The 144179-nt window shown below is 39.8% G+C and overlaps 1 protein-coding gene across 5 annotated transcripts; it reads left to right on the top strand.

Annotated features, from left to right (window-relative positions):
• The first annotated feature begins 47374 nt into the window (after window positions 1-47374).
• Window positions 47375-133458, top strand: LOC126345893 (ATP-dependent 6-phosphofructokinase). 5 transcript variants are annotated; one of them, XM_050002141.1, is made up of 19 exons: window positions 47375-47461; window positions 48322-48432; window positions 64403-64554; window positions 64637-64826; window positions 68151-68361; window positions 71623-71731; window positions 92615-92803; window positions 93394-93584; window positions 101895-101973; window positions 110314-110334; window positions 118707-118853; window positions 121310-121468; window positions 121544-121696; window positions 124571-124670; window positions 124938-125064; window positions 125149-125246; window positions 130503-130725; window positions 130815-130967; window positions 131218-133458. In XM_050002141.1, the coding sequence occupies exons 2-18, from the start codon at window positions 48330-48332 to the stop codon at window positions 130957-130959; spliced, it is 2397 nt and encodes a 798-aa protein (XP_049858098.1). In that variant the 5' UTR covers window positions 47375-47461; window positions 48322-48329; the 3' UTR covers window positions 130960-130967; window positions 131218-133458. The 5 variants fall into 5 exon arrangements, with proteins under 5 accessions (XP_049858098.1, XP_049858099.1, XP_049858101.1 ...); XM_050002142.1 differs by having other exon boundaries at window positions 131095-133458; XM_050002144.1 differs by lacking the exon at window positions 110314-110334.
• Window positions 133459-144179: the final 10721 nt, after the last annotated feature.

The raw sequence follows: 144179 nt of genomic DNA, 5'->3' as shown, positions 1-144179 counted from the left end.
AAAGAAAAAAAAATTGTCGTAAGTCAAAAAGTTCTGAGTACATTTATGCTAAAAAATGTCAAACTTTCCAATGGAAATGTCAGATTGCACCTGGCAACACTTAGTGTTGCCTAGGCCAGAAATATATATAGCAGCCCTCGTATATAGGATATTCAACATATGCAGTAGATTTCTTATAATGTTGTTTTCTGAGTGTGCACGTGTTGTTGATCAGTTAACGCCGTCCAACAGTCATCAGGCCCATATCTTGGCAGTGGCGTGTTTGTTGCTGTTAGAAATAGTTTACATTGTAGCGAAACTGAAGTAGATAGTTTCTGTGATTTAGTATGGGTAGAAGAGATTCTTGACAACTGGAATAAAATAGTTGGATCCTGTCACCGACCTCCCAACTCAGATGAGACAATGACTGAAAGGTTCAAAGAAAACTTGAGTCTAATTTCAAAGACATATCCAACTCATACAGTTACAGCTATTGGTGACTTCAATTTGCTCTCGTTATGTTGGCGAAACTGCATGTTTAAACCCAGAGGTATGCCTAAAACATAACCTGGAATTGTACTAAACGTGTTTTCTGAAAATTATTTTGAGCAGTTACTTCATGAGTCCACTCGAACAGTAAACGGTTGTTAAAACCCAATTGACCTCTTACCAACAAATAATCCTGAGCTCATAACGAGCATCAAAAAGGATAAAGGAGTAGAGAACATAGGGTTGTTGTAGTGAGACTGAATAATTGAATTCCCAAATCCTCCAAAAACAAACGAAAAATATACCTGTTCAAAAATGTAAATGAAAATTCATTTGGCGCCTTCCTGGCAGACAGTTCCCACTCCTTCCAAATTAATGTCGACCAGTTCCGACTTGGATTCAGAGAAATAGTATTGACAGCAATTGAGAGGTTTATACTAAGTAAATTAACAAAAATGGAGCTGATAGCACTTGGTCCACTAAACTCGTCGCAATACTGTTGCAGAAACAATGAAACAAGCATACCAGATTTAAACGAATGCAAAATCTCCAAGATTGCCGATCTCTTACAGAAGCCCGAAATTCAGCGCGGACATCAATGAGAGAAGCTTATAATAGTTTCCAAACACAATTTTATCTCGAAACCTGGCAGAAAATCCAAAGAGATTCTGGTCATATGTAAAGTATGCTAGCAACAAGACATGATCATGCCATCTCTGTGCGATACCAGTACTGCTAAAGCAGAGTTACCAAACACAGCCTTCCGAAAATCATTCAACAAAGAAGATGAAGTAAACATTCCGGTATTCTAATCCAGAACAGCTGTCAAAATGTGTAACTTAGAATTAGATATCCTCGGAGTAGTGAAGCAACTTAAATCACTTAATAAAAGCAAAACCTCCCGCCTGGACTGTGTAACAATTAGGTACTTTTCGGACTATGCTGATGCAATAGCTCAATACTTTGCAAACATACACACTCCTGGAAATGGAAAAAAGAACACATTGACACCGGTGTGTCAGACCCACCATACTTGCTCCGGACACTGCGAGAGGGCTGTACAAGCAATGATCACACGCACAGCACAGCGGGCACACCAGGAACCGCGGTGTTGGCCGTCGAATGGCGCTAGCTGCGCAGCATTTGTGCACCGCCGCCATCAGTGTCAGCCAGTTTGCCGTGGCATACGGAGCTCCATCGCAGTCTTTAACACTGGTAGCATGCTGCGACAGTGTGGACGTGAACCGTATGTGCAGTTGACGGACTTTGAGCGAGGGCGTATAGTGGGCATGTGGGAGGCCGGGTGGACGTACCGCCGAATTGCTCAACACGTGGGGCGTGAGGTCTCTACAGTACATCGATGTTGTCGCCAGTGGTCGGCGGAAGGTGCACGTGCCCATCGACCTGGGACCGGACCGCAGCGACGCACGGATGCACGCCAAGACCGTAGGATCCTACACAGTGCCGTAGGGGACCGCACCGCCACTTCCCAGCAAATTAGGCACACTGTTGCTCCTGGGGTATCGGCGAGGACCATTCGTAACCGTCTCCATGAAGCTGGGCTACAGTCCCGCACACCGTTAGGCCGTCTTCCGCTCACGCCCCAACATCGTGCAGCCCGCCTCCAGTGGTGTCGCGACAGGCGTGAATGGAGGGACGAATGGAGACGTGTCGTCTTCAGCGATGGGAGTCGCTTCTGTCTTGGTGCCAATGATGGTCGTATGCGTGTTTGGCGCCGTGCAGGTGAGCGCCACATTCAGGACTGCATACGACCGAGGCACACAGGGCCAACACCCGGCATCATGGTGTGGGGAGCGATCTCCTACACTGGCCGTACACCTCTGGTGATCGTCGAGGGGACACTGAATAGTGCACGGTACATCCAAACCGTCATCGAACCCATCGTTCTACCATTCCTAGACCGGCAAGGGAACTTGCTGTTCCAACAGGACAATGCACGTCCGCATGTATCCCGTGCCACACAACGTGCTCTAGAAGGTTTAAGTCAACTACCCTGGCCAGCAAGATCTCCGGATCTGTCCCCCATTGAGCGTGTTTGGGACTGGATGAAGCGTCGTCTCACGCGGTCTGCACGTCCATCATGAACGCTAGTCCAACTGAGGCGCCAGGTGGAAATGGCATGGCAAGCCGTTCTACAGGACTACATCCAGCATCTCTACGATCGTCTCCATGGGAGAATAGCAGCCTGCATTGCTGCGAAAGGTGGATATACACTGTACTAGTGCCGACATTGTGCATGCTCTGTTGCCTGTGTCTATGTGCCTGTGGTTCTGTCAGTGTGATCATGTGATGTATCTGACCCCAGGAATGTGTCAATAAAGTTTCCCCTTCCTGGGACAATGAATTCACGGTGTTCTTATTTCAATTTCCAGGAGTGTATAATCGCTCGCTCCCAAATACTGGAAAGTTGCACATATCACGCCAGTATTCAAGAAAGGCAATAGGAGTAATCTTCTATATTACCAGCACATATCATTAATGTCAATATGCAGCAGGATTTTGGAACATATATTGTGTTCGAACATTATGAATTATTTTGAAGAGAAAAGTCTATTGCCACACAGTCAAGACGGATTTAGAAAACGACGTTCTTGTGAAACACAACCAGCTCTTCACTCACATAACGCGTTGAGTGCTACTGACAACAAATTGATTTCGTATTTTTAGGTTTCAAGAACGCTTTTGACTCTACCTCGCAAGCGTTATAAAATTGCGTGTTTATGAAAGATCATCTCAGTCATATGACTAGATTTATGATTTCCTGTCAGAGAGGTCACAGTTCGTAGTAATTGACAGTAAGTCATCGAATAACGCAGAAGTGATTTCTGGCTTTCCCCAAGGCTGTGTTATACGCCCTATACTGTTCCTCGTCCATATAAACGATTTAGGAGACAATCTGAGCAGGCGTCTTAGATTGTTTGCAGATGATGATGTCATTTATCGTGTACTAAAGGTCAAAAAATTTGTTTAACGGTTTAAGAAAGATATCTGTATGGTGCGAAAATCGGCAATTGACTCTAAATAATGAAAATTGTGAGTTCATCCACATGTGTGCGAGAAGAAATCCATTGAACTTTGGTTACATGATGCATAAATCAAACCTAACGGCCGCAAATTCAATTACATATCTAGCAGTAAGGGAATCAAAGGCCGCATTGAAAATATAGGTGTTCCTTGTTCTATGTGTTGTTCGAGAGTGGAATAATAGAGAATTATTGTCAAGGTGGTTTGATGTCCTCTGCAGGCACTTAAGTGTGATTTGTAGGGTATCCATGTAGATGTAGATGTTGGAACTCTTGCCTTGATGCATACTAGAGGGACAGATATAAGTGCCATAGATATGCAATCATTGGGAAACACAGATCAGAGACATATATCTATCGAAATGTATATGCCTCATGAAAACACCAGAACGGACAGCGATGCATGACAAAGTCATCACATACTAGTGAAAGCGGCTGATAGAGACTTCTGTCTATGGAAGGGGATCCACATTAGACACATGAGAACTGTTGTCCTACACGCCAGTAGGACTGAATCTTAAGGGGAGAAACCACATTAGGAGGCTGTTTGACACTGATTTTAGTGTTTTTTTCTTTTTCTTTTTCTTTTTGATGGGAAGAATTAATTAGAATATAATCAAATTTTAACGACTTTACATTCATATTTCGAAAAGTTTTTGTGGATTTTTTTTATTAATTTCGGCCAAAAATAACAATGTTATGTTGTGATGTCCGTTGAAGGTTGTCAGTATAGTTCTCCAATTGCGTGCAATGTAGCCGTTTCGATTTTCATCTAAGATCAAAAGGTAGGGATTTTACATTAATAACTTATTTTCTAAGAATATGAACGTGAATGCAGGTGCAAATAATGAAAATTAAAAACTTTGCAGGCGTTGGAACAATTTACTTCATTTTTCACGATTTTTCTGTAATTATCCAATGAAAAATACCCTGAAAATCATGATACCATCTCACACATTGGTTCATATAATTTGTAAGTTTATAAAGAATCGTACTATCAGTTTTCATAATGATTGGCCCTATACTTTTTGAGTTAGACTGCACGCAAAACGTGAAAAAAAGTAATTTCGACATAAACGCGTTTGAAAAATAAATACTCGTAAACTAGAAACTCAAGGAAGTCAACAATAATGTAAAATGTTTACCTATTAATCTGTGATTCCAGCACCATATAGTAATCCTTCTTCTTCCTCATAGGTTTCGTTTTCCGCTTGCAGCAGTGCTTTACGAGGTTTCCGACCTTCTTCGATTCCAATGAACTATGTCGATTCTGCAGGCTCACGCGCTGGTTATCCATTTGTTTGGCGTAATTGAAGCTTTGCATGCCTACTAAAATCCTGCTTCGTTCATGACGACCAGAAGCAATGAATTTCCTTCATTGAATAAACCCGGTGCTAAATACGATGCCAATTCAACGACTTTTAGTACGGAGTACAAGTGTTTAGGAGGTAATCGCCAAATAGTGGAATTAAAATTTTCTTTCGCATGTTGTGTGTGGCCACCCAGTAATTCATCCCTTCATAAGTCTTCATATATATTGGAAGAATTTCTTTCTGTACGTCGGGGTGCGATGGAATAGGGTGCAGTTCATGTTCCATTCCAAAGGCTGTTTGTTTCTGCCACTCACACCCACTGTCTTCTCCCTCTGAGCAATACTCATGTCGAGTATTTTCATCCATGAAATCATATGTCGCCATAATTGCTTTTTTCGTGACTTGCACACTCTCTATATGTCCCCTAATCGCTAGTCCATAATAAGCGCTGAGTTTGTTCATTAATGACTCTGTGAGTTTCCCTTTTCCACCACGCTTTTTAGTTTTTCGAATATTATGTTGTCGAGTCCCCATTCTCTACTGGACATGACATATACATTCACGCATGCTCATAAAATCTAAACGAATGCGAATTTCGCTTTGAAGTTTTGACAGCGTATTCTTGGATAGTTAAGCTAACGATTTATGCAATAAAAATCGGATTTTTTGAACCTCCTAATGTGGTTTTCACCTTAAGTGGGCAAATTTCACACAAGTCTGAAAGAAATCTTTGGGTGTGATCTGCAACATTTAATTCTTTTGTGCAGTGCTCAGATGGAGCTTGAGGCCTTTGGGACATACTGTTCGAAACACTCTTATGTCTTTAGTCAAGGGACATTTCACTAATGGAATACGGGATATTATAGCAGTAACTGTAGTCAACATTTTCTTTGGAGCGTAACCTCTCATCAGCCGTTGGGCACATACTTGACCCTTCAACTGTCAGTTTGTCTGTCGTCATTAATAATAATTCATAATATCAGAGCTAACAAACTTGAGCGAGGGTAAAATAAAAGCCAAATATCACAAATCTATTAGAAGCTTACAGAGATACCATATTTAGTGTTATGGCAACATATATAGTTACTTTGGCTCGTATTACAGGAAGAATTATTATCTGAAATCAACACAGCAGAAGCAGCGCAGCAGGATGCAGAACTGGTTCCTGACAAGCTTTTTGATACACGCAGAATTGGTTCCAGACTTTGCTTTGATGAAGCGTGCTATTCCTAGTCTACACTCTCCTGTATCGTAACCCTACCGATAGTGACCAGCATTTGAATGTCTAAATCTGAAGCACATTCAATCGCCTAGAGTCCACGCAGAATAATGTGGCCTTAAGATGTGCAGTCGGCAGGGCATATGGGAGGAGAGCAGTAGTGATAGAGGTTACCCACAGGCCCTGTAGGGGAAATGACGAGCGCTGGAGCGGAAGTGCCGTTTTAAACAATCACCTATGCCTACATTTTTTGTAAACATTAAGTGGAGCCCCTCCTTGTGAACACAAAAATGGTTCAAATGGCTCTGAGCACTACAGGACTTAACTTCTAAAGTCATCAGCCCCTAGAACTTAGAACTACTTCAACGTAACTACCCTAAGGACATCACACACATCCATGCCTGAGGCAGGACACGAACCTGCGACAGTTACGGTCGCACGGTTCCAGACTGTAGCGCCTAGAACTGCTCGGCCGCTCCGGCCGGTACCTTGTGCACATTTGTGTGGTGAGTATCTAAAAAGAATTCCTCCAAAAATGAAGCGATTTATTTTCCCCTGGTTTGTTAATCATTTGTAACTTTCCCAGAAGCATCATGAGAGGCGAATTTTGAGTAAAACCTACACATTTTTTTTGTTTCCCTGTTAAAATTTGCTTCTTTTGGCAAAACACAGCGGAGTTTAGACAAAGCCACCTCACTAACATGTGGTGCAGACGCAATTGCGAGAGAATTCTGAAATAGTGGTTCATTAACTTTATTAACTGAGGAACTGAAGATGGTAAGGTCAGTAGCTTATGAAAAAGCTAATGCTCGGTACAAACTAAATGTGTAATGTTTTCACTTTGGTTGTTCCAAATCCATAGCATTTTTCGTTGCCAACAGATATTGATGGCCCTTAAAAATTACGTTCTTTCATCGTAAAATTCTTTAGTTTGTGGAATAACATGGTAGATAATGAAGTTTTACGTAACAACTATATGGTAAAATACCCTCCTCTCTAAGTGTTATCGTTTGCCATAATTTCATTTCGATATCTCAAACAGTTTATGGAATACGAGAAATGTTGCAAATCTTTCACTCTGGCTTATCACTGGAGCGGCGCGATCGCAAATGAGTGTGCTACATCAGAGCAGTTTTCTCGAGATTGGTGACGGATAGAGACCTTCATACAAGTCTAAAGAAAAATGCAATATGTTAGCTAAATGTCAATGCAGCAACATCTTATTTATATGCGCCAAACGCAAAATCATAGCAACCCCTATTTTTCATTGCAAACACTTTCGAATTTCGCGCATTGTCTTACTTCTCCATTAATATCACAATAACTATGACCATTAACTAAATGATGGGCACATTATCATGAACCTGACATATAAAACTACAAGTGATGCACAAATGATATTTTTTGCCAATTAGTTTCTGTAAAGCAGTTTAGGGAAGATTGCAGACCGTGCGCCTCGATCATGTCATCGCTGACCGGCCGAAAGGTGGCAAACACTGTCGGCCTCCCCTTTCAAACATATTAATGAACTCGCCCATCTCTTCGGACGAAAATTGGTCACTTTGCATCAGCTACGGTATCCTGTGTAGACTCTGCCCTATTCTCACCCCAATACTATTTCAGGTCTACAAACCATTTTTCACTCACCTGGAGTGTATCACAATAATCCTCGTAGTGGGGTAAAAGAATTTCTGTATTACCCAGCAGGTACTAACCTGCCAGGGACCTGTTTCATCGAAGTGCTTATAGTTCTCCTATAAAGACAACATATGTCAGTTACTGACAAGTGCAGTTTATCTTATACGTCATATCAGTAGTACTCCCATGTGCGCCTTGTAATATTGTAGAATAAATCTTTGCTTATTTTAATATATAATACCAGAAAACGCCACGGTGTGTGCATTGTCATGAAATGAAAGATCTAAAGATACGTCCACACTATGCCTCTTCCCTCACGCGCAATTACTGACACATGGGAACAAAATGGCTTGGCACAGTGAGTAGTGAAAGGAATGCCCATACTGATGAGCGTCCTTATATCCACATATTGCCTCATTGCTGCAGCTGTCTGCTATGGATCGGCTTTGTTGGTTGATGGTTTGTGCTGATTTTCTTCATGCAAAAGGCTATCCCCATAAACATATTGCAGTATGTCCACATACATATCGCACAAGGTGCTTTATGTTTTTGAATATTTTTAACGATGATAAACCTGTTTTAATATGCTGATGTTATCCACATGACGTCTTGTGTGTGAGGTTCAGAGTAAAATGAACACATTTTACAACAAAAAGATTTTTAAGACCTATAGATGACAGCAAAGTCTATTGAAACCGGTTGACTTAAATATAGAAATATTTTATGCGATCTTGGCTGTTGAATGGTTTTTAACAATTTAAACAGATCGCCTTAGGTATTCTCAAAATGAGAAAATTCAATCACTTTCTTCAATCTTGGGGATTTGAGGCTCCTCAATTTTTGGGCGATTTAATCATCTGAGCAAGAATATTCGTTATTAATTTTGACCTGGCCAAGTGATCTTTTCATGAATTCATATGCCTCCTCTTCTCTACTATCTCTTTGCTTTACTCTTCTCCTTTTCGAAATAATATCTGATTGGCCTGGCTGCACAGTATCTCTTTCCTCTTCTGGATTCTGTGCTTCAACCTGCAGGAAAGATATTGTACTATACATAACTGCTCCATCTATTATGTGGTGTTCAATAATTACAGCATGATATGGTACATATCCACAAACTGATACTATGGATTATGCAAAATTATGCAGTACTCTTTCATAAGATGAACAGATGTGAAGATAATAATTAAAATATCATACTAAGCCTGTACATATTACGCCCACCAACAACATGCTGGAAAAATGTAACCTTATTTATCATATTAAGCATCGGACAATCATTATTTTCACATATTAAGTTCACATATATTTTACAATACTTAATTTTTCATTTTGCTTTGTAATATTTCATTTTTGTTCAAACAGGATTTTATCTGAACAGTTGATTGCAAGATACAAGTGTATTTTTATAGCAGGTAATCATGAAAACTACTCGCAAATTTGCAGTAACTTTCTCACATTGTGTTTTAGTATTTCAACTTCCTGGGACAAGAAATGCTTTTGCAGAAAATTGTAGATGTGTTTGAAAGGAAATGAAATTTTACAAATTGTATTGGAGTCATTGATGGCAAACAAGTTGCAATTCAGTGGGCAGACAACAGTAGAATCGCCTATTTTAATTACAAATGACACTTCAGAATCGTTCTAAAAGCCATTGCAGATGGCAGATATTCATTCACCCATTGCAGTTTGGGTTGCGAGGGGGAAATTTCAGATGGTGTATTCAAGAATATAATGTTCAGCAGAAAACTTTAGAATAACGATTTACATTTACCACTTCCAAAAGGACATCCAGGCAGAGAACTACTAATTAAGTACGTTCTGTTGGCTGTTGCTGGTTTCCCATTGTCCCAGAATATATTGAAACTATTCTCTGTGGATCTGGAAAATGTTTTACCAAAGCGAGTATACAATTATAGACACAACAGGGTACATTCTGTTTTGGAAAATTCTTTTCGTTTCATGACTACTGTTCCAGGATCCTTAGAAAATCAATGGTGCTGAAAGTGGACAATGCTAGTGGTGTAGCTGTCTGTCGTCTGTACTTAATAATTTTCTCTAAAAGCAACCAACATCTATAAATATTTATGTTCTTTTTCGATCACTGGATACTGAGAATGCTAGTTCAGGAGAAGTAATTGCAGGATCATGGGGGAACATAACTTGCTCTGATACAGTTTTTATGCCTGTACCAAGTGCACCACAAAAACCACCAACTGACGCCAAAAAAATGTAGACGAATTTTTAGATTGTCCTATGACTGAAAAGGGTTCAGTACCCTGGCAGGGCAAATGCATTTCAAACTGATCGTGACTGCATTATAGTTCTCATAAACGTGTATATCTATGGTCCTAAAATGAATAAAAGGAAAATTTAATTACCTCATGAATTGTAACATCTATACTAATTTTTGACTCTGTGTCAGTCATAGGCATTGGCTTAATTGTGTCTTTTAGGAACTTCTGTGCTGGATATGCAAGCCACTTAACGGATAATTTTCATCTACATTACTTCCACTTTTCCTACTCATAGACCTTTCATGCTCTTTACAAAAATATGAATGCAGACTTTTTAATCTTGTTCTTCACTGCTGCCAAATCAAGCCCATACTTGGTACTAAGTTCTTGTTGGGTGTCAATCCTCAATGTTTTATCGAAATAATCTTTGGATGATGTATTCCACAACATTTCCCTCTTCTGGCAATCTACAATAAACCTCAGAGGCCACTTGTTAGTATCAGTGGACATCACTTTCGCTGATACATAAAGCAACACAGAGCACAAAAACACACATATGTGTAGCAAGTTATTACTAGTGTGCCTGCCTATCATCTGCTAAAAACAATGAAGATTCCCACCAAAGGTGATAAGCAATGTGCTGCACGCACAACCTCCACTTCCAGGAATTTATGCATGCACAAATTTACATGCACAGTTGTGCTGCTGGAAATTATGCATATGTGCAAAGTTGTACAGAAAAATGGCATTGTGTGGACACATCTTCAGAGTAGAACTTCTGTTGCAGTTTCTCCAGTTTTTTCCAACATTGACCATTACCAGGTATTTTCCTAGCATATTCAGCCAATGGTGGTGGAAGAGTCTGCGATTGTTTGACTGTCAGGAGGGTAGATTTCCAACAAGACAGGGAAAAGATGTTTGAAATCCTAATAAAAATAACTATTTGCTACAGGAAAGCTATTGTAATAAACAAAATGTAGTTAGAACCTAACGGAATGTAAGTTCTAGATCGAGACAGTTACAGTCCTCCTAACCTACAGTCAGTCATGTACATCGAAGAAAAACCAAGAGCTACTGTGATATTCCACAGACCTGCTAATTCAGAACAACAGTTTTAACATCAGCGAAATCCAATTTATATGGTATGTTCACAAATCTTTTAGATGCTTTCTTGCTGATTTAAGCTGGTATTCCTGCTGGTATTATATCGTTATTCCCATGTAGGAAAAACAATTAGCAGCTTTGACGGTACTTCTCACAGAGATGGGCTTGACGAATTTACCACATAGATAGCTGGTAAATGTACTAAACAAATTTCAAAACTGTTTGTCATTCGACCAAGAAGGTGAAGCTGCCTATACCATGTGATATGATGATTCACAATCATGTATAACTGGTATTATGTGTATTAAACAGGTGAACCACACACAAGGTGTTTGTGGCAGGGAAGGAGAGAGAGACTGCTCTTGTGATCATACCCCTTGTTTACAGGTAGTACAGCGCATTAGTCTGGCAGCATAGTGCTGTACCCGAAAGTGGTGCAGGCAGGTGATAAATTGCATTACCTAGACCATAGAGTACTGTGCTGTACCTGAATTCTGCTTTTGGCAGGTGGTACAGCTGGATGGTAGTGTTTAGCGCCATACCCAAACGCTGTTTTGGATGGGGTGTACAGCACACTAGATGGACAGTGGACAATAACACTGTACCTAGACCCAAAATTAGGCAGGGCAGCACAGTGTCATATGCAGACTAGTACTGTGTCTGGGCACAAAACTGAAATATCACCTTGCACCCCCTTCTGAAGTTAGATTCTGCCAAACGATTTGGTGTGTGTGAACTATATAGTTTTCTATCAAATCTTGTGTACTTGCACAGTGCTGAAGAATTTCCCCTAGTCCACATGTGCCATTCTGTCACATTACATCTCCTGACACTCATACCACAGCAATTACATAGAAAATACAATAAAATTTCGTAAACTATACCTCTCTCTACACAACAGCAGTGTCACTGAACAATCCTTTAGTGCTATTGGTCCAATCTGCTAAATTGTTTATGTATATTGGGATGTGGGACATTTATCACCCAGTACAGCACACGGTGTCATATTTCTTCCTGGCATGTTCTTTGTTGTTGTGGTCGTCAGTCCTGGTTTGATGCAGCTCTCCATGCTACTCTATCCTGTGCAGGCTGCTTCATCTCCCAGTGCCTACCGCAACCTACATCCTTCTGAATCTGCTTAGTGTATTCATCTCTTGGTCCCCCTCTACGATTTTTACCTTCCACACTGCCCCCCCCCCCCCCACTACTGTATTGGTGATCCCTTGATGCCTCAGAACATGTCCTACCAACTGATCCCTTATTCTAGTCAAAGTTGTGCCACAAACCCCTCTTCTCCCCAATTCTACTCAATACCTCCTTATTAGTTATGTGATCTACCAATCTAATCTTCAGCACTCTTCTGTACCACCACATTTCGAAAGCTCAAGGCTTTGTTAACATCGAGTATAGATTTAAGTGTTAGGAAGTCGTTTCTGAAAGTATTTGTATGGAGTGTAACATCGAATTAGAAATACAGTGGAAACGTCTGTTGTCATTATACCCTGCAAATCTTTATGCTGTCAAAAATACACAGTACTGTTATATGATTCATGTGACGTGATGTGGTTCTGTCTGGAGTGGCTATTGTCGTTAGCAGTGTGCTGACCGCACTCCAGGCAGAACCACATCACGTCACATGAATCATATAACAGTACTGTGTATTTTTGACAGCTCAAGGCTTTCTTGGTATTCAGAGCGTCATCTTGAGTGGGTTGTATGTGGCAGGACATAATGACTTGAATCGGACGAAGATGTTTGCAGCTGTTCTCCTAGATGAAAGTTTACAAGTGCATAACGGAACATGGCGCGGTGTGGTGTACACTGACCATGGGGAGGTGGCAGGCTAGTGTGAATACATCAATTTCTGTGGATTGTGATATATTTATAGAAGAATGTGGCTTTCTCTCTCTTGCCCTGTTAGCTGTTGCAAGGCCTATGCTCGCAGTTTGCATGGGGGTTGTCTGCCCCAGAGACTTGTCACCTGGCATGCTGCGGTTGATGCTATGGCCTGCAGGTACCGCTGGAGAGGGGTATAAGTCAGGGAAGCAGTAGGGAGGCGTGTAACGAAGACTCTTACACTCCTGTGATTTGAGTATGCGGTTTGACTTCAATTTAAGCCTTGGTGGGGTTTCAGCCTTTGGTTCCCTAGCCAATGGTGTGGTGGCTATCACCAAAACAGTGAAAAATGCAGTAAACACACAACAGCAGCTTAACAAGACCAAATGGCATAATAAATTCATGGAATCTGTGGCTATGGGAAAAGCCTATATTTAAAAACGCACAGGGCTGGGCTTGGACGTTCACTTAAAAAAAAAAAAAACACTATTAGGTACGCTACCGAAAAGACCACTTACAAATATCGATCTGCTTAAATTCGTCAAAAATTCTCTGTTCCAAGATTTCAGCTATTGTTCATGTGGAACACACTATCCAAGAGCGTGTGGAAATCTAATGAATGTGGAAATTTTGTTATCAAATTTGATATGTAAATTAATTAAATTAATAAATTAATCACCCCCACCACCGACCACCCTCGTTGCTGAACACGCCCTCCCCTGCCCCCGACCACATCCACACCCACACCCATCCCCAGATGATGTGTTTTTCTCAGCCTACATGTGGGCTCCAGCCCCCTCCCCCTTCCCCATCCTCCCCCTTCTCCATCCTCTCCTTCCCCATCGTCCCCCTCTCCCAACCTACCACATTGGTGGGAATTTAGAATTTTGGTGGAAATTTCGAATTTTCGCAGCAATTCCGAATTTTCACTGTACGAGGTGCTTTCTAATTCTAAGGCCTCCGATATTTTTTCTGGACTGGAAAGAGCTAGAAACATGCGAATTGTTTTAAAATGAGGCCACGTTCATTGTCAATACGTCCCAGAGATGGCAGCACCGTACAGCAGATGGAATTTTACCGCCAGCGGCGAAAATGATAACTGTTTTAAATACTTAAAATGGCGACGTTTTCCTTACTTGAACAGCGTGCAATCATTCGTTTTCTGAATTTGCGTGGTGTGAAACCAATTGAAATTCATCGACAGTTGAAGGAGACATGTGGTGATGGAGTTATGAATGTGTCGAAAGTACGTTCATGGGTGCGACAGTTTAATGAAGGCAGAACATCGTGTCACAACAAACCAAAACAACCTCGGGCTCGCACAAGCCAGTCTGACGACATGATCGAGAAAGTGGAGAGAATTGTTTTGGGGGATCGCCGAATGACTGTTGAACAGATCGCCTCCAGAGTTGGCATTTCTGTGGGTTCTGTGCACACAATCCTGCATGACGACCTGAAAATGCGAGAAAAGTGTCATCCAGGTGGGTGCCACGAATGCTGACGGACGACCACATGGCTGCCTGTGTGACGTGTTGCCAAGCAATGTTGACGCACAACGACAGCATGAATGGGACTTTCTATTCGTAGGTTGTGACAATGGATAAGACGTGGATGCCATTTTGCAATCCAGAAACAAAGCGCCAGTCAGCTCAATGGAAGCACACAGATTCACCTCCACCAAAAAATTTCGGGTAACCGCCAGTGCTGAAAAAATGATAGTGTCCATGTTTTGGGACAGCGAGGGCGTAATCCTTACCCATTGCGTTCCAAAGGGCACTACGGCAACAGGTGCATCTTACGAAAATGTTTTGAAGAGCAAATTCCTTCCTGCACTGCAACAAAGACGTCCGGGAAGGGCTGCGCGTGTGCTGTTTCACCAAGAAAACGCTCCCGCACATCGAGCTAACGTTACGCAACAGTTTCTTCGTGATAACAACTTTGAAGTGATTCCTCATGGTCTCTACTTACCTGGCCTGGCTCCTAGTGACTTTTGGCTTTTTCCAACAATGAAAGACACTCTCCGTGGCCGCACATTCACCAGCCGTTCTGCTATTGCCTCAGCGACATTCCAGTGGTCAAAACAGACTCCTAAAGAAGCCTTCACCGCTGCCATGGAATTATGGCGTCAGCGTTGTGAAAAATGTGTACGTCTGCAGGGCGATTACGTCGAGAAGTAACGCCAGTTTCATCGATTTTGGGTGAGTAGTTAATTAGAAAAAAAAAATCGGAGGACTTAGAACTTGAATGCACCTCGTACAAATCAATTGTCAGCTCAGATGACATAATATTAACGGAAATTGTTGATGGAAATTGATTATGAAATGGGAATAGGTGGTAGAAATGAAAAAAAAAAAAAAACAATTCAGAGGATGGGACATCAGAGAATTATTCTATGAGAAGGACACAATTTGCATTTAGTAGAACATGGATACTCTTGCTTAACTTCTGATCACTTCGTTACTTCATATATTATGATTGCAAAGTCATTAAGACACTGCTGGGCTCGCGCGTTACTGCCGTTCGCCTTAGGGACCCGGCCTTCGACTTCCATGCCACGGGGGCAGCAGCCAGCGGCCGGAAATCGGCAGAAGATTATAATGTACAATGCCGCTCTCAAGGTGCACTTCGTTGGTCATTACCACCAACAATAGAGGTGTTTTAGAAGGGTATCGTCTTCCCCCACAGCTCTCTCCTAAAGAAAACGGCAGCATATATTTCGAGGGATGCAGCTGGCATTGGGTGTGCCAGACTATCAATCAGTCACAGACTGAACAAAGAGTGTTTTTCTAAATATAGCAGATGTGTACAATTTTCCATCCACTTTCCAGCAAACAAAGGATGGTTGTGTCAGATCTTTCTTTCCTCCCCACACAGATGTGATATTTTCCTCAAACAGCTGCACCAAGACTGATTGAAGGAAATAAAGAAGAAATCTAGGTTAGTGTTCTCACACCACAGCTATACCCTGACTAACAACAACATGTATTTCGAATGGTGCAGCTGACATCAGGAATATCAAGCTATCTGTTTCCTTCAGAATGAACAAAGAGTGTTTTTCTAAAGCCAGCAGCTTGTGCATAAGATGCCTGTCATCTCGACTGCTGGTGATACGAGACCGTTGGCATCCAGCACGGCGTTCCGTATTACCCTCCTGAACCTACCGATTCCATATTCTGCTAACAGTCATTGGATCTCGACCATCGCGAGCACCAATGTCGCGATACGACAAACCGCAATCGCGATAGGCTGCAAATCCGACCTTTATCAAAGTCGGAAACGTGCTGGTACGCATTTCTCCTCCTTAGACGAGGCATCACAACAACGTTTCACCAGGCAACCCCGGTCAACTGCTGTTTGTGTATGAGAAATCGGTTGGAAACTTTCCTCATCTCAACACGTTGTAGGTGTCGCCACCAGCGCCATCCTTGTGTGAATGCTCTGAAAAGCTAATCATTTGCATATCACAGCATCTTCTTCCTGTTGGTTAAATTTCGCGTCTGTAGCACGTCATCTTCGTGCTGTAGCAATTTTAATGGCCAGTAGTGTAGTTTCTACGTTCGTTCTCTGCACTTTAGAAACAGTGAAAATCTCGGTTGACCAGTATGGCATGTATGACTTCTCAAATGCTGTCTTGTGTTTTGAAATACGTACTAAATCACGTACATTAAATTGCTGTTTGCGCGGATGTAGCATTTTAATACGATTGTATACTGTATCTAGAAGTCTGTTATCACCAACATCCATCGATTGGTATAATTTGTTTTGTGCGATGTTTGGTGCGATTATACTGTGCAATTATTTTCGGGAGGATATCGAACCATTTGTGTGAACCAAGAAGATTGAATTGCATCCATATTTGGGTTTCCATTGTTCTGTTTAGCCATTCCACGATACTCGCCTTCAGGTGAGTGAACGTCGAGTAGTGATGTATTCCATACAGTCTTAAAATATCTATTGTAAAACTAACCGCAGTGATACGTTTGAGGATTGTCTGGGTTTAGATTCGTCCCATCTGCAGTAACCCATCAAACACGTGTGCGACTCCCTTCCCTGCTTTCGCTTTCAAGGGTAATACCCAGGCATATTTATAATAAGTATTAATGACCATCAGAATATATTTGGTGCGTTATTCACACGTGAACATTCCCTCTTGTCGTCGAGATCCGCCTGCCGCAGATCCTCCAAACCTTTAATCATAACAAATCTTCCAGGGTATGTTTTGCGTGCTGGTTTGTGCAGTTCTCGAACTACAGTCTCCATATTTTTTTAATGATGCCTCTCTCTAAGCTCAGAAATTATTGAAAATATTTCATTAGAATGAGCTGTATTACCAGCGGCAGCTGATGCCATGATCAGTCGTAGCCGGTCTATTAGCTGATTGGGGTCTCGTAATATATACACTGCGAGAGTCGATTGCTCACTCTTTTATGCTGAATGTCCGTACCACCACCTCTGCTATTTTTTTCAGCATCCAAAATAGGTTTTATAATGGATTTGTATTTCCAGTTGCTTCGGCTTGTTGCATTCTCATGTAAATCAGTTAAAAGCAATATTTCACAATATATTTCCAGATCTTTAGGCAAATAATTTGCAGATTTTGTGGGTCTTAGGAAAATAAGGTTCAGTAGACCGGATGTTCTTTGAAATTGTATATCGCCGACCTGTATTATTTTTTCATTTAAAGTTATAGGCTGTGGGTCCAGCATGTGTGGTTTCTCATCACTGTTGTTTTGTCTATCCTAGCGTCGCTGTGACGGTTAGTGAAGTCGACAATAGCGTCATCATCGTCGTGGGGAAATTCGCTGAGAGTTCATCGAGAGATCCAGTAACTGGTTTAAAGATTTCTTGCAGTGTCTACTCCCGCTTCAAATGTCTTAACCTCAGCAACCGTAACTTCTCGCGAACGGCGTTCCGTACCTCGTTGACGTTATACTCAGTCGACATCTCGGTGTATACTAATCGAACTTCTGTGCAGCATGTCGCTTTATATATCATTTCTTCTTCTTCTTCTTCTTCTTCTTCTTCTTCTTCTTATGTTGCTCCCCCTTCTCGGTAACAGCTATTATCCCTTCAGTTAAGTTGCCTATTTTATTTTGAATTATTAACCCGTTCGTACAATGTCCCGTTCTCAATGACAGCTATTCCCCAGTTTAACGTTTACTTTCTTCTCGATTGCATTCACCCGGTCATTCAGAGTATTGTTCAGTCTCAGAAGGGTTTGACAATACGTCTCTAGCTCCTTGCATACATCTCCAACTTTATGTTCAAGAGTGAATTTTTGCGTCCACGTACAAGCGAATGTTTTGTCTTCTGTACACCCATCCTATCAAACTGAGCTCCCGGTATGCGTGCGAATTTATCCATGATGATGCGTATACTGATGTACTCACCTCTTTGCATAACTGTATATATAGGAACTTCTGGAATTTCCGTCTGTACCTCTCATCATTCAGTTTTCTTCTTTTATCAATAACGAGAAACACATACTGTGATTGATTCCAGAAATCTGCACATATCTTTACATAATCATTGAACGACATGTCGGTTACTACATGAGCCTGGTAAATTTGTTTTAAATTCACATTGTCCTGTTTGAATGCTATAACTAGATTTGCATTATCCCTCACCAGCTGTTTTGGGATTCTGCAATATGTCTGACTCAAATAAAATACATCAAAGGCCATATGGTGACCGAAACAGAAATATCACCTAATTTGATCCTGGTTTTCCACAGCAACCTCGTCAAATATGAACACTGTGTTTGTCTTTACTTTTTACGGTGGAGGGATATCACTTGTCTCACTGAATGTCGTGTACGTCACACCAACTACACCCTGCAGAATCTCCTGTAATAATTGGTATTTGGGCTGAAATAGTGTTTTTGAAAATACACATACGTCCTCTAAGCAGTCTCCATCTCGATGTGTTAGCAGCGACATGCGAACATTTGCCTTGCCACAGTTGGATGGACCTACAATTATTGCACGTAGTTGTCGGAAATGAGTACGCCATTCTTCTTCTCCCCATCTTCTTGTGCACTGTCACAGCTCCAGTCGCTTAAAACAATGTATTGATGCTTCACTCACCCTGCCATGTTACCTATTACGTCATGTACTGGCGGGCAATTGGTTTTTATAGAAAATAATGAACACTATGCCTTTTCCATGATACCGGCCATTTCAGGTACTGGAGTGCAATGAGCATTTATGGAGAATTTAGTTAAATGACATTATTTTGTGCTGTTGCATATTTCCAATGAAAATACTGAGACAATAGCTTTTTGTCCTTGCAATATAATAAGAGGTAAGAAATAGAAAACACACACATGGTTACATACATTTTTTTAATTCAGTAATCATGCACAGGATGCACTACATTAAGTGGTTCTTTCTTTATTTTAACGCCAGTACAGAATATAGAAAGTAAAGCCTTCTTGTAAGCACAGAATTCAGCTTGTATTTCTCTTAAACATATTGGCAGTACATTAGTTTTCGCTAGCACCATACCGACCCACTGTTTGAAGTCGACTTCATGCACACTGTTCATACTTACGTGCTCTGCAGTGTCTTTATTACACAGCTTTAAAACAAGGCAGCCATCTTTTCTGTCTTTCCAACACAGTGGATAGCCGTGCAGAGTGGACGCGCGGATCGAGGCACCAAGTCACCAACTGCTGCTGCTGCTGCTGCTGCTGCTGTTGATGATGATGATGTTTGGTTTATGGGGCGCTCAACTGCGCGGATATCAGCGCCCATACAAATTCCCAACCCTTGCTCAGTCCAGTCTCGCCACTTTCATGAATGATGACGAAATGATGAGGACAACTCAAACACCCAGTCATCTCGAGGCAGGTGAAAATCCCTGACCCCGTGCTGGATTCAAATTGCGCGGTCCCTCCCTCCAGAGGTTCGAGTCCTCCTTCAGGCATGGGTGTGTGTGTTGTCCTTAGCGTAAGTTAGCTTAAGTAATGTGTAAGTCTAGGGACCGACTATCTCGGCAGTTTGGTCCCTTAGGAATTCACAGACATTTGAACATTTTTGAACAATGGATAGCACCATCTGTAGATCGAAAAAGTTTTGAATGGTGAAGTGCTGTAGATAAATGGATGTGTCACCTGACTTCATACAGACTGCAGAGTCATTGTACACTATTGTAATGGATAGAGTTAGAGCAGCAGAGTAAACGTCCGGAGGACGGCTCGGATGATACTCGGCGCTCAACTGCTGCTTCATATACGCTTTTGCATGACACAGTTCATCAGTTCATCCCATTCCACCTCCGTGAATCGCACTTTGATACTTTTACCTGCATTCTCGATCGGTATTGCAATACGCTACTGTGTGTCTGTGGTTGCCTCTATACCAATTTGTCAACGTTTCAAACCACTAGTGGTTAGCCGCACAAGGTAGCCGCACGGTCTAGGGCGCTTTGTCACGGTCCGTGTGGTTCCCCCCATCGGAGGTTTGAGCCCTCCATTGGGCATATGTGTGTATGTAAGTTAGATTAAGTAGTGTGTAGGCTTAGGGACCGATGACCTCAGAGTTTGGTCTCATAAGGCCTTACCACAAATTTCCACTAGTGGTTAAATTATACACTGAAGAAAGTGGTGCATAGTGCTTAATTGGTATCTTCTCATCCACTACATCCTCACTCTGTCCATGCAGTATCATTGGAATATTCTGCGGTGGCGCTTATGATGGAGGCCAGTACTGACCTGGGTCTTGCACTTCAGCGAGTCAGGCGCTGGCTGTGTGTCTTCAACCGATAATAACAGCTGATTGTTCTGCTCCATGAAGCTGGCCAGGTGCGCAACAAGATCCCAGGATGCTGCCACTACTGCGGGCCCCGACGGACTGGGACACGTCTCTGTTGCAGACACTGACAGGCTGGAGGACGCCGCATTCGTTGATGAGCAACGAGGAAAAACCGTTACAAGCGGTGATAGAAGCACAAAGACCCTCACACGGCAGTAAACACAGACATGATGCAGGGGTACTTACTCTACCGCGGTTTATCCATATTCGTTTGCTGCTGTGGCTGGACGGTGATGGACGATCTCGACTGGCGCTTCCTCCTGAGTGACTGACTGCAACTAAGGCTGCGGAGCTGCTGGGTCTGCCTTATGTCCCCCTTGTGATCGTATGCTGCGTTTCTATTGGCTACTGCCAATTTCAAGCGCCTCTGGTAGTATAATTGTGTTAATAAAGTGCTATTGGGCTTTCCACCCAGAACGACCAAGGTTCGAGTCCCTGAAAGGGCACCATCACTTTTAATTTCCCGCCAGTTCCCTAGTGAGGGGTGAGGTGGGACGTCGGCACAGCCCTGGGACAAAGAAACTCCTACCAAAATTCGAAATTCCCGCCAATAGGGTACGTGGGGAGGGAGAGGGTGGAGAGGGGAAGGCGGTTGGGGCCCACGGGACAGCTGAGAAAAACACGTGACGTCATCTGGGGTTGGGGGACGTGGTCGGGGACAAGGGTGGTAGAGGGCAGAGGGTGATTAATTGATCAATTTAATTAATTTGCATATCAATTTGATATCAAAATTGCACCGATTCCGCCATCTCCTTGCTATTGTGGAGTTCTAAATATAGATGTTGCGGTAGGGCCTAGATGTCACTAGGTGGCGTATATTAGAGGAAGATGCCAAGTAGTGTCTATTCCTTCGACTCATTTGGCAACTTACGGGTACCAGAAGAATTACGCCACTACTTTACTGGTGCCCAAATATTTTACAATTTTAAACGCTACCAAAAGTTCAATACATACCTCTGCAGACATCGAAGTCTCATGTCATCCTGACAGCTACAAGAAAGATATAAAAAGAGTAATCATTCACACGAGTTAGTTATCTGAGCTTGGGCAACCTGTCATATACTTTGAGTTTAAATGGTTGATCGTTGGTACTAAGTACAAATTGGTCCACCAATCGAATTAAGCATTGCTCTAACAGGCTAGGAAGTGTACATCATTCGTAATATCACAGCACTAAAATGCCATCTACCTCTAGGGGGTGGTAAAGTTGTGCAAGTATCTCATGGTGCATATCAAATTGGTGATTTAAACGAATATCTAAAATAGGCAGTACCAGGTTTCGAGTTACGCACACAAGACAACGTTCTTAAATTGAAATTGGAAGGACGGAGCACATAAAAGACTTCAAATCGGAAAATTCTGTTGGGTTGCTACTAGATTTCTCAGTGGATCAGACTCTGCAGAATTACCAGAATAAAATTTGCAAGTCAGCTCATTAAATGGGTACACTACTGGTTAGCACAGTTCGAGTAGAGTGTAATACTGTGATGAATTCATTTCTCAACAATAAACTTACTATTGCAATCTAGAGGTTCTTCCCTGTGGTAGGTTCAGGATATAAAATTGTGGAGACACCAAGCGATATGATTTACTTCCCAGTCAGTTTCCACACATTACACTACCTTGAACTGAGAATTGTAGACTAAAGCAACAGTCTCATTAATTTTCGCGGTGAAGAGATTGTGACACACTTTCATTTGAAGTAGGAAGGGTGTATGGTATAAAACCAGCATACAAAGGCAGCAGCACTGCACTTTACAACCTAAACAGGTGTTAACGCCAAAGGACCATCAATTCTTTAAATCACTAACATTGAAACAATGTAAAAATAATGCCATCACTCAACCTAACTGCTCCAGTTGAGTGTGAACGAATCATTTTCAGGAATACTTCTCACACCTTCGTGATTACTCTGCTATTCACACTAAAGTGCCGGACAGAGGGTTCAATGAACCACCTTTGTGTTGACTCTCTACCGTTCCACTATCGAACGGCAGGCGGGAAAAATGAGCACTAAAATTTTTCCTTGCGATCCCTGATTTCTCTTATTTTATCGTGATGATCATTTCTCCCTATGTAGGTGGGTGCCAACAGAATGTTTTCACAATCGGAGGAGAAAACTGGTGATTAAAATTTTATGAGAAGATCCCGCCGCAACGAAAAACGCCTTTGTTTTAATGATTGCCATTCCATTTCACGTATCATGTCTGTGGCACTATCTCCCCTATTTCAGGACAGTACAGAACGAACCACCCTTCTTTGAACTTTTTCTATGTCATCCGTCAGTCCCATCTTTAGTAGACCTGTCGCACCTTCTAAGTGTTCTGCCAATGAATCTTTGGTTTGCTCTACTCACAACATTATCTATGCGATCGTTCCAACTTAGGTTAACTGCAATTGTAATCCGTAAGTATTTAGTTGAATTTACAGCCTTGCGATTTGTGACTTACTGCGTAATCAAAATTTAGCGACTTTCTTTTAGTACTCATGTGAATAACTTCACACTTTTCTTTACTCAGGCTCAATTGCCACTTTTCGCACCATACAGATATCTTATCTAAATTATTTTGCAATTCGTTTTGGTCATCTGATGACTTTACAAGACGGTAAATGACAGCATCATCTGCAAACAATCTAATAGGGCTACTCAGATTGTCTCCTGCGCCGTTAATATAGATCAGGTACAATAGAAGGCCTGCAACACCTCCTTGGGGAACGCCGGATATTACTTCTGTTGTACTCAATGACTTTACGTCTATTACTACGAACTGTGACCTTTCTGACAGGAAATCAGGAATCCAGTCGTACAACTCAGGCGATATTCCATAGGCAGGCAGTTTGGTTTGAAGACGCTTGTGAGGAACGGTGTCGAAAGCTTTCTGGAATCAATTTGGGTCCCCTGTCGATAGCACTCATTGCTTCATGAGTATAAAGAGCTAGTTGTGTATCACAAGAACGATGTTTTCTGACTATGTGTCAATAAATCATTTTCTTCCAGGTAATTCATAAAGTTAGAACAAACTATATATTCCAAAATCCTACTGCAAATCGACGTTAGTGACATGGGCCTGTAATTCAGCGGATTACTCCTATTTTCCTTTTTGGGTATTGAAGTGACTTGAGCGATTTCCAGTCTTTAGGTACGGAACTTTCTGTGAGCGAGAGATTGTATATAATTTCTATATATGGAGCTATTCTATCAGCATACTCTGAAAGGAATCTGACTGGTATACAATATGGACCGGAGGCCTTGATTTTATTATGTGATTTAAGCTGCTTCGCTACAACAAGGATATCTAAAAAAAATGGCTCTGAGCACTATAGAACTTAACTTCTGAGGTCATCAGTTCCCTAGAACTTAGAACTACTTAAACCTAACTAACCTAAGGACATCACACACATCCATTCCCGAGGCAGGATTCGAACCTGTGACCATAGCGGTCGCGCGGTTCCAGACTGTAGCGCCTAGAACCGCCCGGTCACTAAGGTTGGCGAGGATATCTACTTCTACGTTTCTCATCTTGGCAGTTGTTCTTGATTGGAATTCAGGAATATTTACTTCGTCTTCTTCTGTGAGAGAGTTTCGGAAAACTCTGATTTAGTGGCACTGTCATCAGTGACTTCACGGCTTGTTATCGCGTAGTAAAGGTATTGACTGCTACTGGTGTGCTTTATGCGTGGCCAGAATCTCTGGGTTTTCTGCCGGAATCCGAGACAGAATTTCGTTGTGGAAATTATTAAAAGCATCTCGCATTGAGGTATACGCTACACTTCGAACTTCTGCAAAACTTTTCAAATCTTGAAGATTTTGCATTCTTTGAAATTTGGCATGCTTTTTTCGTTGCTTCTGCAACAGCGATCTGACCCATTTTGTGTACCATGGGGGATCAGTACCGTCACTTATTAATTTATGTGGTATATATCTCTCAATTGCTGTCGATACTATCTGTTTGAAATCATTCCAACTTTTCGCTTGAGAAACATTTGAGAACTATGATGAGGTCTGCATAATTATTCATCACAAGGATGCTTTGAACACTCCAAGCAGGAGTTCATTGTACGTGGAGCGTGAATTCACGAAAAAGAGTGGGAGCCCCATGGCAGCATCCCACCTTACACGTAACGAATTCGCCCTCCTATTTTAAGAAATACTATATGAGCTGATTGGTGATGAAATGGATCATAGTAGCAATGTAGGATCACATCAACCCTAAAATCAACATTTCAGCATCAAAATCAGACTTGAACTGTTTAGAAAAAGCAGGATGATTTAAGGGTGAACCACCATCGGCAAGTGAGTACAGGCAATTTTGTGCATGGATACCTCTCAAAATGCTTATCGGATACTTTGAGAAAATGATGATATGAGGAGGAACTTATATAAGTAAGGAGTGAAACAGGTAGATCCAATGTGTCAATTGAGAAGAGAACAAGCATGTGCTTGAGAATCGAATTTGGGAAGCACCTCATATCGTTGTTACCAATGAAGAACGTTTGTAACTTTTAAAATTATTTATATTTGGGATTCAGCTGCCTTTAAATTTCAGAACATTGGAGCTGTTTGATAAGTCTACACTTTCAGGCTCATCTAGTCAGTCATTAACTATAAAGACAATAGTTTGACTAGAAAGCCTAGATTTATCATTCTTGCATTTCGAACCAATAGGAAAGCGAATCTCAAATGTGATTAGAGGCACTTCGAGAGTTGTAATTTAACAAACGGCAGAGTTTACTTAAATTTCGAATTTACTTACATGACAACTCATCACAGTATTCGCCTAATAATGTGTGCAACCTGCCATTTGATATGTAGTCTACGTTTTGTCCTGCTTACTATGACAGTGAAGAGAACAAAGGCTCTCCATTCATTTGAAAGGAACTTAAGGAGCTAGCTCAACTGCTCTTACAGATTGTTCCAAACAAATGAGTCAGTGAAGAGTGGGCCTATTGACGTTTGGATTGAATTAGAATCCTCTAAAAATTTCTAGAAATCTCAGCAGCATTTGAACTAAAACCACACAATTGGATCACCACCCACAGCCCACATACTGGAATTGTGCAGAGGCTTGTAACACTTTATAAGTGTAGCATAGCAACTAAATCATTTTACAATGGAACCCCAAACAGCAGTCATTATAATCTATGTTCAAGGCTTTCTTGATGAACATGGGCTTTTCGTATTCAAAGACTTCACATTTATCACGCTCACAAACGACTGGAGAGTTACCACAATATTAACAACAATTGTAGCAGTGGTTTGGTCACCCATTATTTGTAATTGGTCACCCAGCCACAGTTCCTTATTTTTGCCTGTTTTGTACTGGTATTTTATTTTTAGTTTTATCTACCTGTTTTGATGTGCTGTGTCCAATCTTGAAATTTGAGCATTTACAATTCTCGCAAAGATCGGCTCTGAATTGATCCTTGTTTAAACGATCTTGGCTGCACTCGTCAACATTTTTTTGGGAACGGGCGCTGATAACGTCGTTGTTGTGCGCCCTAAAACACTAATCATCATCATCATCATCATCATCCAACCAAGCCTTTCAGAGGCACAAATGTGTCGAAACGAGTAAAAGCGTGTTATGGTTGAGTCGACATTACCATGGTATCAGCTGGAAGAAGGACGAATGATTTTTGAAGATACAGTGACATTACTTCGATATTTCGATTATACAGACTCACTTGTTTGTTTGAAATGTAGTGAGAAATCTTTATGGGTATGTGATGATTACGAGAACACCTCTGTTAGATATCTACAAGGAAATGGATCTTCTTCCACTGCATGGCCTTAGTGAAGAAGAGTAATTGTTTTATATAGGCATTAGGCAATGTAAAAGGACCATTTAACTGTATTATAAATAAATGATGTTCAAACTGTTTCTCATGTCTTCTTGTTTTACAAACATGCCACCATGTCATACATCCACTCCCAGTGGGCGCTGGAATAGTACTGGTTAAAATCTGTCCCCAAACACCACTCCACCAGCTGTGGCTATTTAAGATGGGCCCGCAGACTCAGTTATGCTCCAGTCTACTCCTAGCACTCGCAGGTGACGTTTGTGCCTATGATCCATTATCATATGGTGGTCAGGCAGTAATCGTGGTAGCAGCAGCGGCAACAAGCACACTCGTTTTGAAGCTGTGCTCGATGACGACAGTGTACTTTTTCTCACACTTTACTTAGTTCACACTGTTTCGAAATCGATCAGATATGAAATAGCGCCACCCACACCATTCAAATCATAGAAAATATCAGGCGGTTGGCGAGTAAATATTACTCCATGTTAGGGTGTGTACTGTATATACATGCATGTGTCAGTATCAGTATTTTTCTGGTATTTTTGACTTACCATCTTTCTTGCTGTTTCAGAATCACGTAATGTTCTTACACCAACACTGTTTACAGCATTATCAGCGTTTGACGGTGAGGTGAACATCAACCTATGTATTCGGATGTTGGCTGTGACATCTCAGGTACCTGATGATGATGTGAGGACACTGAGTTTTTACTTAAGTATCTGTTTTACTTGTGTGTGAGGAAATTTTTTGATACTCACAGATTGCTATGTTATGCTGTTTCAGAAATGCTTGATGAATTGGAGCTGCCACCTGTGTCACTATTGTTGGTGACAGGTGCAGGTCCTTTGCAAGCACTGATGCTTACAACACCGATTGTGGCTATGATACAGTATGCAGCAAGCCCATCATGGGCAGCAGTGCTGGCAGTCAGATGATAGCTTCGTCAGCTGGTAGCAGCCATGACAAAATGTGCGGCAAGCCTATTGCAAGCAACAGCAGCAGTACCATCACCGCCACCTAGAGCAGTAGCATCACCGTCGCCGACACCTGGACCATTGAGTTGCGGTCTTCATAGTATTTGTGGCAATTAATTATTATCCAGCAGCAGCCCTTCTGCCCATTCTGACAGTGAAGTTTAGGATGCACAGATATGCTGCACAAAATTACCACTTTCAGTGATCTGAGGTACACTTGGAGTCAGGATCTTACTTATCCACATCCATAATCAGGTAACAGTATCTGATACTTTTCATGAATGAGGGTTTACCAGTTCTAGAAAGGCCACTAGCCAAAATCTAAAATGATTAATGGTATCCCATCAGCATTAAGATATGCTGCGACTTCACTCTTCCAGCCAAGGAGAGTGTTTCGAAGGATGACTTCATGAACAAGTGAGGTGATAATGGCGAGATATAACAGGGTACCTCAGTTACTAAGTCGTTTGGTGCCAAGATATCATGAGGCATCTCAGTTTTTTTCTTTTTTTGCATTTTATGGCCTTCATTCGACCACTCTAGCCAACTTTATACAAAGAATTTTCCAGTTTCCTGTCACCCCAGTACTTCTTCATTCTCTCGGATCTCATCCTTCTTTCTTCATCAGAAATCACCTTCCTATTGTCTGTTTGTTGATTCTCGTTTGCAGTCTGATTTGTTTGTCTGTGAGTTCCCTGATTTTGAGAGTTTTGTTTCTTCGGTCTTCCAATGTAATCTGCAACTAATCCACATCTTCCTTGATTTCAGTAATACACTTAATGTTGCACTTACTATTCCACAAGTTTTCTAATATTCCCCTGATGATACTTTTCTCTGATGTTTTGGTTAGATGTCCGAAAAATGAAATGCGTTTCTTCCTGATTGTACTCATTAATGGCTCTATTTCCTTGTGGACTGTTTCATTTGTAGCTACTCTCCAGTGTCCATCTTTCTGGTACGATTTGTTGATGCACACATTCTGACGGTTCTTCTCTCTAATTTGAGTATTTTGTCTATTTGTGCAGTGTTAGTTGTTTTGAAGATGGTTTCACTTGCATATGTTATTTCTGGTTCAGTGACTTTTGTAGTGTTTTAAGTTTGTGCTATTGACAGGTCTCTTTGTTGTAGGTGATCTTGGTGATATATTGTGCTCTAGTCAATTTGTGTATTCTGTTATGCCATGTCGGATTTTCATTGAGATTATATGCTACGATTTCTCCCAGATATTTAAATTTATCTACAATTTTGATTTGTTGGTTTCCTATGGCAGTTTTGTTTATGAGTGGTGAGTAAGTTAACATGATGACTGTTTTTTCAAAGGATATTCCGAAGACCAATTTTCTGTGCTATTTCCTGTAGTGAGATAACTTGTTGTTTAGTTTCCTGAATACTGTTGGACAAGAGAGCAAGGTCATCAGCAAATCCTAGACAAATTATGCTTATGTTGTCTTTGGGTTTTTCTGGGTTTTCCAATTTGAGTGTTCTTTGGGTTAATCTTGTACCATTCCCTCATCATGTGTTCTAAAGCACAGTTGAACACCAGGGGTGCAAAGCAATCTCCTTGTCATAAAACTGTTTTATGATTAATAGCTCAGAGAGTTTCCCCCTGAACTTGACTTTTGATACATTGTTGGTTAACGTGAGTTCTATCAAGCACTGAGGCACCTCAGTTACTAAACCGTTAGGTAGTTTTGCCCTGAAGCCAATACGAAACCGGTTCTCTGAATTCCAACAGAGAAAGTCAGGTAAAGCTTTCTGTAGAGTTCAGTTATTGGACATTCATTCATATGATCCAATATGCAGGGTTCTTGATATATGCACATTCCAAAAGATGTAGCTGCTTAGAAGGCTGTTATTAATGTCCAAAATAAAGAGCAGTACTGCTGTCTGTAGTCACTTCTGGCTTGCAGTAGATATTATAAGATAGATCCTCAGCGTCCAAAACAATACCATGTTAATAGTAATAGATGTTATAAACACAACGGTATTGAATTCCCCATGAGCCTTCAGAAAAACTGGAAATTTTAGAGGCAGAATCCCACTATATCTATACTTGTATATAACCTGGAGGAATGCAGATTTGTTGTTAATCTACAAGAATGAGAAACAGAACTTCTGCTGGATCGAAAACGTATCGCACTTTCTCTCTTCCTGAAGAAGTATCTGTAATCATAAATGTCGTTTTGGCGCTACATACCTGAACTCATTTACTATGAGTGAGTGTTAAAACAGCGTCTGCTGGATTACTCTACCAAGGAACCAGTTTGTGCAGAACTGCCACCCGAGGAGAATAAAATTTTAAAGTTTAAGAAATTTCTCTGGTGTACACACTGATGTTGAATGTCTTCTTGCTCCTGTGTCGGTTGTGAGGACAATCCTACTGCCTCCCATACCACTGTTATAGAATGACACATACGTTCTGGAGCAATATATCAAACTGTTGGCGCATCTTAATCATAGGGGATAGCCCTGTGCACTGCTTGCCCTCTGAACCTGAAAACCTTGCATGATTCAGATCTTCATCATTTTGATTTGTATGTAGGGGATAACCCTGTGTGTTGGTTGCCCTCTAAGTTTGAAAAACTTGCATGGAAATTTGGCATTTGTAGCAACATCGTCTCTATGACCAAAATGCAGGAGGTTAAATTACTATACAGGAATGCACTTGATTGCTATATCTGTGGGCAGCTCTTAGATGACCTGAAAATACAACAGTCTCTCCTTCAACAGCATTTTCCAACCTCAGTAACAAGATCTACCAAGTTCTGCAGTAATGTCCACAAACAAAATAATTCGTCAATTGGGCTTCCTACCCAAGAAGTAGAGAGAGGTTAAGCACTTTAACTTTCTGCTATTCTGTATGCAGTTCAAAGAAAAGTACTTACCTATGTCGAGAAGTTTTTAGCTAGACTTTTATACTGAATAACAGATGACTACACATTTAGTAATTACATGACTCAACTGTGTTATACTCTGGAGATCGACATAAACAACATATAATTGGTTCTAACCACAAACTTTTACTTGTTACAAACTGTCACTAGACATATCAGTGATTTTCATGTAGTCTATCATGTGGGTTACATGTACTGTTCATCAGAAACAGTGACTGCCAATTCAAGTCCTAACGTTCTTTAACAATATTAGTTACATCAAAAAACCCTTTTATTGAATACTCATTGTTCAATAATTTTGTGTTTCTAGTGAGTCCAATGTTGCTGTCAGTCTGTTTAATGGCACACACACACACACACACACACACACACACACACACACACACACACACATATATATATATATATATATATATATATATATATATATATATATATATATATATATATAGGGTGGTCAGAAAATGTCTGAAAAGCTTGTCGTGATGTTGTAGGGCAGATCGTACTGAGACATAAATGTTAAGAAAAAAAAGCGATACGTTGCGCCGTTTCCGAGTTATTTAGCATTGACGTCAGCCAATAAGGTCGTTGCAAACGCGAGTTCAAGTTTCTGCTAACCAAACAAAGCACTCATTGGGTAGCACCGCCGCTGGCAGGCCGCTTGAATGTGAGTGCCCGACGCCTCAATTAGCTACATTCACTGTTTGATAACTCGGAAACGGCGCAACGTATCGCATTTCTTTTCCTTAAAATTTATGTCTCAGTACAATCTGCCCTACAACATCACAAAAAGCGTTTCAGACATTTTCTGACCACCATATATATGCCAGGAGTGAACCAAAGTGATGCTGTTCGGACATGGAGGAAAGGCAGAGAGACAGGAATTGTCGATGACATGTCTCGCTCAGACCACCCAAGGGCTACTACTGCAGTGCATGACCGCTACCTACGGATTGTGGCTCGGAGGAACCCTGACAGCAACGCCACCATGTTGCATAATGCTTTTCCTACAGCTACAGGACATCATGTTGCGACTCAAATTGCGCAACTTCACTCCCGACGTCCATGGCGTGGTCCATCTTTGCAACCACGACACGAGCGCGGTACAGATAGGCCCAACAACATGCCGAATGGACCGTTCAGAATTGGCATCACGTTCTCTTCACCAATGAGTGTCGCATAAGCCTTCAACGAGATAATTGTCAGACACGTGTTTGGAGGCAACCGGTTAGGCTGAACGCCTTAGACACACTGTCCAGTGAGTGCAGAACGATGGAGGTTCCCTCCTATTTTGGGGTGGCAATATGTGGGGCCGACATACGCCGCTGGTGGTCATGGAAGGCGCCGTAACGGCAGTAAGATACGTGTCATCCTCTGACCGACAGAGCAACGATATCGGCAGCATATTGGCGAAGCATTCGTCTTCATGGACGACAATTCGCGCCCTCATCGTGCACATCTTGTGAATGACTTCCTTCAGGATAACGACATCGCTCAACTAGAGTGGCCAGCATGTTCTTCAGACATGAACACTATCAAACATGCCTGGGACAGATTGAAAAGGCCTATTTATGGACGACATGACCCACAAACCACTCTGAGGGGTCTATGCCTAATCGCCATTGAGGACTGGGACAATCAGGACCAACAGTGCCTTGATGAACTTGTGGATAGCATGCCACGATGAATACAGGCATGAATCAATGCAAGAGGTCGTGCTACTGGTTATTAGAGGAACCGGTGTGTACAGCAATCTGGACCACCACCCCTGAAGATTTCGCTGTATGGTGGTAACAATTTGTGGTTTCCATGAGCAATAAAAAGGGCGGAAATAATCTTTATGTTGATCTGTATTCCAATTTTCTGTACAGGTTCTGGAACTCTCGGAACTGAGGTGAAGCAAAACTTTTGTTGATTATATATAATTACTGAGATTGCTGATTCAACTTTTTATTGACACTGTCAAAATGTCTGTCTCGGTAGTTGAGTGGTCTGCGCAGCAGATTGTCGAGCAAGTGGGTTCGGGCTCGATTCTCGGGTGTGTTGGAGATTTTCTCCGCTCAGGGACTGGCTGTTGTGTCGTCTTCATCACCATCTCATCCCCATCGACACGCAAGCCGCCAGAGTGGCGTTAACTAAAAAGACTTGCACCAGGTGACAGGTCTACTCAATGGGATGCCCTAGCCACACATTTCATTACTCAATGCCTCTTACCTGCAGTTGATTACTTAGCCTGCTGAAGTAATTTCATTAATAGTATCTGAATTGATTTGTATACTGAACCTAGTGTATGTGTCAGTACCAGTAATACTCTCATCATCTATTATCAAAGAGCTTCTTCTCTTTTGGCTCCCTTTTATAATCTTTCATTTCTGGGACAATGTATTACACTCTTATTTTCAGATGGAACTGTGCGTGTACAAGATCACAATTTTCACAATTGTATGATGCTTACTGGAAATATTATGTCGAAATTTATGTTGAACTTCTTAATCCTCTTGTCTCTGTTCTGTTTAAGAAACTTTATTAAAACAAATGCTATTTGTGAATTACTATTTATGAGATATAACAGCCTCCCACTTAGTCCCAAAGAGACCAGCAAACCAGGAAGTCCTTTAGGTGTTTCTTGCAGTACAATATTGTTGACTGCTTTCTGTCTTGCACCTACACTGTCAGGTGACGTTACAGAAGTCTCTGACACTACTGACAAAGCCTTTAGGACTGATCCTGGAAGTATCTGACCATCATGAACTACACTAGGGAATTGGCACCCATCCACAGGGAGGAGCTGGAATGAAGAATTAGATCCTTTAGTGTCTTGGTGTATGTGGACTGACCATTGTTAACCAAGTCATGTGATGTACAGAATAGTATGTAAATATACAGGCGCTGTCATGGTTTTGGTCCTTTACTGGACTGTTATCAACCTGAGACTCCATCCAGCTGAGCTGTATTTTAGAAAAAAGAAACGCATCACCATCACAATCACCACTTCCATCAAATGCAGGACTGAAGTGACAGCTGCTTCCGTGAACCCACTGTTGTGCAAACCTCTTACAACTCACTTGGTCTACACTGTGCTGACCATCCTGACACCTCATGGTTTATATAATCTGTTACAAAATTTTTTTAACCAAATGATTACAAATTTTATCTTGGTCTATGGGCAACAATATTGTGTCTTGTTCTAATGTGTTTATGACAATTTAACTCAATTATCAAAATTATCAATTTGAAACAAAAACTGAGTACTTCCATTTCATTTAAAAAGTGTTCTTGAAGCGGTTCTAGTAATATTTGTAGTGTGCAACTAGCAGGATCTTTATTTGTTGTTTTTAACATATTTCCTGTTGCCATTACAAGATACTCACTATGGATTCACAGTTATTTGTCAGCTTCTAATATTCTCTCTAATTAGTTTTCTCAGATGGAAATTTTTAAATAACAAAATACCCATGATCATGTACTGTTTTAAATTTGACATTGGCTCTAATTCCTTATAAAATTCATTCTAGTCCTCCTTTTGCAAATTATATTTTGATACATTGTTTCATAGACTAATATATCCCAAATGTTATGATGAAATAAGTCAATGCTACATTTTAGTAATTTCTGTGACCTTAACTCACTATATGCTCACCTTCCAGTTATACCAGCAGATACACATTAATTTGAAACTCTGTTTCAGTCAATAGCAGCGTTTTAAGCACTGTGTTAATATGGCTTGTAGAGATGCAGTCAAGACCAACAATGATGCTTAGGAAACTCCACAAATCACTCACTTGTATGAGCAGTTGTAGTTCTTATGACACCCATATCATCCCTAACGCCATACCTTCGTTTTTAACTAAGCTGTTACCTGCTCCACCACATAGAAACATTTGTTTTCCTTCAACAAACTCATATCACAATGATCCCACATTCTCTGTTACCTACACGACATTGGCATTTGGCATCTCAGAAAGTCTGAAGATTGGCCTGACAAAGCTCTCCCTGCTAGTCCGTCATCTCTGCGTAACTACTGCATCCTACACACATGGATACTTTTTGTTGCAGTTAAACCTTGCTCTGGTTCTATGAGTTACTCATGAAGTTTTAATTAAAGTTATGAAATCCACTTACGTCATTTGCAGATTCATCTATGCAGTCCTAGTACATATTGAAATCCACATGCTGTACTATCATAGTATACAACTATGGAGCCAAAAAAAAGTGTAGCTCATTGACAAAGAGGTAAAGTTGGTTTAAGTGTGGCAACATTGCATCGTAATGTGACTCACAAGAGATCACATAGCATTTGGGTCTTAATAATTTTTAATATCTGTGGTATGTGAAGTTCAGAACTTAAATATCAACCATTCTAAATATTTTGATGCGAGTCTCAAAAATTATCAACAAAAACAACTATGAAGTTCACTGGTCAATTTTGATTCACTAAAGGTAGGACCAGTTTCGATGAACCATGCGACTGAGACAGTAGCACTCAAGAGTGGTTACCACTGCATCGCTGGTTCGACTTTCGTATTAGCCATTAATTGAGTTTTTTTGTCAGTTCAAATATCTACTCCATTTAAATATAAAATTTTCAAAAGTATGCTAATTAACACATACCTAATTGCTATTTTTTCGAAAATATAATTTATTCTTTGTCGCAACCTTTGTTTTGTGTAAAGTTTGTAGTGTATAATGCACCAAGCCTTTTGCTTGTAGTGTTGCTCCTCCAAGAATTACTACCAATGGTGTTGGTTCAATGGATTATTTTCTTTGTGGATTTGCTCATAAAGCACAAGGGCATCTCAAAACATCACTGCAAAAGTATTCAGTTGCATCTTCTTGTGCTGTCAAGAAACCAGACGAATTGCCATTGTCCACATCTGATATTACAATCAATTTACTAGTGTTAGAAGGTTTTCATGTGCAACTCTGCAAAATATTCTATGTTGCTTTGGCAATGAACCCTGAAATGGTACTATGGCTGTATTACGACTGCAGTTATGCTGGGAGTCTGCATTAATATCGGTTTTCTGATGATATCTTTGATGATGTCACCATACATTGCTGCCAGATTTTCCTCTGACTCATTCCCCTGACAGCCTAATTGCCTTATGTACAAAACGACAGGGAATTCAAAAAATCATAGGAAATTAAAAACTGGCAGGAAATAAAAAATACACTTGTTGTCTGAAATATCCTAGTAACTATCCTAAGTATAAAATTCAAGATATCGAAACTTTTGAATAATCTGTTGCATCAGAATCCTAGATGGTGGTCCTTGGAATACTGTGACAGCGTGTATGGTTACCAGGTTGCTTGTACTGAACACAGAATCCAATACAGTGGAACTATGGATAATGGGACAGTCTACATGGTTGCTAGGTCACTTGTTTGGAGAGCCCTATTGTCCGATGTGTCGAAAATGGCGGCCTGTTCAGAAAGCCACTTGTCCTAAGTTTAAATCCACTGCAATCAGCCAGTCCCCTTGTGTTGTTTCGTCTTTTGCCACCCTAAGCTAACAATCCCAAGAGCTGACTTGTCCCAAGTCTAAATCTATGTGCTGTTTAAAATATTGTAGTGTGTGTTTGTGTTTTTAGTGGGGTAGGAACAACAGTGTCTTCATTTAAGCAAATGGGGCATTTGCAGGCAGTTTTAGCTCACGCAAACTACCATGCCATCTCAGAGGGATGTATGTGAGGCAAGACAACTCTTAACAGGTCAGGCCTCTGCAGAACGATCTGGTGCCATTTCGAAGTTTTCAAATTCCTGACAACTGAAATACCCATGCCAGTGTGTGACTAAGAGTTAGTCAGCCTATGAATAAAGTGTGTATTTCGACTGGCTGACAGTAATTATGAGCACACAAACTGTGAATCAGAATGTTGTGTTCCTAGCTGGATACGTGTCCTGATGCTGATCTGGACTGGGAGGGTTCTAGAAATAGGTGATGCTATATTCCGACCAGGATACATTTACACACCTTCACTCTCAGGACATCAAATCCCCATACATCCTAGACTTCATATACTACTTCCTAGAGCGCCATGTTAAATGAAAACCGTCAAAAATTGTCTCATACATTATCAAATTACAACAAAATTGTAATTAATTGCCCCATGTTATAGTAAAATTTTAACAAAATACCTTATCTTACAGTGAAATTGTAAGAAAATGTCCCATGAATGGAACAGGCACAGAATTGTGACAAATTGCCATAAAATTGTAAGAAAATGCTCCATACCCCACTATATTTTTTTCTGCAGTTTCTGTTCCACTTACTTCATTGGCATTGTTCTGTTGTAGCATATTAAGCCTAGCCATCACCTTCATGGAATAGGTAGATCACCAACTTCTTTAACTAAATATAGTTATCCTTCCTATATTACATGTAATAGATGAATTTCTCCATACACTGCATATCTTGCAGCAGTGCAAGATGCAGTATCTCTACACACCTCTAGTAGATCTGTGATGATTCTCCCCTATTTACACTTGTTCAAAGTATGCTAGGTCGTAAATAGTGAATCATTAACACCATTAAAACAATAGTAGATGCTCTGACAGCTTCAGGATCAAGTCTGTGTATAATAGGAAATCAGAAATTACGCTCCAGAAAAGAACTATTATTCTCCATACTAGTTCTTGCTTTACCCAGCCTCTATTATTATGTGTGGAAATTTCAGCTTTATAGTTGTGGCGATTTTGAGTCTATGACACGAATGGTGATATTCTGGTGGAGCTATGGAGACATTTCTTGAGCAACATTCTTGAAAGTTATTGCAGGAGGTTACATCATTGTCCATGACATTAATAGGCTATATGTAGCAAAATGTTAAGTTCAGTCCTGAAACACTGATGCCCCTGCCTGTGTATGCCCATTTCCGCCAATGTGCTCACTTTTACCATATAAGCCATTGATATCTTTCCTCATAATTGTTGGTTTTGAGAGCTCTCTACATACATTTATGCAGTACCACAGCAATTTCAGAGAAAAACTATAAAATTTCACCCTTTCTTTTGTTATGATTGGAGTCACTTCTGCCGGAGATGCTTTTCATCCATCCTGATGTTCACACCCCTTTGCCCAGCACAGTTTCAGGAAGGCTACGTTGCCATTCTCCCACAGAATTCCCATTTAAGTTAGCTGAGAGTTTCTGTCACATCCCTGTATGGTTCTGTATAAATCCATTAGGATTCTAGCTATGTGTCTCTGAATTCTATGTCTATTGCCACATCTTCTTGATAAGGGGTTTGGAAGTGGAAAAATACTCCAGAATAATGTGCAATCTCACTTACAGATTGACTGATTTTGCTGGAACACTTCCATTCACCGTCCCTAATACTAATTACATGTGATCACTCCATTTAATGCCCCTAAACACTTATCCAATGTTCACTACTAATTTTGTAATTATATACCAACAGGGTCTTTCTTTACATTATAGCTATTATCATACACTTAAAGTGGCTTTCATTCGTTATACCCTGAGGAAAATTTGTCTTCAGTTTTCCACAATTCCTTATGACTGTCCAATGAAGATATTTCCTCTACACAACAGCATCACCACTGAACCATCTTACACTGCTGCTGATACTATCTGATAAACTGCTTATGTACCAGGTGATCAAAAAGTCAGCATAAATTTGAAAACTGAATAAATCAAGGAATAACGTAGATAGAGAGGTAAAAATTGACACACAAGCTTGGAATGACATGGGGTTTTATTAGAACAAAAAAAAATACAAAATTCCAAAAAAATATCCGACAGATGGCGATCAGAATAGCAATAATTAGCATAACAAAGTAAGACATAGCTAAGATGATGTTCTTTACAGGAAAGGCTCAATATGTCCACCATCATTCCTCAACAATAGCTGCCGCGCTGGATTAGCCGAGTGCTCTTAGGCGCTGCAGTTATGGACTGTGTGGCTGGTCCCGGAGGAAGTTCGAATCCTCCCTCGGGCATGGGTGTGTGTGTTTGTCCTTAGGATAATTTAGGTTAAGTAGTGTGTAAGCTTAAGTCCCATAAGATTTCACATACATTTGAACATTTTTGAACAACAATAGCTGTAGTCGAGGAATGATGTTGTGAACAGCACTGTAAAGCATGTCTGGAGTTATGGTGAGGCATTGGTGTCAGATGTTGTTACTCAGCATCCCTAGAGCTGTCGATTGATCACGATACACTTGCGACTTCAGGTAACCCCAAAGCCAATAATCGCACGGACTGAGGTCTGGGGACCTGGGAGGCCAAGCATGACGAAAGTGGCGGCTGAGCACACGATCATCACCAAACGACGCGCGCAAGAGATCTTTCACGCGTCTAGCAATATCTGGTGGAGCGCCATCCTGCATAAATTTCATACGTTCCAGCAGGTGTTTATCAACCAGGCTGGGGATGATGCGATTCTGTAACATATCGGCGTACCTTTCACCCATCACGGTAGCAGTTACAAAACCAGAATCACGCTTTTCCTCGAAGAAAAAAGGCCCGATAACGGTAGATGTGGTACATCCAACCCATACCGTGACTTTCTCGTCGTACAATGGAGTTTCCACGACAGTTCTAGGATTTTCGGTAGTCCAAATTCCTCAGTTGTGGGCGTTGACAGACCCTTGGAGCGTGAAATGAGCTTCGACAGTCCACAACACGTTACTCAACCAATCGTCATCATTCGCCATCTTTTGAAACGCCCACAGCGCAAATGCCCTCTGCTTCACTAAATCGCCAGGTAAGAGTTCATGATGCCGATGGATTTTGTACAGATAGTATCGGAGGGTACGCCTCAGTGCCAACCAAACAGTAGTGTATGGAATGCCGGTGCGACGTGCGACTGCACGAGCGCTGACTTCCCCGTGCATAGACAAACCCGCTAAAGTCTCCATTTCTTCCTGAACTGTCACAGCAGCATTACACCTTGTGCTCGGTCGGCCACTATGAGGTCTATTGTCTTAACAACCCGTGGCTTCAAACTTCGAAATCATTCTCTCCACAGCTGCATTTGTCAACGGACCTTTACCCGTTCGAATCCCCTTCCTATGGCGATAGGATCGTAGTGCTGAACTAGCACATTCCCCATTCTGATGATACAGCTACACTAAAAGCGCCTTTTCTGGTAACGTCAGATAAGTCGCATAGTGCTCAGAGCCATTTGAACCATTTTTTGAGGTGATGTCAACATGCTGCGACTGCTGGCACATCTGATTCTCTCTCTCGTTACAGCTCCTTTTATACACGATTGTCATGCGCAGTCGCTGACGTTTTGCTGTCCAGCGCCATCTGTCGGACATTGTGTGAACTTTGTTTTTTTTCTAATAAAACCCCATGTCATTCCAGGCATGTGTGTCAATTTTTACCTCTCTATCTACACTATTCTGTGGTTTATTAAGTTTTCAACTTTATACTGACTTTTTGATCACCTGGTATATTGAGATGTGGAACATTCACCATACAGTATAATGTACAAAGTTCTATTAGTTAAATATTCCTCACTTAAAAAGTTGAAAGGTTTTGATAGGATGGTTTGAATGTTGCATACGAAAAGTCCATACCATTTCTGTATTTCAGGTGGTACCATAAGATTTTTTCAGACTTATGTAATGTTTACCCACACTAAATGCTATTATACTGACACCTGTTACAGCCAATATCATGTCTATAGTGGTAGCATATGAGTACAGTTAGTTGCTAGCAAGTAGTGCATCTTCCCCTATTCGATCACATCCTTCCTGAGATGGAGGTCGTATCCATCAATGTTTTTTACCCATATAGACCGAGACTTTGCCTTTCGACATCGCACATCACTGGGCGCTCTGGTCTCCTGCCCTTACAGTCCTTACAACCTTCAATAGCTCTAGGTTAAACGATTGTCAGAAATATTTCAACTCACTGGAGTCGAATATATCTCATTGCTCCACAACCTAACAGGCTTCCAGAATTTCGCAAAGTTCGCATGCACTGCTGTTTCACTGCACTCACTATCATGAACATCTGCAATCCTTGCCCACCAAAGCGCTCTTGTTGAACAAACAACACCTGCCTTCATCAGAAATTATTTTGAAACCCTGTAGATAACACCAAACTTATACACCACACTTTCTAATCAGCCCATCCTACTTAACAAGTTCAATAATAAGAAAAATGATAAAGTTCTATTTCTTAAACACTTTTGTGTCAGAATAACCTTATATATAACAGTGTGATGATATTTGGTGGGGAATGGTGTTTATTATATCTCTCTACTGTAATTTATTATTCGTTATACTGAGTTATTAATATTGACTGTTACATAAAAAACAATAGAGGCCATAATAAGAAAATTGATTTGTAGGTGGCCAAAGTAAATGTTAAGTTATGATTTACTTGAACACCAGGCTCCCTAAAAGTTATTTCAAATGCTCTTAGCCTAATTAAATTCCGGGCTAGTCCACTGACCTGAAATAATTGCATCTCTGAAAATATTTTGTTTTTGCCAAAACAACATTATTGAACTTTTCCACTTTAAATAAATTGAAGTGATTTGCACAAAATAGCAATTTTAAATGTGGTGCGTAATGGCGGCCAATTGTTACCAATCAAAGATCACAAATGCTCGCTTTGCAGCAACTGAAAACTGCTGAAAAACTTTTTTCAGTCGACACTTTATGAATAGGTGCTTGTAAGGGTTTTTAAATGACACAGTGCACTCACTTTTATATAACAGAACAAATGCTATGGCTATATGTAATCTCTCCAATTCAAAAGCGGTCGTACCTTACAGACAGCAGACTAACAGCAGAACAAAAACTCATTGTCTTTTTTTCAGTTTATATACACGAACAAAGATCATAATGATTGTGTCTATACATTATACACTATGATTTCATCCATTACATATAATGTCTCTTTTTTTACATTACGATCGATATAATACTTCCTTGAAATTAATATGACAAATTTTCATAATAAATTTGATGTTCCTGTCCATTTAATGTAATTCACAGCTCTTTTTTAGTATTTTAATATGTACTGTCCTTAATATTTCAAAAGGGACACTACACGTCCCCCTGGGGTACAAGGAACACACTTTCTAAACGTTGGGTCCTTGTAGACCACAGGTGACACTTTTACATCGTTTGTTTATAAATTTCCACTCACTTCACTCGCCATCTCGGGTATTTAGTTCAACTCGTTTAGTGGCTTTCATTCATAGTAGCTGGGGATAAATAAAGTACAGTCAGCTCTTCCACTTGGAAGCCGGCCATAGGGAAACCCCAGAAAAACCTTGGCAGAGCTAATAGACTTTACCAATTACATTAATTATACAAATTGATCTTACATACTCTATCATTACAGGTATATACATAAAATACAAACCGTCTTTCTGAAAAAGAACAAATACATAGGTATAAAGTTATAGTGTTCTTTGTTTTTATTGTGTTGTTTTATTTTATGGGTTTGTCACGATGTTAAACGCTGATGTAATTGGCGAATTTCTCGTCGCTTATCAGTATTGGTGGCGTCGTATCGCGCCATTTCGATGTCTTGTGCCTGTTGCTATGGAGCGTCGTCTGGAAACTGATGTCTTCTTGCTTCCTTGCTTCCTTGCTTAATTTCAGCTAATTGGGTAGTAATATACAGTAGACATTGAGAATCACTCAATATTTTAATCTAGACTGTCTCAAATCTTTGGCTTATTCTTACAAGTATGTTATGATATCCGAGGTGGTGGTTAAGTTGGGACCTAATACCATAGCTTATGCTCCTGTGAGTAATTTAGTTTACAAAGCACACAAAATTATGTACAAGCAATGTGATCGCCATCCGAAATCCGACTCACACTCCATTGTGTTCGTTTTCCATTATGTTTCACGTGAACCATTAGAAACAGTGGCACAAAACGTAAAAGATATGAGCACTGAAAGCACACTTTTTTCAGTCACTTTGCTAGTATTTTCGCTTTTGGATTCTCACTTGAACACTTGCAACGGACACCCATTCATCTAGGCAGTACGAACTAATTCTCCAGTTGGTAGGCTAGATAGAAACCCCAGAAAAACCTTGGCAGAGCTAATAGACTTTACCAATTACATTAATTATACAAATTGATCTTACATACTCTATCATTACAGGTATATACATAAAATACAAACCGTCTTTCTGAAAAAGAACAAATACATAGGTATAAAGTTATAGTGTTCTTTGTTTTTATTGTGTTGTTTTATTTTATGGGTTTGTCACGATGTTAAACGCTGATGTAATTGGCGAATTTCTCGTCGCTTATCAGTATTGGTGGCGTCGTATCGCGCCATTTCGATGTCTTGTGCCTGTTGCTATGGAGCGTCGTCTGGAAACTGATGTCTTCTTGCTTCCTTTCTCGGCTGTAACCTGCGGTCAGGAATCGAAGTATGGACCGGCGTTGTCCTGATCTGGTGCTTCAGCATTGTTGCGTGGTTACGCACCCCTCGCTCGCGTTCTCAGCACGAGAGAGGATGTTGTCTCGTTCAAAGCATTCAACAAATATACATATTTTATAGTAACTGCTTTCATGAGATGTTGCAGCTGTGGGTTCATGGATTAGTAGACAATATTGCGTCGTCGAGGCGCAGGCTCTGTCACTTGTCCTTTTCAGTTTATTTGCATGAACCTGTTACTAAATGTTGCATGAGATGTGACGCCTAATTAAGCGCTTCACATCTCTGATACAATTAATTCGTATTGAATATTAATGACTTGTATATTTTTTCTGTTCAATGCTGTCCCACCATAGTAGAGATGGGCAAAATTGTTCTTTTCAGAGATCGGATCAGAACTGTTCACTCCCTGAAATGAACTAGCTCTTTTTCATGGCTCACCAGTCATTCACAATAGAAAAGAAATGGAAGGCACATTGCCCTTTAAACTTGGTTTATTCCAGTACTACACCTGTATTTTGATCTTATTTGATTCTATTTTGAAGTAACACAGATCATGATCAAGAATTTTGTATTGTTTATTGAAATTTCCACGATATGACAAAGTTTTTGATTATTGATTTATTTTGCACTATCGTGGTTTTTTGGGTGATCGGAAAATGTTGTATTGAGATTTACATTAATAATATATTTGGCTATAATGTATTAAAATTTCATTAACCTTGTACAAATACATCACAAGCCATATATTTTTAAAGTGAATGTTTCCTTCCGAAGGCGCCTAAAATCGCAAAATCCGTACTACAATAAGAAAAAAATACATAAATTTGACTGTAAGACCAAAGTGCTGCATATAGCCTTCCGCAGAATAAAACAAGGAAAATATTGGTGTATCACATTTTGCTATATGTTTATCGGTTCGCTCGTAATTAAATCGTAAATTCGAGTGTCCATAATAAAAAATCCTATAGTAAGAGGAGCCGTCAGGAACCTAATCTGATCAGTTTAAACAAATAAAAATAAAATAAAAACAAATGATCTATACATACATAATTATGTACATGACAGTATTACTACGAAGAACAATATCCAGTAGAGACGAACTCCGATGCAGAGGCGCTGAGTCAAGCAAGTCGAGCCACCAGACACCTGAGTTGCTTTGCTCAACGCTCTGGCTAGAGTCGAGAACGGTGGGCTGAGCGGGCCAGTTCCGAGGGTGGGGGGAGCGGTGAACGGCTACCAGTAACCCGCTCTGAGACAAATCGTGCGTTCTCTTGCGAACAGGTTGTTGCAAGTAGTTCTCATGCTCTCCGCTAGGAGGCTCTCTTTCCTGTTGCTCGCATCAACTGCCCAGAGGGCAGGACGTGCGACTGAAACAATCGCCGACGAAGTGCGATGCTAAGTTAAGGTGCGCCAGACACTGCTCGCGGCAGAGGAAGCACAGAGACGGCACGGCATATGTGAAACACAAAATCCAATGGGGCACTGCACAAAAAAGAGTGTAGTTACGAAAAATGTCATTAAATGCTACAAAAGGACAAATTCACGTGCTATACAAGGAACTTGAGGAAGAGGAATCTGCATTTTATAAGTATTCTACAAAGTCGAAACACCAGGTTTTTTTATTTGTTATGTCAAATTGCAAACAGATTTACGCAATGTTACGAGCTGCCATCACACCTTGTGAAAAACTGGTTTGTTTATGGTTTAGTTGCCAGTCCAAGCCAAATTTATGTACAATAGTTGTATCTCCTTCAATATCTTTCCCTTGTAGATTTATAGGTTTCCTTTACATCTTGTATTTGGCTTTTCATCGTTCAAGTGCCCTATTTGTACTGGGATCAGCTAGTGAAACAACATAAAAGTGACCACTGATGCTTGCAAACCTGTTTCACAGAATTCCAGGGAGCTACTTAACAACAAATAAGCTTCCCACAAACAATTACATACAGCACTTGAATTATTATTCTCAAAAAACCATTTTTGCCTCTGTTGCACTGTTGAAGGTATCAGTCCATTTTTTGTGAAATATTACAAATGCCTGACAACACATAAATAAATTACACTTACTACAGTGCTTCTTTTCACTTCAAGCTGCAGCCATATTGCAGTTCATTTCACTGTAAAATATCAGACATGGTACCAGTATGTATAAAAGTCCACTTTATAAATGTACCAGAGGGCAAGTAATTTAGTATGCTCATGTCGAACAATTCAGACTGCTCTCTCAATGCTTCAATTAATCTTTCGTCATTTATTGTAAAATTATTAATTCTAACAAAATAAATAACAAAACAAAACGATTTATAACAAAGTAATGAACAACAAAGACTGAGAGTAACAACTGATACCAACCATGAATACCACAACGGGAGGAAATGAGCTTGGGGATTAAGTGATTAACAATGGATGATGACATCAGCCATTAGAACTTTCTTCCCGAGAAATCCTGATGTTGCCATGATGTGATGTGAAGTGACATGATGTGATATGATGTGACGTGAGAGGCAGTGTGGATGTTGACATTTGAAATGCGTTGTGGAATGTGTGGATGGTATGTGATGTAATGTGATAGCCAATGCAAATAGGCTTTAAATTCCTAATTTAGTTCATGTCTGGAGTGTTTCCTATTTTGTTATTTCCTCATGTACAGTGTTGCACTTGTCCACTTCCATTTAATTTTATTTAAAAAATGTAAACAATTTACACAAATTCAAGGAATGTGTTGGTAGGTATTTATGCTTTACAAATGCAAGTTCACCCTGAATGCCACATCACGTCCCATAAAAACATTCTGAAGTGCATTTCAAACTGTGTCATTTCTTTCGTTAAAATTAAAATTTGATAATTAATGGCGAAAGGTTAATTGAAGCAGTGGGGCAACAGTCTAAACTGTATGACACGAGCATACCAAATTACTTGTCCCATACTACATTTATAAAGTGCATTTTTACACATACCAATACTGTTTTTAATATTTTAGAGTGAAATGGATTGCAGTATGGCTGCAACTTGAAGTGGAGAAATCAAAAGAAGGTAGAATCAAATTGATTAATGAGTGGAATTCATTTTTATATTATCAGCCATTTGTAATTTTTCACAAATAAATGGACTAAAAACTTCAGGCACTGTAAAATAAACCAAACTCCCCCCTAACAGTCCATGAAGGTCCAACGCAATCGACCGGCCGCCGTGTCATCTTCAACCCATAGGTGTCATTGGATGTGGATTTGGAGGGGCATGTGGTCAGCACACCGCTCTCCAGCTGTATGTCAGTTTCTGAGACCAGAACTGCTACTTCTCAATCAAGTAGCTCCTCAGTTTGACTCACAAGGGCTGAGTTCACCTCACTTGCCAACAGCGCTAGACTGGATGGTCGCCCAGCCAAATGCTAACCCAGCCCGACAGTACTTAACTTTGGTGATCTGACAGGAACCGATGTTACCATTGCCTTCAGACACTGCAACAGTGGCAAAATGCTTTTTAGTGAAGAATACATTAAGTAATTTATTAGAGTTGTTTGTGCCAGGCTTATTTATAGTTAAGTAGCTCTCTGGATTGTGTGTGAAACAATTTTGCAAGCATCAGAGGTCAATATTTATGTCATGTAAATTGAAAATGGAAGGGAGATAGAAGAAAGGGATTGACTATTGACATCAGCTGTATCGGGACTTTATGCAGAATCAGTGGCGATGAGTGAAAATATCTGTTAGAGTGGGATTCGAATCTGGGTTCTCCTGCATACTATGCAGATGTGTTAACCATTGCACAACCCAGACACAGTGTTTATCGCATTTGCGCCGACTATCTCAGCACAACTCTCAGGCAGCCCACATTCCCACCTAGCGCCACCTATCTGCACTCCCTGTTCATGTCCTCCATGGTCACATCCTCGAGATTCCCACAGGAAGTTAGATGTACTGTGCAGCGACACTGAAAGTGGTGAATTCATTATTTATTGAGGCAAATCAGTTATATTAAACATATCATTCATATTATGACATCATTGTTTAGGAACATGAAGTCCATGAATGGCTGCAAATGGTCCCCACCTAGACAAAAATAACCATTTCCAGTCAATTGTCGGTTCAGTTCTCCCAGGAGGCATAGTCAATTACATGTAACCACAGCCCACGTCGTTATGGAACCACCACCATCTTGGAAAGTACCTTGTTGAGAACCAGGATCCATAGCTTAGTGGTGTCTGTGCCACACTTGAAGCCTAACGTCAGCTCTTGCCAAGTGGCATTGGGACTCATTAGTACGTGCGTACATCGCTATCCCATGACTTTTGTCACCTTAGTGTAATGAGTTCCAACATTAACAATTTCTAAGACGAGGCATGGATAAATATTTCCAATCTAGTATAAAAGTTGATGTCACACGGATACTGAATTTTATTTTAGCTCTCTTTTAAGGTCTGTTATGGTATATATGTGCCCTAGAATTGTATAAATGTTACATTGGACGTTTCAGTTTCAGGTTTCATGATGATTGTTCTCTTGTAAAACTGTTTATCTGATAATAATGAAATTCTTTTTCTTTATTTTTGATTATTTTTTCTGTTTCTGATTTGCTTATCTGTACACGCACGAAGTCAATCGACTATGTCGCAACACTACTTCCGCGGTGCCGTTGAATATGTTTGGTCGTTGGATGTCGCGGGGGTAAGTGAAGGTGACCTTGGCGGGGTTTGGAAGTCGTCTGTTGTGTAGTGTCAACAAATTAAGGTAAATATTGAATGATAAACGTGAACACTCCACAAAAAATTGATATTTTTTCATTTACCTCTTAAGTCAGTGTAATATCTACTATGTTGCGGAGAAATATAGTCTGTACTTTCTCCTCTCCTAATAAATAAATGTAATTCGGCGTTTTTTACTTCCCAAGCCAGTGACACACTGAAGCTACATACCCACACATTAAATTTTATAGTTTTTATTGGTTTATTTTTTGGTCAGGAGTGAGTAAATGGGAGAAATATGCCTTCGGAATAACGAAAGAATAGGATGACAGCTTATAAATTCCCTTTAAATCAACTCGTCTCCCAAAATTTTTCGTTCGCAGCTATTAAGCTTTGTACTACGCAGATTTTTTTGTAAGAAAAAAGTATTTTCTTCCTGTCGATATCATTTTACATTTCTTTCCAGTGTCTTTTTATGTTTCACAAGTACTGAAAGTTGTCGCCTGTGCAGAAACAGGAAACATTGATCTATTCAGTATTATATTTCAGCTGTATTTTGTCCACCAACAAACCACTTTAATGTACGAAGGCCTGCTACTCGATGGAGTTGTCACCACAGTGTCTCAACACAACACATGAAGTACACACTGATAAATTAGATAGTTGCTTGTGCCATAAATCTGTTCACAAACTATCCGTTTTTGTTTTGCTGAAGAAGGACTTTAAGTCTGTTACTAACAAAAAAAAGATAAGTATATGACTGACTAAGAAAATTTCGGTTTCTATTTGGGTGGATAGCAATCTGGCATCATCTTTCTGTGCCAAATTATGTTTTCGAACTTGTGCTGAACATGTACAACTGCTGTTATAGTAGTACAAGAGATTTTGTGTTTATCTTGGTTTCAGTTTCAAACATGGCAGATCAAGATCCAGATACAAGTCAAAGACGTTTCATAGAGAGAGGTTCACACAAAGGCAAAGGCATTGCAGTTCTTACCAGTGGAGGAGACTCTCAGGGTAAGTAAAATACAAATTATCAGTTATTGAATACTTCTTGTTTGTAATTATGCAGGGGAGGGGCCTTTTGGAACTAGGCGTTCTGTTTATCCTGCTGGTATCTCTTAACCTGTTTATTTGCGTTTATCCCTTAGGTCTGAAAACATTCATTCAAATTATCTGTGTTCTCACTATTTTCCTTGTCACTAAAGCAAAGCAATCTCAAATACCACTTGCAGCTCCAACCATTCATCTCCTTTGGAAACAACTTTTCGGGTAATAAAGATATACAGAGTATTAGGGTTATAAGTACAGACCTTTTTATTGGTGGCTGAGGACAGTGTACTGAGCAACATTGCATCAGTATTTATTTCATATTAAGAATGACAATTATAGCTGTCTAGAGTAGTATGTTTTTAGGTTAGTTATTAACTCCAATTATATGTGGCAAGAACAGACCATTAAAATTTATTTTCCCCCTGGGTGGGTGCAAAAACATTAGTCTATGCTAACAGCTGTAATCCATTTCACAGTGCAGTAACAACCACTCAGAAAATGTCAGCTAGTAAATTATGTGACGTGTTTGCAGGGAGACTGTTAGACAGAGAAAAGATAACTATCACTCTGAAGGGGGTACACATGTTAAGGTACCAATCTTCACAATATCTACACTTATACCGCTAACACTCTCTATTTTGCTGCTTCAGTGTAGTTGTTTGCAATACATGTTTAATGTTCAGTGTGCAGACCTGTTCTTGTGCTGTTGGCCTCCTGGTAGTGCATGAATATGCTGCTCCAGTGTTTCCACATCTGGAAAGGCTCTGCATACATGAGACTTTTGAGATGGCTCCCATAGCCAGAAATTTCATAGGTTGAGATCCAGTCAATGACCGGGCCATGCCATTGGATCCCTCGTCCAATCCAGCGAGCAGGGAAGATACAGTTGACAGGCGCCTGGACGTAAACGGCAAGCAACCCTTCGGATCATCAGTGGTCCTTCTTCCAGCTGGTAGGCAAAGTCACCCGCAAGTAATGCTGGTAGTTCCAGTGTGTTAACCGACATGGAAGGAAAACTAGTCCCAAAATACAGTTGCCAATTATCTTGGCCCACACATTCCAGCTGCACCGATGCTGATGACTTGCTGTCGCCATACCATGGTGGTTTTGCATACTATCCCACAGATGACAGTTATGAAAGTTGAAGATACCACTCCGCATAAAGGTGCCCTCGTCTGTGAATAGGATGGATGCTGCAACTGTTATGTCACTGGTCTGGTAAGTTCATAAACCACCAGGGTGAGAGGGGGGGGGGGGAGGTTGCTGCAATTAGTAGTTTGTTCACATTGTTTCATAGTGAGGCTGCCTTTTTACTGATGCTAAATTCCAAATATTCTATAAATTGTCAGAAGAACTGATTTTTCTTTCAATAGCTTTAGTGTTAACATAAAGATTCCTTCCTGTCACATGGTGACAGAATTGTGTCGCACATCACTCGCTTGAGTTTTCACGGAACTGTCACTCATCATCCACTCGAGTTTTCACAGTGGTGCCAGCTGAAGTAGGCAGTCAGTGCTGTGTCAGTCCTTGGGTTCCTTTGCTGTTATTGTTATACTGCATTTGCACACTCAGCAGTGAGGCATGTTAACCTGTTACCACTCTGATTCGTGGTTATGATAGCAGAAGTTTATGTTGTAATGTGTTACAGAACTAGATCTACTGTTACTTTTGCTACAGATTCATCAGGTTGCAGTGAAAGATACTTTCTGGAATACATATCATTATCATTAAAACCTAAATTGGTTTAATTATTCACCCCCACATTACTTTTACAAGTCTTTTAACCATGTAAAATTGTCCTAGAATTACTACTGTTCTGTGGCCACTTAGGCTCACATAGGGCAGTATCGTAGAAATATAACATTGTGAGGAAATCATGATATTTAGGTATAAAGTATTACCATTATTCACTCAGTTTATTTGCAGGGATACACTTACAGTGTCCGCGGCCTTTGTGTTGGGTGCTGCTGTTATCACTTTGTCATCATTAATTTCAGCTAATTGGGTAGTAATATACAGTAGACATTGAGAATCACTCAATATTTTAATCTAGACTGTCTCAAATCTTTGGCTTATTCTTACAAGTATGTTATGATATCCGAGGTGGTGGTTAAGTTGGGACCTAATACCATAGCTTATGCTCCTGTGAGTAATTTAGTTTACAAAGCACACAAAATTATGTACAAGCAATGTGATCGCCATCCGAAATCCGACTCACACTCCATTGTGTTCGTTTTCCATTATGTTTCACGTGAACCATTAGAAACAGTGGCACAAAACGTAAAAGATATGAGCACTGAAAGCACACTTTTTTCAGTCACTTTGCTAGTATTTTCGCTTTTGGATTCTCACTTGAACACTTGCAACGGACACCCATTCATCTAGGCAGTACGAACTAATTCTCCAGTTGGTAGGCTAGATAGAAAGGAATTACATAAATGAGGTCACTAAAGAAACTGACCAGCAAAAAATGGTGGGACAACATGCATCAACCTTATATGTTAGTGCCTTGATGTTGAACCACAGGACTGTGCATTAATGTTAGGGAGAGTGGATGGGGTAGAATGACAAGAAGCTGTGAAATACAGTGCTTCTAGAGAGTTTTGTAGTAGGGTTGTGTGTGTGTGTGTGTGTGCGCGCCTCATTTCAACTGAATGTGTAGAAAGCCTGTGGTTACCAAGTGCTCTGCCCATTATTTCTAACCTATTGTAATAGGTAGGAGGTTTTAGTGGGATCATACTTTGGCTAGTTGTCCATTTATTTAGCAACTGACCAGTCAGCCGCATTTTGTATTATCATCTTTATTCATCTACATAGTTTAACATTACAATTTAAGACACTGACTGTGTTAACAGTTTTAAGATTTGCAATTACTGGACAGCATTTTATAAGTGTGTGACGACCAACCAGCTGTCCACCAGAATGATTGACCATCACAAAACTGTGGCCAAGAACAAAGTTCACCACCCTGCTGCACAACTTGATTTCATTCAGTGGCTGCTTCACAACCCATGCTATCTGTTTCCTTCCCTGCAGCTGAGCTTTATTGAACTTACAGCAAGATGGCTGTTGAGGTAGGAGGACAATGACATATGTGAAGCAATGAGTCTAGTTAGAATATGTTTTGCATCAGTGGGAATATGCTAAATGACAATACTAAGGATATGATGTATCACAGAATAAGTCTAGGGAATGCCAAATGAATATAACACATAAAGAAGAGACCAGCCACCAAGCAGGAAAAATGGCCTCATCTGTTGGTGAAGCATGAACTGCAAGCAGCAACTACCCCCAAGTGACATGCGCAGGACTGGAACTGCATAGAAATTACATTCGTGCACCAAGAGCCAGTTGGAATGATCTAACTAATGAAACTCTGCCAATGCCATCTATAGGCAAAATGTGGGAAACCGTACAACTGTACCAGCATTTTGCTGGTATACTGGGGCCAGATGGGCAAGGAAACTCGCTTGAAAACAAGTCTTGTAACAGTGACCAATAGAAACCACAATGTGCTGTTAACAAAAGAAATTGAGGATAAAATCCCAGAAAGAACCAACTTATGTTTACAAACTATGGTAGAAGAGCTCTCAAAGAATATCATAAACATAATAAAAGAAGAAATAAAAAGCGAATTGAACACTGTAAGCAGAGAATCCAGCCAAATGCAAAGTGAACATAAACCACAGAAGAAAATCACCAAATGGGAAAAGCTAAATCTGGTAGAAACCAGGAAACGAGGGAGGAGAAGAAGAAAATAAATCATACCATGAAGAGCAACAGTTGGAATCAGCTGTCATCAACAGGCTCCCATACCACATGTAAATAGCAAAAGGACCAACAAACCCAGAGCAGGAGACAAAGGAAAGAAAGTTAGTTGGGATGAACACTAAATGTAGCCCTATGTGGGTAAAAATGGAATCTCAGGAGAAATTGGGTGCAACCAACTGCAAACTAATGGCACTAACAGAGCAATCAGAGTAGTGTTATCCTTCCTACACAAAGAACAGATAACAACCCCTGACTTCTAACTCGAGGGGTTAGTTGTCTGGAGGTATTTTTCTTGCCAACAAGAGTGTAACTACCACAGCAACAGTAATAACAAACACTACATCAGAATAATGGCATGGAATGTAGAAGGGCTAAAATCCATAATCAGTGTGATCCCCCTGCTCAGCTTCCAAGCCCTCAGGAGCTCAGCATGCTTTTGCTGAGTATGGGCTTGAGGACCCCAGGGTTCCTGAGCTGGGGACTGGTAAGCACTGCCAGTCTCCTGTCACTGTAACTTCTGGGCATGCTTCAGTGACCACTGTATGGCACAACAGTAGAACATTGTGTGTCTCAGGTAATGGCATCTTGGCTTGACTGTCTAGGTCATGAGTATATCAACAAGTGCTGCATGCTGGTCAGATGCAGGGCTGTTGAGGTGGAACTGTCATTAGCAGGCAACCTCTTGGAGACCCCACTGCACATCAGTTGTATAAGGCTTACTCAGGCATATGGGGCTGTCTGAGTGGAACCTTATTTCCTTAGCTGCATGTAGGATCGAAATGGGACCCTTAAAGATTTCTCCTTCTCATCCTCCCAGCAGAAAGGATATGCTGCAGATAGGTACTAACACCCAATCAAATAAGAGGGCTCTTGTAGCCATTCCTCCAGACTCAGAGGTTATACAGAATTTGCCCATGAATAGTAACAGAAAGCATGGTGCCATTCAGAATGTGTTTATAGTTGTGAAATGGAAACAGGGCAGTTTTGAAATAGTTTCACCTTTTTATATTCATAAAGGTTTGAAGAGCATCACGGATTCACTGAAACTGGTCAAGCAGATGTGTAGCGGCACACTGTTCGTTGAAACTGCGAGTTCCCAATAAGCAACAAATTTGTATCATGTAGAGATCTAGTAGACGTTCCTGAGCAGAAATTGGAAGATAAGTAGGCTCAAGAAGGCATTGTTGATATGCAGAATATACTGAAAAGGGTCAATTAGGATCTGGTAAAATGTGACTCCTCCTTCCTTATCATCAATAGCATGAAACTGCTGGAGTGTATCAAGGCAGGGTTTCTTCGTCTATGTATATGGCCAAAGTTCCCGAATCCAATGTGCTGTTTTAGAAGCCAGCTCTTTATATACACCAGCTTATGATGTAAGAGTGAAGCCACTTGTGGCAAATTTGGCAAGGCCGCTATTGCGTTGGCTGTTCCTTCCTCCCAAAGTGTGAAAATTGCTCTGGGCACCACCCGGTCTGTAGTAGGGATTTCAGTGTCTTCCTTGAAGAACGGAAGATACAGGACATTAAGACATTGAAACACATCCCATATGGAAAGGCCAAGAAGATCTATAAAGCTATGCAGCCTCCAACATTCACTACTTCTTTTGCTTCTGTCCCTAAACAGCCAATTTCAGTGGCCAGCACTTCCACACAAATGGAAGTTGCTAGTGTCAACACTAGTACCTATGTTTGTCAGTGTACTTGTCAAGCTGCAGTTGTTTCAGAGTCCATAGCCCCTAAGAGAACTTCAGAGAAAGTCACAATTACCACCATTGTGGAGCTCATGATGCCTCCAAAGCAGAGACTTGTAAAAACTCAAGCACTGCCTCAATCACTACTGCAGTAGTTCCTGCAAAGCCTTCCAGGCCAAGAAAGCAAATAGGAAGGTTGCACCACAGGTGAAAAAAGGTTGTAGATCATCAGACCATGTCGATGTCATTCAACTTGATGGCTCTGCTGCTTCTGCTTCAGTGCCAATGGACTGCAAAATCTGCTTGGGGCAACCGTCTTGCCTGAAGGCTGAAACTCCAACTGTTGTGGCCTTCCTATCTGGGTGGAAATACAGGGAGAGAGTGCAGCCCACATGACAACATGGCTCCCATGCTATAGTTCATGACTCATGTGGAGGAATTGAAACTCCTGGCACAGGCACAATCCTTGTGCTTGTGTTTACAGAAAACACATTTCAAAGCTACTGATGCCCATGTGCAATGGGGATATGCCCTCCTGTATGATGATGACCTGACTGGGGAATGAGCCAAGGTAGGTGTTGCTGTGTTTGTCAATAACACATGCAACTCCTTTGCTCTCCTCTTAGTTGCTGATCTGCAAGCAGTATCCATTACAGTGTGTGTTAGTTAGGCATCACTATCTGCTCCCTGTATTTACCTCTGCAGGATGCAACACACTCTGACACTCTCGCAGGCCTTATTGTGCAAATCCTCTGCACGTTTCTTGTACTGGGTGATTTGAGTTCTTGTAATGTATCATGGAGCTCAAACTATACTTGTCCCAAGGTTGTGTTTTGGAAACCTCGTGGCGTCTCAGAAGCTGATCATCCTCAAGAAGGGCAGTTCCACACATTTCTCAGCTGCTACTAGGTCATCCCCAGCCTTTAACCTATCTTTCTGTTTTCCAACACTTGCACACTCAGCACAGTGGGAAGCAACTGATGACCTACATTCCAATGACCACTTCACTGTGGATACACCTACTAGAGGGAGGATTGCCGGAACAGAAGCCACCAAAATGAATGATCAGCAGAGCTAACTGGGCACTGTTCAGGCAGTTGGCTATGTTTGAACACTGTTACAGTGTCCAGAAATGGGTGGACCACATTATGCATGTGATCTATCACACTGCTGACTTATCCATACCACAGGTCATCTTAGGAGATGATGTGTACCTTGGTGGACAATTGAATGACCTCAGCAACCCGGGACAGACGGTTTAAATGCCACCCAACAGCAGACAACCTCACAGCATTTCGAGTTGCAAGAGCCCAGGCTCGCCGCATCATTAAGGAGAGCAAGAAAAGGTCATGTCAAGCATTCCTGAACTCGTATCAACCATTCCGCTTGTTCTACAAAAATATGGGTAGCCATACCTAGGACTTCTGGTAAACACAGTTGTTTACCGATAGCAGCAGTGCTGAAACAGAGGTGTCTCCAAACAGTGCACGGAGACATCGCTCAGACTCTGTTTGATCATTTTGCAAAAATTACAGCTGAAGCAAAGCAAAATATGACATTTTAATAATTCTCATCATGTTTTTAGTTTACTTGTTATGCATATGATGGGGCACAATCCTAGATTTTAGAGAGTCAGTGAGGTTCCTTGGCCTCATTTTTTACTCCAAATTGTCATGGTTGCCACACCTAAGAGACCTGAAAGCTACCGGGTGATCAAAAAGTCAGTATAAATTTGAAAACTGAATAAATCACAGAATAATGTAGATAGAGAGGTACAAATTGACACACCTGCTTGGAATGACATGGGGTTTTATTAGAACAAAGAAAAAAAAATTCAAAAAAATGTGTGACAGATGGTGCTTCATCTGCTCAGAATAGCAATAATTAGCATAACAAAGTAAGACAAAGCAAAGATGATATTCTTTACAGGAAATGCTCAATATGTCCACTATCATTCCTCAGCAATAGCTGTAGTCGAGGAATAATGTAGTGAACAGCACTGTAAAGCATGTCCGAAGTTATGGTGAGGCATTGGCGTCGGATGCTGTTACTCAGCATCCCTAGATATGTCGGTCGATCACGATACACTTGTGACTTCAGGTAACCCCAAAGCCAATAATCGCACGGACTGAGGTCTGGGGACCTGGGAGGCCAAGCATGGTGAAAGTGGCGGCTGAGCACACGATCATCACCAGACGGCACGCGCAAGAGATCTTTCACGCGTCTAGCAATATGGGGTGGAGTGCCATCCTGCATAAATATCGTACGTTGCAATAGGTGTTTATGTGTTTATCAGCCAGGCAGGGGTTGATGAGATTCTGTAACATATCGGCATACCTCTCACCCATCACGGTAGCAGTTTTGCTGTCCAGTGCCATCTGTCAGACATTTTGTGAACTTTGTTTTTTTTTTTCCCCTAATGAAACTCCATGTCATTTCAAGCATGTGTGTCAATTTTTTCCCTCTCTATCTGCATTATTCTGTGGTTTATTAAGTTTTCAAATTTATACTGACTTTTTGATCACCCGGTATATCTCTAAAGGCACTAAACAACATAAAATGCCTTAGTCACAGGTCTTGGGGAGCAGACAGAGCGTATTTCCTCCAGTTTTATGGGGCTTTCATGTGTTTGCGGCTGGACTACGGGTGCACAGTATATGGATCGGCGAGGCCTTCTTATTTGAAGATCATTGATGTTCCACCGTGCGGGGATTTGCTGGTCATGAGTGCTTAAAGGACCTGTGCCATATCCAATCTCTGTGCTCACTTATCATCCGGCAGCAGCTCCTCATTGTGCATGAGGCATGTAAGTTCCTCACAGCTCCAATTTCACCAGCGCACCATACTATTGGATGTCTGCCTCTGGAATGCCTTTTCTCCAGTTGTCCACTTACCACTCACAGATCGTGTCCTCAAAGTCCAACTGCCTCCAAGCTTCACTGTTTTGATGCAGAAGTATATGCGATCTTGCGGGCACTTGCGCAGATGAGACATTATTCCAGTGCTAAATTTCTTGTCTGTTTCAATTCTCTAAGTGCCCTTCACTCTCTGAAATGTTTGTATCCAGCAAAGTAGTCCACACTACCCAGGATGCCCTCCTCCAACTACTACGAGTGGGGAAGGAGGGGTATTTTTACTAGGTACCGGGGCACATGGAAATTGCGGGGAATGAAGGGCGGATCTAACAGCCAAAGAGGTGTATCATGATCCTGAGGTATTTCAGTGTGCCATCTCCCTGCATGCTATAACCTCGCTTTTGAGCTCCAGAGTCTTGGGTCAATGGGAGGCTGAGTGGCTGGAAGTGACAGATAATAAGCTCCATCTAGTGAAGCCCACAATGCAGCCATGGTGTATTTCCGTTGAGCCATGTAGGTGGGACAAGGTTCTCCTCTCTCGTCTTCACACAAACCGTGCCCCATGATGCAAGGCTTCTTGCTCTGGCAAGAGGATCCTCTGATGTGTAGCACTTGCGGCATACAGATCACTGTGCATCACATTTTATTGTACTGTGTTTTATCATTCGACCAAATGCTGATTTGCTGACAGATCTGCAATCTGTTTTAAATAACGTTCAAATGAATGTGGTTAGTCTTAAAATTTTGTGGATTGTTCAATGTTTTTTTTCCCAAGATTTTAGGGAAATGGTTTTAATGTGTTTACAAACTGACTGGCTCAACATACACTTACATAAACGGTCAGCCTGTGACATTTACCTGTGCCTTCCTTTAAACTCCTTTGCTGTTTTACTTGCGGTATAGTCTCATGTATAGCATCTTTTTCCTTCCCATTGTCTTAGCGTATATGATCACAATTCAGTAATTTTATCCAAATTTGTTTCTTTTAATGTGTGTAAGGGTGCTGATAACTTCACTGTTGAACCACACACACACACACACACACACACACACACACACACACACACACACACACACACACACACACACATTTTCTCATGGAATACCTGCTGAGACTGCTAAATCAGGAAAAGGGATAAATCTATGTAGTACCAAACACAAGGTGCACAGTCGACCTAGTCGTCATGAATGTTCAGTGTTACAACCAGGTGGAAGTAGAAAAGTCACAATTAAGAAACAACTTCCAACAGTAACTAAAGTCCAGTTAAGCTCAGAAGCACACATATAAAAAGTTGTGGTCTTCAGTCCTGAGACTGGTTTGATGCAGCTCTCCATGCTAATCTATCCTGTGCAAGCTCCTTCATCTCCCAGTACCTACTGCAACGTACATTCTTCTGAATCTGCTTAGTGTATTCATCTCTTGGTTTGCCTCTACGATTTCTACCCTGACGCTGCCCTCCAATGCTAAATTTGTGATCCCCTGATGCCTCAAAACATGTCCTACCAACGGGTCCCTTCTTTTTGTCAAGTTGTGCCACAAACTCCTCTTCTCCCCCATTCTATTCAATACCTCCTCATTAGTTATGTGATCTACCCATCTGATCTTCAGCATTCTTCTGTAGCACCACATTTCGAAAGCTTCTATTCTCTTCTTGTCCAAACTATTTATCGTCCATTTTTCACTTCCATACATGGATACACTCCATTCAAATACTTTCAGAAACGACTTCCTGACACTTAAATCTATACTGGATGTTAACAAATTTCTCTTCTTCAGAAACGCTTTCCTTGCCATTGCCAGTCTACATTTTATATCCTCTCTACTTCGACCATCATCAGTTATTTTATACCCTAAATAGCAAAACTCCTTCACTACTTTAAGTGTCTCATTTCCTAATCTAATTCCCTCAGCATCATCCGATTTAATTAGACTGCATTCCATTATCCTCGTTTTGTTTTTGTTGATGTCCATCTTATATCCTCCTTTCAGACGCTGTCCATTCCGTTCAACTGCTCTTCCAAGTCCTTTGCCATCTTTGACAGAATTACAATGTCATCGGTGAATCTCAGAGTTTTTATTTCTTCTCCCTGGATTTTAATACCTACTCCGAATTTTTCTTTTGTTTCCTTTACTGCTTGCTCATATACAGACTGAATAACATCGGGGATAGGCTACAGCCCTGTCTCACTCCCTTCCCAACCACTGCTTCCCTTTCATGTCCCTCGACTCTTATAACTGCCAACTGGTTTCTGTACAAATTGTAAATAGCCTTTTGCTCCCTGTGTTTTACCCCTGCCACCTTAAGAATTTGCAAGAGAGCATTCCATTCAACATTCTTAAAAGCTTTCTCTAAGTCTACAAATGCCAGAAACTAAGGTTTGCCTTTCCTTAATCTTTCTTCTAAGATAAGTCGTAAGGTCAGTATTGCCTCACGTGTTCCAACATTTCTACGGAATCCAAACTGATCCTCCCCAAGGTCCGCTTCTACCAGTTTTTCCATTTGTCTGTAAAGAATTCGCGTTAGTATTTTGCAGCTGTGACTTATTAAACTGATAGTTCGGTAATTTTCACATCTGTCAGCACCTGCTCTCTTTGGCATTGGAATTATTATATTCTTCTTGAAGTCTGAGAGTATATCGCCTGTCTCGTACATCTTGCTCACCAGATGGTAGAGTTTTGTCATGACTGGCTCTCCCAAGGCCGTCAGTAGTTCTAATGGAATGTTGTCTACTCCCGGGGCCTTGTTTCGACTCAGGTCTTTCAGTGTGCTATCAAACTCTTCACGCAGTATTGTATCTCCCATTTCATCTTCATCTGCATCGTCTTCCATTTCCAGAACATTGTCCTCAAGTACATCACCCTTGTATAGACCCTCTATATACTCCTTCCACCTTTCTGCTTTCCCCTCTTTGCTTAGAACTGGGTATCCATCTGAGCTCTTGATATTCATACAAGTGGCTCTCTTTTCTCCAAAGGTCTCTTTAATTTTCCTGTAGGCAGTATCTGTCTTAGTCCTAGTGAGATAAGCCTCTACATCCTTACATTTGTCCTCTAGCCATGCCTGCTTAGCCATTTTGCACTTCCTGTCGATCTCATTTTTGAGACATTTGTATTCCCTTTTGCCTGCTTCATTTACTGCATTTTTATATTTTCTCCTTACATCAATTAAATTCAATATTTCTTCTGTTACCCAAGGATTTCTACTAGCCCTTGTCTTTTTACCTACTTGATCCTCTGCTGCCTTCACTACTTCATCCTTCAGAGCTACCCATTCTTCTTCTACTGTATTGCTTTCCCCCATTCCTGTCAATTGTTCCCTTATGCTCTCCCTGAAACTAGTTCCTAAATCTCTGTCTTACCATTATGTAATCTATCTGATACCTTTTAGTATCTCCAGGATTCTTCCATGTATACAACCTCCTTTTATGATTCTTGAACCAAGTATTAGCTATGATTAAGTTATGTTCTGTGCAAAATTCTACCAGGCGGTTTCCTCTTTCATTTCTTCCCCCCAATCCATATTCACCTACTATGTTTCCTTCTCTCCCTTTTCCTACTGACGAATTCCAGTCACCCATGACTATTAAATTTTCACTATCTGAATAATTTCTTTTATTTCATCATACATTTCTTTAATTTCTTCGTAATCTGCAGAGCTAGTTGGCATATAAACTTGTACTACTGTAGTAGGCGTGGGCTTTGTGTCTATCTTGGCCACAATAATGCGTTCACTATGCTGTTTGTAGTAGCTTACCCGCACTCCTATTTTTTATTCATTATTAAACCTACTCCTGCATTACCCCTATTTGATTTTGTATTTATAACGCTGTATTCACCTGACCAAAAGTCTTGTTCCTCCTGTCACCGAACTTCACTAATTCCCACTATATCTAACTTTAACCTATCCATTTCCCTTTTTAAATTTTCTAACTTACCAGCCCAATTAAGGGATCTGACATTCCACGTTCCGATCTGTAGAACGCCAGTTTTCTTTCTCCTGATAACAGCGTCCTCTTGAGTAGTCCCCGCCCGGAGATCTGAATGGGGGACTATTTTACCTCCGGAATATTTTACCCAAGAGGACGCCATCATCATTTAACCATACAGTAAAGCTGCATGCTCTCGGGAAAAATTACGGCTGTAGTTTCCCCTTGCTTTCAGCTGCTCGCAGTACCATAACAGCAAGGCCGTTTTGGTTAGTGTTACAAGGCCAGATCAAGGCACATAGATGAAGAAAAATGGCTAGTGCGCAAAGCAGAGCTACCAACAATAATCCACATGATGAGGTAGGTGAGACAACAATAGCTCTGAATAATTTACTCTCAAAGGCTGCTGCTGAAGTAACCAGTTTCAGATGCACCATGAAGCCATGGTTCAATGAAGAATGTTACCTCCTGATACATTGGACACAACTCGCCTATGCTGACAGATAACACAGAGATGACACCTGTGGTAATAGAGTATGCTGGAGAACATTGAATGTACAAACACCTACTGAAAGAAAAGAAGGTAACATGTGATCTTGTAGAATGAAAATTGATTGCTGAGACAGAAGTGAACCCTTACGAATTCCTAAGGTCCTTAAAGAAGCTGGAATTAACTTCCTTTGTAAGCATGTAGCAATGGCCTTCCCTCTTCAACAAATGCTTCAAGAGCAGCTCAATTCTGTAACAGTGGAAGAAGGCACAAGTTTATAATTATGCGCTACAGAGGAAAGTGCTGAAAAGATGTCCCAAATTCCCATAGAGAAAGTTGCTTAAAAGAATTTCATGTTTAAACTCTTCTCTACAATACTACTAGGGCACATTGAATAAAGACGACATGCTATTATCCCAACAAATCAATACAGTTTCACTCCAGGCAAATCAACACTGCATTCATTGCAAAAAGTCATTCAAGAAATAACAACCCACCAGTCAACTGTATGCAGTCTTTATAGACTACACTAAACATTTGACAGTATCAGCAGGGAGAACCTCCTCAAGAAGCTAGAGAAAAGACTAGATAAATCAAGCAACAAACTAGAAGCAAGCAATTTGATTCTAGGTGCAAACCATGTAGCAATATATGATGGCGTATCAGTGTTGAAAAACAACGTCCAAACAAGTGAGGTCCTAAAAGGTTGTCTGATACATGTGGTAATCTTTAGTGTAATGTCAGTGGACACTGGGCAGGCTATAAACACAAAAAATGTAAAGCTGCTTATGCATGCAGATCAAATGGTCATTCTCTCCAGGAGCCTAGAAGAGCTACAAGCAGCCATGGCCATCAGGAATTGGGCACTAGAAAACTTGGAAATAACTCAAAGATGAAAGCAATAAATTTTAGAAGAGGAGGAAGAATATCAAAGAGCGATCGTCTCATGTGAATAAACATCAGAAGCTTTAAATACTTGGGAGTAACAAAAAACTGGAAGAATCTCTCTCTCTCTCTCTCTCTCTCTCTCTCTCTCTCTCTCTGGGAGTGAGCAATAGCCAAAAGAAAAGCCATTTAAGACATCCTTAAGCTACAAAATGCTACACTCTCTCAATTGCAATAACTCTGTTCAAGCTCATAGTTATGCCAGCTGCCACATACAGAAGTCAGCTAAGATGAACCTATCTTATGGTGAAAAACCTAGAGAAACTAGAGAATGTTTAAGCTGGGTTCCTAAAAAGAGCTCTGTCAGTCTCAAAATTCATCAGAAATAGCTACACTTACAATAGTGCAGAAAGCTTTCTTTGTAGAAGATATTAGACAACACTGTCTTCCAGATGCACAAACATAGAAAACTGGCATTGAGGACAGATAGAACATAGCCCAGGGTGTACTGAAAGAAATCATGGAAACAGAAGCTATGAATTTAGGTACCAGTAAAGGACGGAACTTCCAACTCAATCACCCATAGAGGTGTTTTGCTGTCCACAGTTTCTGTGCAAATGTATACCGAAAGGAATCATATCACGACCCCAGAGAGGACTGTGTCTGTAAACTATGCAACAAGCTATGTCCCAAATACCATTTAGTGAATTGCAAAAGCAGAACTCAAAAGACTGGTGAAAGCATAACTTAAATGTAATATGTGCACATTGTGTTTAGTCAAGTAATTGTTTATTGAGTTTGCAGATGGGAGCTATTCTTGCAATACGTCCTTTGCTCCCATAATCCTCCTGGCCTCAACCTCACATACATCAGTGTCCCCACACCCTCGACACAACAGTTTTCCCTTTCTCTGCCCTGTCACCTTCACCAAACCATGCCTCCACATCATCTTCATGATGCTTCCCTGGCTCCAGTATCCTTGAGATGAATGCTGAACCTGTGCCCCTGCCAGTCCTCTTTCTCTCTCACTCTATCCAAACCATCATACATAACCTCCTTCCCAGTTCAACTGCTGAACTGCCAATGCAGTATTGTGTGTGCAGTCGGCCCAGTGTAGGTGCACAAGTGTTGAAAAGTTCCTGTTTCAACTCTGCAGTTGGCTCCTATCTTATTCTGTGCAGATAGAGTTAGTGTAACCACTGTCACTAATTTTCATGGTCACGTGTTTTGGGAACCAGTAGTAATAAATCAAATAGGAAACCAAGTGAGATGAGTTGTTTAAGTGGTTAAGGTACTGAACTTATATTCTGTAATAGAGGGATCAGATTCTCATATGGTCATCCATATTTGGGTTTTTCATGGTTTTTGGAAATATTTTTCAGCAAATGCTTGGATGGTACCTCCAAAATTTTTTTGGTTACCTTCTCCATCCTTTTCCAGTTGAGCTAATTCTCCATTTCTAATATCCCAGTACTCAGTAGGCTGTGTACCATCTCTCAGGTTAGATAAGTTTCAACTGTCACATGTAATTTGAAAGTGCCACTGTGGACTTTTATGCTAATTCTTATTTGAGAAATTCTGTAAATGCAGAAGCACTTTGCAAATTGTCCACAGGGAGCTTTACATTGCAAATATCCCTTTTGTATAGTAATTGTTTTTCCTTCATTCACATTCATCACTGGTGTGCATTGCAACGATGTATTCTTAAAACCCCAATGCTTCCAATCATTTATTAGGAATACCTTTTTTTAAAAAAGTTCTGTGATAACCAATGTTTAAGTAGTTCAGTGTCCACCTCATTAGCTGAGTGGTCGGCACATCTGACTGCCGTGCAGAGGTCCTGGGACAGGGATTTTCTCCACTTGCGGACTGGGCGTTATGTTGTCATCATAATCATTGACACACAAGTCATCCAGTGTGGGATCAGTTTAAAAGACTTGCAACTTGACAGCTTCCCCAGATGTAGATGGATGTGATCATTTCATTTACACTATTGATTGACATTTTTCGAGCCTGTGTTTGTGTGACTGACAAGCTAATGTTTTTGTAGAATTTACAGGCTACTGGAAACATAGGAGTGATGTGTGTTCTTGCAGCATAGGAAATGTGTACACAAATATGATTGGTTATTTGAATAATCAGTTGCAGCAACTGCAACATTGCCAAGTTGATATGGAGATCGTAACGATAGTTCCATTATAACAGTATTGCTTAATTTGTAGTAATTAACTCATTTACTGACCTGTTGATAGTGTTTGAAGTTGTCACTACAACCTGTTTTTTGCTATTTTGTAATTGTTTGTAATTCTGCAGGAATGAATGCTGCTGTTCGTGCTGTTGTAAGATTTGGTATATATTTGGGTTGCAAAGTATTCTTCATCAGGGAAGGTTACCAAGGAATGGTTGATGGTGGAGATCACATAGAAGAGGCTGGATGGTCTAGTGTTTCCTCTATTATTCATAAGGTATGTTGTGTAGTGTTTTCTGCATGAACTTCTTTCATGTGTTTGTTAGTGTGTTGATGTAAATCAATTTTCTCTTGTTTAGGGAGGAACTGTAATTGGCTCTGCAAGGTGTAAGGACTTTAGAGAACGTGAAGGCCGCTTAAAGGCTGCAAAAAACCTTGTGACCAGAGGGATTACAAATCTTGTTGTGATTGGTGGAGATGGTTCACTCACAGGGGCAAATCTCTTTCGACAAGAATGGCCCTCTCTTCTTGATGAACTACTGCAAAAGGGTAAGATGAAGTGTAAACAATTTGTCTCTTCGTTACCTACATCTGTAAAATGGGTTGCAGTTAATCTGCAATTGCTCTCATAAATAAATTACTCTAATCAAACAATGGAAAATCCAGGATTGAATGTAACAATACAGTGAAAATGAAAGTTGCTACTCACCATATAGTGGTGAGTCGCAGATAGGCACAACTGTTACAAATAAATAAAGCTTTTGGTCATTAAGGCCTTTGTCAACAATAGACACATGCACGTGCGCATGCAAATACAACTCACACGCACGACTGCAGAATTGTTGATGAAGGCCTAAATGACCGAAAGCTTTGTTTATTTGTGGCAGTCTTTTTTTTGTGCCTATCTGCGTCACAGCATCTCTGCTAAGTGGAGAGTAGCAACTTTTCTTTCCATAATATTGTTTTTATACTGATATCATTAAAAAGGAGTCCTTGTGAATTGAGCCCCTTTGATTTCTTTCATTTTGATTTATGGGTCTTCTTATAAAAAAATGTTAATGTGAAACAAATAATGGCATGTATTGGAGTGGGGGTGAGGGTACTACCAATGTTAGAATATCGCTGTTGGAACTTTAATCACAATGTTAGTTCAAAAGAAAATACTAAGAAAAAGAAAAGGTAGCAACTCACTATATAGTGGAGGTTGTGAGTCACACACAGCTACAACAAAAAGACTGCTAAGCAAGTGAGCTTTGGGCCAAAAATCCGTCTTATGAATGGCTGCCGAGGCCAGACTACAAGCAACAGTTTGTGAGTGACACTGTTGCTTGCAATCTGGCCTCGGTGGCCAGAGACAGTGGTTGTGTGTGTGTGAGCCGTGGTTGTGTGAATTTGTGTTTGTGTGTTTTGTCGACTTCAGAAGAAGGCTTTTTGGCCAAAATATTACTTGTTTAGCAATCTTTTTGTTGTGCCTGTCTGTGACTCAAATCTCCCCACTATATGATGAGTAACAATCATCTTTTTTGAAAATGTAATGTAATTGGATAGACAGAAAATTTACTCACCAAGTGGTGGCAGGAGAACACACACATAAAAAATAGATTTTACTTATGCACACTTTTAGAGCCAGTGACTCCTTTTCCCAGAGAAGCATTGAGGAGGGTGAAGGAAAAGGGGTTGAGTTTGGAAAAGTAACCCAGAGCTCCAGGTCAGGGGAGACTTACTGTACAGGATGAGAAGGAAAGACTGACTGGTGAGGACTGCCTGGGCGAGATTTGAAAACCCGAGAGCAAGGTGGAAAATGGGGTAATATGCAAGACAGAGATTACTGCTAAGACATTATGCATGAGTTAATAAGAGTGATAAGCTAAATGCATTGTACGTAACAGAGATGGGAGGAGGGGACAGCAAAAAATAGACAGGTCAGAAAATGGAAGATGTAAAAAACTAAAATGGAGTGAAGAAAGGAGTAGTTACTGTGAAGAAATGCTGAGATTGAAGAAATTAATGTAAATTATGTCCAGGTGGGTGGCAAGAACTAAGGACGTACTGTAGCGCTTGTTCCCACCTGTGGAATTCTGAGAAACCGGGAGAAGAATACAGATGGCACGTATGGTGAAAGAGGCACAGAGGTCACGAGTGTCATGTTATAACAACTGGTTATTGGGTGTTGCCGGTATAAACCTTCTGCTTATGCCCATTCATCCTAACTGATAACTTGCTGGTAGTCATGCTAGTTTAAGAGGGCAAACAGTGTTTGTATAATAGATGGTATATCACGTATGTCATTTTACAGGTGGCTATCCCTTTGATAGTATATGTTTTGCCAGTTACAGCGCTGGTATAGATGGTGGTACGAGGGTTCATAGGGCAAAGCTTGCAATGGTGGCGGTCACAGGGGTAGGAGCCATAGGGTAGGGAGATGGGTGCAGGAGCAGCACAGGCTCAGAAAATGATATTGCAGAGATTGGGAGGGTGATGAAAAGCTATTCTAGGTGTGGTGGACAAAATCTTATACAGAATGGGTCTCACTTCAGGGCATGATTTTAGGAAGTCATGGCCTTCTTGAAGTTGCTGATTAATACGTTCGAGACCAGGCTAATACTGAGTGACAAGAGATGTGCTCCGAAGTTGGTTTTTGGAGGGATCAGACTGGATGTAATATGAAAAAGCACTGTGGAACATGAATCTAACTATTGAAAGAAGTGTAGAAAATATGAATGAGAGAGTTTTGTACCTGGTTAAAATGCTGTATCAGTGCAAATATCGCAGTTTTTTCCTTCTCCTTTTTTTGTATTTTTTTCAGGGAGCTGTGTTATTGGTTGAACAGGCCTTAAGATCGTAGAATTTAAAATGAAGAAGGAAGACAGAGAGAGATAATTTTGAAACTGTTCTCAGCAAATGGGCAGTGGCCCACAGGTCATAAAAGCCATTTAAAATAAGCTTTAAGGTCTGTACTTTGCTCCGGTGCAAATGAATTAATGCTGCCAAGTGATTGGGAAACCTAATGCGCTGATGAAATATGGCTTTACCTGTGGAGAGTGAATGCAATTTGACAAAATAAATATTGGTTGGACCTGAGTTAATGCATACAGTATACAAGATTAATTAATTATATTGCAATTGGAAAGTATGACATAAATTTGTTTTGGTGTGGATGTTATGAATAGAATGCTAAACTTGAATGCTGATGATCGAAGTTTTTTTTTTTTTATGGGAGATGGGTTTATTATAATAGGTAAATTTCAGACATGGCAGACTAAAAAAGAATGATTATTCCTGAATGGTGATTTATGCACAGTAAGTTTAATATGCTGGCATTATGAAACTTGTTGTCTCGGGATACACATTCACATTTCAAAACAGTCCTGAGATAATTGCATGTGGATATATTCTTTCTACTCTATGGTTGGTGTGTGTGTGTGTGTGTGTGTGTGTGTGTGTGTGTGTGTACAATGTATCTTTTGTGCATATAATTCAGTGAAAAATTACTTGTTTGGTGAAATCATTTTCTGTCTCAGCATCACTCCCAACAGAAGGAAAATATTTTTTAAAGAGGCAGATGTCAAAGTAAATTGTATTTTTTTAGAGGCTGTAACATTTTTTTCTATGTCAGCAGGTAGGAACATTGTCCTAAAGCAGGTCTAAGACCCAGATGTTTAGTGTTGAGTGATAAATATTGCATACCAGTATGTAAGATGGCATGTTGGGTTTCTAATTTTCCACAGAATTAAATCTAGCATAAAAATTACAGTTATCAATTGACAGTACCTTTAGCAAAGTTATTAATAAACAATACATGGTGAAAATTCTATTAATTTTACATGATATACTTTTTTAATGATTATGATATACAAGTTTTGCTTTTTTCAGGTGAAATCACAAAAGAAAGCAGAGAAAAGTACACATATCTTCATATTGCTGGTTTGGTGGGTTCCATAGACAATGATTTCTGTGGTACTGACATGACCATTGGTACGGATTCTGCCCTTCATCGAATTATTGAGGCTGTTGATGCCATAGTCTCAACAGCTTTCTCACATCAGCGCACATTTATTATGGAGGTCATGGGACGACATTGTGGGTATGTAACCATGTCATCTCTCCCTGTCTGTGTCTGTGTGTTTGTTTACTGGATAAAGACCCTCTTTAAACTCCTCCAGCAATATTTATCCGTGTTACTCTTGCAAATTTTCTAATGTAATCTACTCTCAGCTCTTGTGTAGAATATATGCTATAACCAATTTTTATCTGTTTCTTTTTCTGTCTTAACAGAATAAACTGAACTCATTGTGCCTGATTGTAGCATATATTCTACATCCGGTTCTTTCTGTGCATTACTTGTTCGAATTTCAGCATGTCCTATTAAGTGATAGCATCTGCCTGAAGAAAGCTGTTTATCACAGTGTCTGCATGTCTTTAAGAAGTAAAGTTAATTTCTCTTTGTTTTTACTAATTTTGAACTAGAATGTGTTTAGAATATGCGTTAATGTGCTAATATACCCTAGTCTACTGAATAAATACAGCAGTATATTTTTTACAGTATAACAATGGGTCTACATTCAGCAATGACCTGTACCTTTTCATTCCAGTGACATTGCTTTTGTAACTTTTAGGTATTTGACTTTGCACATATTTTGACCGTTTCCTGTGGCAAACATATTCACTTTCAACATATCCAATAATTTTGGTGAATCACGAATTTAAAAAAAAAAAATCGATGTTTTAGTCTTACTTTGTCCTAGAACAATGCACTGACCACCCGTATAAACTTTTCATCCATAAAAGCTCAGGACTGAGGAGCCTACACAACTTTCAGTAAGTCATCATCTGACTATTTTCTTGTACTGAGGAAGCCAGCAAACAACTTTGTCTGGACCATTTCTACATCACACATTTTCATTGCAAGAATTTTTGAAGCAGATACTTAAATCGACAGCATACTCACTTTTATGAAACCATTGCATTTCCTTCATTTGTTACCAGCACTAGAGCTGCTGATTTACTTTCCAGTATCATTAGCGATGTAACTTTGATCTTTCTCACTAACTCCATTCTCTGAAGTTAGTCAGGTTGAAGACATGTTAGAAATGGAGCATGTAAGGAACAAGCTTCTTATGATTCTTTAGTTTTACATCTGTTGTCTTTCCTTCATGGTAAACACCACATGCTCTGCTACCAATGTGAGCAAAGGACAATCCACTTTCCATCTAATGTAATACACAGACTTCCAGTATTCACTGTCACTCTGTGCATTATTTGATTGTCAATTAGATGGTACATTCTGTATGATACCTCTTAATTTTGCAGAAATTGTATCTGCTGTCTGTCAGTAGCCTCCTTACTGTGCACAGAAAATTCACCTCAATTAACAAGTGGCATAAAGTCATCTATCTGCATTTGCCCCACTAGAACTGTTTATTCTGCTTCACTTTTGCTGCTTGTCCCATTCAGTTTTCATGGACATAATATTATTTTTGTAGCATACTTTCTCATTGACAGCTAAACCCATGTCATTTAGTAGAAAAAGAGATGAAGCTGAGTGTGAGTGTTTTCAATACAATAAAACTTTCCTCTAGACGAGGTTTTGAATTGATATATCATCATGCACAAATGAGATTCAAGCTCAAGTCCCACGTCACATTTGAATGACTGCCCCACAGATTTAATCAAATACCAGAGAGTACTGTGTAGAATACAAGCAATGTAATGTATAGTTGACACACACACACACACACACACACTATAACTCCACTTTTACATTCCCAGAATTAATGTTTTCCCGCCATTTGTGACATTTTTTTTTTTATTATTCCCATCAAATTTCCTACGTCAACAATGTTCATTTGCACCTGATTTTGTGTCAACATATTTATAATTTTCCCACAATTTATGCATTATGAAAAATGTTCGTAGGAGAAAAAAAAATGACGCTGGCATGATGTTAGCCATCCAGTAGTGTTTACAAATATTATGTGATTAGTTTCTTGGCACCAGAGCAGTCTACTCAGCAATCTGAACTAGTGAACCCATAAAAGCTGGAGCAATGCATGCCATTTCTCTCACCGCTGCCAAGCTCTACTTGGTGTGGTGGCTGCTGTGACTAACTGGGTTCGTTCAAGCAAAGATTTCATGACAAACCAGAACCATTTCCAAACTGTCTCTACTGCACAAATGCAGTTTCATAGTTGTTGTGATCATCATGACACCTTTGTTGAATCATATTTAGCATATTTTAGCATTTGGCCATGTAGCACTAGTTGACACAGTCATGTACTTTGTGTTGTTCAGATGTTTTTAGTTTAAACACAATGCTGGTAACATTTTTTTTTTTTATTTTTTCATGCTGAGAAAAATGTTTTTCAAGAGTTTATTCTCGTTGTCAAGTGCAGTACCTACGTATGAATTTTTGTGATTTGATACAAACCAGCCATGTGAATGATAGTTTGCTTGTGTGTGGTTTGTGCATAACTGAGGAGGCATAGTACCTGATAACATGCAAAATATGAGTACAGTGCAAGAGATGCAGAATAACAAACATTCAAACATCACAAAATAATTATGTACGTATCTGCACTTGACAACAAGAAAAAATTCCATAAACACATCATGCTAAGTGTGAAAAAATGTGTAACTAGTGCAGTATTGCATTATTTGAATAATGAATTACAGCTGCAGGCTTTCAAAAACATCGATTATTACATATGAAGTTGAGTCAAAAGTTCCTACTTCCCAGACAGTTATCTGTTCCAGTTACATCAGCAGTTTTTATTAGATAATAAACATTTATTAGATAACAAACAGGTCCCTGACAAGTCTTTCGATGCCTGCCATGTACATATATCATACATAAAGTATGGAAATGCAAGGAGGTAACATAATATTTACAGCTTAAAACATTATTTTCCACATTTTACATTTTCCTACAATTTAGATGTCACAAACTATCACTGTAACCTTCCCAGACATTGCTTTTTTACCATCCTTGTTCTGACATGTTCCTGACCATTGTTACATATAGTAAATAAAATTTCACCATCTCTGTGTTGTCGTTTATTAAAAATGTTACAAAAACAAAAGAAAAAATTCCCCATGTTCAGGAATATAACACTCTAATTGTCTACATTTCAGTTCCTTGTAAACTGACAGTGCTATCAATAAAGGCCATTGTGACGAGGCAGAATTCGATTTACTGCACTCATTTTTAAATTCTGTTTTTGTTGTGTGCTTAATATTTTGAGAAATTTGCTAATTACCGCAGCCCTTCATCATTTACCTTGCAGTTTAATCTTATTTATCATCATGATATACTATAGTATCTAAAATAAATTTTGTCAACTTTCAGATATTTGGCGCTGGTGACTGCCCTGACAAGTGAAGCTGATTTTGTGTTTATTCCTGAATGGCCACCAGAGCATGATTGGCCAACTAAACTCTGCAAGAAGTTAGCACAGGCAAGAGGAGACTTCTCATTTGTGCATCTTGTCTTCACCGCGTTCTTTCTTTCCATCAGCTACATTACTTTCCTACTTAAATCACACTGTTGAATCAGACTCAGGCAGAAAAAAAAGAAAATGTGAAAACCCCTTTTTACAAACTATTGGTAGGGCTAATACTTAGTAACTGAATACATTATATCAGCTTGGGATGGGTGGCTCCTAAGCAAATGTGTGTCTGAATGTAGCTTGCAACCTTGACTTTTGCTTTATGTTTAGCTTATTAACATTTTAAACTAACTTGGCTTATCTGTGTACCCCTAATCATGCTCAGAGAATGAGGCTGTCATTGACTCCTAAAGTGATTGGCGTGGGTGAGCACACTTTCTAGCACCATATTCTGCACTGTTTCAGGAAGTAAAATATTTAATTTTAAATAGGAGTCCTATACAGTTTACAGTCACCAGCACAACTACCACCCAGGAGGCTCACAAATCTTTTCATGTGTGCAAGCAAGATGCCCTGAGATATTGCAGTACTACCCTCTCCCCCCTCCACCCCCCCCCCTCCCCCACCCCACCACTCTCCTCTCTTCACATTCTACAATTCCCTTTTCTTCAACCACCTGTATTAACCCCCCTTTTCCCAAATTCGTACAATAGAGTGTGAACCTTTTGGGGAAAGATACCTTAGATTAGATAGCACTTTTCTGTGGTGTAAGATTATATTTTACACTTTCTATGTGAATGAACTTATGAGCCAAAGAGGCACGATATAATGGTGCAAAACACTTGACTGCTTGTTGTTCCTACACGAGAAAAAAAATGTGTGCACGTGTGTTTTGTACATGCTTTGCTAATGTTGCAGTTAGTACTCCCTCTTTTCAAATCGTGAACCGTTTATTACCTCCCTTCATATTTAACCTTATGACACCAGAAGAAGGGGGGGGGGGGGCATGCTAGTACAGCTGCAGACCTCTATCCTAATGTGTCACTGATGGAGCAAAAAGTACCCCCTTCTTACTCCTGCAAGCAGCCAATCCACTTACACAAACATCACCGAATGGAGGCCGTGCTCTCTCTCTCTCTCTCTCTCTCTCTCTCTCTCTCTCTCTCTCTCACACACACACACACACACACACACACACACACACACACACACACACACACAAAATTTACATATCTACATCTACATAGATATTCCGCAAACCACCGTAAGATGCATGGTGGAGGGTACCCTGTACCACTATTTTTCATTTCCGCTCCTGTTCCACTTGCAAATAGAGCAGGGGAAAAATGACTGTCTGCACACCTCCGTATGAACCCTAATTTCTCATATGTTATCTTCCTGGTCCTTACGCGCAATGTTTATTGGTGGCAGCAGAATCGTTTGGCAGTCAGCTTCAAATGCCGGTTCTCTAAATTTTCTCATAATGTTTCCTGAAAAGAAAGCCGCATTTCCTCTAAGGTATCCCATTACCAGAACATATGGATATTACACCTATCCTTTGGGACGCTTGAGAACAAGTGACGACCAGCGTAAACTCTGATCACCTTAATTGGCTCTACCCTCCCACCCCCAACCCCTCCTCCAATATCTATCAGTTATTCAGTGGAACCATAAAGATTACTGTCACCACCAAATATAGATCAAGCTTTTGCAAAAATCAGATTAATACAGAAATATGTGTTAATACAATCTTCCATCTATAGCAATCGGACATCATTAAGTTCTACACTCCTAGCAGTATCCATTTGGATTCACCTGCCTGCCTTAATAACAATTTGTTGTGTGTACATCTTCATCTTAATACTGAAATTCTGTGCTGAGAAATAGATGTAATGCAATAGCAACCTCCTCCCCTTATCCTCTGGGGTAACTTCGGTACCCATACATGAATAGTAGAGGAAAACTGGACTGCAGTCTAATGAATAAAGGCTGCCGTCTAATTAATAAAGGCACTCCCATACATTTTAGTGTTGCCTGTACTACATCTCCTGCTGTTTACGTAACTGTAGTCCGAGCCTTGCAGTGGTAACAAACAGTGAAGTGCACACAGAAATCTGTGCGACAGTGACCATTATCGAGTTATCTCATCCATACCACTTTTGTGGCCCACTGAAGGCATATCATGTCGGTTGTTCTGAACTGCCAAATAATATGCATACTCCTCTTTAGCTCAAATCATATCAAATTAAGAGAAGAACATTGATGAGAGACACAAAGAGCATAATATTCAAGCAGCAGACAGCACACTATCCTTCTCTACAGGACCTCCTAGATGCAAGCCAGTCCCACAGCAGTAAAAGAAGAAAGGTGAACATCTGTGTAGCAATGCTTCCTCTGACAACCTAATCTTATTCAAGTGTCTAAGAAAGAAGGTGCTGTTTTTTTAAACAGTCAAAAGAAAAAGAAAGAAAGATTGTTGGGAAAACGTGTTACCACAATGAACACATGTAAGCCAGCATCTCAAGGGTGGGCCAAACTGTCATATTAATGACACTCCTTTCCAGCTGGAATTTTTGATAAAGGTGTTAACATTATTATGAAAAGGGAGAGATTGCTAGTCACCATATAGAGGAGACATTGAGTCACAGACAGGCACAAAAAAAAGATTGTTAAATATATATTTTCAGTCGAAAGACCTCCTTTCGAAGTAGAAGAAGGAAGACAGCTTTACAGCCTAAAACTTGAATATGTGGTAGTCTTTTCGTTGTGCCTGCCTGTGACCCAGTGCCTCATCTTAATGCCGAGTAGCAGTATGTCCTGTTCAAAATATTGTTATTCCATCCTGGACTTAACATTATTTGATATAGGGACTATCAATGTGTTTTTTCATAATACTGAACGTAAATAGAAGTTCCACCAGTATCGATGCTTTAGATATGTAATGCCCAATTTACAGAAGCACAATGTTAGGAGACATCCTCGAGACCAGATACAATATATAACCCACTGGTCCATCTCGTGTGTAGCTGTGGCAAAATAATTATAACGGCATTCAACAAGATAAGACAGAAATGGGTTCCCTTAATCATAGAATGAAAGCATAATCATAATGACATTAAAAGCAGATAAAAACCCTAGCAATAAAGATAGATACAGACCAATCAGTTTAACACCAACCAGTCAAACTGCCCAAATGTACGCCAAATAAGACACTGTTGGTGTCTGCAAACAAATCACTTTTTACAGTTTGAGTCTGCCATCAAAGACGCCTTTGTACATCAGTGGCACCTATGATCTTCATTGATTTGCGAGAGGCATGTAGACACCACTTCTTGGCTTTGTTACAAAAGTGTGGCTTCAAGCTACATTTTGAGTAATATTTTTTACCCCATTAACTATTCCATGTCAGAGTACATGTGTTGCTTAGTATCCAACACATACAGGAAAATGGGGTCCCACAGAGTTCAGAGTCTTGATCACCATCCTGCTTCCAAACACAATAAATGGTGCAATTGTTGGAGGACCCATTTTATGATCCGCATTGTCAATTATTGGTCATAAAATAAATGAAAAATTTTTAATAAAAGGCTGTTCTAAATTCTACAAATTACTTTGTCTCTACAGTAGGTTCACATCACTATGAGTAACAGAATGTCAGTTTCAGACTGAGCTATGAAAAGTGCAGACATGGATCCAAAATCAGGAATATTGTTTATCACCTGCAAAATTCAGAGTCATGTACTTCTGTAAAATGAGATTTACTCAGCCACATGATCATGAACCATGAACCATGGACCCCCCCCCCCCCCCCCCGCCCCCATGAACCATGGACCTTGCCGTTGGTAGGGAGGCTTGCGTGCCTCAGCGATACAGATGGCCGTACCGTAGGTGCAACCACAACGGAGGGGTATCTGTTGAGAGGCCAGACAAACGTGTGGTTCCTGAAGAGGGGCAGCAGCGTTTTCAGTAGTTGCAGGGGCAACAGTCTGGATGATTGACTGATCTGGCCTTGTAACATTAACCAAAACGGCCTTGCTGTGCTGGTACTACGAACGGCTGAAAGCAAGGGGAAACTACAGCCGTAATTTTTCCCGAGGGCATGCAGCTTTACTGTATGATTAAATGATGATGTCGTCCTCTTGGGTAAAATATTCCGGAGGTAAAATAGTCCCCCATTCGGATCTCCGGGCGGGGACTACTCAAGAGGACGTCGTTATCAGGAGAAAGAAAACTGGCATTCTACGGATCGGAGCATGGAATGTCAGATACCTTAATTGGGCAGGTAGGTTAGAAAATTTAAAAAGGGAAATGGATAGGTTAAAGTTAGATATAGTGGGAATTAGTGAAGTTCGGTGACAGGAGGAACAAGACTTTTGGTCAGGTGAATACAGCGTTATAAATACAAAATCAAATAGGGGTAATGCAGGAGTAGGTTTAATAATGAATAAAAAATAGGAGTGCGGGTAAGCTACTACAAACAGCATAGTGAACGCATTATTGTGGCCAAGATAGACACAAAGCCCACGCCTACTACAATAGTACAAGTTTATATGCCAACTAGCTCTGCAGATTACGAAGAAATTAAAGAAATGTATGATGAAATAAAAGATATTATTCAGATAGTGCATAGAGCATAACTTAATCATAGCTAATACTTGGTTCAAGAATCATAAAAGAAGGTTGTATACATGGAAGAATCCTGGAGATACTGACAGGTTTCAGATAGATTATCTAATGGAAAGACAGAGATTTAGGAATCAGGTTTTAAATTGTAAGACATTTCCAGGGTCAGATGTGGACTCTGACCACAATCTATTGGTTATGAACTGTAGATTAAAACTGAAGAAACTACAAAAAGGTGCTAATTTAAGGAGATGGGACCTGGATAAACTGAAAGAACCAGAGGTTGTAGAGAGTTTCAGGGAGAGCATAAGGGAACAATTGACAGGAATGGAGGAAAGAAATACAGAAGAAGAAGAATGGGTAGCTCTGAAGGATGAAGTAGTGAAGGCAGCAGAAGATCAAGTAGGTAAAAAGACAAGGGCTAATAGAAATCCGTGGGTAACAGAAGAAATATTGAATTTAATTGATGAAAGGAGAAAATATAAAAGTGCAGTAAATGAAGCAGGCAAAAAGGAATACAAACGTCTCAAAAATGAGATCAACAGGAAGGTCAAAATGGCTAAGCAGGCATGGCTAGAGGACAAATGTAAGGATGTAGAGGCTTATCTCACTAGGGGTAAGATAGATACTGCCTACAGGAAAATATACCTTTGGAGAAAAGAGAGCCACTTGTACGAATATCAAGAGCTCAGATGGAAACCCAGTTCTAAGCAAAGAAGGGAAGGCGGAAAGGTGGAAGGAGTATATAGAGGGTTTATACAAGGGCAATGTACTTGAGGACAATGTTCTGGAAATGGAAGACGATGCAGATGAAGATGAAATGGGAGATACAATACTGCGTGAAGAGTTTGATAGTACACTGAAAGACCTGAGTCGAAACAAGGCCCCGGGAGTAGACAACATTCCATTAGAACTACTGACGGCCTTGGGAGAGCCAGTCATGACAAAACTCTACCATCTGGTGAGCAAGATGTATGAGGCAGGCGAAATACCCTCAGACTTCAAGAAGAATTTAATAATTCCAACCTCAAAGAAAGCAGATGTTGACAGATGTGAAAATTACCGAACTATCAGTTTAATAAGTCACAGCTGCAAAATACTAACGCGAATTCTTTACAGGCGAATGGAAAAACTGGTAGAAGCGGACCTTGGGGAGGATCAGTTTGGATTCCGTAGAAATGTTGGAACACGTGAGGCAATACTGACCTTACGACTTATCTTAGAAGAAAGATTAAGGAAAGGCAAACCTTAGTTTCTGGCATTTGTAGACTTAGAGAAAGCTTTTAAGAATGTTGAATGGAATGCTCTCTTGCAAATTCTTAAGGTGGCAGGGGTAAAACACAGGGAGCAAAAGGCTATTTACAATTTGTACAGAAACCAGTTGGCAGTTATAAGAGTCGAGGGACATGAAAGGGAAGCAGTGGTTGGGAAGGGAGTGAGACAGGGCTGTAGCCTATCCCCGATGTTATTCAGTCTGTATATTGAGCAAGCAGTAAAGGAAACAAAAGAAAAATTCGGAGTAGGTATTAAAATCCAGGGAGAAGAAATAAAAACTCTGAGGTTCGCCGATGACATTGTAATTCTGTCAAAGATGGCAAAGGACTTGGAAGAGCAGTTGAACGGAATGGACAATGTGTTGAAAGGAGGATATAAGATGGACATCAACAAAAACAAAACTAGGATAATGGAATGTAGTCTAATTAAATCGGGTGATGCTGAGGGAATTAGATTAGGAAATGAGACACTTAAAGTAGTGAAGGAGTTTTGCTATTTAGGGTATAAAATAACTGATGATGGTCGAAGTAGAGAGGATATAAAATGTAGACTGGCAATGGCAAGGAAAGCGTTTCTGAAGAAGAGAAATTTGTTAACATCCAGTATAGATTTAAGTGTCAGGAAGTCGTTTCTGAAAGTATTTGAATGGAGTGTATCCATGTATGGAAGTGAAAAATGGACGATAAATAGTTTGGACAAGAAGAGAATAGAAGCTTTCGAAATGTGGTGCTACAGAAGAATGCTGAAGATTAGATGGGTAGATCACATAACTAATGAGGAGGTATTGAATAGAATGGGGGAGAAGAGGAGTTTGTGGCACAACTTGACAAAAAGAAGGGACCCGTTGGTAGGACATGTTTTGAGGCATCAGGGGATCACAAATTTAGCATTGGAGGGCAGCATCAGGGTAGAAATCGTAGAGGGAAACCAAGAGATGAATACACTAAGCAGATTCAGAAGAATGTACGTTGCAGTAAGTACTGGGAGATGATGAAGCTTGCACAGGATAGAGTAGTATGGAGAGGTGCATCAAACCAGTCTCAGGACTGAAGACCACAACAACAACAACATGATCATACACTTAGGTAAACACCTGCGAGAAGTAGCAGGCCGATTTCATTTTTAGTCCTAGTGTTCAATAAATTAGGCTGTTTGCCACACATAAAGCAACTTGCTTGCTGAAATTTCTGTGGGATTACATCCTGGGAAGCAGATGTAACCATCCTCATGATATTCCATTAATGACTCATCTTAATCCAAGTAGATTATGCATGAGTCACCCATACCGTCTGCCCTGGGTTTATTAGATCTTGTACATCATAGCAGAGTCGTCCTCATAATGGAAGATTTCTATATGAGCCTAATAGACAGCATGCTGCTGGAGACATTCATCCCTTTGATGTACACCAGCTACTACTTCTAATTAATTATGGGATTAAAATAAGTAGAATTACGCAACATCCTTGTTATTCAGTCTTCTTCCATTATCCCAACATCCACTGACTTACTCCAGTCATTGTAAGTTTAACGTGGAAGTAAAGATTGCACTGCATATTCCTCTGTGTGTTGTTTTCTCGCTGCAGTCTTTTTTTCACCTAAAACACTTAACAAAAAAAGTCCAGTAATCTCAGAGTTTATTTTGGAAATCTGCTGTGTCAGTAGTGATATGTTTTCTAAAACTCTCTGAATCATTTAAGCAGAATTGATTTCCTGTGACTAAATTTCATTGGGAAACACAAAGCAACTTAATACATTTTTACAATGCGTACCAATGAAAAGACAATATGAGCATTACTGGCGGGATAGATGAAGCAACCATCCAATAAAAATTGAAACAAGAACTACATGTGTTAAACACAGTGATTGCCAAAAGCAGGGAAGACTTTCATTGTTTTAATTTGCCTCATAGTGTTGTTCACGCTACAATAATAATGAAATAACCGATACGTGTACAGCACCTATTATCAGTGACATGGCAGTATCTGTTGCAGGTGCATTGCAGCTGATGACTAATTGCTGAATGTGGCAAATGAGTGTTTGCTTGTGTTACAGTTGAACTTAATGGGGAACAAAGACTGATGATCATTTAAAAACTTGGGGCACAACAGTCTGACTGTTGGGGCACTTTTGTCAGTGTTTGGCAAAAGATATCATACACACTAGACAACCACTCTCTGTATCCCAACGTCACAAATCACCATGGTGTAAGCAAGGTATTAAAGCTGACATGGCCCCATTTATTTACCACTGTCATTTCTATTCAGTCCTTCAGGAATGCGTATGATTCAACCAGGTCTCCACAGACGGCTTCAAAAAAGAACAAGTTTAGTATGCATATGAGGGGGGACCCAAAAGAAACTGGACTCCGAGGGCAGTGCCACTCGTACACGTTGCGCAGGGTTCTCACGCTAGATGGTGTTAGTAGAGCTTCATGAAACAGCTGTGCAGACGGCGTCAGTGTAGAGCTGAACGTGCAAGTGTGGTATTGTGTTTCTCTGACTGTTGGCAGCTTACCTCTGCGAAGTCGTTATGGCAACTTTAAAAGAACAAAGAGCGTGTGTGAAATTTTGTTTCCTGCTTATAAAAACTGCAGTGGAGACACACCAAATGCTTCACGAAACTTTCCAGGAGGACGCTATGAGCCGCACACAGGTTTTTGAGTGGTTTGGGCACTTTAAACATAGTGAGATGTATGTTGAAGACTAAGCTCGTACTGGACGCCCTTCAACATCGTGAAATGAGAACATTGAAAAGGTCCACCAAACGATCGACCAAATTTCAGTAGAGACAGGAATCAGTTGGAGCTCTTGCCAACGGATTTTGAGTCAGGATTTGCACATGAGACGTGTTGCTGCTAAATTTGTTCCGCTCCTTTTCACACAGGAGCAAAAAACCATCCGCATGAATGTGTGTCAGTACTTGAAAACAGAGATTTGCACGTGATCCAAACTTCTTGAACAAAGCCAGTGGAGGCCTCCCAACTCTCCCAGACCAAAAAAAAAGCAAGGCAAATGAGGTCAAATGTGAAGATAATAATCATTGTCATTTTGATATACGTGGAATTGTGCATCAGGAATTCATACCCCCTGGCGAGACTGTTAACCAGCACTTTTACTTGGATGTTTTAAGGTGTCTGCGAGAGGATGTGAGGAGGAAACGCCCAGAGCTTTGGCGATCAGATGACTGGTTTCTGCATCACGACAACGCTCCAGCACACACGGTCTTACGAGTGACCCACTATTTGGTATCTCAGAGGTGGTCTGTCATTCCCCATGCTCTGTATTCACTGGACCTAGCCCAGTGAGACTTTTTCCTATTTCCACGAATGAAAAGAACGCTAAAAGGGGAGCGTTATGATGATGTGGAGGCGGTAAAAACAGCTTCGCAAAGGGCACTGGACAATATCAAACTTGAGGAGTTCCAAACATGCTTCCAGCAGTGGGAAAAAGAGACTTGACGATTGCATCACATGTATTGGAGAGTATTTTGAAGGTGACTGAAGTAATTTTGTTAAAAGGTTCATCAATAAATTACTTATGACAACAATCCGGTTTGTTTTGGGTCCCCCCCCCTCGTATGTCCATAATAATTTCTTCAAACACTGTTGTCAATTGAGTGGCTGTATGATTAATACAGTGGAACTAGTAACTCAAGTTTGATCTCTCACATACTTCAAAATTTGTTTTGTCCAGAAAGCTTTGGTATGCTGCTGACACTCTCAACAGTTTCCCGGAAATAATATGACTTTTGTGAAATATCCAGATGCTCTTCTGTCGGCAATGTAAGGAAAAAAATAGTTTGCTACTTACTGTAAAGATGACACGTTAAGTTGCAGATGTGTGTCAACTAAAGGACACTTACATATTAGCTTTTGGCCACAGTCTTCATCAGGAAAACACACACACACACAACACACACACACACACACACACACACACACACACACACACGAGACTGCCCTCTCCGGGACTCGAATGCTTTTATATGTTCTTTACAGAACTAAAGCCACTATTATCATCCTTTGGACAGTGAGCCATATCAACATGCTAGGAACTGACAGAGCAGATGAACTAGCCAAGGGAGCCTTTGAGAAGAAATTGTTGATGCTATCAGCACTTGAAGCTTATTTAAAAACATATCTACCATGTCAGCTTTTGTATAAATGGGAGGAGGAGAGGCAGACTAACATCTTTCCCAATAACCATGGATCAATCAAAGATATAACTAAATATTGGAAGTAATCCCACTGCATTTCCTGAAGTGTGTCTGTTGACATGTTTTGTATGTGCATTTATATTTCCAAACTCACACGCCTACAGGGAGAACATGAAATATTTCTGTGATTACAGAAATATATTTCTGAGGAACTATACTAAATACAGCTATACTGTTTGTTGCAAGTCTTCCACTTAAGCTCCTTTTATTGCTTGCAGAATGTTTAGGCAGTACTCAGTTCCTATCCATGTATTTGCAAACATCTCTTACAGCACTGCCTTTGCAGTGTGTCATATTTGTGCTGCTAGAGTTTTCACATTAGGAACTAGTGAACAGAACATTTTATCTGTAATGTAACCACAACAAAAGGTCAAGAGGGATTGTGTGAGGTGAATGTGGATCCTCCCTGCTGATCCATCTGTCTGGAAAAGTTACATCCAACTACTAGCAAAGAAGGAACCTTTAGTTTATTGGTGCAAAACATCTTGGTGAAACACTACCTGTGGCTGAAATTTCTGTAAATGAGGTGCATCATGATGTTCAAATGTGTCCAGGTAAACTGTTTCTGTGATGGTTGGAAAATGCGCAGAAATTTGCATAGACATGTGGAAGTGTTTACATAAGAAACTTTGAGTTAAGATACCATTTGCAACAAACCACCTAGATGTACTTAGCAAAGTTCCTTAGAAACAATTTGTTGCAATCAGGGAAAGATCACTCTGTGTATCTATTGACGAGAACACTAATCATGTTGTCACTGGAGAGGGATTATGAGATTATAAAGTGTTACCAGGAAGGAAGTAGCTAGCATGACAACATCTGATTCCCTTATCAGAAAATGGAATTTAACAATAGATACAATTCCAGAAGCATATATCTCAGTGGCTCTCCACTCTTAACCTTCTCGTGCTGACCTGCTACCTCTTAAACTGCTATTGCTTCCTTTCTGCCATGTTTTTGGGAGTTGAAGAACTAATAATTATGTTATTAAGTCTGGGATGAATGTCTGGATGCGGTATCTTGATGCAAGAGCCATGAATTGTCTCCCTAAATTTCAGGCCGCTTCCTTCTCACATTTTCTTGCAGGTCACAGCACATCCCAATAGTATCATCGATTAACAGTTTGCCCCTGCGGCACGAACTCATGACGAACTAATCCTTCAAAGTCAAAGAAAACTGTCAGCATGGCTTTGCTGTTTGACATGATCTGACAAGCTTTTTTTGGTCTTGGAGAACCTTCCTCGACCCATTGTAGAAATTTAACCTTGGTTTCAACATCATAACCATAGACCCACGTCTCACCACCAGTTGCGATTCTCTTAAGGAACATCTTGTTCTCATTCGTTCTATTCAAAAGCTCTTCACAGATTGTCTTTCTGTTCTTGACTCATGAGCCATGGGATGAATTTAGTAGCAACACAATGCATTCCAAGACACTGTGTCAGGATTTCATGACACAATCCAACTGAAATTTCACATTCTTCTGCAGTCTCTCGGACAGTCAGCTTTCGAATGGCACGCACAATTTCATTGACGATACTGACACGAGTGTCATTGGTAGACGTTGAAAGGCATTCTGAACAAGGGTTATCTTTAACTTCCATCCTGCCATTTTGAAACCATCTGATCTGTTCATAACACCTAATGCAGCTTAAGCACTCATCACCATAGGCTTCCTGCATCATTTGGTGTGGCTCTGTAAAGGCTTTCTTGAATTTCATGCAAAATTTAATGCCCATGTGTTGCTCCTCTAACTCTGCCATTTCAAAATTCGTGAAATGTGCGACAGATATTATATTCAGTACAGCATTGAACAATAACTAACAGATATAACACAAGGAAACTTCTGGCAGGGATGCCAACCACATTTTGCTCCAATAATGAATGTTCCAGAATCATCATTAAAGGTGGCACTTGAAACTTTGTTAGTAGACATCCTCAGGATAGTTTATGTTAATCTTCAAGTTCAGTTTCTTCAGAGTCGCTCTAATGCTCTCCCAGGGATTAAACAAACCTGTAACCATTTGTGCTGTCTCTTCTGTATACGTTCAATATCCCCTGTTAGCTCTACTTAGTACAGGTCCCACACACTCGAGCAATATTCTAGAATAGGTCACACGAGTGATTTTTAAGCAATCTCTTTTGTATACTGATTGCACTCCCCAAGTATTCTACCAATAAACTGAAGACTACCACCTGCTTTACCAACAACTGAGCCTGTGTGATTATTTCATTTCATATCCCTACGAAGTGTTACCCCCAGGTACTTCTATGAGTGGGCCGATTCCATTTGTGACTCCTTGATATTATAGTCATAGGATACCTCACCCCCCCCCCTCTCTCTCTCTCTCTCTCTCTCTCTCTCTCTCTCTCTCTCTCTCTCTCTCTCTCTCTCTCTCTCTCTGTTTGTTTGTTTGTGCAACACACACACACACACACACAATTTTACATTTCTGAAAATTTAAAGCAACTTTCCACTATTTGCAAAACTTTGAAATCTTATCAAAATCTGACTGAATATTTTAACTTTCGTGCCACTAACAGCCTCTACATATGACCAGAATTCCTTTGATTTTTGTGAAAGATCATATGACAATATTTTGCTACGGTACTTATTGAAGTTCTCACACATTGCCCTCTTGACAGCCAGATGGGTTTCATTCATGTGACTTGACTGTTAGAGCACTGGACTGTATGTAGGTTAGAGGCTCTCTGTGGCATACAGTTTTAACTTGTCACAAACAGCAAATATTTTTGTTGGAACAGTATGTAAAATAAGGGAAGGGCAACAACTCACTGTAAGCTGACTGATGTGGCACATGATATAACATAATATTCTCTAACTCGCAAACTGTGGCTAGAAGAGCTCAAAAGCTAGTGAATACTGTGTTCCGTTGTATGTATATGTGCCACACGTCAGTGAGTGGTTGCTTTTCCCTTATTTTACTTACTGTTCCACCTAGGAATTTCCATTATTGTTAAATATTTTTGTTGTGTGTATATTAAAGACAAAGATGAGGAATAAGCTTGATGTTCACTTAAACAGTCGTGAGAACCATTTTCAAATCATCAAATTGGCTGTTCATGTGTCAAGAAGCATGTGGATTCAGCTTTTGTCTGCCTTACGTCTCCTGTCATTTAATGCTTGATGTTATCTGAACTGTTTATTTAAGCTACTGGCATACAGATTTAGGTGACAGGACTGATTTATCCATCATAATTTTACACCTCATAGAGTGGTTATTAGAGCAATATTTTGCCATCTTATTGTAAGAACTTTGATGTGTTTTAAGATCCAACTTCCAAAAAAAAATCGGTATGCATATTACTTAATTTCACAATGGGTTAATCAGACATAGGAATTTGAATTAAAAATGCTTCATTTTTAAACATTTTGCTGCTACAGAGGTGCTCTTGGCATTGTGTGCTGACGTGACTTTTTTTATGGCTGTACTGCCTGCCAAAAGCTGGCGCGTGTGCTAAGAGATGGCATTGCGTCTGATATGGATTACTTATCATCCAGTTATTGGAAAACTATTAGGTGAAAAAAAACTTGATTTTTGGGCATCTTACAGTCCAATTTCTTCACTTGATAAAGAACTGAATTTCTTTTCATTATCCATCAAGCTTACTGGGCTGCATCAAGTTAAGTAAAACAGTGTGCAAAATTTTAAAGAGGTAAAAACACATTATGTGAACTTTGTGCATGGTTGATTTTAGCTCATACAACACTGTGAATGAAATGTAGATAATATATCAAAATTGTATTTAAAATTGAGAACATAATGATATCACATTTCATTCTGGAGTTATTGGGCTTTATATCCAAAGAAGAGTCACACGAGACTTGCCCATTACAACCTTACATATTGTGAATCGTGTGGTCATAACAATCGTCGTATCTTATAAACAATTCAAAATATGTGGGTATTTTTTTTTTCAAGATGTAGCTTGCAATAAGGCACATATGTTGTACCATAAATACTTGAAATTTTTTTGTTCACTGAGATACAGAACTAACTCATCCACAGCAGTGAGAAGTTGTGTCAAGACACATTCGGACATCTGTAGCACTTATGATAACCCAAGCAATGCATGTATACATGTCCACAACACCTGGGAAATGGCATAGCAGGAAGTGTGTACACTCCCACAGCAGCAAAACGGTTAAGTTGAATTGTATACTTTTGAAGAAATTCCAGTAAAATGGGCGATTTTCAGGGATTTTAACTCAGGCAGCTGAAGTTATAGAAGAGTAGGTGTGTGCAGCAGTGTAAGCCCATTTCTATGTTCAGTGACTTACCTGATACACTGAAAAACATGTAATTTTATGTATGATATTATACCTTCATCACATTTTCTTGTGCTAAACCACTGAGCATTGTATCCAACAGTACCTCTGTTCCATTAGTTAAGTCACAACTTATTAGCTTAAAAAAACTTTATTATTATTTATATTAACACTGACATAATTTTCATTGTTTACGTTGAGTGTAATTCATTGTATTTTCAGTTATTAATTTTGAAAACTCTTAATTTTCTTATTTTCACTATATATTCCAAAATAGATTTTAGACCACTCAGAACATAATCACACAACCAGATTTGTTTGATGTAAGCAGAGATACGTAAGATGTATTTAAAGTGATGTAGTTGTCCTGTAACAGCATTATACAATATGTGGCTGTGAAGGGTAATGTGCAGTTAGGTTTGAAAGATACAGTTAATAAAATGTTCCGTGACATCACTTGTTTTCAATACCCGATCTGTCAATATCCCTCTTCTGCAATTTCTCTTGTGATTTATTTTTGTAGTACCCACATACACCTCCTCACAACTACACAGAGTCCTATAAATTCCCATTTGTTTCAAGTGATTGGCGAGCATCCTTGCCCAATTTTAGGTGATCTCATATCTTCGGGGTGGGTTTGTATATTACTGCAGTGTTCTAGTTCTACTTTTTCAAGATTTTTTCCTATGCAGTCAGTAATGTCTGTAATGAAAAGCAGGGAAAGTTTTGGCTCCAAAAGCACTTGAGCATCGCTGTGATTTCTATGTGGTGGTCTTAACGCTCTTCTTACCTCGCCAAAGGAATAACCATTCTTGAGCAATGCACTGATAAGATGTTTTAGTTCTACTGCAAGCAGCTCTGGTTTCCTTGTTGATCTATCTGCCAACGTTTTTTGATGCCTCATTCTTCTTTTGGGTGGTGTTTCGAATTCTGACGTAAGTAACAGTTTGTGCGCATTGGTTTTCAGTAAACCATGTGGCCCAAGCTAGCATCTTCTTTCTTGGAAACTCGCACACGAAGAAAATTTAATTTTCTGCCTGCCTGCTCCACAGTAAATGAATCTTCAGGTTGATTCTGTTGAGAATCTACTTCCCCTCTGCCATGCCGCCAAGTACTGACAGCCAGAAGTGGATATCATGAGATACAGAGAGGCCACAGAGATTGTTATCCACCCCAGGAATTTCAGTAAGAAGGAGGAGGGCATGAAATTGCATGACATCTGGATTCTTGTGCTGAAGAACATGTGTACCAGTTTTCCACCATGGGGTGATAGCAACAGTGGATGACAGCATTCAACAACAGCCAGTTGTGCTTGGCTATTCAAAACATGTGATGTTACACCACTCCATGTTAGCACACAGAAGCAGAATTTTGATGCAGTCAGTAGCGAGCTAAGATTCAAAAAAGTTACAATCCGCCCTTGAAAATGTTCTCTGCAGATGGGGTGATACCTTGGGTTTTAATGTGAAATCCATTCGACCACGGTATATATAATAGCCCAAAACATTACATTAATTGTGACATTTCTGGTCATGGAAGTTTACATTTTACAGATTTGAAAGATGCACAGAGTTTGAAATGGTGCATCTCAGAATGTGAAAAGAACTTACTGACATTGTTAAAAGACCTAGAGTGTTGAGAACTATGATAAGAGAATTTCTAAAAATTCTTAGAGATGCCAAATGGTGTTAATATCAGGTGGAAAAAACCTGTATTGTTTGAGAATGTAGTCTCGAGGACTAATTTATTGGTCCTGAAAGCAGATGATGCTACTGAATCATTAACTCAATTCCAAAATGGGTGATGAAAATGTCCATTAAATCAGCCAGGCAATGTCCACAGCATTTTATGTGTGTGTCAAGACAACAAGACACTCATCTAATACTGATGTGTTTTTGTTGTGTATCCCTCTGTCATGTGGTGATATTTAATACATTCTCCAAATCTCAGTATAGATTGGACTGCATAAGGAAATGTTCAGTGACAGCCTGTTTTTCACATAGCATCAACAGGAAGTAGTATTGGTGTGGTGTGTTGTGTTGTGGTCTGTAGTTCCGTGTACTTGGTGCAACATATTATAAATGTCCAGCCCAGTTCAAATGTGGACTCTGGATAGACCAGGTCATAAGTGGTCTACGCTCTTTTTGTTAAATAACTTCTCCACAAACTATACAGAAATATTAAATGCTGTTTTTGTGTTTGTAAACATAGTAGTCACTCACAAATTGCTTCAATGATGGTAGACTCTCAGACTAAGTCTGTAACATTCTGCAATGACATTCCAGCTGTGCAGACCAACAAAAGTCACATACTCTTGGCTGGTTTGAGACCATACTACAACTCTCCCTTTTCATATTTCACTGCTGCATTGAAGCAGACTGGTAGATGCTACCAAACATTATTGAACTGTACATGTTTCCATCAGAACTCTGCAGTCATGATGCATCCTCCTTGATGAACAGTTATGGTGATGGGAATAGGTGATGAAACATGGGATGGAAAAGAAGTACCATGCTTCCTGACTGAGCGTAGTGGAATGATGTGGGAGACCTGCACTGCCATACTAGGCAAGGTCTTAATGGAAGTGGTTTACCGTTTCCTTCCTCTGACTGTAACGGGGATGAATGATGATGATGATGATGATGATGATGATGACACAACACCACCAAGTCATCTCGGGGCATGTGAGATTTCCTGACCCTGCCAGGAACCAAACCCGGAACCCCATGCTTGGGAAGTGAAAATGCTACCCCAAGCCCACAAGCTGCGTATATAATGAAACATGATGCAGTTAATTTGATGTGTGCGGTAATGAAAAAAATGGGTGTCTTTTAGTCCTGTAGAGACTAAAATTTGTGGTTCTTGCACTCACTTTTGGACTATAATTATTCAATGATATCTGCAGTTCGTGATTAAATCAGAAAGCTTGACAGTGTTATATTTAGGTTGGCTAATAACCCTGACAGCCAGAAATTACTTACAGACACTTCCGTGAATAAAAATCTAAGAAAAGCCCATCACTAGTTTGGTACATAGGTCATATTTGCCAATCATCTGGCCAAATCTAACACCAAACACATTTGCAGAATGAATTATGAGATGCTGGTGCAAATTTTTGAGACTAACCAAATAAAAATCAGAAAACACTGTTTCCACAGTTACCTTCAGAGTAGTCTACTCGTGCTTCTAAGAAACGCTTCTATCAATTTCAACATAGTAGGGCTTCTGTTAGCTGAATTGTATTAAAAATAGTTGCGTTTCTGCTAGAATCTCCTCTCCCCCGCCCCTCCCTCCTATGAATTCCCTCACAATGAGTGAGGTGTTTGCAGGTGCATTCTCATGACATAGCAAGTCTTTGTTTTCTCATCTGTCAGGGAATCTGCATCTAACATCTTCCCTCAAGATCCTCAGAACATTGCAGAAGAACTTCCCTGAAGCTGTCTGACCATATGGAAGAAATTACTTACAGACACTTCTGTGAATAAAAATTTAAAAAAAGGCCATCATTAGTAGTGGCCTGAAGTTTCTGCAAAATTTGACATGTGTTTTTGGCCTGCAGAGAGGATGGCATATTCTTCTGTTAAAATTGCTGTTTTATTTCAGGGTCACAACTGTACATGTATGATTCATCAGTAATTGATTGTGGACAGGAAATTTTGCTCAGCTTGAAGTGCTGTTTGCAGTTCGGTGCGCCCATGAACCAGATGATGTGTTTGGTTGACGTTCAAAAGATGAGGAATGGACTCCTATACAGTTCATCTCATGTTCAATTCATCAGCTAGAATTCATCATCCCAGTGATTTCACAAACTTCGCCTTCTGTCTTTGTGGATCACGTCATGCACTTTCTCAATTGTTTATAGCTGTGCATGTTGACAGTCAGCCCGAGCGTATGTACTCCTCTCCAGACTCCCAGCCATCTTTAAATTGACTAAACCAGTTGAATGTTCTTGCTTGGCTCAAAGTCGCATTTTGGAGGAGTGGGCTTCTATTTCCTGCCTGACCTTCCAGGCAGTAGGAGGAATGGTTCTTTTGAAAAAGACATAGTTAGTTTCCTCCTCAGTACTTCCCTTATCTAAAATTGACTCCATCTCTGATAATCTCATTATGGGTACAGTATTAAACCCTAACCATCCGTTTACAACTTTCTTCAAATAGTATTTCGTCTTTCTCATTTACAATGCATATACAAATAATTTGTCCTTAATGTGCTTAAGAATGTAAGAGAGAACCAATCACTCATCGATTTCTATACCATCAGCTTTGTAGACCAGTGGTAACTGCTTCCTGTGGTACATGTTTCGTGTCATGTATATAGCATTGAATCTGCAAAAAGGTATAACTTTGGGAGGTATTTATAAGAGGATGGAAAATTTCCAAGTAAATATTAAGTCATATGTAAAAATTATTGGAACTTTTATAAGATTATGTTGTATTCCTTACTTAGCAGATGTTTCTGTCTCACTAAGTTTGACACATGCACCAAATTGTTTATAGCACATTGCTCATTGTTATAAAATTTTGCAGCCAGTTTGTTCATATGTGGTACACATTGTCCAAAAAATGGTTAGTGATTCAACTGGTATCAAACTACAGACAATCTTCCCCATGGCACGCAAAACCAAAACTGAGATTGATTTTCAGTTTCCTCTAAAAGTTCCTGTATTTTAGTCTCAGATAACATTAAAAGAAGGAAGCGAAAATTGAGTGTTTAATGTCCCATCGGTGATAAGTGCATTAGATACAGCTCTTTCTGGATGAGAATTGGGAATGAAAATAGCCATGATATTTACAAAGACACCATTGGAGCACCAACTTTAATAAATGATTTATGGAAACAATAGAAAACCTTAATCTATGCTAGACAATGAAATGAACCACACCCTGTTGAGTGTGACACCAGTCTGTCATTGCACACTCACTTAAACTCTTCCTGTTGAAGCATTGTCACTGATATCCACTAATTTGTAAATGACAGCCTTCCACTTACAGTTAACTTCAACATACACCCACTTTACGCATTCAGTGAAATTTTTGTGTCACTTGGCAGTTTTGGTCTCCAAATAACAAGTTACTGCTGCTTTCACTTGGGTGTTACCTTACTTGGATTGCACCTGACACTTCCTGTTCACTAAAGATCTGCATTTAGTTTGGTGTTTCTGGTAAATGAGTAGTGCTGCAGTTAATTTGTGCCTTGAAAGAGTAACCTAAAACTACAGGTTGAAGTCTACTTACAAGGGAGCAGCATATACACTTACAATAGCTAAAATATTTACTTGCTTTCTGCCAACAGTGAATATCATTTGGGTTTATGCCTGCTGCGAAACTTCTTGGTGCACTGATACTTAGCAGGGTCAGATAAATGTACATTCATAAGAGCTTTTCACACGAGAATACTATAACGCTTGGGTAACAAATTTCTCAGTTACTATATTTTTGTTGCTGTTTTTTTACTAGAGGTGCTGATTTGCACTCTCAGAGGTAAGTGTATCAACCAAAATAAATATTCAGAAAGTTCTCTCTTCTTACCTCCTCACAATCTTTACAGCACATATCTCCTAAAGAATATTAACGCAATGGTCACAGATGTATTTAGTCCATTCATATGTGCTTTCATATAGCTTGCCAAAAAATGGGTGCAACTAGCAAATATTTTGTTAAATTTTTTCCTTTCTTTCTGTCTGTGTACTTAGCGCTTGCATGACATTTGCTGTTATGCTATGTTTTTGCAACACAACGCTCTTTACTCATAAATGAAGTGTGTTAAAATGTATTTCTTGTACATTACTGTAAACATTCTGATTTGTTTATTCATGTGTTAAGTGATTTTACACATTAGCATATGCATATAATTTTGAAAATTGATACATGTACCCCCTGTGAAATGTTTTCCCTGAATTTATAAATGTTTCTTCTCATACCCAGCACACAGAAATATACAGTTAGTTATAAAATTAATCCTTGTCCATCCTATGTATCCTTTAGCCTCAATCTTACTCTTTTTGTACACTCACAAAGATAACGTTTTACCTTGTTTGTTGTAGTGTACTTTAGTAAACAGAAATACAACTGTATGAAAATAAAAACTGTGATATTTTATGCCTGTAAATGTTTCAAAAAGCGTTTAAGCTGGTTTTGTTAGTGAGCTAGAAATTTTCCAACATAAATGAATTAATTTTGAAATATTTATTGTGCTTAATAACAATAAACATCTGTTGCATCTTGGATCTTGACATCACTTGACTAATTTGTCATTTCATTCATAGTCAGTTGTGCGATTGTATAGTTTGATAATTGTAAATTACTTGAAAAATTATGTTATAGTCTGTGGACAGAGTAAAAATCTCATTGAGCATATCAAAGCTGAAATGGACACATTATAACAAACATCAGGTAGCTTCTCATATAGTTATTGATAACTTATGACAATACCATGTAATTTTCTTTTGTAATGTCAGCCACTTGTTTTGTGCATCTTTTCCATGGAAATTTAGACTAAAATTCATTTAAAAGTGCCATTGCAGAAATGGTCTCATTTTTGATTGACAGGAGCGGCTTGCAGGCCAACGATTAAACATTATTATTGTTGCGGAAGGAGCTATAGACCGTGATGGACAACCGATTACTTCAGAGAAAGTGAAACAGGTTGTTGTAGAAAACTTGCAGCAAGACACCCGTATAACTGTACTTGGACATGTGCAGCGAGGTGGCAATCCATCTGCATTTGACCGAGTATTGGTAAGCTTTTCATTTGCTGAAGTTAACTAAACAATGTAATTAAAATTTGTTATAAAGTTATTTTATGTCCTCATATAAATGCACGTAATGCTTATTGAAAACCTTTGCTTACAAACATATGAAAATGTTGCACTTTTTATTGTGGAAAGTACTGTTATATTCAGTCTGGAACATTTGACAGCCCTGCAATATACTAACTTTGTGTGTGTGCGCGTGTGTGAAGAACTAGAAATATTTCAAGAACTGAGTACCAGTTGACAAAAGAGACAGAAAATTTGGTATAGAACATGAAAAAAGTTAAATTGTTTATAAAAGTTATTTGTCACCAGCGCTGCATATAACGTCTGCATTGTGTACAACTGCAAGGCTGCTGTAGCTTACCTTTTATCAATGGCTTTTTGTGGGGTTTTTTGTTGCTGTTGTTAAGTCACCTTCTCAAGAACATTAAACATCATGCAGTTATCCTTCTATTGAATAAACACTTATGACATGAATGATGAGACCCAGTAGATTTAACATGCCTGTATTATGGATTTGTAAGATTACTTTTCATATTTAATTGTATACATAACTTTCTCTTCCTTTATTAGGGCTGCCGTATGGGAGCTGAGGCAGTTCTGGCTTTGATGGAAGCAACACCAGGTTCCGAAGGAGTTCTTATCTCTCTAGCTGGTAACCAGGCTGTTCGGTTGCCGTTAATGGAATGTGTAGAAAGGACAAAAGCTGTTGCAAAAGCTATGGCTGACAAACAATGGGATAAAGCAGTTCAGCTTAGAGGCAGGTACGTGTGTTTGTGCCATATTCACTTGAAATGAAGTCTAATTTTATGACATGTTACTGCCTTAGTGCTATCCCACCGATTAGTGAGGCCAGTGACTAATGTGCTGGATGCTGTTTTACCAGATACGCATGAGCTTTCTCATTTATAATTGGATGTGGGCAAAGTCACAGGCAGTTACATGCCACTCTGTAAAATGCATAATAGACTGCTTTTTTGATCAGCTTCTTGTAAAAATTATTTTTATTGAGAAGTAATAAAATTACTTTTGAGATACAAACAATAATAAACATACTGTGTTTGCTAACATATAAAACTGGCCAGCATAGAAGACGCACCCCAGTTTTGAAGACTTTATTTTTAGAGAAAAAAATTTAACACTTAGTACATCAATTAGTGCAAAACATTTGTGGTGTTTGCACATACATCAAATATCCGTGCAATATAAATAGGAAAAAGGTACTCACATTTTAATTTTCATCCTCAGGTCTGCAAAATTCATCCTCAGAAATGAAGGAAGAAATACTTGAAGCCGTCGTGTCACAATCTGAATTCTCATTCAATAAATTATCCGGTGTACCCTCCAGTGTGTTAACTGATTCCACACTTCTTAAATGATTTAATCACTGTTTCAGTAGTTATAGAGTTCCATGGAGCATTGACCCATGCACAAACTTTAGAAACGCTTGCTCTCTTTCTCTTCCCCAGAGGCATCGTTTCGGAATCTGTAGACTGCATCCATCTGTTCCATTCCTCCTCCATAAGTCCTGTAAATGGTCTGTTGGTACAGACATGTAATGGTTGAAGTAAACTAGTAATCCCTCTTGGAATTATGGCTAGTCTTCAATTCATTCAATCTGTTTTTAACATCTTCTGTTCTGTGAGAATGAAATTGATTCTGTACCAACAGGGCAGACTTCTTTTGTGTAATGAGTCTTTTTGTGCCCTGAGTTATTAACAATAGTAGTCTTAATGCTCTTGGACTCAACATTTCTGTTGGAAGGCAAATGAGAGATAATGGAGTCTCATCCATGTTTCCATTTTATGGAAGTTCAGGATTTTCTCTTTTCCTTGCATTTAAGGACAAATTGATGAATTCAACAAGTTATTCTTCATACTTGGCTGGCATCTTCTGTGATTTTTTATCCTGGTCCACATAGAAAGTTGATATTTCTTCACAAATCTTTGAACAGCTTTATGTTGATTTAATAAAGTTGGCAAAACCTCTATTGGTGGACACTATTTTGCTTGATAAATGATCATTTTGGTAGAAACTAAAATTCCCACTTGTCTGTTCCTAAAATCCGAGTGCTGGGCTGTGCTTCAAGTTTTGCCATTTAACTGCTTCATTTCTCAGATTATGTTTATTGTGAGGTGCTTTCTTTAAAACAACTTCCCTGTTCCGCCAGATTCTTATCATTTTTTTTCAGTTGGAGGTGGCCCAAAATTTCTTTCTGCAGCCCTGTTTCAATGCTCTTTAGAATATAGAATCACTTACAGCTTACAAATAAAACCACAGTATGGTATGACACAAGTGGATCTCTACATTAAACACAACAATAACTGAAGCTTGAATAAACAATATAAAAATTGTTAATGAGAGCTCATCTTATACAGTTATAATGCTCAAAATTCGGAAGGAAGCTAACAACGAATTGCTTCAAACTTAAACGTAGGAAGTTTGAGAAATGGAGCTTATAGATACCTACCGTAACTTGCTACCAACACATGACACACATCCAGTTTTTGGACCTATATCCAAAGGGAAAAAGTGCGGGAAAATAATGGTATATTATAGTGAAATGTGTAATCCAAATTACTTTTATTGGGAAGCAATAAAACTAGGTTGGAATGAAATAACTATTGAAATATGTAATCTCAATTTGTGTGTGCGTGTGTGCGTGTGTGCGTGCGTGCGTGCGTGCGTGCGTATTTATAGGGGAAACCACATTAATAACAAGTTTAAGTGCATCTGTTTATTTGAAACTAAATAATGGAGATGCTGAGTCACAGATAGGCACAACAAAAAGACTGTCACAAATAAATAAAACTTTTGGCCATTACGGCCTTCGTCAAATAGATGTGTACACACACACACACACACACACACACACACACACACACACACGACAGTAGTCTCAGGCAACTGAAACCACTGTGTGTGTGTGTGTGTGTGTGTGTGTGTGTGTGTGTGTTTTGTTGATGAAGGCCTTCTGTTGTTTGATATGTCGAACTAAAGGAATACATTCCAGAATCTTGCTAATTTTCAAATGTCTGCTTGTGTCTGTGTGTGTGTGCGAGTGTATACCGGTCCCTTTTTCCCCTAAAGGTAAGTCTTTCTGCTCCCGGGATTGGAATGACTCCTTACCCTCTCCCTTAAAACCCACATCCTTTCGTCTTTCCCTCTCCTTCCTGAAGAAGCAACCATCGGTTGCGAAAGCTAGTAATTCTGTGTGTGTGTTTGTGTCTTTTGTTCATTGTGCCTGTCTGCCGGCGCTTTCCCGCTTGGTAAGTCTTGGAATCTTTGTAGCGGGAAAGCGCCGGTAGACAGGCACAATAAAATAACACACAAACACACACACACAAAATTACGAGCTTTCGCAACCGGCGGTTGCTTCGTCAGGAAAGAGGGAAGGAGAAGGAAAGATGAAAGGATGTGGGTTTTAAGGGAGAGAGTAAGGAGCCATTCCAATCCCGGGAGCGGAAAGACTTACCTTAGGGGGAAAAAAGGATAGGTATATACTCGCGCGAGCGCGCGCGCGCGCGCACACACACACACACACACACACACACACACACACTTATCCATCGGCACGTACGCAGACACAAGCAGACATTTGTAAAGGCAAGGAACTCTTTGCCTTTACAAATGTCAGTTCCTTGCCTTTATAAATGTCTGCTTGTGTTTGTGAACGTGCGGATGGATATGTGTGTGTGTGTGCGCGCGCGCGCGTGCGTGTACACCTGTCCTTTTTTCCCCCCTAAGGTAAGTCTTTCCGTTCCCGGGATTGCAATGACTCCTTACCCTCTCCCTTACAACCCACATCCTTTCATCTTTCCCTCTCCTTCCCTCCTTCCTGAAGAAGCAACCGTTGGTTGCGAAAGCTAGAATTTTGCGTGTATGTTTGTGTTTGTTTGTGTGTGTCTATCGACCTGCCAGTGCTTTCGTTTGGTATGTCACATCATCTTTGTTTTTAGATATATTTTTCTCATGTGGAATGTTTCCCTGCTTGTGTGTGTGTGTGTGTGTGTGTGTGTGTGTGTGTGTGTGTGTGTGTGTGTGTGTGTGTGTGTGCGCGCGCACATATATACCTATCCTTTTTTCCCCCTAAGGTAAGTCTCTCCGCTCCCGGGATTGGAATGACTCCTTACCCTCTCCCTTAAAACCCACATCCTTTCATCTTTCCTTTTCCTTCCCTCTTTCCTGATGAAGCAGCCGCCGGTTGCGAAAGCTCGAAATTTTGTGTGTGTGTGTGTGTTTGTGTGTTATTTTATTGTGCCTGTCTACCGGTGCTTTCCCACTTGGTAAGTCTTGGAATAAAATAGAAACAAACTTCCACATGGGAAAAATATATTAAAAACAAAGATTCCAAGACTTACCAAGCGGGAAAGCGCCAGTAGATAGGCACAATAAATAAAACACACACACCGAATTTCTAGCTTTCGCAACCGACGGTTGCTTCTTCTCCTTCCTTCCTCCCCCCTCCCTCCTCCCTCTTTCCTGAAGAAGAAACCGTCGGTTGCGAAAGCTAGAAATTCTGTGTGTGTGTTTGTGTGTTTTATTTATTGTGCCTATCTAACGGCACTTTCCCGCTTGGTAAGTCTTGGAGTCTTTAGAGTGGCCCAGCAGCAGAGAATAAGCAAAGATGTAGCAATTATAATAAAAGAAGCCCAGAAGAATGAAATAAAAGCTACGAATATCTCAGACAGAGTTATACTGGTATGTCCGACATACTAATCTGTGTCTGTGTTGGAGGAGGGTAAGGGTTAAAAATTGGAACAGTTATAGAAAAGGTTACAAAAAGTGGCAAACAGATTTGCTAATACTGGTCAGATTGTCTTAGGAGGAGGCCACTTGCGTCTGTGTGTTTATTGCTCTTCAGTTGCACCTGTGCATCCAGTGCAAATATACAATGTCTTCAAAAGGTTTAAAATGTATATTAAAAAACCTTCAGTTACATGGCACGTAATATATAAAAACCAAACACATGCAACATGTTAAGATAATGCTGAAATAAATAAATCGATCCCTTAAGTCAGATTTCAAACAGTGCAAAAGAATATCCCCCACCCCTCCGCTCTCTCTCTCTCTCTCTCTCTCTCTCTCTCTCTCTCTCTCTCTCTCTCTCACACACACACACACACACACACACACACACACACACACACACACACACTTAATTGCATAGGTTCTTTTGGAGAAAGATTAAGTAGTGGATACTGAGAGATTTTGTTAAGTTGTAATGAACTGAAGATACAGAATACCTTTTTAAAATAAAATAGCCAAACAGGTTGCCGATGTTAGAGTACTATCTTCTGCTGCACGAGACTGAAATGTTTGCTGGCTAGAAGAGAGAAAGAAGAAATCGAGAGTGACAATAAGTAGTTCATAAAATATGTCAGCCACAACAAGATAGTGTTAAACAACTTTTTTAAAAACTTCTAGATTAGGAACTCCAGCAAAGCCTGACAAAAAGGGACATAAAGAATGGAAGGACATTGAAAATGCTGTCAACAAATTAACCACAGAAGATGTAGGAAAGAAAAGAAAATTTAGAAAAAAGCAAGTCATGTAGATCTGGACTGAAGAAATTTAAGTGTTTGCTGAGGAAGAGTATGCAGCATACAGAACACTGTTAGACAATACTACAGCAGAGGATTGGTAAGTCTGTTAGAGAGAGCGAAATATAGTAAAGGTACATGTGTGACAGACTTTCTCTTACGAGGCATTGAAAATGTTACATAAAGAACAGAAAGACACTATGAAACTAAATGTGATTGATGAGGAACACTGCCCCTCATACTACAGAAATCCTTGATATGAAGATGAGAAAGCTGAGGAAGACAGACAGTCAGATCAACATCACAGATTAGACAGCATCTCTTCTGGAGATGTTACTGACACAGTAAGAGCCTTAAAAGAACAAGAAGCAGCAGGAATTGGCAGTTTAATGTGGACTTCTATTTAGTGTTTTAAATTAAGCAAATAAACAGTTATTCATGGTTGAAAAGCTTCAGCAGCAGGTAGGTTTTGGTGACTGTTCCAAATCCATCATAATGGAGTTAGTTTGCCTGTAGAGTGGAAGACATAATAGAGGCACTAAGACCATTTATTGGAAGTAAAATTCAGTGTAGAAGACAATAAAATCACACAGACAAATACCTAGGTAGTACTTATCTTCAGGAGGTTACATTCCAGTATTGTCGATAAATGTTTAAAAGGGAAAACACTAATCCTAGCTGTCTTCACAGAGGTACAAATTAATAGTGTAAAAGCTGGGATTATTATGATTATGATTATGATTATTATTATTTTATTTTATTTTTTCAGTTTTAAATTTGTATTGGCAGTACTGGAATTTCACATTTTTGAAGTTAAAAAGTGGTCAGCACTTTGTCTATATATAATTTTATATTAGAGACACGTGCTCATTGTGCAGACTTTTAAATGATTCTTCATTTAGACTGAAGTTTTTCTTAGAATTAAATGTCATAAAACCCACACACAGGACTTCAAGATGGGATACAAATGTGTCACGTGCACTCAAGGTTGGCTGAAGTGGTGTACTTTTTCTTCTACTGGTGGTTATCTTTCAGTTGCCACATTATTTGCATGAGTTTTGATATTGTCACTGGAGAAAGGCAGTGTGGGTTAGGCATGTGAGCTACATTGTTGTGTTGAAGAAGAGAGTCTGGCAAGTGATTTCGTGGGACATTGATTTATCTGTGGGAGTTCGAATAAGTTGCAAGTATTTCATTAAACATTTGATGGAAATTAATATTGCTGAATGTTGAACATACTGCTACTATATAATGAATGTAAGGTTTTGTGACCTCTTGAGGGATAGGCACTTACATCCGAACTTATATCGGATTAACTTTGGGAGGGTTAATAATGTGATATATCTCAATTCAAGGACTAATCAAATAGAAAGAGAAATTTGTGATATATATATAAATTGGATGTGACTGACTTCAGACAGGCATTAATTGACTATTTGAAACTAAGGTCTGACAATTGTGAAACTTGATGTCAACCCTTTCACGGCTATGGGCATACTCATATGCCGTGTTCTAAGAGGACCCAGATGTTTACCCAGCAGGTAGAATGTCCATATGGCTGATGGCAAGTAGAAAGACCTGACGGCTAAGGACATTTGTGTACTTTTGGGTGTGGGGAGCAGGTAAATGTGCACAGTAGAATGGTGACACACTATTGTTCGCATTTCAACATTTCTGCCTACACTGTTGTTATCTGCTCTTCTTTGTAATGACAAAAAATGCTACAGCTTTCTTGTGGTCCTGATTCCTACCTGCTTAAGAGTCAATCTGATACATACCGTTTGATTTCCTAACCTGCACAAAAAATGATACAAACATATATAATCTGAAGATGATGAATTACCTTAATGAATTAATGCATCAGATGTTGCAACAACTGAACAGTGCTGCAAAATTCATGCAGTTTCTTAGCAACTCTTGCAGCCATGCAGAACAGAAAATGGCATGCATGACCAAGTAAATGTATTTAGATTTCCTAATCTGCAAGGTTCACATGATTCACACACATATAATGTGAAAGGGCATGAATTATCCTATAGGACTGATGTATCAGATGCTACAAAAGGTGAACAGGGCAGCAAAATACATGCAGTTTCTCGACTGTTTCTTGCTGCGTGGTACAGGAGACAGTCTGAGATTTAGGCGTCTTCTCTAGGAGCTGTTCACTATAAAACTATATATCTTGATACTCATTTGTCCAATGTTAATGACATTTCAAAGGTTGTAGGATTTATTTTGTTAGTGTAAACCTCAGGTTACAGAATTTCTCTGAAATAACATTTCTTCAGCCTAGGATAAACAAATAAGAGAGAGGTTGTATTAGTCTTGACACTTTCCTTTGTGGTTGTAAGAACCTGCAACCCCTATGACCTAGGACTGTGTCAGCCACCTGCCGGCAAGGCACACAGTACATTTGACCTCTTTAGCCAGCTAGGCAAGTAGGACGCTTGACCCTGCAGCTGCGAAAGATTTAAAATTTTCCTCATTTCACGTCTTGATCTCTTTGGTAATATATGATTTAAAAAAGAAAATTCAACTGTGATCGTATTCATTATATTGCGCAGTAACTTTTAGGAACAAATGTAATCTATGGATACGAGGCCCACCACTCGTCGGTTGGTTGGTACCTGGATATTACCAAATTATAATGCCAAAAATGGATAGAGTAGTCACAAGGTGATATTTCAGTTGACATATCATGTTTGAAGTACTCATTTCATGTATAGATAACAATTTCCATCTGTTGAACCAAATCATGTTAAACATGTCCTGAAAAGTAACAGGACTTTGTAAGTTTAAGTATTACGTTGTTAAAGTGAACCGAGTCTTTTTCATTTTGGCTGAGGAAAATATTGTCCTAGTGGATTGGGAGCAAGGGAACTTTTAAGAACCACCCTCCATGATCTTGGGGTAGATTTCTCTTCCTCAAATACCATGTAGTAGTGAGGCATCTCTTTCAGTTCAGATAATCTGTGAAATTCCAAAGATATTAATGTCTTTGCATTTTGATGGGTAGTCACAGTGAGCTTCTAAAATAGCATCCAGCATTTTTTGTAACATTATTAGCCACTGAGCAGCAAGTAACATATTAGCCTTCCTTTCCCAAATGGAACTGCACTTGTTTTTTATTGCACAATAGTAGTGAATTCTGGTTCTATTGATGCACTTGGTGACATTATCTGTAAGTTAGTACATCCATTCTTCATTAACAAAAATCAATGTAAATTTAAAAAACATTTACAAATTATGCTTTCATTCCTTTGCAGTTTGTTCAAATCCTCTTAAGAACAGCAAAACACATTTTATTGTTACAGAAGCATAAACGTCAGGGTGGTGCATCATTTCAGCTGTTAATATCCCCAACCTCCCCCCTCCCCCCACCCCAAAAAAAAATTTCACGTGTGTGTGTGTGTGTGTGTGTGTGTGTGTGTGTGTGTGTGTGTGTGTGTGTGTGTGTGTGTGTTTTGTGTCCTCTTTTGTTTAAATTTTCGTTTTGTGTCTCAGTGCATAGCATATATTCTATATTTTCAGGAGTTTTGAAAGAAATCTGTACATCTACAAAATGCTGACAAGACTAAAACCTCCTACTCCAGTTGGTGATGCTGTACAGGTGAGGACATATTTTGATGTGCAATTGAGTGTAATGCCACTGATGTTTCAGTAATGTAATATTGTTATATGACTGGTTTACATCAGTAACAATGTATCTATAAATTATACTCTGACAGACCATATTCAGAAACTGCAAAAAAATAATAAGACTGAGAGCTACAAAGCAGTAGGTAATTAATAAGTTTCTCATGGGCTTCCTTTTCTTATAATATTGAATAAGAAGAAAGTTGGAAAGACATAGAAAGAAAACAAATATGACAAAGGGTAAAACGTGGCTTCATGTCATTTTGATTGTGATCACCAATTTTATATGATTGGATAAAATGTGAGAAAATTTCAGTCAGTCTCCATTGTCTCAGGGTGGCTGTACATGCTTGGGTTAGATAAATTAATATAACATACAAATGAAAAGCAGAATACAAACAGTGATGTCACAGTTGACTCACATTCCATATCCTTTGTTGCTACTGAAGAAGAATGCTTGCTGCTAAAAGTGTGAAGGGCCTCTTACCATTTGTGTGTCACTGTTGGCTCAGGTATTGTTTTTGCTTTTATATAACCACAATTTCTTATGGTATTTCCATAAATGAAGAATTTAAGGTTATTCATAGCAATTGGGAAAAAAACGTTCTCTTGAACTTTTAGTGAAAGTATTCTGTTTCCAGTGCTATAATTAATCTGTTTGTAGCAGACCATGGAAAATATGTGCTACTTCAATTATTTGTAATATTTCTACGAATGTATGCCCATAGTACGTGTTGAAGGAAAAAAGGGAGAGAAGCATGTTATTGCCATTGCTTTGAAATTTGTTTTCTTTGTCGTGAAATATCTCGATCTACAACTTAATATTTGCTGCTGTTGAAGTAATTTGTTAATGTTATGCCGTAACTTTATGATACGCTGTCTTGAAGTGATGTCTGACAATGTCCTTCTTTTTCAAATCTGTAGACTCTTTTAGGTAGTCAGTTTTATTACTTTTTTTATTTCACTCAAAAGAGAATAAAACTTCCTCCATTCTATCAATAATATATACTGTTTGTGTAAACAGTTAGAATCATTTCAGCAGTTGAGATTACTGGCAATATTCACTGTCTACTAGAGTTAGTTGTGGTTAAAGTCATATTTTTTAAACTTTTCCAACTCAGTATTGCTTTTGTGAATAGCCTTTCAATTAATGTTTGAGTAATTATTGCTTTGTTTCTTCGTGCTGCAATCAAACTGTAGCTGTGCAAGGTAAGCCATTGACATTACTGACAGCTTATTTTGAATTCATTATAAAATTATTTATTTCAGTAACATTCCAAAGAGCAGGGACAAATATGATATCTGCTATCTGAGACTTTTTAGAGTGTAGTCACTCTTTTATAATATCATCTGCTCTCAGTAGGAAGATGACCAGAAAACTAGAGGTGTAATTACCAAAACACATACCGAAAGGAAAAAAGAAATGAAAGAATAACCTTATGCTACCAATGATCTTTAATCTTTAGTTAGTTTAGTTAGGGCAGGGTAACATTAGTGGTATATAGCAGGCAGAGCCATTTAAGTCACTCTAAACTCCACAGTGAGAGAGAAAAATAATATTAAAGTAAGGAATGGTATACAATACAGTTATCCTGATAAATTAAGTGCAGTGATAAGAAGGCAGTTGACAGGGTTCCTATCCTTACTCCTTCATATATTGTCGACCTCATGCTGTATGTTAACAGTTCATATGGCAATTTTGTCTTTATTCATTATGATTCAGAGGAGGTCATTCGATAAAGATTCAAACCAACTTCATAAATAAGTGGGGTCCTCACAAGTGTTCACACCTGTGACTGTTTCACCTTGAACTGTTCGCTAGACCTCATCATGTGACCAAGATATTGGGGGCTGTCTGTTCTAGTTGATATGTACAATTTCTAACCTTTTCCCAATTCTCCTCAGTACTTCACAGCTTGGAACATGATCATTTCAAAAGATCTGATCTTTATAACAGCCCACAGAAGAGACCCAAGCATAATTTTTCTGTTAAAACTGCCTTGCTACCCTACCATCCCAAAATTCGAGATGGAGATGCAAACCAACAGGGTGATTGTTCAGATGAAGACCATACCATCGCTGTTCTAGATGTCGAGGTCGATCTGAGTTAACCAGTGAATCCCTGAGGCAACCTTCCCTCCACTGCTATCTCCCTACCATTGACGAATGACAGGGAAAAAGACAGAGGATAAACCTCGCTATTGAGATGGCTTTCATACTTCAGTGGAACTTGAATGTGTTCAGGACAGATGTGGAGGAACTATATCTGGTACACTGGGATAGACCAATGTGTATATTTCTTCAAGAGAGACATTTTAAATTCTCTGACACTTCCGAGCTATGTGGATATATTATTCATTAAATGATGACCTTAGTGGCGAGAGAGCTAAAAGTGTGGCTGTTTTCATAAACAAGGCATACCCCTCATTCTCTCACTTCCTCACAACCAGCCCATAAGCAGTTGCTGTATTAGTGCTTGTACATCATAAGCTAACAGTATGTCCACTCCGTGTGCCCCAGCGTGAGGTGTTCTACAAGAGGTTGTCAGTGAACTACTTATTCATCTTCCCCAACCCTTCCTTCTCTGTGGTGGTCGTAATGCACACAGTATGCATGTTTGTTGAATGTGGGGGCAGAGCAAACGCTTCAGCACTAAAACGGGGTCATTCACTGTATCAATTTCTTTGTACGCTCTCTGGCCCTCGCACACACAGCTCAGTGAAGAATGGTTGATGACTTACACTCAAGTGATCACTTCCTGATCTGGTTTCATATTGGAGACTGCAAAAAGAGATCATGAAAACAGCTTGTGACTGTTATAAACTGCTCCACTAAGAGTGCAGATGTGTGGCAGACCTTCAGAAGGATTTTGGAGGGGAGGAGAAATGTGTTGTTGACTGCTGTTGACCAACCCACAAGACACTGGCCAGATTATGATAGCTTATTTTCTAATAGTTAGTGCCACTGCCAGGCAGAATTCAGCATTCCAATGCTACAGAGTGGCTGCTGAGAGGGGCTGTTGGGAGTTCAATTCCACACTGAAGAAGAATACGACTGTCCCTTCTCCAAGTGGTTGCTAGATTCTGTGTTATCTGCAGCTTGTGACATGGCACCTGGTCATGATGGGGTCCATCACAATATATCATGGCACCCCACAGAGTGGAGCAAAAAATTATTCTTGCGCTTTTTCACCTCATTTAGTTATACAAACACTTTTCCAACTCAAAGTGAGAGGCAATTTTACTTCCATTTTAAAACCTGGAAAGAATCACAAATACTTGAGTAATTGCCATTGTGTTGCCCTCATTAGTTGTGTGGGGAAAGACCTTGGAGTGGACGGTCAACTGCCCCTTGTTTGTAGCCTAGAATCCAGGCAGCTTCTTGATCTTTTCTTTGTGTGAGCTCAGGAGGAATCACCTTTGATAACCTGGGCCTCCTGAAAGCAGCTATGCAACATCATCTATTGGGTATATTTTTTGACATCAAAAAGACCTACATTACTTCTTGGGGCCAAATTATCATAAGACAGCTCCAGGGATCAGTGTTGGAGCTGCTCCTGTTCCTTATTTATATAAATGATATGCCCTCTAGTATTATGAGTAACTCTAAAATATTTCTGTTTGCTGATGACACTAGCTTGGTAGTAAAGGATGTTGTGTGCAACATTGACTCGGTTTCAAGTAGAGCACTACATGACCTCAGTTCATGGCTTGTAGAAAATAAACTAACGTTAAATCACAGTAAGACTCAGTTTTTACAGTTCCTAACACACAATTCAATAAAACCTGACGTTTTAATCTCACAGAACGGGCATATGATTAGTGAAACTGAACAGTTCAAATTCCTAGGTCTTCAGATAGATAGTAAGCTGTCGGGGAAAGCCCACGTTCAGGATCTTGTTCAAAGACTTAATACTGCCATTTTCACTATTCGAACGGTATCGAAAGTGAGTGATATTTCGACACGTAAATTAGTCTACTTTGATTATTTTCACTCACTTATGTCGTATGGTGTTATGTTTTGGGGTAACTCTTCCCATTCTAGAAGGATATTTTGGGCTCAGAAACGTGCAGTTTGGACAATAAGTGGTGTGAGTTCACGAACCTCTTGTCGACGTCTTTTCACGAGTCTGGGTATTTTGACATTGGCCTCTCAATATGTATATTCCTTATTGTCATTTCTTGTTACCAATATTAGTTTATTTCCAACAATAAGCAGCTTTCACTCGGTTAATACTTGGCAGAAATCAAACCTCCATTTGGATCGGACTTCCTTAACTCTTGTGCAAAAAGGCGTGCAGTATACTGCTGTATCCATTTTCAATAAGCTGCCACTCGAATTCAAAAATCTTAGCAGTAATCCACGCGCTTTCAAATTGAAACTGAAGAGTTTCCTCATGGGTCACTCCTTCTATACTGTCGAGGAGTTCCTTGAAAAATTAAGACGATTCTCATTGTATTGTTGATAGCGTTTGCTTAAACTTATGGACTGATTTTCTTCCAGGTTCATGAACATTTATTTTTATCTGTTATTACTTTTTATGTTGTAAGTTCATGTACTGACACGTTCCATGACCTTGGGAGAATTGCTCCTCAATTTGGTCTTGATATTTAAATAAATAAATAAATAAAAAAAGAATGGGGTTTTTGAGAATGTCTTCCCATCTTTATACTGTCCTTCCTCTCACAATGCAATTTCAGATATCAAGTTGATGATATCATTTCTGATCTCTTTCAGCAGGAGAATGGTGTCCCTCAAGGTAGTGTTTTGTGTGTTACTGTCTCTCCCATAACTACTAATACTACACTCCTGGAAATTGAAATAAGAACACCGTGAATTCATTGTCCCAGGAAGGGGAAACTTTATTGACACATTCCTGGGGTCAGATACATCACATGATCACACTGACAGAACCACAGGCACATAGACACAGGCAACAGAGCATGCACAATGTCGGCACTAGCACAGTGTATATCCACCTTTCACAGCAATGCAGGCTGCTATTCTCCCATGGAGACGATCGTAGAGATGCTGGATGTAGTCCTGTGGAACGGCTTGCCATGCCATTTCCACCTGGCGCCTCAGTTGGACCAGCGTTTGTGCTGGACGTGCAGACCGCGTGAGACGACGCTTCATCCAGTCCCAAACATGCTCAATGGGAGACAGATCCGGAGATCTTGCTGGCCAGGGTAGTTGACTTACACCTTCTAGAGCACGTTGGGTGGCACGGGATACATGCGGACGTGCATTGTCCTGTTGGAACAGCAAGTTCCCTTGCCGGTCAAGGAATGGTAGAACGATGGGTTCGATGACGGTTTGGATGTACCGTGCACTATTCAGTGTCCCCTCGACGATCACCAGAGGAGTACGGCCAGTGTAGGAGATCGCTCCCCACACCATGATGCTGGGTGTTGGCCCTGTGTGCCTCGGTCGTATGCAGTCCTGATTGTGGCGCTCACCTGCACGGCGCCAAACACGCATACGACCATCATTGGCACCAAGGCAGAAGCGACTCCCATCGCTGAAGATGACTCGTCTCCATTCGTCCCTCCATTCACGCCTGTCGCGACACCACTGGAGGCGGGCTGCACGATGTTGGGGCGTGAGCGGAAGACGGCCTAACGGTGTGCGGGACCGTAGCCCAGCTTCATGGAGACGGTTGCGAATGGTCCTCGCCGATACCCCAGGAGCAACAGTGTCCCTAATTTGCTGGGAAGTGGCGGTGCGGTCCCCTACGGCACTGCGTAGGATCCTACAGTCTTGGCGTGCATCCGTGCGTCGCTGCGGTCCGGTCCCAGGTCGACGGGCACGTGCACCTTCCGCCGACCACTGGCAACAACATCGATGTACTGTGGAGACCTCACGCCCCATGTGTTGAGCAATTCGGCGGTACGTCCACCCGGCCTCTCGCATGCCCACTATATGCCCTCGCTCAAAGTCCGTCAACTGCACATACGGTTCACGTCCACTCTGTCGCGGCATGCTACCAGTGTTAAAGACTGCGATGGAGCTCCGTATGCCACGGCAAACTGGCTGACACTGACGGCGGCGGTGCACAAATGCTGCGCAGCTAGCGCCATTCGACGGCCAACACCGCGGTTCCTGGTGTGTCCGCTGTGTCGTGCGTGTGATCATTGCTTGTACAGCCCTCTCGCAGTGTCCGGAGCAAGTATGGTGGGTCTGACACACCGGTGTCAATGTGTTCTTTTTTTTCCATTTCCAGGAGTGTATCATGTCCGTTATTGAGTGTTCTGTTCAGTGTTCCATGTTTGTCAATGACTTCAGTCTTTTGTTGTTCCGTATTTGCGCAATGACAGTGCGTCGGTTGCAACTGTCTACTCAATGTCTAGAACATTGGCTAGAGAAGAGGCGTTTTAATTTTTCCATCATGAAGTCTCTGTGCATTCTTTTTAACCATTGATGTTCTGTTTTAAAGTTTCATGAGTTGAGGATAAGACACACTGTTTTTAATTTTAAAGACAAGTGAGTTTTCTTGGCCACACTTTTGGGGCTTGAAAAGACAGTCTCTAAAAACCACTCTGTTTAACAACAATAGTTACGTGGTGGCCTACAAATGTATTTGGCTGGCCAACAAGGCCTCTAGAATGATCCCCACTCAGAGCCTTTGTGTTGAGGCTAGGAAGCAGCCACTTCATATCAGATAACAACTGCTTATGGTTCAACAGGCCTATAAAGCACTGTCCATGTCATTCACAGCTGCATACTATTCCATACCATACCATTGCTTGGCTCAACAGAAGGGCTTTTTTAAACTGACAATGAGTAATGATTCAAGTGAAGGATTGCATTTTAGAGATGGGGTGTGGCTGGTTTTAAAGTCCTATGTCCTCCTCCTTGGCTTCTACATAGGCCCATTTTTTTAAAAAATGTTAGATAGGCATCTCAGTTTCACTGTTGCATATAATGATGGATCCCAACAAGGGAACTTCTTTAGCTGTTCAGTAGTGTTCCCCAACTGTATCTTCAAGATTCACCTTCCCCCATGATCTTCAAGATTCACCTTCCCCCATGAATATACTGTATTTATCACAGTGCTGTATGTGATCCTGAAGGCACTGGAGCAGATGAGGGATCTTCAGGGCTAACAGTTTCTAACAGAGCCAACAATTTCTCATCTTCTCCAATTCCATTATCCTACAAGCATCACATTTACCCAGCAGAAAAAAAAAATGGTCCAGGTAGTACATGCTCAACTGTGGGGAAAGCTGGCATCATTCTGCTGGGTACTGGGGCTCGTGGAAATGTGGAGAAATGAACAAGCAGACCAAGACACCAAGGGTGCCTGCAGGGACACGAGTGACACAGTGTGCCAGTCATTTCACTGTTGCATCAGACGTCCATGCTATTGTGGGAGGAGGGATGGGCTGGCAGTGAGAGTCTGTAAGCTACAGGCAACTATCGAGTTGTGGTGTTCCTTGTGTTGGTTGCTCCAGGGGGATGAAGTGGCTCTGATCCTCCTCTGATTTGGGCACTGACCTCTAACATATGGCTTTTTATTCTGGGAAGATGACCTGCCCAGTCCATGGTTCCTGTGGTTCACTGCACACCACATTTTAACTCCTTAGTAGCTTGTTCACTTTATTATGTAACTGGGAATCAAATCCTGTGAACATTGGTAGCAGGACAGAGTGTGGTGGTGCGTTGGTTGCCCACTGGATGTACATTCGGGAGGATGATGGTTGAAATCCCTGTCTGGCTATCCATAATTACACTTTCTGCTATTTCCCTAAATCGCTTCAGGTGAAAGCCGAGATGGTTCCTTTGAAAGGGGCATCACCAATTTCCTTCCCCATCCTTTCATAACCTAAGCTTGTGCTCTGTCTGTACTGATCATACTGTCAAGTGTATATGAAGTCATATCTTCCTTCCTTCCTTGATGATGGGCTTTCTTTAATCACACATAGTAGATTTCACCTCTGATATTGTTTTCTGTGTTTAAATCATACTAAAATGCACTGCAATTTAGGCAACATAGTAAATTGTAGATTTTTCTGTGACTGGCTGTATGGACTTACTTTCAAATCAAAGGACTATGAGAGTGTATCATATCAATGCCAGCCAGGTGAAGCACCATACACACAAACCAATATTTGCATTGATGAATGATTTACTTTTAAATGTGAATTAATATAAATGCTTCGTTGAAAACTTGTATCATGAACTGTTGGTTATTTTCTTTTAAACCATAACAAACCCATATTTTATATTATGAGTTTGTTAAAAGTTGAATCTGTATCAACCAGAAGTGGTTAATTACACTTGACTAAAGTTGTGAATAACTTTTCTTTTCTAGCAAGATTCTGTTCTCGGCATGGTAAGACGACAACTGGAAAAGAATTTGTTGTGTATTTTTGTGCAAGTTAATTTTTAGATGAATAGAAATGTACTCATTGTGTAACCTCATGCTGACACAGTGCCAGTGGTGATTTTTGTGGAAGTTCTCATGCTGCAGCAATAAACGAACAGAATGTGCCTAGAAAATGAATTCTATAAGTTCATGTTTGGCTTTGGCATTAGGGTGCTTCCTCTATTACCTTTCATTAATGGATTGTCAGCCTGCATCGATAATAGCATTGGATATGTGATGTCTTCTGACTGTACACTGCACAGTTTGAAATTTTATGATCAGACCTTTCATAAATATTTTGAGAACTCATGAGCATATAACATATAAATCGGCATACAGTGGAGTATAAAGATTTAATGTAAACCTTAATCATGCAGTGTACGGAAGCATAATTAGAGTAGCATTACAAAAATGAAAATCTTGAGAATGAAGAGATTAGATTTGAGTATGAAGTATCAATGGCATGTGACTTCTGACTATGAAAGAAGAGCTGATTAGACCAGACTTTTTGTAGTTAATTTTCAAATTAAAAAAAAGTTTTAAGTAAAAGCATTAGATGTACATTACGTTTCTGCCGGTAAAGACATTTTATTGATACTAGCCAGTGACAGGGTTTAGAGTATTAATCACAATGATTGGTGGCATGCATTACTGTATTGCAGAGGTACTGAAACTTCCAGCGATCAGCTCAGAAATTTGAAATTAAGAAATGCAAAGAAAAAAAACTAAGAATTAGAAAAAGTATACCGTCACAGCTCGTGTTTGAGTTTAAAAAATAGTCCATTTCTTTCTGCCTAACTTCGCAGTTGCACTCAATTTCGTTTTAAAAAATAATTACAAACCTTTTATTGTCCACACATCTGGCATTGTGTTTGCATGAGAATTTGTTCTGATGTGCTTGCTTTGTTTAATTTCTGTAGATTTGTTTTATTTTTTGTTAGTGCACATGCAGCAGCTTAACTTTTAGCAATGCATTTAGCATTTTTGCAGTGACGAGAATATTTGTAACTGTTAAACTGTGATTTCAGTGTTTCTTTTTGTGTAACTCTTTCTATGTTATTAAGAAGCATGGTCGTGCAGATATATGTGAGCCTGAGCCTGAGATTGTTATAAAATTATTTACAATAAATGATTTTTTTCTGGTTTGTATTTAGGTATTAGCAGTATGTTGTATGTACAGCTTTAAATTTTATACTCGTTATGTAGTTTCAATAATAAATATTTAGTGTACATAGGAGATCAGAGACCTGGACACATAAAAACATGTGCCAAAAGATTATCTCCAGATGTGAATGTGTGACTTACAAAAAATTATGTTGGTGTTGCATCATGTCCAATATATCTGTAAAATTTAATGATTTGCTATGCCATTTAGTTACAGTTTTGGATTTACTGTGATACTGTAAGTAACTGCATTTATTGTTTTCAGGTTAATAAAACATATTTGTTTTATTTATTATTCTGTAGCATGAACTGTAAGTTTTGTGTAAATTATTGGTTCATCATGTAACTTCATGTTAGTTTCGAGGAAGTGATGATAGGAAAGTGTTTGGGCAACAAACAAGACCAAAACATGCAATAATTAAAAATATGTTGAATGTAAAATTGTGATTAATAATTCTAGGCAATAATTACAGGGAATGGTTTGTGAAAATGTGAGTAACATGATGAACAGAAAAGGCATTTTGAGCCCTCTTGGGAGTTAGGTTGTAAAAAATATACACTGCTCCATTGAATTGAATTTACATCTAAATTTATAAAATCTGTTACTGACAAATATTGTCTGTGACACAAGCAGCAGAATGAGTAAAGTTGGCCACTCGACAAAACCAGGCTATAGCGCCAGGGCACCATAGGGGTGTGTGTGTGTGTGTGTGTGTGTGTGTGTGTGTGTGTGTGTGTGTCTATTCTGTAGAACAACACAAGCTCTCAAGCTGTGTTGCTATGTTAAAGTTCTTTTTGTGTGCTTATCATTTCTGATTCCATTGTTATCAAGGGTTTGCCAGTTTCTCAGTAATTTTGCCACTGAATGATAGTGATGTGTAGTTTATTGCGCTCCCCCCCCCCCCCCCTCCCCCCATTATCTCTCTCTCGTCCTTATATTCCTTTATTCAAGTTCTCTTTTTCTTCTGGAAAACAAATTGTCTCTTGTTCACAGTGCAAACTATGTTGTGCTCATTACTTGGCCAATGATATTGAACTACCCTGATGTCTTCTGATGACTTTTGAAATGAAACCTCTCAGAGATGTGTCATTTCGTTGGCACTAAATGGTAATACATTTGTCTTCATTGTCAGGATATTTATTTATTATCTCATGACACATTTTGAGATAATCCCATCATCAAATCTATTCCATTCTATAACACCATTACTGCCCAAACATCTTTTAGTCTCACTTGGATTGATTGCACAGTCAATTTCAGCTTACTTAGGTGACAGCTAAATTTCAGTGTAACAAAATTGCATTGAAATTCCGTGCACTCGCTTGTCACAACATATTCCACTTATCATCCCAACAAACTTCCAGACCTTATTGGTGCAAATAGTTTCTTGTATTGGTATTACACCACCGGCCATTCACTTCTTGCCCTCCAAAAAAATCATTATTTTGGTAGTGTACACACTTACCTTCATGAGGGTTTAATCTCCAAAAACAAATTTGAAAGTAAATTCAGGATAGATGTTTTGACTAATCGTTGCTTCATTCACCTAGAGACATTGTGTGCTGAAACAGTGGAATTCTGTCACCTAATGAAAGTTGACGTGAGGTGATGTGTAAATTTTGTAAAGCATCACCACTTAAAAATATTTCTTAAATGTGTGGAAGTGGAGTGTGGGGACCAAGGGGGCATACCTGACCACAGTCCAAATTACTTAGTTGGGCATAAGTTTGTTATGTTTTCTTTGCTGTTTGTCAGAATGTTTTCCTTTTTCTCTTAATGAAAGTCTTAAATATTAAAATAGATATCAGACTTAGTGTTTCTGGAAGATATAACTATGCATTTGAAAAGCATCATAACAACTAAAATTTTTTCCTGTAAGCCAGTGAACAGTTTACAGTTAACATTCATGTCAAAGGAGTAATGTTGATGAAAAAGCTGCATGAAGAATGGAAATTTAATACTATTCATCTGTCTGCCTTCTTTAAAATTACGTGCTAGAACCAAGAGTTCAGTGTTTTGAAAATGAAACTGTTTAGAATTCCTATCACTGCCAGAACAGTAAGAAGAAATATAATTGTAGAATTCAACTTAGCTGAAATATAGATACTACAATTTGCTGAACTTGCCATAATTTTATCTTTCATTAGAGCCAAAAGAGTGAAAGAGAGGAGAAGTGCCACTGTGCAGGTCTATTTGATTCCTCACTGCAAATGAGAATATTTGACAGAATAGTGTGTGCTCTGCAACTCACTATTTCGAAATTAAAAATTCCTATTATATGACAGTGCTGGGACAATCTAGTTGAGTTCCATGGTTTTATGGATAAATTTCAGATTTGTCCTTGAGATGTATATACTTCTGCTGTACCATTTGTCACTATTTCAGTATCTGATTTGTTTGTTATTGAAATAGTGATACAGTAAGATGTCTGGCAGAGATAGTACAGATTTTCTACTCAAAAACCATGCATGAGCATTAATATTATTTCTGTTACAGTGTATGTGCACTTTCCATCATAATTGTGTAATTTGATTTAATGTCAATAAGAAGGAGACTAATGTTTGATAATTATTCTTACAGGGTTTGACAGATTTTGATTGGTTACTAATTAGAGAAAAGTGATGCTGAGAAATTAAGTTTTCATGCTAGAATGGGAATGTAGGTACTTCATCTCCCCTGAGTCCACGTAGGAAAACTATCATTGACGTACCAGAGCAGTACAGCATAGTTGAAGTTTCATGATGTAAATTATTTCATGTGTAATTTCTCTCTATGATCAGGATGCTTAAGAAACAACGTACTTACTAGTGTTTTGTAATGGTGACATACATGCACTTACATCAATGTCAGGTAAAGTATTCTATCATATCACTGCAGTAAACAGGTGTGTAACAATACCAGTGAAGGAAAGTTGCTACTCACCATATAGAGGAGATGCTGAGTTGCAATAGGCACAACAAAAAGATTGACACAATTATAGCTTTCGGCCAAAGGCTTTTGTCAGTAGTAGTACACACACACACACACACACACACACACACACACACACACACACACACACACACACACACACACACACAAAACTTGCACACACGTCTTGTGTGAATCTTTTGCCGGCCGGAGTGGCCGTGCAGTTCTAGGCGCTACAGTCTGGAACCGAGCGACTGCTCCGGTCGCAGGTTCGAATCCTGCCTTGGGCATGGATCTGTGTGATGTCATTAGGTTAGTTAGGTTTAATTAGTTCTAAGTTCTTGGCAGCTGATGACCTCAGAAGTTGAGTCGCATAGTACTCAGAGCCTTTTTTTAATCGCGACTCAGCATCTCCACTATATGGTGAGTAGTAACTTTCCTTCTCCCGTATTGTTACATTCCATCTAGTAAACAGGAGTATTAGTTATATTGTCACATAGAAGAAGGTGTAATTAGGTGACTGGTAATTAGGTGACTGTGCCACTCAGCTTCTTCTGTGACAATATCAGTGTTGTGGCAGCCACAGTTGCAGTTATGAGTGACAGGTGAGGAAGGGGGAGGTTGAACCCAGCAAGGAACAGAAGAGGGCAGCTGCTATTTCCCCTCACCTGCCCTTTCCTTGTAACCTCCCTGCAAGAAAAAAAATCACCTACACCTACTGAAAACTCTTGAGTCTGCTCTGCTACACAAAGCCAGGTGAAACAATTCAGTTTCAGTTTGACTGAAACCAGAACAAGCAATCAAATAGATATGTAGTAGTGAGTAAATTTTTGAATTTTTGACTTGAAATCTCAAAACTGTTTCATCGTTCGGCACTATTCTCTTTGATAGTGATTTTGAGTTATAAAATCTTCCAGTAGCATTGCACAGTCAATCCAAAATGTTATTTCATGTGTTACCATCTAATGTCAGCTACCACACACACACACACACACACACACACACACACACACACACACACACACACACACCATTCATTCACACAAGCAACATTTCTCATGCATACATGACCACCAACTCTGGCAGCTCGGGCCAGAATGCAACAATCACTTGGGACGGAAGCAGCAATATGGACGGGATGGGACAGAGAAGGGAAAGGGATACCAGTGTATGGGTGTGATAAGAGGGGAGCACTGTCTGGCTGAGTGTGCAGGACTGGAATGCCAACAGGTGTGCTGCAGGAGGTTGTAGGGCAGGGAAGTGGGGAAAATTGATTGAAAAAGGAGAGGAGTGGGAAAAGATGGATGGGTGCATTGCTAGAGGGTGGGAGATGAGAATGGGGAGGAGGTGGTGATAGGACAGATGGGGGTGGAAACTGCTGGGTGGAGGGTGTGGGGACAGTATATTATCATAGGTTGATGCCAGGATAATCACAGGATGACTCCCATCTGCACATTTCAGAAAAACTGGTTGTATGGTTAAGGATCCAGATGGCTTGGGTAGTGAAGCAGCCATTGAAATCAAGCATGTTAAGTTCAGCTGCATGTTGTGCCACAAGGTGCTCTACTTTGCTCTTGGCCACAGTTAGGCATGGCTGTTCATTCCTGGTGGACTGCTGGCTGGTAGCCACCCAATATAAAAAGCTGTGCAATGATTGCAGCAGAGCTGCTAATGACATAGCTGCTTTCATGGGTGTCCTGGCCCCCGATAGGGTGAGGTAAACCTGTGACAGAACTTGAATAGAAAGTGTTCCACCTGTGTCATCTACAGGGATATGATCCTTGTGGCAAGGGCTTGGAATTGATGCTGACATAGGGATGGGCTAGGATATTATGAAGGTGGGGTATGTGATGGAACACTGCTTTAGGAGGAGAGGGAAGGATCTCAGGTAGGATGCCCCTCATTTCAGGGCATGATAATAGATAATCAAAGCCCTGGCCAAGAATGTGGTTCAGTTGTTCCAGTCCAGGGTGGTATTGGGTGACGTAGGTGGCAATCCTTTGTGTCTGGTTCTTGGGGTTGGTGGTAGGGTTGAGGTACGAAATGTCACAAGAGACCTGTTTGCAGACTATGTCTGTGGGATGGTGCCTGTCTGTAACGGTGTTGATGAGATCCTCTGCATACTGAGCAAGAGTTACTGCAGATAATGCTGTTCCTGAGTGGCCAAGTTGTATGTTAGGGATTTTTTGGTGTAAAAGTGTTGACAACTTACAAAATGCAGGTACTGTTGGCAGTTGGTTGGTTGAACGTCAGCAGAAGTGCAGATGGAGTCATAAGAAAAGATGTGGTGAACGTCTAGGATGTTGATACAGTGGGTTGAGGAGGATCAGGTAGCCACTGCAGTACGTTACAACAGTGGTGGACTTTTGTCTGCAGGTAGGATGATTACGTCAGGATTAGTTTTTTGGTTGTGTATGACTGTCCTTTCCTTTGCTGAAATGTTGGTGTTCTGGGGAAGGATGGTGAGGCTAAGATGGAGGTAAGGAATTCCTGGAAGGTGACCAGTCGTTGTTGAGGTGGGAGGGGCAGGATCACTGTCAGATAGTGGTACAAATTGGGAGAGGTACGGTTCATTGTAGGAATTAGTGGCTTTGGTTGGAGGGATTGGCAGCAAAGAAGTGTTTCCATTGCAAGTCCAATATGGTTTAATTTGGGTGTAGGGCTAAAAGTGGGGGCTTCGGGTAGGACTGCAGAGCTGTAGGTTTTTGGTGCAAAGGTTAACAACAGTGTTATGGGAATGTTTCGGCTCTGGATTTGGTGAAGTATTGGTAGGGGTTCTGGGGAATATGCCAAGTTTAATAGATGAGATAGGCATGGATTAGGTGCTATGAGGGATTGACAGGGAGGAACACTGTGGATAGGACAGGCTGGAAAATGGTGCCCCAAGGTGGAAGTAGGGTGTTAGCAGGTTGGATAACTTTGAAGGCGAAGTCTGGAGTGCTCCTCCAGGTACTGGAGAGCAAGGGATTCAGTTTCAAAGATATGACATATGAAGCAGGGATTGCACAGTAGCGTATCTTGCAGGGGGAGGAGAGGTGGTCTGGGATGCCTGAGCCACAGAGATGTGTTTTTGCAGTACCAGGTTTGTTAAGGCCAGGCGCTGGCAGAATCTATAAAGATTAAGGTCATTGTGAAAGGAGGGGTGGGACCCAGAGAAAGGAATTTTTATTATTAGGTCGTTTTGGTTGGGGGAGGGGGGGTTCCATGGCTTAGGCAGCTTTTAAGAAATTGGATGTGGGACTGGGTTTTAGCCAGGGAAACTGAATGTAACATGCTTAATGTCAATGGCTGCTTCACTACCCAAGCCATCTGGATCCTCCTCTCCATAACCATCTTTTCCGAACTGTGCAGATGGAAGTTATCCTTAAGACACATCCTCCGCTCCCGTAATTTTCCTGGGCTCAACCTACGTTAATAACTGTCCCCCACACCCTGCACCCAACAGTTTCCAACCCCTCTGTCCTACACCCTCCTCAACATTCTTGTCTCCCATCCTCTTTCTTTTTTTGCCAACTGTTGCCAATGCACCCATCCATCTTTTCCTGCTCCTCTCCTATTTTGCTCCATGTTCCCCATCTCCCTTCCCCACAACCTCCTGATGCCTGATGTGCACTTGTTTTCATTCTAGTCCCCACATACAACACCAGACAGCGCTTCTCTCTTTCCCCACCTGCACACTGCCATCCGTCCTCCTTCCCCTCCAGATTGCTGCTTCCATCACGTGATTGTTGCACTCTGCCCCGAGTTTCCGGAGTTGGCAGTCATTATCGTGAGATGCACTTGCTTGTGAGATTGAATGGTGTGTGTTACTCTTTTCTCATTGAAGGCTTTGGCCAAAAGCTTATGTGTGTCTTTTGATTTTGCCTGTCTGCAACTTAGCATGTTATCTTTACAGTAAGTAGCAATCTATCTTTTCCTACGTTGTTGATATTCCTACCCCGAGTTCCCATTTTTTGACAAGTGAAAGTATCTGTTACATGGGTTTGTGTGAAAGATCCAATGTAAAATTATGAACATTCACAATTCATTGTTTATTGGTTTGGCTGATATGAGAGCCATGCCACTTTTTTCAAACATAATGTTTACTTTTCATATGGGTATCTTGATATCTGATGTAGGCACTGTTGAAAGTGGGATAATCATTTTGACATCATTTGCAGAAAGGTTTCCTTTGTTGTAAGATTAATATGTGTTTTAAGTTTCAAGCCAAGAGGCAAAAACAGATTTTCAACAAATTATTCATTAATTATAGACTTTGTTGTAGGAATCCTTCACTTTGGCAGTTATGCACATTGGAGCACCAGCTTGTGGAATGAATGCTGCTGTGAGATCATTTGTCAGAAATTGCCTTTACCGCGGTGTGACAGTTCTTGGAATTCATGATGGTATTGAAGGTCTAGTGGCTGGTAATGTAAGTACCCCATTTAAAACCGTTCAAAGTTACTTATACTGTGTTTCATTGTATTGTTTTTTTATAAGTTAAACTGATTCACTTTAGTCTAACTCATTAAGACTTACACTTCTCATCTTAACGTCTTCAGTTTTTTTGTGAGCTTAAGTATTTTAGCACTTAATTGTTAAATAGAAACTGTAGGTAAATCAGAATCTTTTTTTTATCCAATTTTTAATTTTTTGTTTACTGTGTCCAATGAGACGAGGTAAATCAACAGACGGCGTCAAAAATTAAAAGTATGGCTGTGTGTAAGAAACCATTTCAGGATTCTGTTCATGTGACACACGAAACTTAAATTGGCATGATGAGGCAGTAGCTTGATCTTTGCTCTCTATCCCAAAAATTTGCAACATAATGTGAAACTTAATTACAAAATTAAACTAACATTTGTATTTTTAGCTAGTTAGGTAGTGTTTTTGCAGTAAAACCTCTCTCATTTCCAGTATTGATGATCTACATACTGCCTACATAGTATATTCTAGTCCACTTACCATTGCTATGATTTCTCAACTTAAAAATCTGTCATGTGTTTTCTGAATTAAATTCAAACATACAGATGGGCTTGCTGACAACTTAACTGCTTAACAAAACATGCAGACAGAAAGAAAAACACATCATCAAAACCCACTGCATAGAAATATTGTCACATTAGTTAAGATAGTTTTGCTGTTAAAACCTGCAGGTAAAAACGGAAAGAGTACAAGACCCCTGTTTCCAATCACCTGTGGTTTACTCAGGCTTCAGGAATACTGAATGTGTCTTAAAAAGTTTTGTATGGATCTACAAGATAACTGTTGCAGTTATAAAGGTACCATGTAGCATATTTTGAGTGACATATTTCACATAGTTACAAGCTTTTTAATAGTCTCTGTCTTGTAATTTTTTTTGTTTAATTAGATCGGTAGCATCAATAAAGGTTCTCACCATAGAAGACTTTGTTTGGTGTTGCTATTTTTACTGTGCTGGAAGAAAAGTTTTATATCACACTAATTCTTACACAGTAAAATGCTGTTTTTATGATTTCCCATTTTTGTCAATCTCGACAGAAGTACTAATCTCTCAATACAATGCTTTCCCATCATTAATGATTCCATGATGCAAAATTTCCTGTATTTTAAGTTTTCTTCGATGTTACCACAATCTTCAACAATGATTTTCATACTGATTTCTGCAAAAAGTGCATTGCATTCCTGCACAGTCAGACTTGGAATAAATCAGGAAATGCAGACTACATGCAAAGTTATTTATCATAGAACATAGTGTTAGTGTAGTAAGCAATTCATTGTCAATGTGTTGGACCATGGCCACCTGTATTATAGGTTTGCAGGTTCAGAAGGGTGGGAAAGTATGCTTATTGATAATCACAATCTGACAATAATGACTCCAGTGGCAACCTCCCTTCTGCTAATTGTGTTGTAAGAAAAGCTTTAATATAATTTCTCAGTAGTTTATACAAATAAACACCATTTTTGAAGATTGTCTCTGTAATGGTCTTTTATGAATCATTGTTAGTTCTGCACGAAATACACTAATACGGACTAGGTGCACAGTCTTAGGTTGGTATGATCTGATGTCAGATGTAAACATTCCTCCTCAAGATGCTCTGTAACGTGACTACAATTTCCACCATCTTTAGCATCCTGGATGTCCCTGAACCAAGTGACTTCCACGTTAGCAACAAGCTCTAGATTTTGTGCCTGTTGTTCTCTGTTTATGAAGACTGCCAACTTTAGTGTTTTAATAATAAGTCTCAGACTAGGACATAAATATCTTTGTAATGTTGTTTCGTGAAAGACTTTTGCTTCTGTGTATTATTTACACTATTGGACATGATCGGAACGAAGAGGGAAACTAATGTGCACATTTGTGTGTGTTAGCTCTCAGCCACTGCATTTGTGATTATCATGAAAGCTGAGTGTTTCCTTCTTTGCTCCACTCATGTCCAATGGCACAAATAGAAAACGGAAAGGAAAGGCTTTTGTGAAATCACATGGAAAAGTTATTTGTTTTCTAATATGAGCCTTATTATTTATAATCATTATAGAATTATGGTAAATAAAACTTGTAAGACAATATTCATGAAAACACAAAAATTGGCTATCTGCTTAAACAGAGAACAGTAGGCACAAAATTACAACTTATTGTGTTTCCTATGCTTCCCTACATTTTATGTTTTCCTGTATTTTATGCTTCTTTTGGACCAGTTTTACTGTAACTATTATTCATTATCATATGACATTTGTCATGATTTTCTTCTGGTAACCAAGCTATGTTGCTGTTTTGAAGCAATGATGTGCTTTAAGATATATTTTCTATTTTTAGCAGTATGTTTAAGTAATCTGTATCATTATTGGTATCAATGTTTTGATATTTTATTGTTATATCACATATCTACTACTCAACTGATGTTACAGATTAGTAAAATGGCATGGTCAGATGTGACTGGTTGGGTTTCTTTGGGTGGTGCCATGCTGGGGACAAAACGTACTCTGCCTGGAAATAGAATAAAGCAAATTGCAGCTCGCTTCAAGGAATTCAACATCCAAGGCCTTCTCATTATTGGCGGTTTTGAGGTAATAATTGATGGGTTAAAACTTGCAATTGTGACTATTCGCAATCTATTTTCTTCTTATTCTTTTCTCCCGTAGGCTTACCAAGGTGCGCTGCAACTTGCAGAGAGCAGGCCAACACAACCAGAGTTCTGCATACCGATTGCTGTTATTCCTTCAACAATAAGTAATAATGTTCCAGGCACAGAATTTTCCTTGGGTTGTGATACAGCACTTAATGAAATTACAGAGGTATTTACTGTTATTGTGTTATTTGATGCCTATTTTTGTTATTGCATCAGGTTGATTTATCACACCAACACAGATAATTTTTATCACTATTTGTGTGTCATTTGCATGTTCAGCAGCTTTCCATAATTATCTGTAGCATGAAGCAGTTGTCATCACTATATTACTTGTCAAGACCAATTGGTTACCTGGCCGTAATGGGAACTGACGTGGTAACATGACTAGGTACACTCGCTTTCCAGTTCAGTGTTGCATGCATTGTCACCTCATAGTGTAGGCACAAATGGAAAACCAGTTCTGAGCAAAGAAGGGAAAGTAGGAAGGTGGAAGGAGTATATAGAAGATCTATACAAGGGCGATGTACTTGAGGGCAATACTATGGAAATGGAAGAGGACATAATGAAGATGAAATGGGAGATATGGTACTGCGTGAAGAGTTTGGCAGAGCACTGAAAGACCTAAGTCGAAATAAGGCCCTAGGAGTAGACAACATTCTATTAGAACTACTTACAGCCTCGGGAGAGCCAGTCCTGACAAAACTCTACCATCTGGTGAGCAAGATGTATGAGACAGGCGAATACCCTCAGACTTCAAGAAGAATACAATAATTCCAATCCCAAAGAAAGCAGGTGTTGACAGATGTGAAAATCACCTAACTATCAGTTTAATAAGTCACAGCTGCAAAATATTAACGCGAATTCTCTACGGACGTATGGAAAAACTGGTAGAAGCCGACCTCGGGGCAGATCAGTTTGGATTCCGTAGAAATATTGGAACACGTGAGGCAGTACTGACCTTACAACTTATCTTAGAAGAAAGCTTAAGGAAAGGCAAACCTATGTTTCTAGCATTTACAGACTTAGAGAAAGTTTTTGACAATGTTGACTGGAATACTCTCTTTCAAATTATAAAGGTGGCAGGGGTAAAATACAGGGAGCGAAAGGACTCTTTACAATTTGTACAGAAACCAGATGGCAGTTATAAGAGTCGAGGGGCATGAAAGGAAAGCAGTGGTTGGGAAGGGAGTGAGACAGGGTTGTAGCCTCTCCCCGATGTTATTCAATCTGTATGTTGAGCAAGCAGTAAAGGAAACAAAAGAAAAATGATGTAGATAACTGTGTTATTAGACAGCAATTTCTCCAATAGTATGGACTACACAAGAAAATACCATCCTCGCAAAAACACCACAGGTTTTGTCACACAGAACTGAAGTTCCAGGCTAGCAAAATAAATCCAAGGAAAACTATTCCATGTATGGGATTTGATTTGAAAAGGTGCCAGAATCAGTGAGTCATTATATGCAGAGGAGAGAATATACTTGCAAAAAGAGAACTCTACATCAAATTTTTTTGTGAAAAAATGAAGCATCAGAATTAAAGTGGACAGTGATTTATTTAAACAAACTATCGATTCATACATGTTATACTGTAAATATAGGTTTCATAGTCTTAGTATATGAAGAGTATTGTCAAACAAAGCCAGAAAATGTTTTGTTGTTATGAATGCTGTGTTTCATTTCTTCTCCTCTGTGAAGATAACATGAAAACTGTGCACTACCATGTAGAACTGGACAGAAGAAACCTTAAAAGAAGCTGAACTTTTGCCATTAATTAAATCACCCTTCTTCTCTTTATACCAGCGACAGAATTTTGCAAGAAAATGGTTCCCTTCCTGCTGACACCATGTTATCAAGATCTAAATCCCATAGTACTGGCCCGTAATCTAGCAAAGAATAAGATATGTAGTCATTGTCAAGCATCTCACTCTTTAACTGGAAAAAAATAACAGCTGATGCTTTTACTGCTAATAAATGAATGTCATGAGTCACCTATCCTTGTGCAAGCCTTTCAATGTAGCGCTACTCTGGCAACTTGTGTATTCATTGTACTGCTTCTTAGATGTACTCACAAGGCTTGAGTGGACCAATGTCTGCACCTTTCCACAAGAGAAAAAGTTACAGGAGTCAACAGGAATCAATCCCAGGACCTCAGCATTACTAGCCAAAAATGCTAACTGGCCAAGTGGTCAGTTTCCTTTTGCAGCTGTAAGATTAGATTGTAATGCTGTGACATAAGAAGATTGAAAGACCATGTATCACATAAAAAGTGTGTGATGATTATTGGATATGAGGTACTTTGATTGAAAGTATAATAAAATCAGTCAGCATTGATTCAAACAAAGTATCAGTATTATCACTGGCAAACAAAATGTCAGATGATGAATCAGTAGACACAGCTGTGGAAAATATAGACATCACCAGGATGGTAGTTCTAGGGGTACTGTCAGCAAAGCATCATGAGCAGCTAAGGTGAGAGGTAGTGTACATCCTGTTTCTGTTTGTTTTTAAACAGGCACTTACTTAAGTGGCCCGTAAAGACTTGTAGTGTGTGACAGCACTCCATTTGTAAGACTGCTGGAGTGCACGCTATTGCTGCCTCCCCACCCTGCTTCTCAGCGGCAAATGTGACACTGTTGCCATGGTAGCAAGGTAACCAGTGTGGTTTGCAGAGTAATGACGTTAAGTCTGCAGCTCGTGGTCGTGTGGTAGCGTTCTCACTTCCCGGGTTCGATTCCTGGCGGGGTCAGAGATTTTCTCTGCCTCGTGATGACTGGGTGTTGTGTGATGTCCTTAGGTTAGTTAGGTTTAAGTAGTTCTAAGTTCTAGGGGACTGATGACCATAGATATTAAGTCCCATAGTGCTCAGAGCCATTTGAATCATTTGAATGACGTTATGCTTGACATTCAATTTGTCTTGAACTCACTTCTCGCTTCTTTGGAAACATTTACAGTCTTCAATCCCATTAGTGTTATTCATGAATATATATTATAAACTGTTCTTTCTATTAATATGTAAAAGGAATCTTTATTTTTATTAGATTTGTGACAGAATCCGGCAGTCTGCCCAGGGCACAAAGAGAAGAGTGTTTGTCATAGAAACTATGGGAGGCTACTGTGGATACCTCGCTACACTAGCAGGTAAAGCCCCATAAAAAAAGTTTCCTAGCAAAATAATATTTTGAGACTGCTGTCATGACAATGTGAGACGCATAACAGACCATGCTAGTATTTTTAATATTTTAAAAAGTGTAACCTGATAGGTGTAATGAGCACTGAGAGTATAGTTCCAGATCAGTAGTGCTCAAAACCTCTGTTCAGTTTAAGATGATATGCTTGGAAGTATTTCTTATTTTCAACCACAAATAACACGATAATACACAGATTATTTTCTACTATGTATTCAAGCTCTTGCTGGAGGCGCTGATGCGGCATACATATTCGAAGAGAAATTTTCGATAAAAGATCTACAGCAAGATGTGTACCACATGGCATCCAAAATGGCTGAAGGTGTCCAGAGAGGCCTTATTCTTAGGTACAGTAAATCTTTTGTAACTATTTTGCCTTTGTTTAATCTTTAATTACAGGACTGATGACTTCCATTGTGGTTCTTTTTCAGAAATGAAAAATGCAATGAAAACTACACAACAGACTTCATTTATCGTTTGTACTCTGAAGAAGGAAAGGGGCTTTTTAGTGCTCGAATGAATGTATTAGGTAAGATTTAAGTATCTTTTAATATTATTTTTATGTTTGTTTATTAAAACGCATTATAACAGATAAACTTTTGGATGTGGTAGAGATATTAAATTATTGGCAGTCTTAAAACGAATTGATCTACATGACTACTGTCTGTGGACAGTAGAGAAAGTATATTGCTCTGCTCACCTCATCTCTGCCTGAGTTGTTAATTTTAGGACTATATGGGAATACACTTTGCTGTGTGAGATAAATCTGTACTCCATCATTGCTCTTCTTCAACACTTATGTTGTGACAATTCTGGAAAAAGTACTGTTAACATCAAAATCCTTTTGATGCTACAGGGGTGCTCTCTGCATTCTGTGCTGAGCATGGCTTATTGCCACTGCACTGTTCGCCAAATGCTGCTACTTGTACTGAGAAGTGGTGTTCCATCTGCTATAAAATACTTACCATGTGATACAATTTTTTAAAAAAATTATTTCTGCACATCTGACAGTCTGGTCTTTGCTCAATGAAGGACCAAATTTCTTTCCGTTGTTCGTCATAGTGAATGTGCTGAATCAAATTTAAGTAAAACATTGCACAAAATCTTGAAGATTTTGCAGAGGTAAAAATGCATTGTATAACCTTTACATATGGTTGATTGTAGCTCAGACATTGCTGTGTGTGTGAAACGTAGAAAAGATATCAAATTTTATTTAAAATTGAGAGAAGAATGATATCTCATTTCATTATTAAGTTATTTGTTTTTATATCTAGAAATTTTATTTAAAATTGACAGCAGAACAATATCTCATTTCATTCTTCAGTTATTTGTTTTTATATCCAGTGGACGGCCACATGCAATATGCCCATTTCCGTCCAGCGCATTGGGAATTGTAGTCATAACAATCATAATTTTTCATAAATGGTTCAGGATATCTTTATGAAGTTTTTACAAATGATAGCACGCAAAGAGGCATGTCTGTTGTATGTATGATAAATACTTGAAACTTTTTTATTCACCGAGATACGGAAGTAACTCATCCACAGCAGTGACAAGTCGACAGAAGAAATGTGCAACACGTCAGTAGTGCTTAAAGGAAAACAAAGGGGCCACATTTAAGTCCTCAACACCTTGAGAGCATGACAAGTTTACTCATCCACAGCAAAGGGTTAATAACAAGTGTGTGTGTGTGGGGGGGGGGGGGGGGGGGGGGAGGTTAAACAAGTAATTGATGTGTGTAAGGCAACATGGAGCTTTACATTGCTGTTTGTAAAAGGTTTTCTTCAACAGTAAACAGCCACGTTAAACATTCAGATGTAAATGTTTGGTCTCTTACTATGAGATTCCACATCAATGGGAAGGCCATTAGGAATAGCCCAGAATATATGCTGCCACATCTTCTAACACAGTGCTTAAAATACTAAAATAAATCAAAGTTTCAGCTGAGTCACAGTAGCTTTCCATGGAGGAAGTATTTTTAAATTGGTTGTGCAGCAGTGAAGGCACCTAACTTCCATTTGGAAGAATGAGGTTCAAATCTGTTTTCCCATCCATATTCAGGTTTTTCTGTTATTTCCTTAATCTCTCATGAGAAGTAAGGGGGGGGGGGGGGGGGGGTCCTATGAAAAAGATGCAGCCAGTTTCTCAGTTTCTTTATTCATCTTTATCCATTCTAAGATTGGCCTTTTCTCTTATAACTTCACTGTTGACAGGCTGGTAAAACCTGATCTTTCACTCCTCCTGTTCTAAGAAAACATTGTTTCAGTATTGCTCCCATGTGCACCAGGCTCCTAAGAAATGCAAAACTGCATCTTATTAAATGTGGGTATGTTGTTGTTGTTGTTGTCTTCAGTCCTGAGACTGGTTTGATGCAGCTCTCCTCGCTACCCTATCCTGTGCAAGCTTCTTCATCTCCCAGTACTTAATGCAACCCACATCCTTCTGAATCTGCTTAGTGTATTCATGTCTTTGTCTCTCTCTACGATTTTTACCCTCCACGCTGCCCTCCAATGCTAAATTTGTGATCCCTTGATGCCTCAGAACAAGTCCTACTAACCGGTCCCTCCTTTCTGTCAAGTTGTGCCACATACTACTCCCCAATTCTATTCAATACTTCATCATTAGTTATGTGATGTACCCATCTAATCTTCAGCATTCTTCTGTAGCACCACATTTCGAAAGCTTCTATTCTCTTCTTGTCCAAACTATTTATCGTCCATGTTTCACTTCCATACATGACTACACTCCATACAAATACTTTCAGAAATGACTTTCTGACACTTAAATCTATATTTGATGTTAAGAAATTTCTCTTCTTCAGAAACGCTTTCCTTTCCATTGCCATTTTATATCCTCTCTATTTTGACCATCACCAATTATTTTGCTCCCCAAATAGCGAAACTCCTTTACTACTTTAAGTGTCTCATTCCCTAATCTAATTCCCTCAGCATCACACGACTTAATTTGACTACATTCCATTATCCTCGTTTTGCTTTTGTTGATGTTCATCTCATATCCTCCTTTCAAGACACTGTTCATTCCGTTCAACTACTCTTCCAAGTCCTTTGCTGTCTCTGACAGAATTACAATGTCATCGGCGAACCTCAAAGTTTTTATTTCTTCTCCCTGGATTTTGATACCTACTCCGAATTTTTCTTTTGTTTCCTTTACTGCTTGCTCGATATACAGATTGAATAACATCGGGGAGAGGCTACAACCCTGTCTCACTCCCTTCCCAACCACTGCTTTCCTTTCATGCCCCTCGACTCTTACAACTGCCATCTGGTTTGTGATAGATCTTCTATATACCCCTTCCACCTCTCTGATTTCCCTTCTTTGCTTAGAACTGGATTTCCATCTGAGCTCTTGATATTCATACAAGTAGTTCTCGTTTCTCCAAAGGTCTCTTTAATTTTCCTGTATGCAGTATCTACGTTACCCCTAGTGAGATAAGCCTCTACATCCTTACATTTGTCCTCTAGCCATCCCTGCTTAGCCATTTTGCACTTCCTGTCGATCTCATTTTTGAGACGTATGTATTCCTTTTTGCCTGCTTCATTTACTGCATTTTTATATTTTCTCCTTTCATCAATTAAATTCAATACTTCTTCTGTTACCCAAGGAGTTCTACTAGCCCTCGTCTTTTTACCTACTTGATCCTCTGCTGCCTTCATTACTTCTTCCCTCAGAGCTACCCATTCTTCTTCAACTGTACTTCTTTCCCCCATTCCTGTCAATTGTTTCCTTATGCTCTCCCTGAAACTCTGTACAACCTCTGGTTTAGTCAGTTTATCCAGGTCCCATCTCCTTAAATTTCCACCTTTTTGCAGTTTCTTCAGTTTTAATCTACAGTTCATAACCAATAGATTGTGGTCAGAGTCCACATCTGCCCCTGGAAATGTCTTACAATTTAAAACCTGGTTCCTAAATCTCTGTCTTACCATTATATATTCTATCTGATACCTTCTAGTATCTCCAGGATTCTTCCATGTATACAACCTTCTGTCATGATTCTTGAACCAAGTGTTAGCTATGATTAAGTTATGCTCTGTGCGAAACTGTACCAGGCGGCGTCCTCTTTCATTTCTTAGCCCCAATCCATATTCACCTACTATAGTTCCTTCTCTCCCTTTTCCTACTCTCGAATTCCAGTCACCCATGACTCTTAAATTTTCATCTCCCTTCCCTTCAATTTCTTCATCATTTGCAGAGCTAGTTGGCATATAAACTTGTGCTACTGTAGTAGGTGTGGGCTTTGTGTCTATCTTGGCCACAATAATGCGTTCACTATGCTGTTTGCAGTAGCTTACCAGCAGTTCTATTTTTTTATTCATTATTAAACCTACTCCTGCATTACCCCTATTTGATTTTGTGTTTATAACCCTCTATTCACCTGACCAAAAGTCTTGTTCCTCCTGCCACCGAACTTCACTAATTCCCACTATATCTAACTTTAACCTATCCATTTCCCTTTTTAAATTTTCTAACCTACCTGCCCGATTAAGGGATCTGACATTCCACGCTCCGATCTGTAGAATGCCAGTTTTCTTTCTCCTGATAACGACATCCTCTTGAGTAGTACCCACCCGGAGATCCGAATGGGGGACTATTTTACCTCCGGAATATTTTACCCAAGAGGACGCCATCATCATTTATCCGTACAGTAAAGCTGCATGCCCTCGGGAAAAATTATGGCCCTAGTTTCCCCTTGCTTTCAGCCATTCGCAGTACCAGCACAGCATGGCTGTTTTGTTTAATGTTATAAGGCCAGATCAGTCAATCATCCAGACTGTTGCCCCTGCAACTACTGAAAAGGCAGATGCCCCTCTTCAGGAACCACACGTTTGTCTGGCCTCTCAACAGATACCCCTCCGTTGTGGTTGCTCCTACGGTACGGTCATCTGTATCGCTGAGGCACGCAAGCCTCCCCACCAACGGCAAGGTCTATGGTTCATGGGGAAGGGTGGGTATGTGAAAACATTATATAAGAATCTAGAGCCTACAGTTGCAGGTTAACTTTATCGTTTACCTGGGTTTCAACATTAGTAATAACGTCTTCTTCAGAACATAAAATATTATTAAAATGTTTGCCTAAAACAAGCCATGTCATAAGTCAACTATATAAAACTTGATGCATAACCATAAGGTTTTGTCATTTCTATTAAACAAGCTGTAGCAAGTTCACTTTAAGCCCGTTGTATGGGCCTTGTCGTGTACGTTCTGATGAAGACCTTATGACTAACGTTGAAACCTAGGTAAACGATAAAGTTGACCTGCAACTGTAGGTTGTATATTCTTATATAAACAATATCAGTTGCTGTCACAGTATAAAAATCTTAAAAATTAAAACATTATAGCTCTATACGATTAGAAATTAGTTTGGGAAATCCACTTCTTGACAGTTTGTGTACAATTTTTTTGCTAAGACGAATACGAATAAATTGTGGAGGAATGTTACAAAAATGGTAAGCTAAAATTTTTCTCGAATCTATTGTTCACTTGTGGATCCAAGTTTATAAGAGACAATGGCTAAACATATGGGTTAGTTTATCATTACTCTTTATGGAAATCTATTATGGAAACTTCAGCTGTATTGCGTGAAATGTAGTAACAAAGACCATTCAGTCTTACCGTTATGTAAACACACTGGATCTCGTATTTTAAGTATTGAATAATAGAATTTTACAATTTGATATGGATATTCTTTGTGGTGATTTAATTAATTCAGACACATTTCTTCCAACATCAATGGACTTGTTTAATACATTACTTATTGAAATGATAGGTCACATGCAACAAGGAGGATATCCAACACCGTTCGACCGTAATATGGGAACAAAGATGGGAGCAAAAACTGTTGAATGGATGTTCCACAAACTAAAAGAATCTTCCAAAGGTGATGGCACTGTATATACTGCAACACCAGATTCTGCTACACTGCTTGGAGTATTGAGGAGACGGTATACATTCAGTCCACTGGAAGAACTAAAGAAAGGCACAAATTTTGAGTAAGTAGATTTACTCATGTATGCCAGTAAAATTAGCAAGTAGCTGTGTATTCTTATATAACTGTACTTTTTCTTTACTTCTTTTGTAGTTACCGTATACCGAAGAATCAGTGGTGGCTAAAATTACGTCCTCTGTTAAGAATTTTGTCAAAACATGAGAGTGCTTATGAAGAAGAAGGCTTGTACATGACCATAGAACAAGCAGAAGAAGATGACAAAACAGTAGCAAAATAAGACAAATGGTAATTCTTGAAGCTCTTATCACCAAACAAGTAGTCTATATACCTTTATTGTTTTTCTCCCTTTGATTATGTTCAATGAGAACAAAGGTCTCTTTTATGTAAGTTAATATATGTTTTTTTTTTACAATGTTTGCCCTCTTTGCTTCTGTTATACTGCCGTTGTGTGTTGTATGGAATGTTAGAAACTAGGCTTTGACAAAGTGTGCAGGTGCTAACTGGAGAACTAATAACTGTGTTCTTTCGTTTTCAGTTTCTAGAACCACAAAAATTGTGTTACAGACAAAACAATGTGATCGAAACATATTTTGGGGGAATACACTTTTTATGTTAAGAGTTTCTAATGTAGAATGATCTGGGATGGTAACCAGCATGTGAAAAGACATACATTTTTTTCTTTTATTTGTCCTGCTGCTTTATTGTATTTTTAACAACTGATTTGTTTCTGGTACATTGATTTCACATAGATCTGTAATTATAATTGCCTTTTGTAACATACCAAAAAACATAATATATAAGGCTTGGTTATCTATAGCACAATTATACTACACAATGTGAAAGATAATACTGTGTTGTTTTTTTTCTTGCCAAATGGTTAAATTGAGTGCTGTTGTAGAAGTTACAAGTTCTTGTATTGTGTTGATATTGTAATTAATTTATCCAGTGTCGTTGTATACTAAAATACCAAAAATGTATCCTGTATAGAGAACCCTTTATATCTAAAATTGTTATTTTAATCTTGAAAAGAATTTTATGATGAAGGTGTGGTGTTGTATAGACGATTATTTTTTTAAAGTACTTGTGTTATCCTCTGGTAGGAATGCACTACTCTCAGTTGTTGACTTATTTATTTCATATATTGTTGATTATTTATACTCTTTTAACTGATGTAGTGAATGCATTCCACTATACTTCTCCCCACTTTTTTTTTTTTCTTTTCCCCTACTTCACGTAACTGTCAAAAATACTCTTCATACTGTGGGAAAATGGCAGTGTTAATTTTCTGAAGCTTGTACGCGCAATGTAAATTAGTTTTTGTCAGATTAATTTTATAACTTGAATATTTCTTCAGATGCCTTCGAGGTGCTGCATTTTCACTCAGATAAGCATTTTTAATGCCTCATTCATGACTACATTTTTCATTTTCGTACACCAAAATTTGTATGACTCAATATTAGAGCATCTGAGACACACTTTGATACAGATTAGTGTACATGCCGTATGCTGTGTAACATCTTTTTATTTGAGTTATATCATTTGCAATGGCTTTGACATAAGCTGCAGTAATTTTTCAGAAATGCAAATTCTATGATTTAAATCTAGCACATGTTAGCTTTCAGTTATGATTTAGATCTATTACATTTTAGTTTTCAGTTACTAAAGATAATGCCAAACATTTACTTAATGACTGTCATGTTTTTCTTTTTTCTTTGTGTGGCTTCAGTATTTATCAGTGTTTATTCATGAGTGTTTTATTGCGATACTCAGCATCCTGTGTAACACACTTACATTAAAATTGCCAAGCTGTGAGAGAGACATGCTAATGAATGTGGACTGCAGCCGTAGTTATAATTTTGATGATTGCCTACTCTTAATTATCAATTGTTACAGATAGTATGGGAAAAAAGAGGGGTGAAAAAGAAAGATGATTTTTTTATATTAAGCAACAGTATTACCTGTATTAGATTGTATTGTCTTAAATGTGATAGTAACTTATTTATCAATGTCACCACTGAGAAGATTACTTTTTTAATGCCGAAACTGAGCAGTGCTCTGAAACTGTGCTGTGTTCTGAACGTAAATTGTCCATAATAGACAAATAAATAATGCCAAAACAAATGTAAGGGCTATGTTCCTCAAACTCATTCACTCAAGTTGAAATTTACAGATGTATCTTTCATGTGTGTGTTCATGTTATAGACTGTTACTCATGTGCCTTGGTTAAAGTATTTTTATGACTGTAATATTTATTTTAATACTTTTTACTGTAAATATTTATTTGAAGAGTAGAAAATGTGGACCCCCCAAGTTATGGTCTTTTGGAAAAATTAGTGCAAAAGCTGCAGAACATAAACTATGCATTGGTGTAAAATCTAGGAAAAAATATGATACGTAAATGAGAATATATTGCTACTTACCACATAGCAGGGATGTTGACCAGTGGAAATTAGTGTATAAAAGAAGAAATTGCTTAACTTCTGTCCAGTCATCCCCCACCCCCGCCCTCTCAAACGCGCGTTTGGTGTCGCACCCACTGTAAGTTCCACGTGCCTCTATGCGTGTCTTCCATGTGGTGAGTGGCAATCTATCCTTATTGGCATATCACAGAACATTATATAACAAATGTATTCATTATATTTGTTTCTTTTAAAAGCTGTATCCAAATACTTGCTGCCTGAACAGTATGTGTTGCTTGAAACAAGCTCTTAACTGTAAAATCTACTGATACACTTAAGTGTTAAAACAAAATAAAAGACTTTTGGATATACCATCATTTGTGGGTTTTTTATACTTTCAAAAAATAACAGCCTGCTGCATAACAGCCTGCTGCAATGCTGTGCCAGATTCAGCATTCCAGACATACTCTAATGTGCGGTGCTCTACTGTCCACTGTGTCATTGCTACTGAAATGCCATCTGATAGCAAGAGCACTGCGGAAGAATCCTCCAGTACATCCATGAGAGAGGCATCAAGCTAGCCATTTCAAAAACGTCCGGTTCTTGCCAGTTATCAAGTACTTATCCAAAGGTTATAGACGACAAAATAGCTGGGTATCCACATGGACAAGTCATTGATATTCACACCTGACACAGTATAACGGAAGAAGACAAGTTATAAAATGCTCAGAGCACCCACAATTTTTTACCAGCAAAGATCTTAACCCAAAGACAAAAACCCAACTTTATAAACCGACAGTCCAGCGATCAGTCCTAAAGGGATGCGCAGCACGGGAGACCACCTGCAAAATTGATATTTAATCTGCAGAATCACTGCCTGAGATGGCCACTTGGAGCTTCAGCCTGTGCAAGAATGCTGGATACCTGTGATGAATGTCAAGAGAATATAAAAAGAAAATAATAAACCATACCTCTTCAGTATTCAGTAAGACGGACTTCCACAATACTGTCGACCAACTTCGTCCCATTACAACTATCAACCCACAACCATAGCACAGTTGCAAAGTTAACTGCAAGAAACATAGCAGGCATTAATAAAGATTGACTACAACCTCAGGGAATATGAAGCACACTGAAATGGATGATCTGAAAAGACCATTATGCAAGAAACAGTAGACAGGAGGACATTAAGATCCAGATAAAAATATTTCACGTAACAGAGGATCTAAGGACCCACTAGTCTGCCCAATTTTCCTATGAAAGTTTTGACAGTATAGAATGCTAAGAATAAACCTTCAAAGAATGTCAGTTTTTGGTCAGTACAACACACCCACCAAAACAAAAATAGGGGGCAGCTGTGACATTCTCAGAAAGTATTCTGCACAATTTTCCACACCAATATATCCTCGAAACTGCTGGAGAGCAACTTGACATTGAGAGATTTCAGAACTCTGCAAGAAAATTCTAACCTTGCACCAGAATATCATCTTATACACTCATCACCCATCGTGGGCGACAAAATGATCGCATGTACCACTGCAAGTGGCCATTTGCCCTGCTAGTTTCAGTAGTATGGCCTACTTGATGAAAGAAGACAATGTTTTTTTGGTTTTGTTGTTGCAGTCCTCAATCCGAAGACTTGTTTGATGCAGTTCTCCAAACTACTCTATCCTGTGTAATTGTCTTCACCTGTGAATAACTGCTGCAACCTGCATCCTTTTGAGCCTGCTTACCATGTTCCTCCTTGGCCTCCCTCTACAATTTTTACTCCCCACACTTTCCTTAAATACTAATTTGTCAGCATCTGTTTTCTTTGGAATTGTAATTATGACATTTTATTGAATTCTGAGGGTATTTTGCCTGTTTTGTATATCTTACACACCGGATGGAATAGTTTTGTCATGGCTGGCTCTCCCAAGGCTGTCGGTGGTTCAGATGGAATGTCATCTACTCCAGGGGCCCTGTTTCAACTTAGGTCTTTCAGAGCCCTGTCAACATCATCTTATAGTATCATATCTCCTATATCATCTTCATCTATGTTGCGTTCCCTATCTGTAACATTATCTTCAAGTCCATTTCCATTATGTAGCCCCTCTATATACTTCTTCCACTTTTCAGCTTTTCCTTAATTGCTTTGTAGGTTTTCCATCTGAGCTGTTGTTGTTCATACAGTCGCTTCTTTTCTCCAAAGACCTTTTTAATTTTCCTATAGGAGGTACTTATCTTTACTTTTCAAAAAGATTGGTACCACCTATAGAAAAATTAAAGAGGTCTTTGGAAGTAATAGGGGATCAACAGATCTCATCTTCTCCCTCCATCAGTGAATGGAGAAGTTTTGGGAAAAAGGAAAGTACTTGATAGTAGTATTTGTGGATTTGGAAAAAGCATATGGCAGTGTGGGATAAAGTATGGGAATGCTTGAGAAAACACAGCATTCTGTATGATGGATGTGAGAGCAGTGTACATGTAGGAGGTGGAAGATCAAAATGGTTTAAGACAAAGAGAGGTGTTCAGCTAGGCAGTTCGCTCTCCTCTTTACTCTTGAGTACACTTATGGACATGATCATGAAAGAAATCAAGGAAGAAGAAAATGAAGATGTCAATGCATTTGTTTTTGCTGATCACCATTTGAGGAGAGACGGAAATGGAGGTTCAGAGGAGACTAGATTACTGGAACACAAAATTTAAAAAACTCATGTTAACTGTGAGTAGGAACAAGACAGTGGCAATGAAGATGAGCAGGACACCCACACCTTGTCACACATACTGGAGTGGGAGAATGTTGAACATGTGAAAAGCTTCAATTATCTGGGTAGCATCATAACACGTGATGGAAGTTCCAACCTAGAAGTCTTGAAGCAGAATAATAAAAGCATCTAGCTTCTTCCACCAAGTACAAAGTCCCTCAAAGAGCCAAACAGACCATGTATAAAACTTATCTCTTACCAATCATGGTATATGGTCTAGACATGTGTCATAAATAAGAGAGAAGAGAGTTAAATACAAGCATGTGAAATGAAGTTCCTTAGATCAGCTCTACAAAAAACTAGGAGAGAGAAAGTCAGAAATGATTATGTAAGGTGAGACCTGCAGGTGACATTGACTACAGAGGAGAGGATGAGTGCTTTGAGACTGAAGTGGTTCGGTCATGCAAACCGAATGCACGAGACTCAAACTCCATGCCAGTATTTGGAGATGGAGGTACAAGGAAGAGGACCAATTGGGCGGCCTAGAAAGAGATGGACAGACCGACCAGGTTAAGGAAAATCTCAAGGGGAGAAGAGTAACATGGGATGTAGAGGAGAGGGAAAAGCTATACCAGGATAGAAACCAATGGAGGCATATTGTTCACAAAGTTCTTGCCCAGCTTGCAGGAAGGAAATCCTGATGATGGTACCTATCTTTCCTCTAGTGATATATGCTTATGTCTACTTACATTTGTCCTCTAACCAGTCCTTCTTAGCCATTTTGCACTTTGTCAGTCTCATGTTTGAAACACTTGTTTTCCATCTTCCCTGCTTCATTTGCTGCATTTTTATATTTTCTCAGTGCATCATTTATATTTGACACCACCTGTTATATCCAAGGATTTCTACAAGGCCTTGTCTTTTTACATATTTGATGCTCAGCTGCTTTCACTATTTCATCTCACAGTCACCCATTCATCTTCTATTGCATTCCTTTCATCTGTTTACGTCAATTGTTGCCTAATGCTCCCTCTGAAACTCTCAACTTCTAGTTCTCTCAGCTTATCTAGATCCCATCTCTCTAATTTCCAACCTTTACACAATTTCTTCAGTTTTAATCTACAGGTGTAACCAATAAATTGTGGACTGAGTTCACTTTTGCCCCTACAAATGTCTTACAGTTTAAAAATCTGGCTTCTTCATCTCTGACTTAGCTTCACATAATCAGACACCTTCCAATGTATTAAGATCTCTTCCACATATACAACCTTCCTTCATGAATTTTAAACCAAATGTTAGTGATTAAATTATGTTTTGTGCAAAATTCTATCTGGCAGCTTCCTCTACCATTCCTTTTTTCTGGTCCATGTTCACCTACTATTTATCCTTCTCTTCCTTTTCCTAATATTGAATTCCATTTCCCTGTCACAATCAAATTTTCGTCACCCATAACTGTCCAAATAATTTCTTTTATCTCGTCATACATCCTTTGTCCGCTCCCGGTAGCTTAATGGTCAGCCTGACAAATTGTCAATCCTCTGGGCCCGGGTTTGATTCCCGGCTGGGTCGGGGAATTTTCTCCGCCCAGGGACTGGGTGTTGTGCTGTCATCATAATCATCATCGACTGCCGGTTGCCGAAGTGGTGTCAAATTGAAAGACTAGCACTTGGCAAATGCCTGCCTGGTGGGATAAATAAATTACATCCTTTCAAACTCTTCATCTTCTAGCTAGTTTCCATATAAGTTTACCTACTGTAGGTGTTGGCTTCATGCGCGACCGCATGGTCGCAGGTTCGAATCCTGCCTCGGGCATGGATGTGTTTGATGACCTCAGAAGTTAAGTCCCATAGTGCTCTCTTTTTTTTATTTTTTTTATTTTATTTTATTTTTTATTTTTTTGTTTTTTACTTCATCTCTACTTATATGTTAATGCATCCACTATGCTGTACATAGTAGTTTACCTGTGTTCTTGTTTTCTTACTCATTATTGGACCTACTTTTGCATTACCCCTATTTGATTTTGTATTTGTAACCCCGTACTCACCTGAGCATAAGCCCTGTTCCTCCTAACACCAGACTTTATTAATTCCTATTATGTCTAACTTCAACCTGTCCATTTTCAAATTTTCTAACCCAAATTCCATCCCATAGAATGCAGTTTTGTTTCTCCTGGTGGCAACTTCCTTCCGAGAGGTTCCTTCCCAGATATCCGGGTGGGGGACTGTTTCATCTCCAGAATCTTTTTGTGCGCTTGCATGAAACCTTATAATTTTCGTCTGTCTTTTCAAACCATGTACTAAGAGGAGTGGCGTAGTGTCTAATGCACTGGACTCGCATTCGGAAGAACCTGGGTTCAATTCTTGTGACAGCCAATCATCCAGATTTAGGTTTTCCGTGGTTTCCCAGTTCATTCTAGGCGAATGCCAGGATGGTTCCTTGAAAGGACCACGCTGTTCTCTTCCACTCCAATAACAGAGAATCCGAACAAAGCTCCGTCTCTACTGACGTCAACTGTCGCCTGTCGACGAGACATAAAACACTAAACTTACTTCCACGTTTCCACCGTAGGATATGATCGATGGGTCTGGGAAGTGGCAACCATGCACGTGTTATCAGCACTGGTCAAGATGGAAATTCTTTTCCATGTACTTCTTTCTTTGGACAGCCATTGTGCTGCTTCCCCGGTTCGCTAACTCGTTATTGGTTGAAACTTGTAGAAAAGACATTGGTTGCCGACATATGTGCGCAAATGTTCCCTCCCGTCTCTAGACAATGTTTACTGCCATACAAAAATACATTTGCATGGATATACACCATCGACAAAAGAATTGTACTGACAGAGTTTTCCTTGACGATGAATGTTATAATTTATTAGCTAAATGACACACGTTTTCGGCCTGAAATTTCTGACTGGAGTAGAATTGTCTTCAGTGACGAATGCTGCTTTGAAATGAATCCCGATGACGAGCGAGGACATGCCTGGGGACCGCCCCCGAACAGTGGTGGGATACCGACCTGACTGTCGCCTGCATATGGCCTGACAACCAGTGGTGATGGTCTGGGCTGCCATTTGTTTTCATAGCAGGACACTTTTGATTGTCATCTGCGGAACCCTTACAGCACAGCGGTCCGTCGACGATATTCTACGCTCTGTTTTGTCGCCTTCGTGGCAAGCCATCCTGGGCTTACATTTCAGCACGATAAGGCCCTTACCACACACGGCGAGAGTTTCCACTACTTGCCTTCGTGCTTGCCGAATCCTACATTGGCCAGCAAGGTCACCGGACTTCTCCCGCGTTCAGAACGTTTGGAGCACTTTGAACAGGGCCCTCCAACTATCTCGGGATTCTGATTATCTAACGCGCCAATTGGACAGAATTTGGCACGATATCGCTCAGGGGGACAACCGACAATTCTTATCAGTCAATGTCAAGCCGAATAACCGCTTGTATAAGGGCCAGGGATGGACCAGCGCTTTATTGACTTACACATTTTATGAAGCTCTTTCTCTAAATAAATCATCCAATTTTGCTGAAATTGTAATAATATTTTTGTCTTCAGATGTATATCAAATCTGATTACCATTCCATTCTACATCTACATTTATACTCCGCAAGCCACCCAACGGTGTGTGGCGGAGGGCACTTTACGTGCCACTGTCATTACCTCCCTTTCCTGTTCCAGTCGCGTATGGTTCGCGGGAAGAACGACTGCCGGAAACCCTCCGTGTGCGCTCGAATCCCTCTAATTTTACATTCGTGATCTCCCCGGGAGGTATAAGTAGGAGGAAGCAATATATTCGATACCTCATCCAGAAACGCACCCTCTCGAACCTAGACAGCAAGCTACACCGCGATGCAGAGCGCCTCTCTTGCAGTCTGCCACTTGAGTTTGCTAAACATCTCCGTAACGCTATCACGCTTACCAAATAATCCTGTGACGAAACGCGCCGCTCTTCTTTGCATCTTCTGTATCTCCTCTGTCAACCCGACCTGGTACGGATCACACACTGATGTGCAATACTAAAGTATAGGTCGAACGAGTGTTTTGTAAGCCACCTCCTTGGACTACATTTTCTAAGGACTCTCCCAATGAATCTCAACCTGGCACCCGCCCTACCAACAATTAATTTTATATGATCATTCCACTTCAAATCGTTCCGTACGCGTACCCTCAGATATTTTACAGAAGTAACTGCTACCAGTGTTTGTTCCGCTATCATAAAATCGCTCAATAAAGGATCCTTCTTTCTATGTATTCGCAATACATTACATTTATCTATGTTAAGTGTCATTTGCCAGTCCCTGCACCAAGTGCCTATCCGCTGCAGATCTTCCTGCATTTCGCTACAATTTTCTAATGCTGCAACTTCTCTGTCTACTACAGCATCATCTGCGAAAAGCCGCATGGAACTTCCGACACTATCTACTAGGTCATTGGGGTAATTCCTGCAAGGTGTACTGGTATTTTTGTCTTGGAGTGTATTTACATAAAAAATATATATTTTTGAGAATTTTCGACGCTCTAAAACGTATATTTTCGTAAATCACGAGTGTTTTGCATAACTTATTTCGTAGGAAATTGTCCCTTGAGATTTACAGTCACTGCAAATAACTGACATATCGTTTCAGATTAGTTTGCTCTTTTAAAATGACCGTATATTGTCTGCATTTATCGTAAACCGTCTGGGTACCCAGCGTTGTCTAGTTATGCGACCATTCCAAACTTACATTAGTCTTATCCTTCTTCCCTCCCCCTCCCTGTCCACCTCATCATCTTCCCTCCCTCTGTCCATCTCCTCCTCTTCCCTTTTTGCCAATATTCCTGTCCCCTCACTCTTACCATCTCCTCCTCCCCACTCTCCCTGTCCATCTCTTCCTTCCCATTCTCTCTCCGTGTTATCATTCCCATCCCAATATGAAGTTGCTGATTCTTACCCCCACCGCATTTATTTCCAGATAGTAATTAGTGTGTACGAGAATACCAAGATTGGTTGAAATCGATCCAGGGGCTTAGGAGGAGCTTTTTACCGGTGGCTTCCAACACATTCACATATATTTAACATATTTCACGCATGTTTGTACATTTTTCACGTGTAGCCCTAGTTCACTCGGCAGCTCTATTATCACACGGCTCATTGTTGATGACATAGTGTCGTGTTGATGACATAATATCGCCTAAACTATGTGTCTTACAATGATATGATTTTTCAGATACTTCCAGTGGTATATGTGGATACTTTCTGTGAAAGGTGTTGCGAATAGAGTTAGTAGTAAAGAAGTGATCATTAAAACGTGTGCAAGATGCAGCATCTCAGTGTTTATGACATATCTCCTGAACTATGTGATATACAAAGGTGTATTCTTCGAAGTACGTTCAGTGGTGTACGTGAATACTATCTTCAAAACGTGTTTCAAATATAGTAGTAAAGAAATAATAAATTAAAAGAACACGCCTGATGCAACAGTTTTACTGCACGAACAGCGCAAATGTAATTAACGATAAACTTTCTTCCTTTCACAATTTCTTGAGGAGTGTCAGCTAGAAAAAGTCTCATAAATGTTTGAAATTATGTGTAAAGTTGGTTGCAAGTCACTAAATGCTCGCACTCTCAAATATTTGATTAATGTAGGCTAGTTGCGCTTCTTCAGGTATGCTGTTTTTCATCCCCATCCTCTACGAGTCAGGTGGTTGTTACCCCCACAGCGTTTCTTCCTAGAAAGTAAGTAACATGTGTATCAAATTTCATAAAAATTGTTCCTGTGGTTTAGGAGGAGATGTGGAAGATATCTGTTATAATTAAACTTATGGTGTTTCGAGTGCTACAAAACAGGCAATACATAACACAGGACACTGAAACATTGTAGCTATGTTCATTAATCGGCGCGTTCGTGAAAAAAATAATGGTTCCTCTTTCTATCACCAGATGAAAATTTGCACTGTAACCTGTCAGAATGTGAAATGTTTCCTGTTTTGTTGCCTGTGTGCTGTTTGTCGCTTAGCTACACATGTTGATTTCTTCTGTGAAGCGATTGTTCGTGAAAACGGTTAAGAATGTTGTAGTTTTCTAGCTATTGAGAAGAAAAACGGTGCATTGCTGGTAACCTTTTAGCAGAACGGCAGCAATAGCAGCGTTGTATTGCGAGAATATCGCCGACAAAAACAGCTGCGAACAGGCGCCGTAACAAGAAATAGGCTAAAGACTATAATCAAGAAATTTGAAGAAACAAGTGAATTAGTGCGAAGAAGCCCCATGTCAAGAAAATGACTAACGAATATGGCCCAGAAACTGATGAATTAGGCCATGGAGCAAGAAGACGGAGGTAGCCCAACCCCATGGGGAAGTTGCTGTAGCTATTACCGACTGTGCAGGGCATACCTCAAATTTTGCAGCCAGTGCTCGAGCTGCGTCAGGGGAATTTCTCTTGCCTGGTCAACAGTTCAAAATATTTTGCGGCGCATTTTACACAGGTATCCCTACGAGCTTCAAAAAGTGCTCCTAATGATGCCCCAAGACAGCCTCCAACGCCGTAACTTTGCCCCCTGTTTTTTTGGCTTGCATAGAAGTGGATGACATGTGGCCAGGGAATATACTTCCAGATGGATGAGGCACGATGCCCTGAGTGCACAGAACTGTCTCATATGGAGTCCTGTTCCGCCACATGTTGTGCTAGAACATCCAGTGACTCAGCTTGTTTTATTATGTCATGTAGTTTCAAAAAACTCCTTCATTCTCGCTCCGTTTTCCTTCGAGGAGAAGACATTTAGTGGCGAGAGGCACATGCCTTGCTCATACTGTGGCATCAAGCAGTCAGGCCTGCAAGATGAGTGGTCTGCCAAGCGAGTGGATGAGTGGTGTGCCAAGCGAGTGGATTCATACTTATTTATCGAGTAATATGAACTCTCGTACTCACAATTAAGTTACAAATTATCTTCCTGTATGAATATTACGCAATGGAAACGCACATCTGACTATTAGTAATTTACAGAACTCTGACTGTTCACTACGCACTGGCAACACCACATTTTCTTTCTTATTTAATGGCTTTGATCTATAACACGTGGCCATCGCACTGAATATGAATTGCGCACACATTATAAATTCTGGATATCATGACAACATACAATTCGAAGGAAAAGGCCACCAATCTTTTTCTTTTCACTATCTGATTTATTCCGATAAATTCTATAACCTAAACACACAAATTCTATAACCTACAACAATAACACATGAGAAATTCCGCCCAGTGGGCATGGCTTTACATTGGTGATTCTCTATCTTATTGTCTCGTAATTATTTAACGCTACAGTGCACTTTCTAGATAGGATGGTGGATCTTTTGTTATATCTCACTCTTCGACTCTCACACCCATCATCACGAAAATTTCCTCCAGGCCGAGTGGTACAAAAAGGAATATGCATAACCCACTACCTCTGAAACTACCTTGCCACTCTCCCATGCAAACCACACATACATAAATTACATGACATACACCACACTGCAACATGGAATACAACACAAGGAATAGTCACAACATTATCACTTTCAGCTTTCCCACTTCAATTAGTATTCATCCCAGTTTCACACGACGTTGCCCCACTTCGTAACTTTTCTTTCCTACCACGAACTCTGGAGGATATATGCACGTCTCCCTGTGCAATGCAAGCCAAGTGGCGTTGCTGGATAGATAGCTGACTCACCTTGCTTCTCTCTCAGAGTATTATAGTTTGAATCAAGCGTCACACAGAAACATAACACGCGAAGTAATATTAAGAACATATTCATCACACACGAGAGTCCTCAACTGATACCATGGACGAGTACTTCTCCTTATCATTTGTCTCATACACAGATTGAGACTCACACAGTACTCACCACGTGGAAGTACTCGTCTCGTCTGCACACGCCATTTCTTAAATATTTCCAACTTATAGTACACACACTAGTAATTCAGCTTAGCTTAGGCACTCGGAAGTATTTCAACTTATTGCTACACGTGGTTTCATTGTGACCGTTGGTCATTTCCGAAGATTACTACGATCCCCTTAATATTACCTGCCTGACATTTAATTCTGCCCACAAAAGTTCCTGAAATAGAGAAATTATTATTCCAAACTACTCTTAAGCATTTCACATGCACATCATGTCTCCATTCTTTTGTCTTTATGGAGCACACCTAAGGCAGGTCTTACCAACACTAGATCCAGCGGCAGGGTGCTGAAACATGGCCGTTCTTCAGGTCCTCTCGCACCTCTGTGAAGTGGGGGAGCACCTTGCTACCGTATTGGTCAGCCACATTTCAGGCGCTCAAAGCTCCGGTAAATTTCATCTCTTTGGTTCTACCAAAGGTGACCAAAGGGTCGTCTCAAAGATGATCATATATTCACATTCACTATCTGCGGTTAGCAGA

The sequence above is a fragment of the Schistocerca gregaria genome, chromosome 1, assembly GCF_023897955.1.
Source record: "Schistocerca gregaria isolate iqSchGreg1 chromosome 1, iqSchGreg1.2, whole genome shotgun sequence".
Classification (NCBI taxonomy): Eukaryota; Metazoa; Arthropoda; class Insecta; order Orthoptera; family Acrididae; genus Schistocerca; species Schistocerca gregaria.
The sequence above is the reverse complement of the archived record's forward strand: the minus strand, read 5'-3'. Positions and strand labels throughout refer to the sequence as shown.

What these genes read in the sequence shown, in the direction of transcription:
- LOC126345893 (XM_050002141.1), top strand. Translation starts at nt 48,330, where the DNA reads ATGGCAGATCAAGATCCAGATACAAGTCAAAGACGTTTCATAGAGAGA. An exon ending in TCTGCAAGAAGTTAGCACAG is followed by an intron (nt 71,732 to 92,614) that starts GCAAGAGGAGAC and finishes TTTGATTGACAG; the next exon opens with GAGCGGCTTGCAGGCCAACG. An exon ending in CACTTAATGAAATTACAGAG is followed by an intron (nt 121,697 to 124,570) that starts GTATTTACTGTT and finishes TATTTTTATTAG; the next exon opens with ATTTGTGACAGAATCCGGCA.